The sequence below is a fragment of the Dasypus novemcinctus genome, chromosome 7 (genome assembly GCF_030445035.2).
Source record: "Dasypus novemcinctus isolate mDasNov1 chromosome 7, mDasNov1.1.hap2, whole genome shotgun sequence".
In the NCBI taxonomy this organism is placed as follows: domain Eukaryota; kingdom Metazoa; phylum Chordata; class Mammalia; order Cingulata; family Dasypodidae; genus Dasypus; species Dasypus novemcinctus.
In genome coordinates this window covers 1-132,192 of record NC_080679.1, presented here as the reverse complement: position 1 = coordinate 132,192, position 132,192 = coordinate 1, and the positions used below count along the sequence as shown (strand labels likewise).

The 132,192-nt window shown below is 47.3% G+C and overlaps 4 protein-coding genes, 1 long non-coding RNA gene and 2 pseudogenes across 8 annotated transcripts; 1 reads left to right on the top strand and 6 right to left on the bottom strand.

The window, feature by feature from the left end:
* Positions 1 to 9,879: 9,879 nt before the first annotated feature.
* Positions 9,880 to 19,522, bottom strand: LOC139439286 (uncharacterized). Its single transcript, XM_071216002.1, has 8 exons — positions 18,928 to 19,522; positions 18,295 to 18,517; positions 16,640 to 16,839; positions 16,007 to 16,229; positions 14,350 to 14,549; positions 13,717 to 13,939; positions 12,062 to 12,261; positions 9,880 to 11,651 (listed from the first exon to the last, which is right to left on the bottom strand). The coding sequence occupies exons 1-8, from the start codon at positions 19,052 to 19,054 to the stop codon at positions 11,425 to 11,427; spliced, it is 1,623 nt and encodes a 540-aa protein (XP_071072103.1). The 5' UTR covers positions 19,055 to 19,522; the 3' UTR covers positions 9,880 to 11,424.
* Positions 19,523 to 21,323: 1,801 nt separating this feature from the next.
* LOC131279085 (uncharacterized) lies at positions 21,324 to 48,906 on the bottom strand. Its single transcript, XM_071216004.1, has 8 exons — positions 48,888 to 48,906; positions 30,929 to 31,014; positions 28,840 to 28,941; positions 27,402 to 27,589; positions 25,795 to 25,961; positions 25,161 to 25,383; positions 23,504 to 23,703; positions 21,324 to 23,093 (listed from the first exon to the last, which is right to left on the bottom strand). Exons 4-8 carry the CDS (start codon positions 27,518 to 27,520, stop codon positions 23,062 to 23,064), a joined length of 741 nt encoding a protein of 246 aa, XP_071072105.1. The 5' UTR covers positions 27,521 to 27,589; positions 28,840 to 28,941; positions 30,929 to 31,014; positions 48,888 to 48,906; the 3' UTR covers positions 21,324 to 23,061.
* Positions 48,907 to 49,154: 248 nt separating this feature from the next.
* On the bottom strand, positions 49,155 to 51,285 carry LOC139439377 (FAST kinase domain-containing protein 3, mitochondrial-like; annotated as a pseudogene).
* On the bottom strand, positions 51,268 to 56,328 carry LOC131279084 (FAST kinase domain-containing protein 3, mitochondrial-like; annotated as a pseudogene).
* A 101-nt stretch (positions 56,329 to 56,429) lies between these two features.
* LOC101427938 (uncharacterized) lies at positions 56,430 to 91,082 on the top strand. Of its 3 annotated transcripts, XR_011649167.1 has the most exons (12): positions 56,439 to 56,507; positions 58,053 to 58,203; positions 58,494 to 58,592; positions 59,950 to 60,122; positions 60,222 to 60,358; positions 60,467 to 60,568; positions 60,747 to 60,879; positions 61,593 to 61,699; positions 62,506 to 62,620; positions 85,616 to 89,228; positions 89,327 to 89,362; positions 89,473 to 91,082. It is a non-coding gene; the product is annotated as an uncharacterized lncRNA (long non-coding RNA). The 3 variants fall into 3 exon arrangements; XR_009186408.2 differs by lacking the exon at positions 60,747 to 60,879 and having other exon boundaries at positions 56,430 to 56,541; positions 58,494 to 60,568; positions 89,140 to 89,228; XR_009186409.2 differs by lacking the exons at positions 60,747 to 60,879; positions 61,593 to 61,699 and having other exon boundaries at positions 56,430 to 56,541; positions 58,494 to 60,568.
* Positions 91,083 to 101,110: 10,028 nt separating this feature from the next.
* On the bottom strand, positions 101,111 to 110,543 carry LOC131279083 (uncharacterized). Its single transcript, XM_058299664.2, has 8 exons — positions 108,702 to 110,543; positions 108,069 to 108,291; positions 106,414 to 106,613; positions 105,781 to 106,003; positions 104,126 to 104,325; positions 103,493 to 103,715; positions 101,937 to 102,037; positions 101,111 to 101,552 (listed from the first exon to the last, which is right to left on the bottom strand). Exons 1-8 carry the CDS (start codon positions 108,826 to 108,828, stop codon positions 101,128 to 101,130), a joined length of 1,722 nt encoding a protein of 573 aa, XP_058155647.2. The 5' UTR covers positions 108,829 to 110,543; the 3' UTR covers positions 101,111 to 101,127.
* Positions 110,544 to 110,981: 438 nt separating this feature from the next.
* LOC101419601 (uncharacterized) lies at positions 110,982 to 131,769 on the bottom strand. 2 transcript variants are annotated; one of them, XM_071216003.1, is made up of 7 exons: positions 131,662 to 131,769; positions 125,499 to 125,653; positions 116,818 to 118,500; positions 116,326 to 116,427; positions 114,888 to 115,075; positions 113,281 to 113,447; positions 110,982 to 111,189 (listed from the first exon to the last, which is right to left on the bottom strand). In XM_071216003.1, exons 3-7 carry the CDS (start codon positions 116,956 to 116,958, stop codon positions 111,116 to 111,118), a joined length of 672 nt encoding a protein of 223 aa, XP_071072104.1. In that variant the 5' UTR covers positions 116,959 to 118,500; positions 125,499 to 125,653; positions 131,662 to 131,769; the 3' UTR covers positions 110,982 to 111,115. The 2 variants fall into 2 exon arrangements, with proteins under 2 accessions (XP_071072104.1, XP_058155648.1); XM_058299665.2 differs by lacking the exon at positions 110,982 to 111,189 and adding an exon at positions 112,628 to 112,869.
* Positions 131,770 to 132,192: the final 423 nt, after the last annotated feature.

The window sequence follows — 132,192 nt, the reverse complement described above, 5'->3', positions numbered from 1 at the left end:
TGCCTGTGCAGGACGAGTTGTGTGGGCCTCACGGTATGGTCGTGCATTCCAAGCCCAGAGGAGAATGGGAACTCCTCGCCCAGGTGGTCGGGCCCGAGGTTGTCCTCTGTGCAGGGGGCAGTGATGACAATCTGCTTCCAGAGGATGTCCTCCTCAGCTCCATCAGGATTGCCCTCCAAGGCTCGCAGAGCTCTGGCCAGGGAAAGGGCAGACCCTAGAAATAGCCATGGAGTAGGCAGTTAGCACCAAGATGGTGCCAAAGCCCCAGGGGCTCCGGCTCTATAGGTGCCGCTTTGCCCTCTGCGGTGTTTGGAGAAGGAGACACCACTGCCCATGGAGCAGGCCATAGAACGGACACTGGAATTTGAAGAGGACGAGGGTTCCCCACCCAGGTATCTTTTCCACGTGTCTTTTAAAGGCAGAAAATAGCCCCAATTCTATCAGATGCCAAAAACCTAAACCTCCCACATCCAAACCAGGAAACTTTCCGAAGTAGTGGTTCACCTGATGCCTCATCGGAAGTCTCTCTTACTCCCGGACCATCCCAGCCCTGGAAACCCTGCCTGGGGTAACCTCCCATGCTGTCTGTTCAGGCTGACAGGCATCCACTCCATACGTCCTCACCTCCGGGCTCAGGCTCGGCCTCGCTGCATTCATGGCCCCCAAGTGGGGCATGGGCAGGACATGACTGCCATTTCAGTGTCACAGAAGTCATCTGCACATGCACGTACGACATGGGTCCCTGGAGCATCAGTGCATCCTGGAGATGGAGAAAGTTCCCACGAGGATGGCCCCCGAAGTTCTGGCACGGATGGTCGAAGGCACTGTGAGAGGAGAGTAGACCGCAGATCAGAGAGGCCTTCCCTTGCCAGCCACATTGCCTCTGAAGGGAACCGTGTGTGTGTTTCAGGAGAGTTGCTGTCTATGGCCCTGCCCATCCCATGTCCTGCAGCCAGTCCACAAACACTGTCAGACTGGGCAGTGGCTGACTGTCCCATAGCTGGGGACTCAGGGCTCTTGTCAGCCGTAGGAGGCTTAAGTGTGGTATTTGAATGTATCTTGCCTACATCAGGGACCTAGATGCATTTCTGTCACTCTTCCCGGCCCCCAACAGAGGAGAAAATAGTTCCCAGAAAGGCAGGGAAAAGCAGCGACTGCTTCAGTCAATGCACTGCACCAAAATCGAGCCGCTCTGAAATGCCTGCTGAATGGGGAACTGCTGCCCCCCTTTCCAGGTCCTAACTGTACCTCAGCCTGAGGCCGAGGGAGCAAGACCTGGCCTATTCAAGCAGGCCTCTGTGTGTCTCCTCCCTTTCCTACCATTTCTTTCTTACCAGGGGCACTGCCTTGTCCCACCTTGCCTAGACAGCTCAACTCCCTCACCAGACCATCCAGGCAGAGAGATTAGCAGTTTGCTCAACACTTCTTCTTCCCTAGGACCATGGATCCGGTGATTGCTATGGTTTAAGTGGGTTAGATGAAACCAAGCAGGGAAAATGTCACATCTTTGTGACACATGAGTAGACCCCTCTACCCCTCCACCTCTACAGGCACTGCACATTTCCGACTCAGCTGTGGAGTTTGGAGCCCTTTGTTCTGACCTATGGGCCACTCACATTGTTAAGGGGTGCCCAGTGTTTTCATCTCCTTGACAAACCAGGAGGACTTGCCCATACCCAGAGAGAGCCGTGACCATCACACCAACTTGCTGTGGACCCCCATGCTCATGAGATCAAGTGTAGCTTCTGACGCCCTACGGGAGTGCATGCTCAGGGGGCAGACAATTTTTCTGCTTCATTCCTCCAGCGAAGCTAAATCTGTCAATGTCCCTCCACATATAGGTAGGCAGAATCTATTTGTCAGTTGTGCTCCACGATCACTTTTCCCCATGTCACAGTGGGTCTGGACAACCCTCTGAAAGCCCAGAGAACGCTGCTCTCCTAGGAATTCAGATGGGACCTCCGGGACGGATTTCTCCACATTCTTTCAACATGGGAAAGAGTCGTGTCCCTTCCGAGAGGGTGTTGAAGGCTGTGACAGACGCTCCCCAGCAGAGGGAAGAAAACAATCTGATAAGCCCCTGGGCCTCGGTCAGCCCATCAGACCTGGTTTCAACTATCCCTAGCTAATGTGCTTAGGTTCTGCATAGGAACCCGTGGTGTGTGTCCCCTCACTCCTACCACCTGACGGACGAGGAGAGATGCGAGAAGGGAGTTGACGGACCCAGTGAACAAGAAATGTGGAGTGAGTCATGGATGTGGAAGGGGCCTGGTTCTCACCCGGTGAGGAGCCTGTGCAGGACGAGTTGTGTGGGCCTCACGGTATGGTCGTGCATTCCAAGCCCAGAGGAGAATGGGAACTCCTCGCCCAGGTGGTCGGGCCCGAGGTTGTCCTCTGTGCAGGGGGCAGTGATGACAATCTGCTTCCAGAGGATGTCCTCCTCAGCTCCATCAGGATTGCCCTCCAAGGCTCGCAGAGCTCTGGCCAGGTAAAGGGCAGACCCTAGAAATAGCCATGGAGTAGGCAGTTAGCACCAAGATGGTGCCAAAGCCCCAGGGGCTCCGGCTCTATAGGTGCCGCTTTGCCCTCTGCGGTGTTTGGAGAAGGAGACACCACTGCCCATGGAGCAGGCCATAGAACGGACACTGGAATTTGAAGAGGACGAGGGTTCCCCACCCAGGTATCTTTTCCACGTGTCTTTTAAAGGCAGAAAATAGCCCCAATTCTATCAGATGCCAAAAACCTAAACCTCCCACATCCAAACCAGGAAACTTTCCGAAGTAGTGGTTCACCTGATGCCTCATCGGAAGTCTCTCTTACTCCCGGACCATCCCAGCCCTGGAAACCCTGCCTGGGGTAACCTCCCATGCTGTCTGTTCAGGCTGACAGGCATCCACTCCATACGTCCTCACCTCCGGGCTCAGGCTCGGGCTCGCTGCATTCATGGCCCCCAAGTGGGGCATGGGCAGGACATGACTGCCATTTCAGTGTCACAGAAGTCATCTGCACATGCACGTACGACATGGGTCCCTGGAGCATCAGTGCATCCTGGAGATGGAGAAAGTTCCCACGAGGATGGCCCCCGAAGTTCTGGCACGGATGGTCGAAGGCACTGTGAGAGGAGAGTAGACCGCAGATCAGAGAGGCCTTCCCTTGCCAGCCACATTGCCTCTGAAGGGAACCGTGTGTGTGTTTCAGGAGAGTTGCTGTCTATGGCCCTGCCCATCCCATGTCCTGCAGCCAGTCCACAAACACTGTCAGACTGGGCAGTGGCTGACTGTCCCATAGCTGGGGACTCAGGGCTCTTGTCAGCCGTAGGAGGCTTAAGTGTGGTATTTGAATGTATCTTGCCTACATCAGGGACCTAGATGCATTTCTGTCACTCTTCCCGGCCCCCAACAGAGGAGAAAATAGTTCCCAGAAAGGCAGGGAAAAGCAGCGACTGCTTCAGTCAATGCACTGCACCAAAATCGAGCCGCTCTGAAATGCCTGCTGAATGGGGAACTGCTGCCCCCCTTTCCAGGTCCTAACTGTACCTCAGCCTGAGGCCGAGGGAGCAAGACCTGGCCTATTCAAGCAGGCCTCTGTGTGTCTCCTCCCTTTCCTACCATTTCTTTCTTACCAGGGGCACTGCCTTGTCCCACCTTGCCTAGACAGCTCAACTCCCTCACCAGACCATCCAGGCAGAGAGATTAGCAGTTTGCTCAACACTTCTTCTTCCCTAGGACCATGGATCCGGTGATTGCTATGGTTTAAGTGGGTTAGATGAAACCAAGCAGGGAAAATGTCACATCTTTGTGACACATGAGTAGACCCTCTACCCCTCCACCTCTACAGGCACTGCACATTTCCGACTCAGCTGTGGAGTTTGGAGCCCTTTGTTCTGACCTATGGGCCACTCACATTGTTAAGGGGTGCCCAGTGTTTTCCATCTCCTTGACAAACCAGGAGGACTTGCCATACCCAGAGAGAGCCGTGACCATCACACCAACTTGCTGTGGACCCCCATGCTCATGAGATCAAGTGTAGCTCTGACGGCCCTACGGGAGTGCATGCTCAGGGGGCAGACAATTTTTCTGCTTCATTCCTCCAGCGAAGCTAAATCTGTCAATGTCCCTCCACATATAGGTAGGCAGAATCTATTTGTCAGTTGTGCTCCACGATCACTTTTCCCCATGTCACAGTGGGTCTGGACAACCTCTGAAAGCCAGAGAACGCTGCTCTCCTAGGAATTCAGATGGGACCTCCGGGACGGATTTCTCCACATTCTTTCAACATGGGAAAGAGTCGTGTCCCTTCCGAGAGGGTGTTGAAGGCTGTGACAGACGCTCCCAGCAGAGGGAAGAAAACAATCTGATAAGCCCCTGGGCCTCGGTCAGCCCATCAGACCTGGTTTCAACTATCCCTAGCTAATGTGCTTAGGTTCTGCATAGGAACCCGTGGTGTGTGTCCCCTCACTCCTACCACCTGACGGACGAGGAGAGATGCGAGAAGGGAGTTGACGGACCCAGTGAACAAGAAATGTGGAGTGAGTCATGGATGTGGAAGGGGCCTGGTTCTCACCCGGTGAGGAGCCTGTGCAGGACGAGTTGTGTGGGCCTCACGGTATGGTCGTGCATTCCAAGCCCAGAGGAGAATGGGAACTCCTCGCCCAGGTGGTCGGGCCCGAGGTTGTCCTCTGTGCAGGGGGCAGTGATGACAATCTGCTTCCAGAGGATGTCCTCCTCAGCTCCATCAGGATTGCCCTCCAAGGCTCGCAGAGCTCTGGCCAGGTAAAGGGCAGACCCTAGAAATAGCCATGGAGTAGGCAGTTAGCACCAAGATGGTGCCAAAGCCCCAGGGGCTCCGGCTCTATAGGTGCCGCTTTGCCCTCTGCGGTGTCTGGAGAAGGAGACACCACTGCCCATGGAGCAGGCCATAGAACGGACACTGGAATTTGAAGAGGACGAGGGTTCCCCACCCAGGTATCTTTTCCACGTGTCTTTTAAAGGCAGAAAATAGCCCCAATTCTATCAGATGCCAAAAACCTAAACCTCCCACATCCAAACCAGGAAACTTTCCGAAGTAGTGGTTCACCTGATGCCTCATCGGAAGTCTCTCTTACTCCCGGACCATCCCAGCCCTGGAAACCCTGCCTGGGGTAACCTCCCATGCTGTCTGTTCAGGCTGACAGGCATCCACTCCATACGTCCTCACCTCCGGGCTCAGGCTCGGGCTCGCTGCATTCATGGCCCCCAAGTGGGGCATGGGCAGGACATGACTGCCATTTCAGTGTCACAGAAGTCATCTGCACATGCACGTACGACATGGGTCCCTGGAGCATCAGTGCATCCTGGAGATGGAGAAAGTTCCCACGAGGATGGCCCCCGAAGTTCTGGCACGGATGGTCGAAGGCACTGTGAGAGGAGAGTAGACCGCAGATCAGAGAGGCCTTCCCTTGCCAGCCACATTGCCTCTGAAGGGAACCGTGTGTGTGTTTCAGGAGAGTTGCTGTCTATGGCCCTGCCCATCCCATGTCCTGCAGCCAGTCCACAAACACTGTCAGACTGGGCAGTGGCTGACTGTCCCATAGCTGGGGACTCAGGGCTCTTGTCAGCCGTAGGAGGCTTAAGTGTGGTATTTGAATGTATCTTGCCTACATCAGGGACCTAGATGCATTTCTGTCACTCTTCCCGGCCCCCAACAGAGGAGAAAATAGTTCCCAGAAAGGCAGGGAAAAGCAGCGACTGCTTCAGTCAATGCACTGCACCAAAATCGAGCCGCTCTGAAATGCCTGCTGAATGGGGAACTGCTGCCCCCCTTTCCAGGTCCTAACTGTACCTCAGCCTGAGGCCGAGGGAGCAAGACCTGGCCTATTCAAGCAGGCCTCTGTGTGTCTCCTCCCTTTCCCACCATTTCTTTCTTACCAGGGGCACTGCCTTGTCCCACCTTGCCTAGACAGCTCAACTCCCTCACCAGACCATCCAGGCAGAGAGATTAGCAGTTTGCTCAACACTTCTTCTTCCCTAGGACCATGGATCCGGTGATTGCTATGGTTTAAGTGGGTTAGATGAAACCAAGCAGGGAAAATGTCACATCTTTGTGACACATGAGTAGACCCCTCTACCCCTCCACCTCTACAGGCACTGCACATTTCCGACTCAGCTGTGGAGTTTGGAGCCCTTTGTTCTGACCTATGGGCCACTCACATTGTTAAGGGGTGCCCAGTGTTTTCATCTCCTTGACAAACCAGGAGGACTTGCCCATACCCAGAGAGAGCCGTGACCATCACACCAACTTGCTGTGGACCCCCATGCTCATGAGATCAAGTGTAGCTTCTGACGCCCTACGGGAGTGCATGCTCAGGGGGCAGACAATTTTTCTGCTTCATTCCTCCAGCGAAGCTAAATCTGTCAATGTCCCTCCACATATAGGTAGGCAGAATCTATTTGTCAGTTGTGCTCCACGATCACTTTTCCCCATGTCACAGTGGGTCTGGACAACCCTCTGAAAGCCCAGAGAACGCTGCTCTCCTAGGAATTCAGATGGGACCTCCGGGACGGATTTCTCCACATTCTTTCAACATGGGAAAGAGTCGTGTCCCTTCCGAGAGGGTGTTGAAGGCTGTGACAGACGCTCCCCAGCAGAGGGAAGAAAACAATCTGATGAGCCCCTGGGCCTCGGTCAGCCCATCAGACCTGGTTTCAACTATCCCTAGCTAATGTGCTTAGGTTCTGCATAGGAACCCGTGGTGTGTGTCCCCTCACTCCTACCACCTGACGGACGAGGAGAGATGCGAGAAGGGAGTTGACGGACCCAGTGAACAAGAAATGTGGAGTGAGTCATGGATGTGGAAGGGGCCTGGTTCTCACCCGGTGAGGAGCCTGTGCAGGACGAGTTGTGTGGGCCTCACGGTATGGTCGTGCATTCCAAGCCCAGAGGAGAATGGGAACTCCTCGCCCAGGTGGTCGGGCCCGAGGTTGTCCTCTGTGCAGGGGGCAGTGATGACAATCTGCTTCCAGAGGATGTCCTCCTCAGCTCCATCAGGATTGCCCTCCAAGGCTCGCAGAGCTCTGGCCAGGGAAAGGGCAGACCCTAGAAATAGCCATGGAGTAGGCAGTTAGCACCAAGATGGTGCCAAAGCCCCAGGGGCTCCGGCTCTATAGGTGCCGCTTTGCCCTCTGCGGTGTTTGGAGAAGGAGACACCACTGCCCATGGAGCAGGCCATAGAACGGACACTGGAATTTGAAGAGGACGAGGGTTCCCCACCCAGGTATCTTTTCCACGTGTCTTTTAAAGGCAGAAAATAGCCCCAATTCTATCAGATGCCAAAAACCTAAACCTCCCACATCCAAACCAGGAAACTTTCCGAAGTAGTGGTTCACCTGATGCCTCATCGGAAGTCTCTCTTACTCCCGGACCATCCCAGCCCTGGAAACCCTGCCTGGGGTAACCTCCCATGCTGTCTGTTCAGGCTGACAGGCATCCACTCCATACGTCCTCACCTCCGGGCTCAGGCTCGGCCTCGCTGCATTCATGGCCCCCAAGTGGGGCATGGGCAGGACATGACTGCCATTTCAGTGTCACAGAAGTCATCTGCACATGCACGTACGACATGGGTCCCTGGAGCATCAGTGCATCCTGGAGATGGAGAAAGTTCCCACGAGGATGGCCCCCGAAGTTCTGGCACGGATGGTCGAAGGCACTGTGAGAGGAGAGTAGACCGCAGATCAGAGAGGCCTTCCCTTGCCAGCCACATTGCCTCTGAAGGGAACCGTGTGTGTGTTTCAGGAGAGTTGCTGTCTATGGCCCTGCCCATCCCATGTCCTGCAGCCAGTCCACAAACACTGTCAGACTGGGCAGTGGCTGACTGTCCCATAGCTGGGGACTCAGGGCTCTTGTCAGCCGTAGGAGGCTTAAGTGTGGTATTTGAATGTATCTTGCCTACATCAGGGACCTAGATGCATTTCTGTCACTCTTCCCGGCCCCAACAGAGGAGAAAATAGTTCCCAGAAAGGCAGGGAAAAGCAGCGACTGCTTCAGTCAATGCACTGCACCAAAATCGAGCCGCTCTGAAATGCCTGCTGAATGGGGAACTGCTGCCCCCCTTTCCAGGTCCTAACTGTACCTCAGCCTGAGGCCGAGGGAGCAAGACCTGGCCTATTCAAGCAGGCCTCTGTGTGTCTCCTCCCTTTCCTACCATTTCTTTCTTACCAGGGGCACTGCCTTGTCCCACCTTGCCTAGACAGCTCAACTCCCTCACCAGACCATCCAGGCAGAGAGATTAGCAGTTTGCTCAACACTTCTTCTTCCCTAGGACCATGGATCCGGTGATTGCTATGGTTTAAGTGGGTTAGATGAAACCAAGCAGGGAAAATGTCACATCTTTGTGACACATGAGTAGACCCCTCTACCCCTCCACCTCTACAGGCACTGCACATTTCCGACTCAGCTGTGGAGTTTGGAGCCCTTTGTTCTGACCTATGGGCCACTCACATTGTTAAGGGGTGCCCAGTGTTTTCATCTCCTTGACAAACCAGGAGGACTTGCCCATACCCAGAGAGAGCCGTGACCATCACACCAACTTGCTGTGGACCCCCATGCTCATGAGATCAAGTGTAGCTTCTGACGCCCTACGGGAGTGCATGCTCAGGGGGCAGACAATTTTTCTGCTTCATTCCTCCAGCGAAGCTAAATCTGTCAATGTCCCTCCACATATAGGTAGGCAGAATCTATTTGTCAGTTGTGCTCCACGATCACTTTTCCCCATGTCACAGTGGGTCTGGACAACCCTCTGAAAGCCCAGAGAACGCTGCTCTCCTAGGAATTCAGATGGGACCTCCGGGACGGATTTCTCCACATTCTTTCAACATGGGAAAGAGTCGTGTCCCTTCCGAGAGGGTGTTGAAGGCTGTGACAGACGCTCCCCAGCAGAGGGAAGAAAACAATCTGATAAGCCCCTGGGCCTCGGTCAGCCCATCAGACCTGGTTTCAACTATCCCTAGCTAATGTGCTTAGGTTCTGCATAGGAACCCGTGGTGTGTGTCCCCTCACTCCTACCACCTGACGGACGAGGAGAGATGCGAGAAGGGAGTTGACGGACCCAGTGAACAAGAAATGTGGAGTGAGTCATGGATGTGGAAGGGGCCTGGTTCTCACCCGGTGAGGAGCCTGTGCAGGACGAGTTGTGTGGGCCTCACGGTATGGTCGTGCATTCCAAGCCCAGAGGAGAATGGGAACTCCTCGCCCAGGTGGTCGGGCCCGAGGTTGTCCTCTGTGCAGGGGGCAGTGATGACAATCTGCTTCCAGAGGATGTCCTCCTCAGCTCCATCAGGATTGCCCTCCAAGGCTCGCAGAGCTCTGGCCAGGTAAAGGGCAGACCCTAGAAATAGCCATGGAGTAGGCAGTTAGCACCAAGATGGTGCCAAAGCCCCAGGGGCTCCGGCTCTATAGGTGCCGCTTTGCCCTCTGCGGTGTCTGGAGAAGGAGACACCACTGCCCATGGAGCAGGCCATAGAACGGACACTGGAATTTGAAGAGGACGAGGGTTCCCCACCCAGGTATCTTTTCCACGTGTCTTTTAAAGGCAGAAAATAGCCCCAATTCTATCAGATGCCAAAAACCTAAACCTCCCACATCCAAACCAGGAAACTTTCCGAAGTAGTGGTTCACCTGATGCCTCATCGGAAGTCTCTCTTACTCCCGGACCATCCCAGCCCTGGAAACCCTGCCTGGGGTAACCTCCCATGCTGTCTGTTCAGGCTGACAGGCATCCACTCCATACGTCCTCACCTCCGGGCTCAGGCTCGGGCTCGCTGCATTCATGGCCCCCAAGTGGGGCATGGGCAGGACATGACTGCCATTTCAGTGTCACAGAAGTCATCTGCACATGCACGTACGACATGGGTCCCTGGAGCATCAGTGCATCCTGGAGATGGAGAAAGTTCCCACGAGGATGGCCCCCGAAGTTCTGGCACGGATGGTCGAAGGCACTGTGAGAGGAGAGTAGACCGCAGATCAGAGAGGCCTTCCCTTGCCAGCCACATTGCCTCTGAAGGGAACCGTGTGTGTGTTTCAGGAGAGTTGCTGTCTATGGCCCTGCCCATCCCATGTCCTGCAGCCAGTCCACAAACACTGTCAGACTGGGCAGTGGCTGACTGTCCCATAGCTGGGGACTCAGGGCTCTTGTCAGCCGTAGGAGGCTTAAGTGTGGTATTTGAATGTATCTTGCCTACATCAGGGACCTAGATGCATTTCTGTCACTCTTCCCGGCCCCCAACAGAGGAGAAAATAGTTCCCAGAAAGGCAGGGAAAAGCAGCGACTGCTTCAGTCAATGCACTGCACCAAAATCGAGCCGCTCTGAAATGCCTGCTGAATGGGGAACTGCTGCCCCCCTTTCCAGGTCCTAACTGTACCTCAGCCTGAGGCCGAGGGAGCAAGACCTGGCCTATTCAAGCAGGCCTCTGTGTGTCTCCTCCCTTTCCTACCATTTCTTTCTTACCAGGGGCACTGCCTTGTCCCACCTTGCCTAGAGGGAGCTCAACTCCCTCACCAGACCATCCAGGCAGAGAGATTAGCAGTTTGCTCAACACTTCTTCTTCCCTAGGACCATGGATCCGGTGATTGCTATGGTTTAAGTGGGTTAGATGAAACCAAGCAGGGAAAATGTCACATCTTTGTGACACATGAGTAGACCCCTCTACCCCTCCACCTCTACAGGCACTGCACATTTCCGACTCAGCTGTGGAGTTTGGAGCCCTTTGTTCTGACCTATGGGCCACTCACATTGTTAAGGGGTGCCCAGTGTTTTCATCTCCTTGACAAACCAGGAGGACTTGCCCATACCCAGAGAGAGCCGTGACCATCACACCAACTTGCTGTGGACCCCCATGCTCATGAGATCAAGTGTAGCTTCTGACGCCCTACGGGAGTGCATGCTCAGGGGGCAGACAATTTTTCTGCTTCATTCCTCCAGCGAAGCTAAATCTGTCAATGTCCCTCCACATATAGGTAGGCAGAATCTATTTGTCAGTTGTGCTCCACGATCACTTTTCCCCATGTCACAGTGGGTCTGGACAACCCTCTGAAAGCCCAGAGAACGCTGCTCTCCTAGGAATTCAGATGGGACCTCCGGGACGGATTTCTCCACATTCTTTCAACATGGGAAAGAGTCGTGTCCCTTCCGAGAGGGTGTTGAAGGCTGTGACAGACGCTCCCCAGCAGAGGGAAGAAAACAATCTGATAAGCCCCTGGGCCTCGGTCAGCCCATCAGACCTGGTTTCAACTATCCCTAGCTAATGTGCTTAGGTTCTGCATAGGAACCCGTGGTGTGTGTCCCCTCACTCCTACCACCTGACGGACGAGGAGAGATGCGAGAAGGGAGTTGACGGACCCAGTGAACAAGAAATGTGGAGTGAGTCATGGATGTGGAAGGGGCCTGGTTCTCACCCGGTGAGGAGCCTGTGCAGGACGAGTTGTGTGGGCCTCACGGTATGGTCGTGCATTCCAAGCCCAGAGGAGAATGGGAACTCCTCGCCCAGGTGGTCGGGCCCGAGGTTGTCCTCTGTGCAGGGGGCAGTGATGACAATCTGCTTCCAGAGGATGTCCTCCTCAGCTCCATCAGGATTGCCCTCCAAGGCTCGCAGAGCTCTGGCCAGGTAAAGGGCAGACCCTAGAAATAGCCATGGAGTAGGCAGTTAGCACCAAGATGGTGCCAAAGCCCCAGGGGCTCCGGCTCTATAGGTGCCGCTTTGCCCTCTGCGGTGTTTGGAGAAGGAGACACCACTGCCCATGGAGCAGGCCATAGAACGGACACTGGAATTTGAAGAGGACGAGGGTTCCCCACCCAGGTATCTTTTCCACGTGTCTTTTAAAGGCAGAAAATAGCCCCAATTCTATCAGATGCCAAAAACCTAAACCTCCCACATCCAAACCAGGAAACTTTCCGAAGTAGTGGTTCACCTGATGCCTCATCGGAAGTCTCTCTTACTCCCGGACCATCCCAGCCCTGGAAACCCTGCCTGGGGTAACCTCCCATGCTGTCTGTTCAGGCTGACAGGCATCCACTCCATACGTCCTCACCTCCGGGCTCAGGCTCGGGCTCGCTGCATTCATGGCCCCCAAGTGGGGCATGGGCAGGACATGACTGCCATTTCAGTGTCACAGAAGTCATCTGCACATGCACGTACGACATGGGTCCCTGGAGCATCAGTGCATCCTGGAGATGGAGAAAGTTCCCACGAGGATGGCCCCCGAAGTTCTGGCACGGATGGTCGAAGGCACTGTGAGAGGAGAGTAGACCGCAGATCAGAGAGGCCTTCCCTTGCCAGCCACATTGCCTCTGAAGGGAACCGTGTGTGTGTTTCAGGAGAGTTGCTGTCTATGGCCCTGCCCATCCCATGTCCTGCAGCCAGTCCACAAACACTGTCAGACTGGGCAGTGGCTGACTGTCCCATAGCTGGGGACTCAGGGCTCTTGTCAGCCGTAGGAGGCTTAAGTGTGGTATTTGAATGTATCTTGCCTACATCAGGGACCTAGATGCATTTCTGTCACTCTTCCCGGCCCCCAACAGAGGAGAAAATAGTTCCCAGAAAGGCAGGGAAAAGCAGCGACTGCTTCAGTCAATGCACTGCACCAAAATCGAGCCGCTCTGAAATGCCTGCTGAATGGGGAACTGCTGCCCCCCTTTCCAGGTCCTAACTGTACCTCAGCCTGAGGCCGAGGGAGCAAGACCTGGCCTATTCAAGCAGGCCTCTGTGTGTCTCCTCCCTTTCCTACCATTTCTTTCTTACCAGGGGCACTGCCTTGTCCCACCTTGCCTAGACAGCTCAACTCCCTCACCAGACCATCCAGGCAGAGAGATTAGCAGTTTGCTCAACACTTCTTCTTCCCTAGGACCATGGATCCGGTGATTGCTATGGTTTAAGTGGGTTAGATGAAACCAAGCAGGGAAAATGTCACATCTTTGTGACACATGAGTAGACCCCTCTACCCCTCCACCTCTACAGGCACTGCACATTTCCGACTCAGCTGTGGAGTTTGGAGCCCTTTGTTCTGACCTATGGGCCACTCACATTGTTAAGGGGTGCCCAGTGTTTTCATCTCCTTGACAAACCAGGAGGACTTGCCCATACCCAGAGAGAGCCGTGACCATCACACCAACTTGCTGTGGACCCCCATGCTCATGAGATCAAGTGTAGCTTCTGACGCCCTACGGGAGTGCATGCTCAGGGGGCAGACAATTTTTCTGCTTCATTCCTCCAGCGAAGCTAAATCTGTCAATGTCCCTCCACATATAGGTAGGCAGAATCTATTTGTCAGTTGTGCTCCACGATCACTTTTCCCCATGTCACAGTGGGTCTGGACAACCCTCTGAAAGCCCAGAGAACGCTGCTCTCCTAGGAATTCAGATGGGACCTCCGGGACGGATTTCTCCACATTCTTTCAACATGGGAAAGAGTCGTGTCCCTTCCGAGAGGGTGTTGAAGGCTGTGACAGACGCTCCCCAGCAGAGGGAAGAAAACAATCTGATGAGCCCCTGGGCCTCGGTCAGCCCATCAGACCTGGTTTCAACTATCCCTAGCTAATGTGCTTAGGTTCTGCATAGGAACCCGTGGTGTGTGTCCCCTCACTCCTACCACCTGACGGACGAGGAGAGATGCGAGAAGGGAGTTGACGGACCCAGTGAACAAGAAATGTGGAGTGAGTCATGGATGTGGAAGGGGCCTGGTTCTCACCCGGTGAGGAGCCTGTGCAGGACGAGTTGTGTGGGCCTCACGGTATGGTCGTGCATTCCAAGCCCAGAGGAGAATGGGAACTCCTCGCCCAGGTGGTCGGGCCCGAGGTTGTCCTCTGTGCAGGGGGCAGTGATGACAATCTGCTTCCAGAGGATGTCCTCCTCAGCTCCATCAGGATTGCCCTCCAAGGCTCGCAGAGCTCTGGCCAGGTAAAGGGCAGACCCTAGAAATAGCCATGGAGTAGGCAGTTAGCACCAAGATGGTGCCAAAGCCCCAGGGGCTCCGGCTCTATAGGTGCCGCTTTGCCCTCTGCGGTGTTTGGAGAAGGAGACACCACTGCCCATGGAGCAGGCCATAGAACGGACACTGGAATTTGAAGAGGACGAGGGTTCCCCACCCAGGTATCTTTTCCACGTGTCTTTTAAAGGCAGAAAATAGCCCCAATTCTATCAGATGCCAAAAACCTAAACCTCCCACATCCAAACCAGGAAACTTTCCGAAGTAGTGGTTCACCTGATGCCTCATCGGAAGTCTCTCTTACTCCCGGACCATCCCAGCCCTGGAAACCCTGCCTGGGGTAACCTCCCATGCTGTCTGTTCAGGCTGACAGGCATCCACTCCATACGTCCTCACCTCCGGGCTCAGGCTCGGGCTCGCTGCATTCATGGCCCCCAAGTGGGGCATGGGCAGGACATGACTGCCATTTCAGTGTCACAGAAGTCATCTGCACATGCACGTACGACATGGGTCCCTGGAGCATCAGTGCATCCTGGAGATGGAGAAAGTTCCCACGAGGATGGCCCCCGAAGTTCTGGCACGGATGGTCGAAGGCACTGTGAGAGGAGAGTAGACCGCAGATCAGAGAGGCCTTCCCTTGCCAGCCACATTGCCTCTGAAGGGAACCGTGTGTGTGTTTCAGGAGAGTTGCTGTCTATGGCCCTGCCCATCCCATGTCCTGCAGCCAGTCCACAAACACTGTCAGACTGGGCAGTGGCTGACTGTCCCATAGCTGGGGACTCAGGGCTCTTGTCAGCCGTAGGAGGCTTAAGTGTGGTATTTGAATGTATCTTGCCTACATCAGGGACCTAGATGCATTTCTGTCACTCTTCCCGGCCCCCAACAGAGGAGAAAATAGTTCCCAGAAAGGCAGGGAAAAGCAGCGACTGCTTCAGTCAATGCACTGCACCAAAATCGAGCCGCTCTGAAATGCCTGCTGAATGGGGAACTGCTGCCCCCCTTTCCAGGTCCTAACTGTACCTCAGCCTGAGGCCGAGGGAGCAAGACCTGGCCTATTCAAGCAGGCCTCTGTGTGTCTCCTCCCTTTCCTACCATTTCTTTCTTACCAGGGGCACTGCCTTGTCCCACCTTGCCTAGAGGGAGCTCAACTCCCTCACCAGACCATCCAGGCAGAGAGATTAGCAGTTTGCTCAACACTTCTTCTTCCCTAGGACCATGGATCCGGTGATTGCTATGGTTTAAGTGGGTTAGATGAAACCAAGCAGGGAAAATGTCACATCTTTGTGACACATGAGTAGACCCCTCTACCCCTCCACCTCTACAGGCACTGCACATTTCCGACTCAGCTGTGGAGTTTGGAGCCCTTTGTTCTGACCTATGGGCCACTCACATTGTTAAGGGGTGCCCAGTGTTTTCATCTCCTTGACAAACCAGGAGGACTTGCCCATACCCAGAGAGAGCCGTGACCATCACACCAACTTGCTGTGGACCCCCATGCTCATGAGATCAAGTGTAGCTTCTGACGCCCTACGGGAGTGCATGCTCAGGGGGCAGACAATTTTTCTGCTTCATTCCTCCAGCGAAGCTAAATCTGTCAATGTCCCTCCACATATAGGTAGGCAGAATCTATTTGTCAGTTGTGCTCCACGATCACTTTTCCCCATGTCACAGTGGGTCTGGACAACCCTCTGAAAGCCCAGAGAACGCTGCTCTCCTAGGAATTCAGATGGGACCTCCGGGACGGATTTCTCCACATTCTTTCAACATGGGAAAGAGTCGTGTCCCTTCCGAGAGGGTGTTGAAGGCTGTGACAGACGCTCCCCAGCAGAGGGAAGAAAACAATCTGATAAGCCCCTGGGCCTCGGTCAGCCCATCAGACCTGGTTTCAACTATCCCTAGCTAATGTGCTTAGGTTCTGCATAGGAACCCGTGGTGTGTGTCCCCTCACTCCTACCACCTGACGGACGAGGAGAGATGCGAGAAGGGAGTTGACAGACCCAGTGAACAAGAAATGTGGAGTGAGTCATGGATGTGGAAGGGGCCTGGTTCTCACCCGGTGAGGAGCCTGTGCAGGACGAGTTGTGTGGGCCTCACGGTATGGTCGTGCATTCCAAGCCCAGAGGAGAATGGGAACTCCTCGCCCAGGTGGTCGGGCCCGAGGTTGTCCTCTGTGCAGGGGGCAGTGATGACAATCTGCTTCCAGAGGATGTCCTCCTCAGCTCCATCAGGATTGCCCTCCAAGGCTCGCAGAGCTCTGGCCAGGTAAAGGGCAGACCCTAGAAATAGCCATGGAGTAGGCAGTTAGCACCAAGATGGTGCCAAAGCCCCAGGGGCTCCGGCTCTATAGGTGCCGCTTTGCCCTCTGCGGTGTTTGGAGAAGGAGACACCACTGCCCATGGAGCAGGCCATAGAACGGACACTGGAATTTGAAGAGGACGAGGGTTCCCCACCCAGGTATCTTTTCCACGTGTCTTTTAAAGGCAGAAAATAGCCCCAATTCTATCAGATGCCAAAAACCTAAACCTCCCACATCCAAACCAGGAAACTTTCCGAAGTAGTGGTTCACCTGATGCCTCATCGGAAGTCTCTCTTACTCCCGGACCATCCCAGCCCTGGAAACCCTGCCTGGGGTAACCTCCCATGCTGTCTGTTCAGGCTGACAGGCATCCACTCCATACGTCCTCACCTCCGGGCTCAGGCTCGGGCTCGCTGCATTCATGGCCCCCAAGTGGGGCATGGGCAGGACATGACTGCCATTTCAGTGTCACAGAAGTCATCTGCACATGCACGTACGACATGGGTCCCTGGAGCATCAGTGCATCCTGGAGATGGAGAAAGTTCCCACGAGGATGGCCCCCGAAGTTCTGGCACGGATGGTCGAAGGCACTGTGAGAGGAGAGTAGACCGCAGATCAGAGAGGCCTTCCCTTGCCAGCCACATTGCCTCTGAAGGGAACCGTGTGTGTGTTTCAGGAGAGTTGCTGTCTATGGCCCTGCCCATCCCATGTCCTGCAGCCAGTCCACAAACACTGTCAGACTGGGCAGTGGCTGACTGTCCCATAGCTGGGGACTCAGGGCTCTTGTCAGCCGTAGGAGGCTTAAGTGTGGTATTTGAATGTATCTTGCCTACATCAGGGACCTAGATGCATTTCTGTCACTCTTCCCGGCCCCCAACAGAGGAGAAAATAGTTCCCAGAAAGGCAGGGAAAAGCAGCGACTGCTTCAGTCAATGCACTGCACCAAAATCGAGCCGCTCTGAAATGCCTGCTGAATGGGGAACTGCTGCCCCCCTTTCCAGGTCCTAACTGTACCTCAGCCTGAGGCCGAGGGAGCAAGACCTGGCCTATTCAAGCAGGCCTCTGTGTGTCTCCTCCCTTTCCCACCATTTCTTTCTTACCAGGGGCACTGCCTTGTCCCACCTTGCCTAGACAGCTCAACTCCCTCACCAGACCATCCAGGCAGAGAGATTAGCAGTTTGCTCAACACTTCTTCTTCCCTAGGACCATGGATCCGGTGATTGCTATGGTTTAAGTGGGTTAGATGAAACCAAGCAGGGAAAATGTCACATCTTTGTGACACATGAGTAGACCCCTCTACCCCTCCACCTCTACAGGCACTGCACATTTCCGACTCAGCTGTGGAGTTTGGAGCCCTTTGTTCTGACCTATGGGCCACTCACATTGTTAAGGGGTGCCCAGTGTTTTCATCTCCTTGACAAACCAGGAGGACTTGCCCATACCCAGAGAGAGCCGTGACCATCACACCAACTTGCTGTGGACCCCCATGCTCATGAGATCAAGTGTAGCTTCTGACGCCCTACGGGAGTGCATGCTCAGGGGGCAGACAATTTTTCTGCTTCATTCCTCCAGCGAAGCTAAATCTGTCAATGTCCCTCCACATATAGGTAGGCAGAATCTATTTGTCAGTTGTGCTCCACGATCACTTTTCCCCATGTCACAGTGGGTCTGGACAACCCTCTGAAAGCCCAGAGAACGCTGCTCTCCTAGGAATTCAGATGGGACCTCCGGGACGGATTTCTCCACATTCTTTCAACATGGGAAAGAGTCGTGTCCCTTCCGAGAGGGTGTTGAAGGCTGTGACAGACGCTCCCCAGCAGAGGGAAGAAAACAATCTGATGAGCCCCTGGGCCTCGGTCAGCCCATCAGACCTGGTTTCAACTATCCCTAGCTAATGTGCTTAGGTTCTGCATAGGAACCCGTGGTGTGTGTCCCCTCACTCCTACCACCTGACGGACGAGGAGAGATGCGAGAAGGGAGTTGACGGACCCAGTGAACAAGAAATGTGGAGTGAGTCATGGATGTGGAAGGGGCCTGGTTCTCACCCGGTGAGGAGCCTGTGCAGGACGAGTTGTGTGGGCCTCACGGTATGGTCGTGCATTCCAAGCCCAGAGGAGAATGGGAACTCCTCGCCCAGGTGGTCGGGCCCGAGGTTGTCCTCTGTGCAGGGGGCAGTGATGACAATCTGCTTCCAGAGGATGTCCTCCTCAGCTCCATCAGGATTGCCCTCCAAGGCTCGCAGAGCTCTGGCCAGGTAAAGGGCAGACCCTAGAAATAGCCATGGAGTAGGCAGTTAGCACCAAGATGGTGCCAAAGCCCCAGGGGCTCCGGCTCTATAGGTGCCGCTTTGCCCTCTGCGGTGTTTGGAGAAGGAGACACCACTGCCCATGGAGCAGGCCATAGAACGGACACTGGAATTTGAAGAGGACGAGGGTTCCCCACCCAGGTATCTTTTCCACGTGTCTTTTAAAGGCAGAAAATAGCCCCAATTCTATCAGATGCCAAAAACCTAAACCTCCCACATCCAAACCAGGAAACTTTCCGAAGTAGTGGTTCACCTGATGCCTCATCGGAAGTCTCTCTTACTCCCGGACCATCCCAGCCCTGGAAACCCTGCCTGGGGTAACCTCCCATGCTGTCTGTTCAGGCTGACAGGCATCCACTCCATACGTCCTCACCTCCGGGCTCAGGCTCGGCCTCGCTGCATTCATGGCCCCCAAGTGGGGCATGGGCAGGACATGACTGCCATTTCAGTGTCACAGAAGTCATCTGCACATGCACGTACGACATGGGTCCCTGGAGCATCAGTGCATCCTGGAGATGGAGAAAGTTCCCACGAGGATGGCCCCCGAAGTTCTGGCACGGATGGTCGAAGGCACTGTGAGAGGAGAGTAGACCGCAGATCAGAGAGGCCTTCCCTTGCCAGCCACATTGCCTCTGAAGGGAACCGTGTGTGTGTTTCAGGAGAGTTGCTGTCTATGGCCCTGCCCATCCCATGTCCTGCAGCCAGTCCACAAACACTGTCAGACTGGGCAGTGGCTGACTGTCCCATAGCTGGGGACTCAGGGCTCTTGTCAGCCGTAGGAGGCTTAAGTGTGGTATTTGAATGTATCTTGCCTACATCAGGGACCTAGATGCATTTCTGTCACTCTTCCCGGCCCCCAACAGAGGAGAAAATAGTTCCCAGAAAGGCAGGGAAAAGCAGCGACTGCTTCAGTCAATGCACTGCACCAAAATCGAGCCGCTCTGAAATGCCTGCTGAATGGGGAACTGCTGCCCCCCTTTCCAGGTCCTAACTGTACCTCAGCCTGAGGCCGAGGGAGCAAGACCTGGCCTATTCAAGCAGGCCTCTGTGTGTCTCCTCCCTTTCCTACCATTTCTTTCTTACCAGGGGCACTGCCTTGTCCCACCTTGCCTAGACAGCTCAACTCCCTCACCAGACCATCCAGGCAGAGAGATTAGCAGTTTGCTCAACACTTCTTCTTCCCTAGGACCATGGATCCGGTGATTGCTATGGTTTAAGTGGGTTAGATGAAACCAAGCAGGGAAAATGTCACATCTTTGTGACACATGAGTAGACCCCTCTACCCCTCCACCTCTACAGGCACTGCACATTTCCGACTCAGCTGTGGAGTTTGGAGCCCTTTGTTCTGACCTATGGGCCACTCACATTGTTAAGGGGTGCCCAGTGTTTTCATCTCCTTGACAAACCAGGAGGACTTGCCCATACCCAGAGAGAGCCGTGACCATCACACCAACTTGCTGTGGACCCCCATGCTCATGAGATCAAGTGTAGCTTCTGACGCCCTACGGGAGTGCATGCTCAGGGGGCAGACAATTTTTCTGCTTCATTCCTCCAGCGAAGCTAAATCTGTCAATGTCCCTCCACATATAGGTAGGCAGAATCTATTTGTCAGTTGTGCTCCACGATCACTTTTCCCCATGTCACAGTGGGTCTGGACAACCCTCTGAAAGCCCAGAGAACGCTGCTCTCCTAGGAATTCAGATGGGACCTCCGGGACGGATTTCTCCACATTCTTTCAACATGGGAAAGAGTCGTGTCCCTTCCGAGAGGGTGTTGAAGGCTGTGACAGACGCTCCCCAGCAGAGGGAAGAAAACAATCTGATAAGCCCCTGGGCCTCGGTCAGCCCATCAGACCTGGTTTCAACTATCCCTAGCTAATGTGCTTAGGTTCTGCATAGGAACCCGTGGTGTGTGTCCCCTCACTCCTACCACCTGACGGACGAGGAGAGATGCGAGAAGGGAGTTGACGGACCCAGTGAACAAGAAATGTGGAGTGAGTCATGGATGTGGAAGGGGCCTGGTTCTCACCCGGTGAGGAGCCTGTGCAGGACGAGTTGTGTGGGCCTCACGGTATGGTCGTGCATTCCAAGCCCAGAGGAGAATGGGAACTCCTCGCCCAGGTGGTCGGGCCCGAGGTTGTCCTCTGTGCAGGGGGCAGTGATGACAATCTGCTTCCAGAGGATGTCCTCCTCAGCTCCATCAGGATTGCCCTCCAAGGCTCGCAGAGCTCTGGCCAGGTAAAGGGCAGACCCTAGAAATAGCCATGGAGTAGGCAGTTAGCACCAAGATGGTGCCAAAGCCCCAGGGGCTCCGGCTCTATAGGTGCCGCTTTGCCCTCTGCGGTGTCTGGAGAAGGAGACACCACTGCCCATGGAGCAGGCCATAGAACGGACACTGGAATTTGAAGAGGACGAGGGTTCCCCACCCAGGTATCTTTTCCACGTGTCTTTTAAAGGCAGAAAATAGCCCCAATTCTATCAGATGCCAAAAACCTAAACCTCCCACATCCAAACCAGGAAACTTTCCGAAGTAGTGGTTCACCTGATGCCTCATCGGAAGTCTCTCTTACTCCCGGACCATCCCAGCCCTGGAAACCCTGCCTGGGGTAACCTCCCATGCTGTCTGTTCAGGCTGACAGGCATCCACTCCATACGTCCTCACCTCCGGGCTCAGGCTCGGGCTCGCTGCATTCATGGCCCCCAAGTGGGGCATGGGCAGGACATGACTGCCATTTCAGTGTCACAGAAGTCATCTGCACATGCACGTACGACATGGGTCCCTGGAGCATCAGTGCATCCTGGAGATGGAGAAAGTTCCCACGAGGATGGCCCCCGAAGTTCTGGCACGGATGGTCGAAGGCACTGTGAGAGGAGAGTAGACCGCAGATCAGAGAGGCCTTCCCTTGCCAGCCACATTGCCTCTGAAGGGAACCGTGTGTGTGTTTCAGGAGAGTTGCTGTCTATGGCCCTGCCCATCCCATGTCCTGCAGCCAGTCCACAAACACTGTCAGACTGGGCAGTGGCTGACTGTCCCATAGCTGGGGACTCAGGGCTCTTGTCAGCCGTAGGAGGCTTAAGTGTGGTATTTGAATGTATCTTGCCTACATCAGGGACCTAGATGCATTTCTGTCACTCTTCCCGGCCCCCAACAGAGGAGAAAATAGTTCCCAGAAAGGCAGGGAAAAGCAGCGACTGCTTCAGTCAATGCACTGCACCAAAATCGAGCCGCTCTGAAATGCCTGCTGAATGGGGAACTGCTGCCCCCCTTTCCAGGTCCTAACTGTACCTCAGCCTGAGGCCGAGGGAGCAAGACCTGGCCTATTCAAGCAGGCCTCTGTGTGTCTCCTCCCTTTCCTACCATTTCTTTCTTACCAGGGGCACTGCCTTGTCCCACCTTGCCTAGACAGCTCAACTCCCTCACCAGACCATCCAGGCAGAGAGATTAGCAGTTTGCTCAACACTTCTTCTTCCCTAGGACCATGGATCCGGTGATTGCTATGGTTTAAGTGGGTTAGATGAAACCAAGCAGGGAAAATGTCACATCTTTGTGACACATGAGTAGACCCCTCTACCCCTCCACCTCTACAGGCACTGCACATTTCCGACTCAGCTGTGGAGTTTGGAGCCCTTTGTTCTGACCTATGGGCCACTCACATTGTTAAGGGGTGCCCAGTGTTTTCATCTCCTTGACAAACCAGGAGGACTTGCCCATACCCAGAGAGAGCCGTGACCATCACACCAACTTGCTGTGGACCCCCATGCTCATGAGATCAAGTGTAGCTTCTGACGCCCTACGGGAGTGCATGCTCAGGGGGCAGACAATTTTTCTGCTTCATTCCTCCAGCGAAGCTAAATCTGTCAATGTCCCTCCACATATAGGTAGGCAGAATCTATTTGTCAGTTGTGCTCCACGATCACTTTTCCCCATGTCACAGTGGGTCTGGACAACCCTCTGAAAGCCCAGAGAACGCTGCTCTCCTAGGAATTCAGATGGGACCTCCGGGACGGATTTCTCCACATTCTTTCAACATGGGAAAGAGTCGTGTCCCTTCCGAGAGGGTGTTGAAGGCTGTGACAGACGCTCCCCAGCAGAGGGAAGAAAACAATCTGATAAGCCCCTGGGCCTCGGTCAGCCCATCAGACCTGGTTTCAACTATCCCTAGCTAATGTGCTTAGGTTCTGCATAGGAACCCGTGGTGTGTGTCCCCTCACTCCTACCACCTGACGGACGAGGAGAGATGCGAGAAGGGAGTTGACGGACCCAGTGAACAAGAAATGTGGAGTGAGTCATGGATGTGGAAGGGGCCTGGTTCTCACCCGGTGAGGAGCCTGTGCAGGACGAGTTGTGTGGGCCTCACGGTATGGTCGTGCATTCCAAGCCCAGAGGAGAATGGGAACTCCTCGCCCAGGTGGTCGGGCCCGAGGTTGTCCTCTGTGCAGGGGGCAGTGATGACAATCTGCTTCCAGAGGATGTCCTCCTCAGCTCCATCAGGATTGCCCTCCAAGGCTCACAGAGCTCTGGCCAGGTAAAGGGCAGACCCTAGAAATAGCCATGGAGTAGGCAGTTAGCACCAAGATGGTGCCAAAGCCCCAGGGGCTCCGGCTCTATAGGTGCCGCTTTGCCCTCTGCGGTGTTTGGAGAAGGAGACACCACTGCCCATGGAGCAGGCCATAGAACGGACACTGGAATTTGAAGAGGACGAGGGTTCCCCACCCAGGTATCTTTTCCACGTGTCTTTTAAAGGCAGAAAATAGCCCCAATTCTATCAGATGCCAAAAACCTAAACCTCCCACATCCAAACCAGGAAACTTTCCGAAGTAGTGGTTCACCTGATGCCTCATCGGAAGTCTCTCTTACTCCCGGACCATCCCAGCCCTGGAAACCCTGCCTGGGGTAACCTCCCATGCTGTCTGTTCAGGCTGACAGGCATCCACTCCATACGTCCTCACCTCCGGGCTCAGGCTCGGGCTCGCTGCATTCATGGCCCCCAAGTGGGGCATGGGCAGGACATGACTGCCATTTCAGTGTCACAGAAGTCATCTGCACATGCACGTACGACATGGGTCCCTGGAGCATCAGTGCATCCTGGAGATGGAGAAAGTTCCCATGAGGATGGCCCCCGAAGTTCTGGCACGGATGGTCGAAGGCACTGTGAGAGGAGAGTAGACCGCAGATCAGAGAGGCCTTCCCTTGCCAGCCACATTGCCTCTGAAGGGAACCGTGTGTGTGTTTCAGGAGAGTTGCTGTCTATGGCCCTGCCCATCCCATGTCCTGCAGCCAGTCCACAAACACTGTCAGACTGGGCAGTGGCTGACTGTCCCATAGCTGGGGACTCAGGGCTCTTGTCAGCCGTAGGAGGCTTAAGTGTGGTATTTGAATGTATCTTGCCTACATCAGGGACCTAGATGCATTTCTGTCACTCTTCCCGGCCCCCAACAGAGGAGAAAATAGTTCCCAGAAAGGCAGGGAAAAGCAGCGACTGCTTCAGTCAATGCACTGCACCAAAATCGAGCCGCTCTGAAATGCCTGCTGAATGGGGAACTGCTGCCCCCCTTTCCAGGTCCTAACTGTACCTCAGCCTGAGGCCGAGGGAGCAAGACCTGGCCTATTGAAGCAGGCCTCTGTGTGTCTCCTCCCTTTCCTACCATTTCTTTCTTACCAGGGGCACTGCCTTGTCCCACCTTGCCTAGAGGGAGCTCAACTCCCTCACCAGACCATCCAGGCAGAGAGATTAGCAGTTTGCTCAACACTTCTTCTTCCCTAGGACCATGGATCCGGTGATTGCTATGGTTTAAGTGGGTTAGATGAAACCAAGCAGGGAAAATGTCACATCTTTGTGACACATGAGTAGACCCCTCTACCCCTCCACCTCTACAGGCACTGCACATTTCCGACTCAGCTGTGGAGTTTGGAGCCCTTTGTTCTGACCTATGGGCCACTCACATTGTTAAGGGGTGCCCAGTGTTTTCATCTCCTTGACAAACCAGGAGGACTTGCCCATACCCAGAGAGAGCCGTGACCATCACACCAACTTGCTGTGGACCCCCATGCTCATGAGATCAAGTGTAGCTTCTGACGCCCTACGGGAGTGCATGCTCAGGGGGCAGACAATTTTTCTGCTTCATTCCTCCAGCGAAGCTAAATCTGTCAATGTCCCTCCACATATAGGTAGGCAGAATCTATTTGTCAGTTGTGCTCCACGATCACTTTTCCCCATGTCACAGTGGGTCTGGACAACCCTCTGAAAGCCCAGAGAACGCTGCTCTCCTAGGAATTCAGATGGGACCTCCGGGACGGATTTCTCCACATTCTTTCAACATGGGAAAGAGTCGTGTCCCTTCCGAGAGGGTGTTGAAGGCTGTGACAGACGCTCCCCAGCAGAGGGAAGAAAACAATCTGATGAGCCCCTGGGCCTCGGTCAGCCCATCAGACCTGGTTTCAACTATCCCTAGCTAATGTGCTTAGGTTCTGCATAGGAACCCGTGGTGTGTGTCCCCTCACTCCTACCACCTGACGGACGAGGAGAGATGCGAGAAGGGAGTTGATGGACCCAGTGAACAAGAAATGTGGCGTGAGTCATGGATGTGGAAGGGGCCTGGTTCTCACCCGGTGAGGAGCCTGTGCAGGACGAGTTGTGTGGGCCTCACGGTATGGTCGTGCATTCCAAGCCCAGAGGAGAATGGGAACTCCTCGCCCAGGTGGTCGGGCCCGAGGTTGTCCTCTGTGCAGGGGGCTGTGATGACAATCTGCTTCCAGATGATGTCTTCCTTGAGCCCATAATGATCGCTCTCAAAGGCTCTAAGAGCTCTGGCTAGATGGAGGGTGGACCCTAGAAATAGCGATAGAATAGGCACCTACCACAATCATGCTTCCAAAGCCTTGTGGGGCTTGAGCAGTATAGGTGCTGCTTTTCCTTCTGCTGTGTTTGGAGGAGACACTACTGCCCATGGAGCTGTCCGTAGATTTGACACTGGAACTTTAAGGTTAGAAGTGTTCCCCACCCTGACATCCTTTCCAGTTGTCTTTTAGTAGGCAGAAAATAGCCACAATCCTTACAGATGCAGTAAACCCATAGCAACCACAACTGAACCTGGAAACTTCTGTGCATATTGGTGCACCTTATGTTGCTTCTGAGTTTCCTATTATTCCTTGACAACCCCATCCCAGGGACATCATTCCTGGGTTTTTCACCCATGGTGTGTGCTGGGGCTTACAGCCACCCACTTACAGACATCCTCACCTTCTAAGGTGGACTCTCTTGGTTGACGAAAGTGAGATCTATACTGTGCAAGATGGGACCTCCGTTGAAGTGTGAAGCCCCTTATAGTCCCATGTATAGGGTCCAGCCGGTCCTTGGATGTAAGAACGTCCTGTGGCTGAGAAGTGTCCCCACTGGCATGGTCCACCCTTGTGTGGAATACAGAGCAGATGTCATTTTGAATGGTGTGTAGACAGCAGATCCGACAGGTTTTCCTATCATCCCATTTTCCCTCCCCAACGTATCCATGTGCGTGTTCAAGGAGGGCTCCTCTACACAACCTTGCCCATTTCCAGGCCCTGTACCTACTCCCCAATACTGTTATACCTGGCAAAGGCTGTTTGTCCCCTAGCTGCAGACCAGTGACTGTTGTCCAACATTGTGGGCTTGTGTCCAATATTTCAACAAATCTTAACCTTGTCCGAGACCCTTCACCCATATCTGTCTTTCTTGCTCTCTCTACAGAGGAATCTGCATTCCAGAGGGCAGCTAAGGCAGTGACTACTTCTTCTTTGCACTATGCTTCAAAACATGGGCACTTAATACTTGGTGGGTGGGGCCCTCTACCCCACATTTCCATGGCCTAAGTGCATCCTATCCTGCATCCCAGGGACCAAGAGCTGCCATATTTTTTGAAAGCCTGTGAGTGTAACTCATCCAGGCCTTATTTTCCTCTTAGTGGCAGGAGCCCAGGCTAACCCCACTTTTCCTAGAGCTGAGAAGCCTCGACAGAACATCTCTACAAATTCTTTAGCATTTTGCTAAACTCCTCTCTTCCCTGGGACCATGGATTCTGTTCATAGGATGGGAAATTTTTGGGACAAAGAGATCTGTCCTGAGCTTCCCGGGACTACCCCACCTAAACTTTCTGACTCCACTGTGGACTTTAAGGCCCTTGTAGATTACATATATTCCACTCATATTTTCCTTAGGTCCATGAGTCTTCCTTGTCCTTAAGTGACCTGGAGGACTGTCTCATCCCTAAAGAAAGACACTGAAGTATCACACCTAACATTCACGGTCTCCCTATGCTTATGAGGTCTAGTGTAATTATCTGACTCCCTGTGGAATGGACATCCAGCAGCAGGGATTTTTACTCCTCCTTTCCTTCAACTACTAATCTGTGCAATTTTCCTACACACATAATCACTATTTATTGATTGAGCCCAATCATCACATTCCCAGATGTCTGATTTGGCAGATTCTACTTCTCCAGCCCCCTCAATGCCTTTTGACTAGACCTTGGTTGAAGAAGTGCAGGACGGAAGTGTCAATCTTCCTTCAAAAAGGGAAAGAGGTTTTTGCTATGGCCTGTTGTAGTTGAGGACTGAGTCAGAGGCTTCTCCCTAGGTGAGTGGGAAATCACGGTGTCCATCCCAGGCCCTATAACAGCCCATGACACACAGACTAACTTGGTCAACACTTCCTATATCTCCTCCCATTTGGTCCTCTCAATAACTATTGCTGTTTGTCCTGCAGGCCCCTACTCATGCCAGGAGTCATCTGAGGCTCAGAGAAATGAATTGACCCCCAGTGTCCAATGGCAATATCTGGCACCCCAGCCGCCATGGAAGGGCTACTGTGCTCACCTGGGGATCATTTTCATCAGGGTTTGCCTGGTGGGGAGGACCACTTTCCTGTCCCCCAGGACGTTGGATGCGCCCAGGTCCTCCCTGCCCAAGTGGCCAGACAGCAGGTGTTGCTCCATGTTCTGGCTGGTTCTAAAGCTCTGCACCAAGCCGGGATCTATTATTTCCTCAGCCGTGTCATTTTCATCCTGGCAGGTAGAATGTTGGGACATAAAGGGACATGCAGTCAGCAGCTGCAAAATGTCCAAAAAATGGCTATGCCTCGATTTCACACTGGAAGTCAGTGACCTCCCGTGACTGTGGCAGGATGTGGACTATGGCTGACACTTAGTGACAGGGCAAAGGAGACCAGTCCTGGGTTCAAGCCCTGGATTTCAGTGACCTCAAAACTCTTCACTCTTCTCTTCAAAATTAAAGAGAGTTTTGAGGATGTGAGGCTACAGTAATAGTAGATTCTGTATGGGCTAAATTCCTGGAGATTCCAGGATGGGAGGAAGACTCTGGAATGCCCAAGGAAATGAGATGATGTGACAGGGAAGAGAAATTCCAAACGGTCTTGAAAATAGTCAAGTGTCGGCCGCCTTCCAGTGAAGCAATTGTAAATATGATTCTGCCTTGCTGAACCACACAGACCCATTTTCAGACTGTTCCCACCCAATGTCAGCTGACTGCAGGGAAGCACCAGCCCTCACTCTTTTGGGATGACTGAAATGTTTCAAGTAATTTGGCCCCAGCCATTCAAACTCTAAATATGTATAATGTTTGACTGAGCCAAGCTGTTCCTAGTAGCCCATTCTGGGTGATCTTGAACCATTAGACTAGTCAAAGCTGTGGGACATTCCTTGAAGCCCAGTGGAAATGGCAAAAGAAAGGAGTCCCGTCTAGGTCCAAGGGCTTTAAGGCTGAATTTCTGATGTTCCTAGCCTCCCCTTTGGAACATGATACAGCCCTACCACCTGACCTGGAAGTGTCACAGTATTGACCTCTGTTGGATGGCAAGTTACAGAGAAATAGGTATTATACTATAATCTTCTCTCCCTTTTTGAGTTAAAAACAGCCTAGGAAATGTGAGGATGCTTAAGGATGGAGACACAGTCCAACTGAATGCAAGCAGAAAATAGGGGATGGGGAATGTAGGAGCCATTGGATTAAACATCCAAGGCAGGATCCAAGCCAAAGACTGTCTTGGTTTATGAGAAAATCTGAGTCATCATGAAGGGCTCTTTTCTGATATCCAACCCACATTGCACCTCGTCATGAATGGGTTGGGTTGTGGGGTAAGTGTGCATTCCCAGATTCCTGATAGTGTTGTACTGAATTCCAAGAGGGAGAATCCTTGGCAGGGAGCCTGCAGATTCTGCCAGGGTAGGGTCTAGGTCCTGGGGTCCCCTGACTGTCTTGGACCTGTGTGTGGAGAAGCCCTCAGCTCCCATCTCACCTCTCTTCTCTTCTGGCTTCTGTTGGTGGCCGTGTGCACGGGCACCCTGCTCAGCGAAGTGGTGTCGATGACACAGTCATCCTGCTCTGAGCTGGATGAGCTCTGCAATGATAGGGTCATCAGCAGGGCCACAAGGCATCAGGACCCTGACTGGTTATCCCCAAGAGGAACAGCCCTACATCAAGTTCTACTTCCAGACGAGGCAAAGACCTATATGTATAGACCTCCTCCCAGCAGGGAAATGACAACTCTGTAGATCTGGATCAATCTCTGGGCAGATGGGCACCAACCCCAGGCCTCTCCTTCTGTCCCTGCCAGCCATGACCTGGAGAAGAACATGATGCACCCAGCAGGTGTCCACCCCCAATCACCTCTCTGCCCAGCCTGGTATCCTCCAGACAGCCACCCTGGGAGTGGAAGGTGGTGAGGCTGCTCAGGAAGGAGAACAGTGTCAGCCTGGTCTGCCTCCCCTGCCCTGGTTCCCTTGGTTACCTTGGATTTCCTTCTGCCAAATGGACGGACTCTTCCCTGTTGAGAGTTGAGCCAACGCCTACAACGTCGTATCAGGCTCTCACTTTGGGTTTTCCTGCGGCAAAGGCCTTGCGAAGTAGGCAGGCAGCAACAAGAGAACATCTTCTCTCAAGCATCAAGGCCTGAGTGAGCTGTTCATTCCGTTAATATCTAGAATGTGGGCCCTTGGTTACTGGGGTTCCAAGTTCTGTTGCGTTCCATCTCCAGGGAAGTGAGGTAACTTCCTGCTTCCCCTTCTCTGTGCTCCCTTCCTGGATGACAGCTTCCCAAGGTCCCCTCTGGGCTGCTGACTGTTTACCCTCTGAACCATTGCATTTCCCATGTGTGCACAATTTCACCAATACGGTCCTCCTTCCTGCCTTGCTGGGGCCTGGGGGCATCAAGAACCATCTAAGGAGATGGACCTTGGTACACCACCATCCTCCTCCTGCCTGTTCTGTGATCCGGGACATGCCTTTCTGTTTCTCAGGGCTTCCCATGTCTCCCCTGCTGCACAGTGGGTCAAATCTACCTGATCCTTCCGAGGAAAGGCATCAGGTAGATCAGAGAAAATGCCTTGGAAACTTCAGGGCTGGTTTCACATGTAGCCAGTGCACATAGGTAGACAAGGAAGAATATACAAGATGGAGTGGGAAGCAGCAGGGATCACAATCAAAGAGGGCTGAGTTCTGGCAGTGTCATCTTGAGAACATCATGAGCACCTTGGCTTCATGTCACAATCCATGCCAAAATGGGCTTTAAATTCCATGAAAAGCAGTCTTAGTCACCTGCAGTGGTCAAAGCCTCCAAAGATTTCCCATTCCTGTTAGTTTCAGACCCAAGCCTCCTGCACCGCCTGACCTCTCCCTGGACTCCATAGATGATCCTGTGCTCTGCTGCATCTCGCACACACAAGTCCTCGGTTCCCCAATCCTCCAAGCCTGTGTCTGCTCAGTAGGACACTGAGAGTTTAGAAATCCTTTTCCAGCGCTCCAGAGTACCGTGGTCATCAGAGAGCCAAGACCAAATAATTCTCCTAGGCTGTGGCACACCTAGGGTCCCCCACTCCAAGCATTGCAGTTTATAGAGGGGACGTTGAGGCCTTCTTTGCAGTAGCCTCCCTCCACCCTGGGAGTTCATCTTCATCCCAGGTGCTCAGATTAGTGGAGGGAGGACCTCAGCTCTGTCCTCTCCTGCTTGCCCTGGGGATGTCCCTACCCAGGCAGAACCCTGGGAACCTCCGAGATCCCACCGCCCATCCAGGTGGCATCTCCCCCTCCCCAGGCTTTGGCCTATGCAAGTGTCAACTGGAGAAAGCTGGCCCTGCCCCATGGCAGAGCTCCCTCCATCCTCTTTCCTCTGTGTCCTTGCCACCTCCCTGGTTCCAGGTCCTACTCTGACTCCCAGGACATGATCCCTACCCATTTGGCCAGTGTGTGTGTGTGCGGGCGGTGCTCATGAAGTTCTTTGGGGATCCTGAGAAGAAAACAACTTCATATGGGCAGAAGCAGGCAGGGGGTCCCCATGAGTTAGGGGCTGTGCTTTTCAAAGTTTCTGTGCAAGAGGGTTGAGCCCTCACCTCAGATGCCAGAAGTGTCCAGGTCCTCCTCTGGATTCTGCACACCCCGTGGGCCTTGAGCTTCACCTTTCTCTGGGTCTCTGTTCCTGAATTGAAAAGTGAGGGGTTGAAAATGGATCTGGGTAAGAAGGTGCTCTGGGTAAGAAGCCATCCACCCCCAGCCTGGGAGGAGGTGGGTGAGGCCACACTTGGGGCAGTCAGGGTGCTGAGCTCCAAAAGCCAGGAGGTAAAGCCCAGCACACAGGGTGGTCGAGCTCATGCCCACAGCAGGGCACACACACACGTCCTTCCTCGGACAGAGAAAGGTACTTGCAATGAACCCCACCTCTCTGGGCATGCGCAAGGAGCCAATGGCTGCCTGCCCGACCCCCAGGGCCCTTCTCTGTGCTAGCTCACCCAGGGGGCCCTGGAACACCCCAAATCCAGCTAGCGTCATCTGCCTGAACGTGTCTGGAGTAGAGACTGGTGTCCTAGGAGCCTCAGAATGCACTGCCTGTGAGATCCACAGGTGGGCATGGATCTTCAATGCTGCAGTAGCCAGTGACACCAAGAGGAGGGCAGGGCAGGACCCCTCCCTGCACCACCTTCCCCCAATCCAGATGGTGCAGCCGGGGTGGCAGGTAGTCCAGGAAGGAGGCAGAGCCTCGTGCTGCCCAGAGTGGGATCTGTCCACTGCCGCTTGCCAGGGAGCCCCTCTGGCCCCATGTCTGTTCCCCCTTTTGCAGGGAAGCCAGAGGTTCCAGCCCTCAAGGCCCCCAGCTCTCAGGTACTGAGCCCATCCCGCAGGTGGGACAGGGAATCACTGCTCTATACCATCATAGGTGCCTGTGCTGCCACTCAGGGGCTTTTCCAGGCCTGGAGACTCCCTGGCCAAGTGGCTCCTGAGTCCAGGCCCTTCAGGATTGCACCTGCCTGGCTTTAGTCCCTACACATCCTCATGGGTTTGGGTCCCTCACCCCCTTTGCCTTAAGGAAACTGAGGCTCTGAGAAGTCACCAGTTTTGGGAGGTTGATCTGAAGTGCCCAGGGCTGGGCAGGTCCCAGCAAGAAGAAGGCTCATGGGAGGGCATGTGCTTGATGGGGAGCTCCCTCAGGGCTGTCTCCCTGATCACGCGGGGCTCTGTCACCCAGGGGAGGAATTTGGGGACTTCACTGCATGGAGGAAAAGGGGGACCCAGTGCAGCAGGACCTAGTGAGCAGGGACCCTGCCACAGCCACATCTAGCATAAGCTGGGATGAGGTCTGCCTCAGGGCCCTTCTGGGCACTTGGCGGCTTTGATGACTGTCTGCCTCCACACAGGGGTGAGCATGCTGGTGGAGGCCCAGAGCAGACTCCTGGTCAGAGCTGTCATTCAGGAGAAGGTGGTTTCCAGAAAGGTGACATCGGGGACATTGGGGGGCTGCCCCCAATCCCACTCCCCTGGAGTTTCTTGTACCTGTCACCATTATCCACGGTGTTGTAGAGAAGGGGAATGTGAATTTCCATCATTTTTGAAGGGAAATTTCTTTTAACTTTAATTGCCTTTCATCTTTCAGGGCCCCATCATACTACAAGATACTGCAATGTATTCTATTCATAAAATCTTAATATTAGAAATGCCTTTAATTGGGTTTCCATTTTTAAAGCTGAGTTATAGACAACGCATAGAAAGCAAACAAAACTGCAGAAGAGAATGGTAAAGGCTACAAGCCTGGATTTTTCTCTTGGCTGAAAAGCTGTGAGAAGCAAGGGGTGGGGACAAAGCTAAGCTGTGGACTAATCTCCTTAGCCTCCAGGAGAGGGAAGCAGTAGATCCTGTGTAAGTTGATCAATCAAATGATGGTTAATTTCCTGTCAGCTAGAATAGGGAAAGTGATGGTTTGATGAAAAATCATGTTCTCAAAGCTGAAATATTCCTGTGTGTATAAACCTATTTTAAATATGACTTTTTGATTAGGTCAATTCAGTTATGTCCTGACCCAGATGTTATTCTTCTTCCTGGAGTCCTTTATAAACAGGATGAATATGGACAGAGTCACAAGAGGGAGAGAAAGGCAAGGAAACCAGAAGCTGTAAGCAACGACACCCAGCAGAGGGCCTTTGCATGTACAGAGGAGTCCAGGATGGTGCAGCCTGGCTTTGGGGAGAATGTATTACCTGACGCGGCCCTGATAGAAACATTTTCATGGCTTCCTCACTACACATGTAACCGAATGCACCCCATGGGCAAATTCCCCCAGTCCTGGTATAATACTGTCAGGGGCTGAGCCGACCAGAACAGTAATGGTGTCCAGTGGTTTGATCCAACAAGCACTGGTCTGATTGTTCCTATGAGGCTATTTTCATCACTTGAACTCATTAGTCAGGTGACAGCACCTGTGCCTGATTATGTCTCCCATCAAGGCAGGAGCTTGTCTTGAGCTTTGAGGGAAATCTTATTCCACCAATTGAAGGCATTAAGGGAAGAACTGATGGTTGCAGCAGTCAGAAAGAGACAGGCAGCTTCTCCGGGAGAATTCGTTATGAACTTCATTGGGGTTTTCAACTTGCTGCCTGCCATATGGTACTTGGACTTGCCAATACCCACAATTACATGAACCAATTCATCTTTTAAAAATTCTCTGAATATTTACATGTATTTATCTCGTCTGTTTTGACTAAAGCAGACTTTGGTCCTGAGAATGGTTCTCGTGAAGCAGAATGTTTAAGATTTCTGAGTTGAGTCTGGCGTTTGACAATCGGTTGTCTAATATTACTTAAGTTTGCTAAAAGCTGCTGGGAGCAATATACCAGAAATGGGTTTGCTTTTGCCCTGAGGACCGATGAGGTTAAAAGCTTATGGTTCTGAGGCCATGAAAGTGTGCAGTCAAGGCATCATCAGGAGACCCTTTCTCCCTGAGCTCAGCTGTGGGCAGTCAGGCACATGGTGTCTCTGCTTGCCACTCCCCTCCCCTCCAGCCTCATAGCTTCAGCTTCTGTCTGCACCAGCTTCCTCTGCGATTCTGTGTTCCTTTCATTTAGGCTTCAGGCTCCTGGGGATGTCACCCTCGGTTTCTGGTTTCTTCTCTATCTCTAAAGCTTTCTTTGGTATCGGTGGCTTTTTATAACGGACAATAGTAAGAGGTTTCAGACCCAACCTGAGGCACATAAGCTAATCGAAGGCCCTTGTAGCAGTTTGATACGGTTTATGAATTCCAAAAATAGAGTTTGCATTATGTTTATAACCTGATCTGTTCTTCTGGGTTAGGGATACCGTTAGATTGTATTGACTTCAGAGGTTTCAGTTTTACTTGTTTAAATTATGACTAGGGCTTTGATTGGGCCACATCACATAGAAAACAAGAAAGCAGAGGAGACAGTTGGAGTTTTTGAACCTGGAGCCCAGGAAAGAAATCCATAGAGAAGCAGATGCATGATGAAAATAATCAGGACTCATTAGACATGGTAGAGTCCCTGGGAAGACAGATGAGCCTCTTTCCCGATTATCTAGAGCTGTCCTTGTGGACAGCCCACAGCCGAGCCTAGAGAGAAACCCTCCCTGGGAGACATACAAGACTTATCCCAGTCTACAGCTGATATTGGAAGAAGCTGGGGCCACAGAGCCTTAAGGGGAAGAGGAAGCCTGAACACTTGCAGATGTTGACAGTCATCTTGCTCCAACAAGTAGCAATAGATTTCTGTGAGGGAAGTAACTATGCTTTATGGCCTTTGTGACTAGAAGCTCCTACCCTAAATATATACCCTTATAAAAGCTAACAGATTTCTGGTATTTTGCATTAGCATCCCTTTGGCTGAGTAATACAGCGCTTTCATGAAGAAACTTCATCCAAACATCTCACCTACAAGAAGTTTACATGCATAAGAATGATTAGCCCTAAGGACATGACTCTTTGAGTTCCACAAAATCTCAAACTGCCACACACCACCCTCTGGACCTCAGAAATACACATGCAAAATACATTCATTCCACCACAATATTTCAAAAGCCTTAACTCATTTTAGTAAGTTTTAAGTACAAAATCTCACTAAAATCAATTATAGGTGCTCCTCCCTTGCCATACTTGACCCTCTCTGTAGTCCAAAACTTTGTCAAAAAGGAAGCCCAATATATTGTCAGGTTCGATTAGTAGAAAAATGCAATATAGTGATGGGTTTAAAGGTTAGATATAGAATACACAGAAATTTAGAAAAATTAAATTAAGGAAAAATAAATTGGGATATCACAGAAATGAAAAAATGAAAAAGCTTTGTTTCTGACATTTTGCCTTTCATCACTGCTACAGGTGTCGCTCTGTATGTACAGTGGCAAGGCAGTTTCTTCCATTTCTTCTTTAGTGTCTACCTCCTTTCTTTCTTTCTTTTTTGTTTTTTTCTCCCTGATTATTAAGTTTCTCTTGACATAAGTTTTAGGTCACAGTAATTCACGTATCCAATATATGGTTGTCACACATATCCAACATCAAGGGTGGCCACTGTGGCTGCTGATGGTCAGGAGAGGGAAGAAGAGATATGGTGTGGGGGCATTTTCAGAATTTGGAGTTGTCCTAGGTGGTGCTGCAGGGATGGATGCTGGACACTGTGTGTCCTGTCATGGCCCACTGGGTGTACTGGGGGACAGTGTGGACTACAATGTGGACCATTGTCCACGTGCTGCAGTGGTTCTCCAGAATGCATTCACCAGGTATAGTGGATATGCCACAATGGTGGAAGACTTTGCTGATGTGGGAGAGGTGGCATGGGTGGGGTAGGGGGTATATGGGGACCTCATATTGTTTCAATGTAACATTAAAAATAAAATAAAGCAGAAAAAATAAAATAAAATCAATTATAGACATATCATCTATCCTGGGGCAAAAATTGCCCTGTGTTTTGGAACTGTGAAACTTAAAAACTAAGTTAACTGCCTCCATTATACAAATGAGGGACTTTTATAAAATAACAATTCCCCTTTCCATAGGGAGAAATGGAAAGGAAACAGGGTCACAGGTCCCAAAGAGTTCCAAAAAGCTGCAGGCCCGAGGAATTGGGTTGAGGACTGGGGGAAACTATTGAATATGGGACAATGTTAAGTATATGGTTGAAGCTATAATGTTGAGAAAATTCTTTAGAAAATATAATAAGGAAGGATTATGTGTTTGAGGTGCTTAAGGCTGGGGCATCTGGTACAGGGGCAAGGTTCAAGGAAGTGTGTGAGTGCCCATGTTGTCATAGTGTGTTCCATCATAGGGTGGAAACCCATACAATGACCGAGAGGGCATCGTGTCTCTCGAGAGAATCGGTGGCTCCCAATTAGTTCAGGCAGTCTAGTATGTCAAGCCCTCAGCATAGTTACAGTATCTGTAAATCTGGTCCCTCAAGTAGTGAAGATTGTTTTTCACTGGGGGCCCTGCGGGGAATGGGAGAGAGGTGTAGAATAGACGTCAGCAGGGCAACTGGGGGGCAATGGAAGTGCTCCACCAGATCATGCAATGGTGGATATAGGGCATGTTGACTTACAGCAAAAGTGTATAAAAGTCTATAAGCTAAAATGTAAACCATAAAATAGAACACAAGGAAGCTAAAAATTTAGAAATTTGTACAGCCTAAAATAGAAACCATGATGTAAGCCAAAATGGATGCATGGTTGATAGCTAAGTTTCAAAATCTGTACATCAGCTACAGCAAATATAACATGACAAGTAAGAAGATCATGGCTGGGAAAGGGGAAAGGGTTTGATGTTGGATATAGGGGAGTCCCCTATACTGTGAATTACTGTGATCTAAAACTTTTTGAAGACAAAATTTAAAAATTAGAAAAAAAAAAAGATGTAGGCAGTGAGGAAAAAATGAAAGAAAGTGCCTTGCCAATGTACATACAGACAACACCTGTTACAGTGCTGAAAGGCAAAATGTTTGAAATACTTTTATAATAGTTTTCATTTTATTAATGCACCAATTTATTTTTACTTTATTTTAGTATTTCTAAATTATTATGTATTCTATTTCTAAACTTAAAACCCATCAGTCTATTTCAATTTCCTATTAATTGAATTTGGCAATATATTAGGCTTCATTGTTGAAGAAGTTTTGGAGCACAGAGAGGTAACAACTATGGCAAGGGAGCAACACTGCTTTGGGGCATTACTGAAGGGAGCACATGAGTGGGGGGGGACTTCTCCAGGGCATGTATATAGGGGACATAAAAATATTCTGATCTATGTTGGATATTTTTATAGTAATTAGAGTTATAAATGTCAACTGAGGGAGTGCTAGTTGCTACTCCGTGGAACTCTGTCACATTCCCCAATGGAACATCAATAATCCCCCAAGTGTAACGGCAAAGGCCAGAAAGGAAGGATGGTTCAATAATGAGCCCTTGATGCTGATGACTATGGTTATGAGCCTGTGGGCCTGAAATAGAAACTAGGCCTGTTACCTCCTGAGAGCCTCCATGTTGCTTACATGTGGCTACTCTCTAGCTAAACTCATCATGTAATTGCATTACATTCCCCCCCCCCAGCATGGGACATGACTCCCAGGGTTGAGCCTCCCTGGTGCTGAGGGATTACTACCAATCACTAACTGGTGATGTACCTAAAAAGACACCTTGAATAAAAGGGCCAACTCAGACCGGCAGAATATCTCAGCCTACATATTGTATCAAGTGTTAAGAACCACTTTTTGGCCTTAAATAAAAGGGGGAAATGGCAAAGACAAATAAGTTTATATGACTGAGTCTTCCAAAAAGAGTCAGGAGGTCATCAGAGGGGTCAGGCTTACGCTCGCCTCAGCAGGACCCCAGAGAGAGACAAAGTAGATACAACCCTAGGTGCCAGTTCTCCTGAAGGCAATGGAGAACCACAGAGTATACAGTCATGGCAGATGGATTTGGAGTTCTGTGCCATATCAGAGGGCCCTACTTTGGAATTTGTGCTCCTGAGTGTAATGGAGCTGGACTCTGATGTGACCTTTCTACACATGCCTCTTCTGTCACAATACTGAACCTGTGCTTGGTGCGAAGGATGGGGCATACTCAGGGGACTTATCTCTGGACTGCCCACGTGCGAGCTGGTCCCTGAGCCTCAGCAGAGTTGTGAATCCTACGCTTTGGTTCATTGGACTTACCTAAGTCTGCTAACAGGGAGGTGAAGATGGTCAGCCATCACATTAGGGAATCAAGAGTGCCAACAACTGCAAGCAGAGGAATTTCATCCATCATCCAAGTGGAATGTAAGCCTCCTCTTGATCTAGAGGTGGAGTGGACATCATCATCCCATGGTCTAGAGAATGGAGAAATAAAATATGGATTAGAGTGGACTTACTGATATTCTACTATAAACTATTATGACGAGTAATAGAAAAAATTGTAGCATTGGGGTGGAGGAAGTGGCCACAGTAGTTGCTGAAGGCAGGGAGAGGGAAGAAGGGATGTGCTGTGGAGGCATTTTGGGGACTTGGACTTGTCCTAAATGATATTGCAGGGTGAGATGCTGGACTTTATATATCCTGCCATAACCCACTGGATGTACTGGGGGAGTATGAACTATAGGGTAAACTATTATCTGTGTGGTGCGTCAGTGCTCCAAAATATGTTCACTGAGTTTGATGAGTGTGCCACAATGATGGAGGAGGTTATGAGTGTTGTTGGAGTGGGGTGGGAGGGTTGGATGTGTATGGGAAACTCTTATATTTTTAATGTAAGAGTTTTTCTGTAATGTATATACCTTCAAAAACATACAACTTACAAAAACGATGGGGTGGGGGTGGGGAATGGGGTATATGGGAACCTCACATGTTTTTAAATGTTTTTTTTCATGTAGTATTCTTTGTGATCTATTAACAGATAATGTGTTGGTTCCACATTGTATTAGTCAGCCAAAGTGGAACTGATGCAAAATACCAGAAATTTCTTGGCTTTTATAAAGGGTATTTAGTTGGGGTAGGAGCTTATATTCACAAGGCCATAAATGATAAGTTACTTCCCTCACCAGTGCCTGTTGCCATGTTTTGGAGCAAGATTACTCCTGACATCTGCAAGGGTTCACCTTCGTCTTCTCCTTAAGGCTCTGTGGTCCCAGCTTCTACTCTCAGCTGTAGGCTGTCTTTCTCCCAAGGCTGGTTTCTCTCTGGGTGCAGCTGCTCTGCTCTCCATAAGGCCAGCTATAAACTACCAAGCAAATGGTTCTTCTCTCTTCCCAGGGTCTCTGCTTGTCTGATGGTGCCTGTTCTCTTTCCTCACGTATCTGTTTCTCTGTGTATTTACTTCCCAGGCTCCAGGCTCCCAAATTCCAAGTGTCTCCTCTGCCTCATTGTTTCCTCTGTGATGTGGCCCAATCAAAGCCCTAGTCATAATATAATCAAGCAAAAGTGACACCTCTGAATTCAATACAATCTAAGGGTATCTATCACTAGCCCAGAGGAACAGAGCAGTTCACAAACATCATCATTATTTCCTTTTGGAGTTCATCAATAACATCAAAGTGCCACACACATGCAGGAATCAAGGTGAAGCAGGCTAGTTCAGGGAATGGAAAAATGAACCTGGGGCCTGGCAGAAAACCACAGCTGTGAGACACATGCCCTGGGACCCCTCCCTGTGGGAAGGACCTTGTGAGAATTCCCCATTGGGAACGGGGTTTTGTCTGGGATCAAAGGAAAGTCCCGAATATTCTTAAGGTGTCCATCACGGGAATTGAAGAGTGGGATAAGTAATCAAAACAACAGACAGCTGGGACTCCTCCCCTGACAAAGGGTGAGGTAATTAATGGTTTAAAAAGCCAGCACAGAGGCTAAATCAGCCCGTTTTCCCTCTTTTTGTCCTTTCTCACTCTGCATGGACCAGCATGCAAGTCCACCTGGGGACTTGTCATCTGCAATGGGGACTTGTAATCTGTAAATCAGCCCGTTTGACCCTTTTTAGCCCCTTTTCCCTCTCTCAGCCTGGATCAGCCCACAAGTACACCTGGGGCCCATACTCTGTTCTGTTCTTTCTCTTCTCTCTTTTTCTTAGTAAACTACCAGCCTTACTAAACTGGCATGTTCTTAAATTCTCTTTTGTAACATAGCCAAGAACCTAGAGAAAATCTGGCAACAAGGGGTCCAGACTGTCACCTAGTGAGACTTTCTCCCCACAGATCCTTCCTGGATAACTGTCCTTCCATCCTGACTTACAGGCAGTGACTGACTGCTTTCCTGGCCAGTGAACCCCTCACATGGTGCCCTGTTCTCTGGGGACTCATTTTCCAGAAGCTCAGATTTTAAAACTATGTATTTCTAGTTACTTTGTCCCCAAGAGTTTAGTTCTTCCCTTTTCCGTTTCTTCCACAGTTTACTATGAATAGCAAGAAGTCCGGCCACATTTCCACAATTTGGTTTTGAAATTTCCTCAGCTAAATATCTAAGTTCATCACTTTCAAATTCTGTCTTCCATCTAATACTTGGAGTCAATTGTGCCAAGTTCTCTGGCACTTTATAGCTGAGGTTATTAAGGGGTTTGTAAGCCTGAATTGAAAAAAAAAATTATTCTTGTGTGGATATTTTGGTGTGGGCGTGATATATTTATGAAATAATACACAATGTAGTGTGGACTTAGTGAAGGCCCATGGCTGATACCTGACTGGTAAAGGGGTCTGTGGAACAAAGGTTAAGAAATCCTGCTTCAAAGCAAAAAAACACCTTCTGTCCAGCTTGCAATGATGTATTCCTTTATTCGAAGGTCTCCTCAGAAGTATCTTTTGCCTTCTGGTTTCTACTAACAATCTCTCCAAAGCAATAGAGGCTTTTCCTTTTTTTTTTTTTTTTTTTTTAATGTATCTCCCCTTCCCACCTCCCCTCCAGTTCTCTGCTTTCTGTGTCCATTCGCTCTGTGTTCTTCTCTGTCTACTTGTATTCTTGTCAGCGGTACTGGGAATCTATGTCTCTTTTTGTTACCTCATCTTGCTATGTCAGCTCTCAATGTGTGCAGCACCACTCCTGGGCAGGCTGCACTTTTTTCATGATGGGCAGCTCTCCTTAGAGGGTGCACTCCTTGCGCATGGGGCTCCCCTACGCGGCAGACACCCCTTGTGGCAGGGCACTCCTTGTGCACATCAGCACTGCAGGTGGGCTGGCTCACCACATGGGTCAGGAAGCCCTGGGTTTGAGCCTTGGACCTCCCGTGTGGGAGGCAGATACTCTAGCCATTCAGCCAAATAATGCTTCTCTTAGGCTTTTCCTTTTCAGGTCTCACAAGTCTTCCAAATTCAACTCTTCACACTTTCTTGGTGTTTATATAACAGCATGCACCCCACTCTCCTGGTATCAGTTTCTCTTATAATTTGCTGAAAGCTGCTGGGAGCAAAGTACCAGAAATGGGCTGGCATTTACAATGGGGATTTGTTAGCAGAAGAGCTTAGAGTTCTGAGGTTGTGAATGCATCCAAACCAAGGCATCATCAGGGCACCCTTTCTCCCTGAGCTGCAGCTAGGGGTCATCAGGCCTATGGGGGTGCCCACCTGTCCACCCTTTCTCCTCTGGCCTTGTTACTTTCAACTTCTACCAAAAGTGGTGTCCTCTCAGCGTTTGTGCTCTGTTGATTTCAGCTTCTGGCTTCCAGAGTCTTCTTGCTCAGCCTGGGTTCCTTTCTATCTCTGAGGCTTTTTTTTTTTTTTTTTTTTTTTTACTATCTGTGTCTTTTTATTCCACCATTTTAAAGAACCTGGTAATAGGATTAAGACTCATGCAGGATCATGCAATCCAATTAAAGGCCCTTAACTGACATAATTTAACCTCCTATTACAGGTTTGTATGTACATGATGATATTCTGAGGTCCAGAAAATCTTCAAACTGCTGCAACTATGAGTACATTAAATAGCATTAAAGGCTATTTCCAATGATCAAGTGTGTATGGACACTCCATGCATGAAATAGCAATAGAAATATGAAAAATATAACCAATGAACAGTGCTACTTTGCTGAGACAATCTCAGCAATAGGTTGGCTCAAAGGGAAGATGACATAGAACTTAAGACATAAAAGGACAGAAAGAAAGATACAAGAGAGGAAATAAAGATAGGACCAGGGGACTCACAGCTTCTGGAACAGAGAGCCTCGACCCTAGTCTTCACATCGTATTTATTAGAAATTACAAAGCAGCAGCTTTCCATGTTTACTTTTAAAGCTGTTTGTTATTAGAACTGAAACCTTTACAATACTAGGGAACAGGCCATACAAAATCCAAATGCCTCCTCAGGCAAACAACTGTCATGCTGACAAGACAGAGTTCTGTCTAGTTAAGACCCGGTGTTCCTAAGCCCACACTTCTTATCTGCATTATGGAAACATTCTAACTTCAAGTCAGGTTCCCACATTCAAATTCAAGGTATTTTACCACAAACCAATTCATTTGACCTCAGCAGTAAGGTGGGGTCCTGGACCCAGGAGAGAATGGGGGGTGATCATGCATCACAGCATCTCCCCCTGTGCAGCAGTGAGGTGGCCACTGAGCTTAGAGCATGAGCAAATCGGGCTCATCTGTCTTAGGACAGTGTATATTCTACTGAAGATGACAGAGAAGCCCATCTGGGGGCAGTAGGACAGGAGTTCTGGCACCTGAGCCCCCACCTTCCACACCCTTTTCTCCCCCTCTCTGCTCACAGCTGGCCCTAGGGTCACACCGCAGGAAGACAGGGGTATCTCTCACTCTGTCCATAGGCTGCTCTCGATATCTCAACATCCGCAGACTTCTCCCTTGTTGAGGGAGTCCCTGGATTTTGTCCTGCTTCTCATAATCCAGACTGTGCCCCACGGAGATGCTGGATTTGAGTCTCCCACAGTCCCCAGGTCCGAAGAGGCTGGCTCACTGCTGCCACCACTGCCTGGTCCCTCGTGCACTGTCACCAGATGATGCCAGGCATGTTCTACCTAGCAGAGACTGGCACAAGCTCAGGCTGAGCCTGCACAAGGCTCTGTGCAGGCCAGTGGCTCCCTCCAGGGGATTCCATGTATCCAGCCCCAAAAATCCCACCACCATTTGACCCAGCAGCAGGGATCTCCTCATGGTGCAATATCAGGAAATAGAGTCTTGTCCCATTGGCAGGGTGTGAGCGAGGGACTCTTGTCTCTATAGTACCCAAAGTTGATCTGGTGAAATGAGGAAATGTACGCCCGACATAGAGAGCTATGCTCATGCTAGAGTGAATGCAGGGATGTGGATGTGGCTCAGGCAACTGAGCTCCCACCTACCACACGGGAGGGCTGTGGTTCAGTTCCCAGTGCCTCCTAAAGAAGACAGCGAGCTGGTGCACCAGGCAGGTGCAGCAAACCAACACAACAAGATGATGCAATAAGAGACACAAGAAAAACAATGAGAGACACAACAAAGCAGGGTATGGAGGGGGCTCAAGCAATTAGGTGCCTCCCTCCCACATCAGAGGTCCCAGACCAGTTCCCAGTGCCTCCTAAAAGCACAGCACACAGCAAGTGCAAACAATGAGGGGGGGGCAGAAATAAATAAAACAAATCTTTAAAAAGAATGATACAGAATTTTAAAAAATAATAGTAAACTGAATGCAAACTTCTTTAGCTCTCCTGGCTTTAGGTCATTGATTCCTGTGAATCCATTTGCAAGAGGTGACTCAGCTTCTTCTTAGGGTAGTTTCTCCCCCATATAGTCAAACCTATTAACATTTATCACTATTTTTTCTTTAAACAGCATTCATGACACTTCATAAATACCATCAGCATTCCCACTTAAAAAAACAACAACTGTACTTTCATTTGCCAGGATTTTCCCCCTAAATTTGAATCTTTACAAGCTTGAAATCATAGCACAGACCTAAGCTTAGCTCAGCTTCTCTTGGCAGGATGGCGCGGCATCATTCTGTTGTCCCATCCACAACACGTGACTCGTGAGAGCCCACAAGCCTACTTAACCCTGGAGATGACTTGTGTTTGAGGTTATTTCCAGTTTTTCTCTATCACAGCACTGAATTTAAGGACACCGTTGTCCTCAAAATGATTTTCTTCTTGTGCATTATTCCCTCTTCCTGTAATTTCTCCAAACTGGAATTAGCCAGTGAGTGAACAGACTGTTCATCCTGGTAGTCAAGTGGCTTCTCAGAAGGGTTGTGTTAATGTCTAGACTAAACACCTCTTCATTTGTCTATGTGACCTGCAGGTTACTAAGGAAAAGAGCCTCATTCTGCAGACCTTGGGTTACAAGTACATGGGCCGGGGAATAATAAATGTGAAAAGAAAGGGGAAACTGAAGACGTACTTTGTGAGCACAGAGATGTCATGGTCGCTTACCCAGAGCAACGTGGCATGCTGAAGACGCCTTCGTGCCCAGAGGACCAGATGTTCAGGAAGGTTCCACGCACTTTCTGACTATCTCGTTGGCCCCTTGTTTCCCATGTGTGTGCTCTGTCCTGTCCCATGGAATCTTTTAGACTTGTTCCCATGACCCAGCGCCATACCATTCAGTGTCTGATGTGTGTCAAGATCATTTTGCAACTTGCACTGTGCTTACTCCTAAGCAAAAGGGAAAGGAATGTGATTTCTGGGAGAAAAGAATTCAAGGAAATAACAAAGACGATAGAGGTGAAACAAACAAAAAGGAAGACTTTTCTTTCCTGAAGATTTATCAGCAGTCTTTCTATACTATAGGCTTTAAAAACAATCAGCATCACAATCAGAGTCTACCAGATGAAGCTCTGTGTACACAAGGGGCTCTCCGAGTGGGGTTCCCCCACCCACCTGCCAGCACCCACAGCATCACCTGGGAGTTTGTTAGAAATGCAAATTCTGAGACCCAGACCCAGACCTGCTGAATCAGAAACTCCAGGCATGGGGCAGGCTGTTTTATTGGACAGTTGTCCAGGTGACTCTGATTCAAGGTCAGGCTTGAGACCCTCTGGCTGAGAGGCCAGGCACTAGACCAGCCCCTGTATTTTACAAAAAGGAAACTGAGTTCCAGAGAGGATAAGGGACTTGTCCAAATTTTCAGTTGGTCAGTGACTGAGGCAAGACTGGAATAGAAAATTGCCTATTCCGTGAATTCTATGACAGAGTAAAACCTACCCAAAGCTCTTTGTGCTCCAGGCAACTGAAAACACTTCTGTGAGGTAAACATGCAAATCAGAAGTTTTGGAGTTCATTTCTGTCAGTTAAGTGAACAGTGACATCTGTAGGTGAGTAAAATACCCATCCTCAAAGTTCTCCTAAACCCTTAAGTTTTGTAGGAAGTCTTCTTTTCTTAAAAGCACTTTACGGGAAGCAGATGTGGTTCAAGCAGTTGTGCACCTGCCTAACTTGGGAAGTAATGGGTTCGGTTCTCAGTGCCTCCTAAAGAAGATGAAATACACAGTGAGCTGATGCAAAGGGCTGGTATGGCAAGCTGATGCAACAAGATGACACAGCAAGACAACACAATGAGGAAACACTACAAGAGATGCAAAAGCAGGGAGTGGATGTGGCTCAAGCAGTTGGACACCTCCCTCCCATACGGGAGGTCCCAGGTTCTGTTCCTGGTGCCTCATAAAAAAAAAAAAAGAAGACAAGCAGCTTGACACAGAGTGCAGACAGTGAGTACAAACAACGAGAAAGTGAGAAAGAAAAGAGAAGAGAAAAGAAAATCCTTTAAAAACACAAACTTTAAGTCCACACCCTTTAAAATTCCAGTTTTTCAAGGCATCTGTTTAGAAATGACTAAACTTTGTCTTGTATCCTCTATGATATTCTTTGTCCAAACTCAATGTGCAATTCCTAAAGGCAGCACCCACTCCACTTCCCCTTGCTCTAGATATGTCTAACAAGAGAAAGAACATCATTGATGAATGGTGGAAATTTCATAAAGCAAAACAAATTACTTTAATCTAAGAATATATTTGTTGATTGTCAGTTTAATGGGCATATTTATTACCTTTAAGTTGAAAACATCTCGTCTACAGAAATATATTTAATTTCCCTTACTGTCTAACAAACGTGAGATGTTCTGAAATCTTGCCCAATTCAATTCCTGCTTCTTAAATGTAAGCACTAAAAGGTTAATGGCCTAATTTAAAGTCAATGAAAATAACTTAGGTTTACAATTAATTGATTGCAGTCACTTTCAGATGAAGGCACCTCCTACAGATGCTTTGTTTTTCCTAGTAATCAAGGCTGACGAAAGAGTAATTTATAAAAATGTAACCCAAACTCTATACTTCCTGTTATGGTCTTACCAATATGATATAAAGGAACCAAAGGCATTCTGAATAAAATTTTGCTAATTGTTTGAAAAAATGAAAGGCACCTATAATACAAAACCTGGTTTCCAATGAAGAAAGAAATATTTAGAAGCCACTAAGCCTAGAAATAAGCAGTAATTCAATGTCAAAAATCCCAGTCACTCCAGGGGATGAGCCTCCCTGGCACTGAGGGATTCCTACTGAGCACCAGCTGATGATGTAACTACCAAAAGACCATGAACAAAGAGGTCAACTCAGACTAGCAGAATATCTCAGCCTACATGTCATAACAGGTGTTAAAAACTGCTTTTTGACTTTGGGGAAATGGGAAGGACAAGTGATTTTATATGGCTAAGAGTCTCCAAAAAAGAGTCGGGAGGTCATCAGGGGGTGATGCTTATGCATGCCTCAGCATGGTACCAGAGACAGCCAAGGTAGATGGAAACCCAGGTGCTGGTTCTCCTGAGGGCTGCAGCGACCTACAGGTTCTAGGGTCAAGGCAGATGGCTCTGGAGTTCAGGGCCATGTCAATTGGCCCTACTTTGGAGTTTGTGTTCCTGAGTGGGATGGAGTTGGACTCAGATATAACCTTTCTACACATGCCTCTTCTGTTACTTTTACTGGACCTGTAGTTGGTGTTTGGGTTGGTGTATACTCAGGAGACCTGAATCTCTGAACTGTACATGTGATGGCCATGCCCTGGGCCTCAGCAGACTTGCAGCTCCTACCTTCTGGTTTGTTGGACTTACCCTGGCCAGCTGACAGGGAGGTGAAGAGGGTTAACCACCACACCTGGGCACCAAGAATGCCTACAGCTACAAGCAGGAGAATTGCATCCATCATCCATGTGGAATCTAAACCCCCTCTTGATGTAGAAGGGGACTGGACATACTAATCCCAGGGTCCACAGGATGGAGGAATAGAGTATGGATTAGAGTGGATTTACTGGTGTTCTGCTGGGGAACTACAGGGATTAGTAAGGGAAGAAATTGTAATAGTGATGTGGAGAGGGTGGCCACGGTGGCTGCTGATGGTAGGGAGAGGGAAGAAGAGATATGGTGTGGGGGCATTTTCAGGGCTTGGAGTTGTCCTACGTGGTGCTGCAGGGATGGATGCTGGATGTTGTGTGTCCTGTTGTGTCCCACTGGGTGGACTGGGGGAGAGCGGGGATGACAATGTGGACCCCTGTCCCTGGGCTGCGGCGGTTCTCCAGAACGTATCTGCCAGGTGCGGTGGATGTGCCACAATGATGGAAGAGTTTGTTGATGTGGGAGGGGTGGTGTGGGTGGGGTGGGGGGTATATGTAACATTTAAAAGAAAATAAAGAAGAAAAATAATCCCAGTCACTTAAGGTGGGGAATTTTTTTTTTGTTATTTACTTTTTTAATGTTACATTAAAAAAATAAATGTTACATTAAAAAAAATGAGGTCCCCATATACCCCCCACCCCTCTCACCCCACTCCTCCCCCCATAACAACAATCTCCTCCATCATCATGAGACATTCATTGCAATTGGTGAATACATCTCTGAGCACCGCTGCACCTCATGATCAATGGTCCACACCATAGCCCACACTCTCCCCCAGTCCACCCAGTGGGCCTTGGCAGGACATACAATGTCTGGTTACTGTCCCCACAGCACCACCCAGGACAACTCCAACCCCCAAAAATGCCCCCACATCACATCTCTTCCTGGTGGGGAAAGTTTTCATGTCATGGGGGTGCCTGTAGTGAATGAGGCACCAGCATCCCTTAATCTGAAATAGTCTCATGTAAAACAAGCCTGCCGGACGCCCCAAGTCTTAAAGGTGTCTGCCTGGCCCTGGCCCAGGTCCATTAGCGAAGCTGCTCATTGTTCATCGTCCCCACCCTAAGGCCAGGTGAGGGCATTGCTGCAGCTTCTAGGTGTCAGCACAAGGGGGTCAAAAGGCCCCAGGCACACCCCTCTCTGTGGAAGGAGTCCCTGGGCCTTTGGGGCCTGGAGCGAACTTCAGGCTGGAGAACTGTGTCCCAAGGTAGGGGCCTTGATGCTGGGGATGTCGTTCTGCCTGTGGAAGTCAGCCCTCACCTGATGGGTGCGGCCATGGTCACAGGTCAGCAGCTCGACAGGCTAGTGGAGGCACTTCCCTTAGGGGGAAGACGTCAGCACCCCAACGGGCCGTCCATGCTCCTGTGGGGGATCATGGAGATGCTGCCATCAGCAGGGGTTTGCTGCTGCAGCTGCCTGAATCCTACCAAGGGGCGCCAGGTGGACGCACACTTGCACCCCACCATGGTGCATCAGGTGGGTGCCTGCACACCTGCACTCTGCTTAGTTGTGTCATGTGAGTGCCCGCATACCTGCACCCTGCCGTGGTGCACCAGGTGGGTCCATCCTGGTCCCTCAGAGGCTGCTCTGAAGCCCATGAGCCCCTTTACCATGTGAGCCTCTGGGCCTCTGCTCAGAACCCTCCAGTGTCCCAGGTCCCTCTGAGGTGACAGCAAAGCTCTTCAAGTGCCTTCAGGCTCTGCGGCCTGGGCCCGCTTCCCTCTGACTGCACCTGCATGTCCTGTGTCCCTCTCCCCTCTCTCCCAGCCACCTCCTGCCCACCTTTCTTCCCACCCTGACCCTCCTTCTTGCCCCAAACACACAGGGCTCCTTCCAGCTCCAGCAGTGTGGGGGTTCCCCTCATGAAATCAGCTAGAGGTCTTAAAAGCCAAAATTAAAAAAGGATTTCAGAAACCAGAAAGAATTTCTGCCCCTACTTCCATTGCTTCCCCAGGGAATATGGAATTACCAGGCCTCAAAATCACCTTTATCAGAGTGTCCAGCTTTCAACCTGCCCTTCAGAATTCGAAGTTCCTAGTGCCATGGTCACATGAGCCAATTCCTAAAAGAATCAATATATAAATAATATAAAATAATATATAAGCATATAACATATAAAGATGTCATATTTATAATATAAACTAATGTAATAACTATAAACACTATACATTGTCAGTAGGAGTGCTCTGGAGAACGCTGACTGATACACTGGGGAACTGTATAATGAAGGCATCAGGCTGATAATAAAGGAGCCCATGGATCAATCTTTAATCAGCACCAATAAAAGGGGACAACCAGAATTTAAGGTATGAAGCAAAGGAAATAGCACCACCTGTGAAGTATCCTCTGAAAAATTCAACCCAAATCTATGTGAGTCTGTAAATCTAATTTTCAGCTTGATAGGAAAGAGAGAAATAGAGGAGCAAATTAAATAACACCAAATAAAAAATGTGGGGCACTCTACAGAACAACTGATCCAATTTCCCCAATAAAATGGTGATATGAAAACTAGATGAGGGAGGGGTACAGCTATAGAAGAAGAAACTAAACATCTAAACATAACACTTAAAAGTAATGTGTGGCCTTTGGATCCTGATTCAAACAAATCAACAGATAAAAATATACTTTTTGAGATAACATGGGAAGTTTAGACTATGGACTCAGAAAAATTAGGATTTATAGAGTTCAGAGATTCATATTGTTTTAATCAAATGGCTATTGTGTGTGCTAAAACCCTTTAAAACCCTTGAAGTGAATCAAGGAGCACTAAGACTTATACACCCTTCAACCCTTGAAACCATGGAGAAATCTCATACAGCAGGAAGTGGTCCTACAGGATGAGACAAAAATGGGGCCAATTTATCAAAGAAAAGGCTTGTTGTCGCACCTAGCTCCAAGTTAATGAAAGTTTTCCTTTTAATAAGGTTATGGAGACAGGTCAAAAGAGAAGCAACTTAGTTTTCAGAAGGGGCACAAGAAAACTGTTCACCTTCAGTGAAATAATGCCATACGCTTTGTGTTTTTACCAAGGATAAGTACAGTGGTGTCAGTTGTGTCAGACTCAATCTGTCCAGATATGATTCATCACCTGAAATAAAAAAAAACATCCCAATAAGTTATGTTTGAATTTTGGTACACGTAATGAAAAAAATCATGAACACAATGCACTAATTCATTCATTCCAGAAGCATGATGGACTTTTAAGCGACACAGGAAAATGAACTTCTTAGAATTATGCCCTCTTGCTTGCTTAACCAGTGACATCTCATTTTGACTTCTACAAGTCCAAGTTCCTAACTTCTGTTATTGGGATTAGTAGAAATCTTTAAGCACAGAGATCCAGCAATGTGACATATCTGAAGTCAAGACTGTCAATGCCATCCTCTCAAAGGATTAGAATTGCTCTGAACCTACAGCATATTACTCTGCTTCATGATCACCATATCCCCAGAGAACACAGCTCCTCAGCTAGGACAGCAGCATCTGTTTACCCAAAACTGCTTTCCTCCCTCCAGAAGATGCTCTAGCATTCTTTAACCTGGGTTCATAGCCTGCCATTTCAGACATTTTCTTGGGATCATTAGGGAAGAGAAACAAAGGCACAGCATCACTCAATGTAAAAGGTGCGCAGGCCTCAAAGCATCTCAAGTTCCTTTATCCACTCTCAGAAGTAATAACCAACTCACCTTGCAGCTGCTGAAGAAAATAAGGGATAAATAGTTTTGCCATCAAGTTGACTGGGTGGCGTTCAATAAGCAAACATGAATGGAGAAATCTCAGTAGGACTTTGGGTGGAAAAGAATTGAAATGTGTGAAGAGAATATTTTCTAGCTTCTTAAATAAAGCAGAGGCATTGGGTGGTAAATAACTGAGCTTTCCAAATGGTTCAATTAACACAGAAATCTAAGTAAGTGAAAACTTTACTGATTTCCAAGATGTGCTTTGATAGAATCAGTCTTCTACTGTAGTACTCCATAATTTTGCTGACAATTTCAGAATTCAAAGAACGATAAAGTACAACTATGTTTTGCTCCAAGGCTTTTGTAAAATGTCTGTCCATGTGCCCAAAGTAAATGAAACCTCTAAGACTTTACTTAGCTCTTCAGTAGTGAAAATGGAGAAATGCCTAACAGCATATTTACCCAATTTTATAACCAGAGGATGTGTCTGAGTTTGCTAAAGGACCACTAAGGCCCTGAGCATTTGGCCGATCTGTGTAGGACTCAGTTGGGAATCTACTGATACAGCATAGTTGTTCATCCTATTTAAAAACATCTGGGGATGGTCTGCTTTTTCAGGACATGCCTGCAATAGTCTATAGAAGGCCACCATATCCTTAGCGGTCAATGTTTCTAAATTCTCTCCTTTTTTTTTTTTTAAGATTTATTTATTTAATTATCTCCCCTGACCCCCCACCCTGGTTGTCTATTCTCCGTGTCTATTTGCTGCGTCTTGTTTCTTTGTCCACTTCTGTTGTTGTCAGAGGCATGGGAATCTGTGTCTCTTTTTGTTGCGTCATCTTGTTATGTCAGCTCTCCGTGTGGGTGGCACAATTCTTAGGCAGGCTGCATTTTCTTTCATGCTGGGCGGCTCTCCTTATGGGGCACACTCTTTTCAAGTGGGGCTCCCCTATGCAGGGGACACCCCTGCGTGCCACGGCACACCTTGTGTGCATCAGCACTGGGCATGGGGCAGCTCCACACGGGTCAAGGAAGCCCGGGGTTTGAACCACAGACCTCTCATGTGGTAGAAGGATGCCCTATCCACTGGGCCAAGTCTGTTTCCCTCCAAATTTTCATCTTGCAGTTGACACAGAATCAATTCTACTGTCACACAACCTAGACCCGGCAGTTTTATCAGACTTTCTACAAGAATACAGAGATTGTGAGCTTCCAGGCTACCCTTTCTGAGATTACTCTGGCACTCTGCCACCAGGCTCACTAACAAGCCACTTGAGGATCCCCATGCAACAGGACCAAAGCTTGCAAAGCAGCCACTGAACCAGCATTTAACAGATGTGAGGGATCTTGTTAGAAATGAAAGCATAAAGCTTTGGAGATGTTATTCTCTAAGATTTCTTCTGACAGTTTATTTTTGCCATCTTTGTTTTCCACTTCACATATCCAATGCAAAGCTCTTGCTGCCCCAGTATCAGGCAAAGTGTCCAATGTGCTTATAAAAGTTAACACTTCATTTGATGAAGTGATGTTGCTTAGTTTCCTGTAAAATATCTCTTCATCCATGTTGTCAGTATTTTCTTCCAGCCTCTTCCAGTCCCATACTTGAGAAAACATTGGCTCACCAACTGGATCGGGGTCATTTCCATTTTCTGAATGGAACTTTTTACAACAGGCATGATGGAACCTGACCCTGGAAGGCATCAACTGTTATGAAAAGAGCAATAGACACAGATGCACTTTGGCTGCCTTGTGAACATGATTCGCAACTTGATGTTTCAGAGCAGCCACAGCTCTGTGTGCTAGACAATCCAACAAATGACAAAGGTTCCTCCACAAGGTGAGTAAAGCCATGCCATTGGATTCTCAACTCCTCTTGATCTATACCTAAATGAAAACAAAACAAAACATGGTCAAATACATGGAGAACAAGACTTGCCCAACATTGTCAGTTCTTATGAAACTAATGCAGAGAAACAAAAACAAGCTTAATAATTTTTTCACTAAAATAATTACAGGGAAAGCAGATGAGAAATGTGAAGCCCAGTTTATACAGCTAGTTACGGAGTTGATGAGATTTCAACTCACAGTCTAGCTCTTAGCCATGCCTCCTATGTACATACATAACAGGTTGAAGGAAGGAATTGCGTTTGCTTAAAAGTAAATTTACTCACTGCAGTCATCTTGGATCCACACTTCATAGATTGCTGCCCACACCTGCATCTCCATCCCTGCCCCAGGCATGGGATAAAGGGATGTGAAGCTTCATTAGTCTCTCTGGGCAACTACCATCTAGGCCTGCACTTGGATTATTCCACACAGCTGTGCCTCTGTCCCTACCATGGCAAAGGAGAAAATTGGAAGAAGTTTCATTGGTCCCTGGTGCAATGAGGGCAGCTTGAGCCTCCATAGCTTACTGCAACAATTACATGCTTGGCTCCTACTGCACAACCAGCAAGGGGAAAGGATAGGAAGCCCTAAACTAAAGAGAAAAATTGCACCCAGAAAAAATACTCTAGCAAGCCAGAATGAAGACACCAACAAAAAATTACATTCCACAGCAATAAACAGGAAGCTATGACCCAGTTAAATAAACAAGATAAGCCTCCAGATGACATAAAGGAGTTGAGACAATTAATTACAGATGTTCAAACAAATCTCCTTAATAAATTCAATGAGATGGCTAAAGAGATTGAGGATATTAACAAGATATTGGATGAGCACAAAGAGGAATTTGAAAGCATACATATAAAAATAACAGATCTTACAGGAATGAAAGGTGCAATCAATGATTTTAAAAATATTGGACTCATATGACAGCAGATTTGAAGAGGCAGAGTAGAGGATCCATGAGCTTGAAGAAACAGCCTCTGAAAATGAACATAGAAAAGAAAAGATGAAGAATGGAAAAAATTGAATAAGGTCTCAGGGAACTAAATGAGAGCAAAAGGCATGCAAACACATGTGTCCCAGAAGGAGAAGAGAAGGGAAAAGGAGCAGAAGGAATATTTGAAGAAATAATGGTAACAATTTCCCAACCCTATCGAAGGACATAGATATCCATGTCCAAGAAGCACAACATACTCCCATCTGAAAAATTCCAAATAGCCCAACTCCGAGACATACTCATCAGAATGTCAAATGCCAAAGACAAAGTGAGAATTCTGAGAACAGCAAGAGAAAAGCAATGCATAACATATAAGGATGTCCAATAAGATTAAGTGCTGCTTTCTTACCAGAAAGCATGGAAGCAAGAAGACGGTGGTCTGATATATTTCAGATACTGTAAGAGAAAAACTCCAGCCAACAATATTATATCCAAGACTGTCTTTCAAAAATGAGGGCTAAATTAGAATATTCACAGATGAATAGAAACAGAGAATTTCTAAGCAAGAAACCAGGAATTCAGGAAATATTAGAGGGTGTGCTACAGCCTGAAAAGACAGGAGAGAGAGGCCTGGAAGAGAGCCTAGAAATGAAGATTACATCAATAAAAGTAACTAAAAGTGTCAAAAGAGTAGTGAAAATAAAATATGATAGGTCAAACTCAAATAGGAATAAACTTAACCATTGATGTAAAGCACTTGTATTCAGAAAACTGCAACTCAGTGTTAAAACAAATCGTAAAAGCCCTAAATAACTGGAAGAACATTCCATGCTCATGAATTGGAAGACCAAATATCAGGAAGATGTCAAATCTACTCAAATTGATATAAAGATTTAATGCAATCTTGATAAAAATTTCACCAGCACTAAAGGAAAAATTGAAAACAGGATCATAAAATTTATTTGGAAGGGTAAGGAGTCCTGAATAGCCAGAAACATCATAAAAAGGAAAAGTGAACCCTCATCTCCAGACTTTAAACCATATTACCTAGCTATAGTGGTGAAAACAGCATGCTACTGGCCCAAATACAGACACAATAGACCAATGGAACCAAACTGATGGTTCAGAAACAGACCCTCACAGGGATGGTCAAGTGATGTTTGACTAGCCTGTCTAACTCACACAGCTCGGGCAGAACAATCCACTCAACAAATGGTGCTGAAAGAATTGGATAGCCATAGCTGAAAGAAGGAAATAGGACCCCTATCGCATACCTTATCCAAAAATTAACTCAAAATGGATCAATAACCTAAACATTAAAGCAAGAATCATGAAACTTCTAGAAGAAATTATTGGAAAATATCAAGACCATGTGGTAGGTGTTGGATTCTTAAAGGAGCTAAGAGGAGGACTGAGTGGACTACTGATGTTTGACATATGTGGAAGCTTTAAGTAGCTTTACTGTAAAAGTGTGGAAATGTATAGAGTGGATGGTAACACACAGTGAGTAACAGCTAGTTTATGAATGGGAATGTGACTGAAAAGGTAGTCTAGTTATGTAAATGTCAACTGACAGAATGCTAGAGAATAATCTAGGAACTGGCTAGCACACAAAACCAAGAGGTGGATGAGAATTGTGGTTGATGGTACAGATGCAAGAGTGTCCTTTGTTAGCTAGAACTACTGCAGGGTGTTGGGAATGTGGAGAAGCATGGGAAAAATACAGCTGGCGTGACCTCCGGACTGTGGTTAGTAGTAGTCATATAATATTCTTGTATCTATGTGAAAGATGTACTGTGTTGATACTGAGGCAGTATGTAAAATGTGAGCCAAATGAACACTATGGACATGGTATCAATCAGATGATATTATTTTATCTCTAGCAAATGACAGACTACATTGTGGTGTGTTCATGGAGGTGTGTTGTTTGGGAATTTTGCACATATGCATGATTGTTTTATATAAGTTACAACTTCTGTCATAAAAAATATATTTAAAAAATAATAAAGTGTGAGTTAGGGGAAAAACACACCAAATGCAAGATAAGGTCTATGATTAGTAGTAAGATTTTGACAATATTCTTTCATAATTTGTAGCAAATGTCTCATGACAATGCAATGTGGTGGTGGAGGGTTGATGTACGGGACCCCTGTATGATGTTATGCATGTTTGCTTAGTAAGTTCACAACTTTTACTATGCACTTAATTGTTTATGTATGTTCATATATAAATGATATAAAGGTAATGGTAATAGCAATAGTTGGGGGGAAAATACTTTGTTTAGAATTAATATTTTGATAATGCTCTTTAATCACTAGTTAAAAAGGTTTACTGACGATGCAAGTTATTGGTGGTAGGGTGAAGTATGACAGTCCTGTATGATGTTATACATGTTTGTTTTGTAAGTTCACAATTATCATTATATGCTTATTGTGTATGTATGTTTATGAATGAGTGATATACTTCAATGAGGTTCTTTAAAAAAATTTACTCAACAAGACCAACGGATAAAGTTGTAAAATCCCAGATAGGTTAGGGTTAGGGAAAAGGGCCCTAAAGAGTTGGTGTCCCCTCAGAGCTGGGATTCGGTTAAGATTTTGGAAGGAAAAAGGTCTAGCCTGGCCAGTGGAAGTAGAAAGAAAAGAGCAAAAGGTCAAAGAAGAGGAAGAGGCGACCTCCTACACGCCCCCCTGGGGGCTCGGGGGAATCTCAAGGACAGGGGAAGGAGACCCCGCGGGCCGGCCCCCAAAGCCGGCGCCCCAGGCACTCGCTAGCGGGAGCCGCGGCGGGAACGCGAACCTGGAAGCCTGCGAGGACCTCTACGCAGCGCAGCCGACCCAGGAATCGCGTCTAAGAGAGCACCGGCGACCCCTGCCCCCACGCCGTGAGGTCCAGAGCCCGCGCGGTGAGGGAGGCGGGGAGGCGGGCGGGACCCCCACTTCCGGTGCGCCGTGATTGGCCCCAGCTCCAGGCGAGCTTTCCCATTGGCCACCGCGCTCACCGTCTTATTGGTCGGGGCGCCGAGGTGGCGCGCTTTACCGTTAGTGCAGGCTCCAGGCCTGCGGGCGCGCGTTCACGGGTCCCGGGTGGGCCGAGCTCGGGTGAGGGCCCCTCGCGGGCGAGGACTCGGAGCAAGTGGGATCCCCGACGGCGCTCCCCGGCCTGCGCCGCCCGCCCGCCCGGCCCGTGCAGGCCGTCCGGGGCCGGGCGAGTAGTCGCCCCCGCCCTGCCCCCCTGCGGGTGCCGCCTCGTCCCTCCCGCGGCCGAGCTGCCCGCTGTGGAGACCGCGCGCGTGTCGGGCTCCCGGAGGCCGGGCCAGGGCGGGGGCGGAGCAGGGCCGAGCCCGCAGGCCGCTCAGGGCCGCCCTCTGGGAGGCTCGCCGGGGCCAGTCCCGCTGCCCGCGTCTCCTTTCCCGTGGCCTGCGGTGCGTGGGGCCTCCTGACACACGCGGGGGTCCCAGCCCCTACTCATCCCCTGGTTGTGGGGATTATCCCCTCAGGCGCCTGCAGTAACCGGGCCTCCCGGCAGGAGAGGCAGATGGCTGGTTAGGACAGGGAGCGTGGCGTGTCCCTCACTGCACTGAACAGAGCCGAGGACGCCCGGAATGCGTCGTGAATTCAGATTATTCCCTATAATTTATCTATTCATTCATTAACTGAGTCTGCTGCTGCAGTCCATATGGATATTCTGTGATTTCCTTTTTAAATGTGTTGCTTAACTCGACTCTTTTACCTTTTGATTTCTTTGTAGCTTAATTCGTCGTTAGCTGTAATTTTACGCTTCAGAGAAGCGTGAAGCTCTGTTGTTGATTCCTCAACAGCGAAGATTTTGGTTTAGGATTGTCCTTAAGTCTTTTCCTACAGTTTGACACTTTTCCCAGGTTAGACACAGTGAACGGCTATGGGAAAAAGTCTATACGTCTTTTTGCAACCTCTTAAGGGTTTTGAAAACATAAATGAATTAATAAACGGTTTGAGTGAATTGGATATGTTTTCGTGTATTTTATATGAATATGTATATATTTGCAGTGAAATTAACTGTATTGCTCAATTATTCTCTTTAGTACTAGCATCACATAGGGAACAATAATCCTATAATTTTAATGGAATTTTTACTTTTACCTGTTTTTAATATTTTTGAAAAAGAGCAAACAAGATACCTAAGATTTAGTGAGCACTACAATGTCTCAAGCATGGTTTCAAGTGCTTTACATGAATTATATAATTTATATATTATATATAAATTATATATAATTTATATATAATTATATATAATTTATCAAGTAAGTAGTATTCCCGTTTTAAGGATGAAGGAGCAGAGGCACAGATCAGTTAAGTAGCTTACCCAAAGGTTCAGTGTGAGTAGCAGTCCCTGAATTCAAACCCAAGTGGTCTGACCCTAGGATCTGATATCTGAACAGCATTAGAGTTTAATTCCTATAGCTTCTCTAGTTTGATGATTTCTTTCTTTTTTTAGACTCATTTAGAATATTAAAGCTAAAAATGTGATTATTTCATATTGTGTAAACATTGTTGCCACCTTTATTAAAGATTGTGAGGGAAGAATGAATACCTGTGCATTGCTCTTACTTCATAAAAATGTAAACCTTTTCTTCTCTTTTCCATTTTTCCATGCAACTCTTCCAGCTATCTCGTGTACCTTGACAGGATGAGGAGGTTTTTGTTACTGTGTGCTACACAGACAGGACAGGCAAAAGCCATAGCAGAAGAAATAGGTGAGCAAGCCACCAAACGTGGATTTTCTGCAGAGCTTCACTGTATTAGTAAGTCAGTTAAGGTAAGAGCCCTTATTCCAGTGGCTTTTACTATGTTGTGTACTTTGAAGTATTTTGATTACTAAGTGATATTTGTTAAACCACAAAGTAGGACAGTAAACGCTGCCATATTTTTTAAAGCCAAAATTTTATTTAATCAACTGTACTGTAAGATTCCTACCAGCTTTTTTTAAAGAAAGATTTATTTATCCCTCCCCTTGCCTCTTGCTCACTGTCTGTTCTCTGTCTCCATTCCCTGCTCATTCTTCTGTATCCGTTTGTCCCCTTTCGTTGCATCATCTTGCTGCGCCAGCTCTCCGCAGATGCAAGCCATCATTTCTCCATGGGTGTGGACCAGCTTGCCTTCACCAAGAGGCCCTGGGACGTGAACCTAAGGCCTGCCATACAGTAGGTGGGAGCCCAATCGATTGAGCCACATCCGCTTCTCCCTACCAGCTTTTTATTATGTGTAAATGTACATTTGGATTACCCTAAGCATTCTCCAAAACCAAAGCAAGAAGTTATTTCTCAGTTTTTTCAATTATAAATGGAAGTCATAATGTATGCTTCTTTATCTCACTGGGTGTCTGTAACAAAACATGAGATGTGTTGTGGAAGCTCTGGAAAACAACAACAAAAACATGAGTTAGTGCATATGTGCAATTTTTAGCTTGTGAATCCTATTTATGTTTCCCCCAAAGCACCTTGCCATTCATTCTAGAGTTCCAACAAGAAAGGGCCACCTGAAATCTTTGAAATAGAATTTAAAGTAGAGGTGTGAGGATCTGGGGAAGATTCAGTTTCTTAAGGCCAGAGACTACTTGTATTTTATGTCCAGCTTCTGCAGAAGTTCCTCTCTGAAGGAATATAGGACCCAACTCAATTCTGTGTTCTCCTTTGATCCTTTTTAGCCCTCTGGATTATACTGTTTCAGGCAACATGGGCTCTAGCAGCAGGCAGGGACTTCTTTATAGCGTAAGATGACATGCAAGTCACTGAGCAGCAGCCCAGTTCAGTACTTCCAAAACCAAACTGCCAGTACTACGTTCTCACTCACACTCAAGTTTACAAACTCATCCAGCTTTTCCACATCTTCAGTTCAGAAGGCTAGACTGTCAACAGCACAGATGAGTTACCAGCCCAGCTCATACAAGGAGACTGCCTAGCTCCTTTGTGCTGCATTGCAAATTGTCTCCAGATGTACTCACTCACAGAGAAGGGGGCCACTGCAGGAGCCACATGAAGAAGCATAATCTGAGGCCATTACTACTAGCAAAGGCAAAATCATTGTGATGGAACACTAGCCCTGTCCTGGCCCCTTGGGGTTGACCTCTCTGACTCAGTCCACTGCTGTGTAACTAAGACTGGGGTGGCAAGGTTTCTCCAGTAATGGCACACGATACAAGTGTCATCTCCTAGCTCTCTGCTTTCTGCTCCTTGGTGGTGCTTTTCAAGGTGAAGTTCCACAAACTCTGTAGCATACAGAACACAATTTGTTGTAACGTCCTGTAAGCATGATGCCATCTGGTCAAAAGTTAGCTGTTATGTCACCATGAAAATAAAATGGATTCCTTAGAACCAAATTAAGTGGTACTCTTGAGGCATTATAAATAGAGACAGCACAATCTTCTATTTGAAATACGTAATGCATAGGGCTGTCATCATGGCCCCTTCTTGGGTTTATTTGTGTTGTGCGCTTGTTTGTGGTTGTTTCTCCCATGCTAGAACCATGCTTGGCATTAGGTTTCCCTGGTTATCTCTCGTTTCAGAACTGTTCCACAGACAAGTGCTTTGATGGCCCTGTCCGTGGCCTTGCAGATGAGAACTCATGTTCACATTTGGCCCAGGACACAGTGATAACTGCTTTGTCTCCTTCTGACTTTCATAAACTGGATGAATGCTTTAGATGGACACTGCAGTGGGGTCCAACTCTGCTTCTCTGGTAAGGCCCAAGGAGAGAGGGAAATGTTAAATTCCCCTGACCTCCTAATGAGCATCGAGGGAGCAAATGCCCTTTGTTTCATTGGCTGGCTCATTTCAGCAGGGAGTGCAGGGCCATACCGTTTTCCCCTCATCCCTGCCCTGATGGTCACTTCTGTCTACATCCCCTAGCCTGGTTAGGAGGAAATGGAAAGGAAATGCAAAACAGGAAGCTGATCGTATTGCCTTGCTGACGTGGTAATTCAAAAATATATCTGGCATTACATCCCTGAAATGCTGTACTTGTTTTGTAGTATACTCTAAGAATTGAAATGGCTCCCCTCGTCATCGTTGCTTCCACCACAGGCACTAGAGACCCACCAGACGCAGCCCGCAAGGTTGTTAAAGAAGTACAGGACAGGACGCTGCCAGCTGATTTCTTTGCTCCCCTGCGATATGGATTATTGGGTAACATTTCCTGCTCTTGCTTTACTGTATTATTACTAGATTTAACTCTGGTGTCTGAAAGCATCTTTCAGAACCATGAAATACAGTTGCAGGGGTTTTGTCTTTTTGGTTTTACTTTGAATATAAAACAAAATATGGAAATAAGTGCATCTTGTGTGAATGCTCCCCCAATCTTCAGCCCACCTCTGCGGAACTCCTTGAGTAGCAGTCTTAACCAAGGGTGCTCATCAAATTCAACCTTGGGTCACTTCCAAAATACTAACTGCTGAACACCACCTTTTGACTCCTTCTGATGTCGAGTGCCTGAAAGGGTAAGCTGTGTCTTGGTGAAAAGCTCCTAGGTGACTATGCAAGGTTCCTTTGTCTAAGAACCATACCTGTAGTGCAGGAGCCTGGTTTGCAATCCTGGCTGCACTTGGGATCCTTGGGGAGTTTTGAGTAAATTCCATGTCCTGGGCCCACCTGCAGTGACTCTGACTGAAGTGTTCTCAGGTAGTGCCCAGAATCAGTTGTTTTGAAAAGCACCCAGGTGAGTCTAATGTCCCTCCTAGATTAAACTGTGCAGTATTGTTTAAAAATATCAAGATCAAGGATCAGCAGGATAAGTACAGCCAGGTGGGGCCCCATGGGGAGGATTCTGGTCCCATATGCATGGCTTGAGGTCTGTGCCCTTCACCTTCAAGAATCCCCCCTACCTATCAGGGGATCTAGCAAGGGTGGAATTTGCTCTAATAAACAGTTGATCAGAAATTTGAGTTTCATGACCCTGACCAAGAATAGTCATGTCTAAACATAGGGGAATATTTTATAGCATTTAAAATTGTTTTACTCAAAGCTTACTAAGGGGGAAAGAGTTATATGAAAATGTTAACTAAAATAAATGGGTTAAAAATACCATTTGTGTGTATGTTAAGATCAAGCCCCATCAAAATGTAACACCAGAATAACAAAATTTAACAGTCACTATATTTAGGTAGTAGGTTTATTATAATTTTATGTTTATATCCTTTCTTGTGTTTTCCAGTTTTCATGAGTGAAAAATATTGCTTAAAAATTCCTCGAAAACTTTATTAAAGACAGACGTCTGCAGCCTGCTCACCTGTTCTAGTCAATCCAGTCCAAGACCCATAGGTGGGCCCCCCACTTCTTAACCCTTTCTTCATTGGAAAGAACATGGTGATAATTAAACATCCAAGAATTTAAGCTTTTAATTTTAAAATTTCTACCAAGTATAACAACAACTTAGTCTGTTTTCTTGCTTGAAATATAGAAAACATTCTTAATTTACTTTAACACAGAAACATTTGTAGCAATTGATTGTTTATACTGCTGCCACACCTATATGTTCTAGATCAGGGATCAGCAAATTGTGTCTGCAAAGGGCCAGATGGGAAATGGTTTGGGCTCTGCCTGCCATGTGGTCTCTGTCACCACTATGTAACTACCATTGGAGCTTGAAGGCAACTTGAATAGTACATGAATCAGTTGACTTGGCAGTGTTACAGTAAAACTTTATTTACACAATAGGTCCAGGGTAGGATTTGCCCCACAGGCTATAGTTTGCAGACCCCTACTCTAATTCAGAAATGTCTAGAAATCCAGGTACTATGTTTTTTCAAAACCTGCCAAATTCTTTAAGGCTTATGAGATATGAAAATGTTTTAAACAGTTCTCAAAAGATATTTGTTTTATTTCAGTTTGTCTTTTGTTTTTATGTCACAAAGTAGAAGGAACATATCTGCATATTTACTATTACTCAAGAAAAAAATTAAGAAAATGGGATCCTATACATTATTTTTCGTTCCATCGATGCGTGCATAGAATATTGTTTTAGGTATTTTATTTATCTGTTCTTTGTATTTTTTAAAGCTATTTTATTTGTTCTCTATCTGCATTAAACTTTATTGTGCACTAAGAATTTATTTGTGCTCTTTTAGGTCTGGGCGATTCAGAATACACGTATTTCTGTAACGGGGGAAAGATGATTGACAGATGACTTCAAGAGCTCGGAGCCCAGCATTTCTATGACTTGGATGTGCAGATGACTGTGGGGTGAGAACAGCGTGCCACAGACACTTGTTTTCCTAATACACACTTTTTTCCACAGCATGAGAGTTAATGAGTTTTGCTTTTTTTTAAAGCTCTTTCACTCAAGAAGGTCAGCTAGAGCTTGATTCACCTCTTGATCTCCTTTTGTTTTAAGGTGTCTCTCCTTCAGTATCTGCTAATGGGAGGAACTAGAGAACATGCCTCCATGTAGTTGCCTTTCTTTTGAAGTATGTATTTGCTACAACTACCCTTTTCTTTAGGACCTTTATGTAAATTGCTTAGGAAACTTAAGAGTGTACCTGGGTGCCCCATCTCCTGTGCACCCCAGGCAAGGCCTGAGGAACAGAGCCGCCCTTGCTGAGAGAGGACAGATCAGTGGGCGGTGGCCTCAGAGGCCCTCCTTGGTGCTCTGTCCCTCACCATTGCAGCGTCCATTTGCCGCCTCAATTTCTGTGTTCATGACTTCTGTTTGATCTTGTTTTTACAACTTGATAAAGTTGTCAAAACTTCACCCTGAGACCTCTGGCTCAGGTCCTCCTCACGTGTTTATTCAAAGATCTGACAGGTGCTGCCCTCTGACACACTTGTCCCTGGCCTTTAACTGTTTCAGCTGGTGATAGCACTCACACCCTCACATTTGTTTTTGTTTTGTCTTCTTACTTGATGCATGTATTAAATGAATTTTCACTCATAAGAGATGTATTTACCAATGACAAATTTGCTATTGTCTTGCATTTCTACATATTACCACTTTACTTTCGTGTTCAGAGACACTTGTTATGTTTTCACTGAAGTCATACCTATTGTCCACTTCTTCCTTTATATTCTGTAGCTGGATGCTGTGTATTTTTCCCATATTCTTTTTGTACATATATTTGATTGTGACAAACCTCTGTCACATTTTCAAGCATGTCATGTTTTAGTTTTGTCCCTTGATGTTGTTTGTTTTTTGCAAGAACCTCATTGACATTCACTGTTTAATAATATTTTCAAGAAGACGTCCTTGCTTAACATGCCCCCACATAGTAGGGGTGAAGAGTGTGGACTCAGTTGATCTCCCACTTCCTGACTGACACCTTGGTCAAGTGATGCGACGGTTTGCTCGGTCGGTAGAGGTGGGGTCTGGCTGCGGACGAGGGGTCGGTCCAGCTCTGGACGAGGGGTCGGTCCCACTTGGGACGAGGGGTCGGTCCCACTTGGGACGAGGGGTTGGTCCGGCAGCAGACGAGGGATCGGTCTCACAAGGGGTTGCTCGGTTCGGCTGACGGGGTCGCCCGGAGAAGCCAGCGACGAAGGGGTCGCCTGGAGAAGCAGGCGACGAACTGGGGACAAGGGAGGCCAGGCCCTTGTCGGGGGCTCTCAGGACTGGAGGGCGCACGGCAGAAGAACTACCGCGGAGACAAGGTAAACACGCAAGTCCACTTTATTGAGGGAGAGGCAACAGTTTTATAGGGGCTGGGGAAGGCTGATTGGTCGAAGCCACGCCCTGTTCTGATTGGTTGCCGGTGAAAGGTCAGTGGGCGGTACTGGATGGGGGAGGGGTGGTGGTTAGGGATTGGCTGTCGCTGTTGCTGGGGGAAGGGGCAGGGTTTAGGGATTGGTGGCTGCTGTTGCTGGGGTTGAGGGCAGACTTGAGTTTCCCGCCCACGCCTGGCTGTTGCTGCTGTCGGGGGAAGGGAAAAGGGTGGGCTGGATTTTTCCGCCCTGCGCCTGCGCAGGGAGAAAGAAGAAGAAGGGTGCTGCCCCACAGGCATCGGGTGGCGCCATCCGGGAGGAGGGGCGGCCGCGGAAGCATGGCTGCCGAGAAGGGGAGACCCGAGGGCACTCTGCGCCCATGCCGAGTTCCTTTCAGGGGTGGCAGTGAGTCCGACCAGCCACCCTATTATGGGGGCAGCGGCTTGGCCTACCGCGGCTGCTCCCCCGCCAGGCCAGCAAACCACACTTCAGCCGGACTGGTGACCGCATTTCCCCCTTCTTTTCAAATAAGGGCCAGGATGGCAGCAGCAACAAGTAGCCGAGGCCCAAGAGGCAGTAAGCAATGAGGGAAGTGGGGCTGAAGAGGGAGGTGAGTATGACGGGGATACAAATGTACAATTTGGGGGGCGGTATCTTGCCGTTGCAAGCAAGGGTGGCCAATGTCCAATTCCCGTTGATCTCGGTGGCTATAAGGTCTATCTGTTGTTAAAAGTCCAGGATGATAGCGCATTACAGGTGGTTGATCTCTTCTTGGTGGCGAAGAGCGGCAGAGGCAGACTGTGTGATGGTCTGGAGGATCGCAGTGGTGAGGACAAGTTGCATCAGGGCACCAGCGACGGTGGTGGCGGCAGCGTCGGGAGTGGTGGAGACGTAGGCGAGGACAATAAGAAGGCCAAAGTCTTCACGGGTGCGAGAGAGGCCGATGTTAATGGGGCGGGCCGACATGGGGCGGCCCAATCTGCAACGCAGTAGGGGTTCAAGCGAAAAAAGGAGGGGGGCGGGGGACGAGAAAGGACGCTTTGGATGGCTGAGAAGAGGAGTGAGGTCGAGACAGGAGGAAGCTCCGCAGAAGTATGGGGAGCTGTTAAAAGCAGAAACGTTATTAGATGCTAGAAAGCAGGCCGCAGGCCGGGGAAAGCAGGTTGCGGGCCGTTTCGCGGGGCTGGAGCTGCTTGAGAGCGATGGCGGCATGGGGGGCCATGGTTACAATCTTCTGGGGTGGTAGTGGCTAGACAGATGGCGGAAAATATTATCAAGAAAGCAAAGGTTATGAGAAAGAAATAGAGTATTAAAGGCTGTGGGGGAAGTGAGAAGATCATTTAGAGGATAGGGTTGAGAATGGTATGTTTAAGACAGAAGCTTTGTGGTTTGTAGGAGACTGCTTTATAAACGAAGGAGAATGAGGGCAGTAAATATAGTAACGATAGATAGGAAGATGACAGTGAGGAGGAGTCTTTGTTTAAGGTTTCAATCGTCCGGCGCAACAGTGGCTAGGCCGATAGCGAGGGGTGTTGCTAAGTAGACAATGGCTGCAAAGACAAAATCATCCTCTGTTTCCTTAAGAATAACTTTTCTTTAAATACTTAGTAGCATGCAATATTAGAAACCGTTTCCTAAAAGCAAGTTGGCAGGGGAGCTTGGTTGCTGTTAATCTTTCCTGTTACAAAATTACCTTTTATTATTATTATCATCAATTTAGTTTTATATATATACATTTAAGAATGACCTTTTGGAATTAGCCATTTAATACCTTAATGTAAACTATTGAAGATAAATTTTATCTTTACAGAACACATTCCCTTACGTAAAGTTATCACAATACCTTTTACACTTGCCGCATGCAAATTAAATTTCAAGAGTTTATGAAAAATTAGCCATCCTACTTTAGGACAAAATACGTCTTTTTGCAAAACTTATTACATTTCCGTTAGCATTTTTACAAACTTTTAACCTTTTTAATATTCATATAAGTTTTACATTCTTTATATTATCCTGTGAAGAAAAATAAGTTATTCATTTTAATCTAGGCAAGAACAACTTTTTATGAAGATGTACAGTTAATTTTGTTAATTAAGACTTACAATTTTTTTTAAATTGTAGATATCTTATTAACATTTAAACTTATGTATTAATATAATAAACTTAAGTATTAATATAAGCGCTTATTTAATTTTTGGCCATTTGAATAGAGCTCTTTTAAAGATTTCTGGTAATTTATATTTACCGTCCGGAGGTATCACAATATACGTTGACATTGAACGAACAGACAGACAAACACAGAACAATTACAACACATTAACAGAAATATATAATTTATTTACAGTTGACTCATAATTCTTACTTTCTTGGTATAGCTGCTTTTAAATCTTTTTTTATATAGCATATCATAGATTATACCCTTCAAGATTTTTTCTGGACTTTATGTTGCCTGTAATAAGCCAGGAGGGAATCTTTTACCTTCCTGCTCCACAGCAAAAGTGACCCTATCTATAAGGCGAGTATAGGTGTCCGGGTCCCAAAGCTGACACGTGGTAAGCCACGGATTAAAGGGGAGAAGAAGGTCCCAGTACACTTGAAGCTGTTTCAAAGAGATCTTACACCGGTGAGTGTCTAGGAGACCGGCAAGAGCCCGAACTTGTGGGGCTTGCTTAGCAGATAGGATGTTACCCATTGCTAATGGCCTTTTGGAGCCGATAAGAAAAGGGGCCCTTACCTTGAGAGCGCGGCGATGGGAGCCGAGGTGCGCGGTGAGACGAGGGGTCGGAGCCGGTGGGGCTCCGACGGTGGTCGCGGGCCAAGAGAAGGCCCCGACGAGGGGAGGGCGGGACGACGAGCAGTGGAGCAAGGCAAAGGGGAGCAAGCGCAGAAGGGAGGAGGCAGAGGTGAAGGCAGGGGTGGAGGTGCTCAGGCACGTGCTCCTGAGAGTTTTATTGGCGCCTCTTAATCATAGCGGGTCGGTATAAGCCCCCGACATGGAAGGAGAAAGCCATCCAGCGATTCTCCCAGACCGCCGTGGATCGTATGAGGTCGCCAAGGTTCAGGAGCAGCAATGCAGAGCGAAAAGATAGGGGTGAGAAGAGAGGAGAGCGTAGGGCTATGGTAGGGTTACTTCAGACGTGCAAGCGCGTGCTCCCGAGAAATCCAAGGCTCCTCTTAATCATAGCGGGTCGGTATAAGCCCCCGACATGGAAGGAGAAAGCCATCCAGCGATTCTCCCAGACCGCCGTGGATCATATGAGGTAGCCAAGGCTCAGGTAGCAGCAATGTTGCACGAGAGAAGTCCCATGGTGAGAAGAGGGGGGGGGGGGCGCCAGGTTATGGAGTGAGGCTGTGGTGGGGTTGCCTTGCCCCACGTTGTGCTGTGGTGGGGTTGCCTTGCCCCACGTTGGGCGCCAACTGCGACGGTTTGCTCGGTCGGTAGAGGTGGGGTCTGGCTGCGGACGAGGGGTCGGTCCAGCTCTGGACGAGGGGTCGGTCCCACTTGGGACGAGGGGTCGGTCCCACTTGGGACAAGGGGTTGGTCCGGCAGCAGACGAGGGATCGGTCTCACAAGGGGTTGCTCAGTTCGGCTGACGGGGTCGCCCGGAGAAGCCAGCGACGAAGGGGTCGCCTGGAGAAGCAGGCGACGAACTGGGGACAAGGGAGGCCAGGCCCTTGTCGGGGGCTCTCAGGACTGGAGGGCGCACGGCAGAAGAACTACCGCGGAGACAAGGTAAACACGCAAGTCCACTTTATTGAGGGAGAGGCAACAGTTTTATAGGGGCTGGGGAAGGCTGATTGGTCGAAGCCACGCCCTGTTCTGATTGGTTGCCGGTGAAAGGTCAGTGGGCGGTACTGGATGGGGGAGGGGTGGTGGTTAGGGATTGGCTGTCGCTGTTGCTGGGGGAAGGGGCAGGGTTTAGGGATTGGTGGCTGCTGTTGCTGGGGTTGAGGGCAGACTTGAGTTTCCCGCCCACGCCTGGCTGTTGCTGCTGTCGGGGGAAGGGAAAAGGGTGGGCTGGATTTTTCCGCCCTGCGCCTGCGCAGGGAGAAAGAAGAAGAAGGGTGCTGCCCCACAGGCATCGGGTGGCGCCATCCGGGAGGAGGGGCGGCCGCGGAAGCATGGCTGCCGAGAAGGGGAGACCCGAGGGCACTCTGCGCCCATGCCGAGTTCCTTTCAGGGGTGGCAGTGAGTCCGACCAGCCACCCTATTATGGGGGCAGCGGCTTGGCCTACCGCGGCTGCTCCCCCGCCAGGCCAGCAAACCACACTTCAGCCGGACTGGTGACCGCAAAGTGACTATTATATGTCCTGTGCTTTGTTTTCTCCTCCTATGATATAGATAAAATAATACACACTAGGTAAGGCTTTTGGCCAATTAAATGAATGAATGAACATTATCATCTTAGAACAGTGCCTGCCCTGTAGTGATTATTAGAGTTGTGTATATTGTTACCATCTTACTGTTTCCAAGTTGTGAGAATGGAATTTTAAATGTATCTGATTGGACCCATAATTTTATAAACTTCCCTTTCCAAAAACTCCTCAGTGATGGATGTGATGTGTAACCAAATTTAGAACTGTGTACCATGTGCACACCTAATGAGTTCCATGAAATTGTAGCCTGATTCATAATAAGACAGAGGTCTAAAATGTGCCTCTTCTTATGCCATTTAGCTTTTTGAATTGGACTTTGGTACCTTCTTTGAGTTTTGATTTAAAATGATGAGAACGTCATTTCCAAGATCCCTCTCAGTCTCTCCTTTTCATTGACTCTACTCAGACTTTCTCTGTTTAGGGAGTATGGGGGATGTTATTGTTTGAGGTGTCTCTTTTTTTGTAATGTACCTACATGATTCATTTAATTTTCCTAAAAGATTACTCTTCTCCCTCCCCCACCTCCCCTTCATCCCGTGGTGGTCAGCCTCCCTGGAAGTGTTACTAAATAAATTGTTCAGAACTGACAGAAGTTTGAATTGTTTATTTAGTCAAAAGACTTGGAGTGATTACTTAGTGATGTTTTATTCTATAGCAGGGATTCTTAATCTTTTTTTCCCCATGCACCCCTTTGCCAGTCAGGTGAAAACCACAGACCCCTGACCAAGTCCAGACTATACTGTGTATTAATTAACACATACATCACACGTGCACCAACAGCCCCCACAAGAATAATATTTTTTTTGGATTTCAATTCAAAGAGGGACTCCATGTTAAGAACCCCTGATTTATAGGAAAGAGAAGGTTAGTAAGTTGTCTAAGCAGAAAAAGATGATGCCCTTGATGTAATGACTACCTGTGAGGTTTAGAGTAGACTTGGATTTTGGTTGAGTTCTGTTAGTCACATCAGCATATAGCATGCCTCTTTAGAATGATGACTTCTGAAAAACAAAAGTTTTTTGAAATTATTAAATGTATTTTAGGAAATTAAGAGGAAATCCTATATCCTGTTATGAAAACATCTTCATTCTTTTTCTGATCTTTATAGTTGTATGTATATTTTTATAGCATCAAAACTAATGAACACATATATCCTACCTTTTTAAAAACTTAATTGTTCATGTAGGTATTTTTTGCATCTTGAGTAGTCTTCATTTTTAAGAAATGGACAGACTCTGCCATCATCCCACTGGTATAGATTTATGATAGATAACTTAGGTTTTTAATTTATTTATATAATACGGGTTAGAGCTCATGTTTATGCCATGGATTGATGGACTTTGGGCTGCCCTCACAAAGCATTTTATGTCAAGTAGAGGAAAAGAGGACATGAGTGGAACTCTCACAATGGCATCTAAGGCCTCCTTGAGGACAGGCTCTGCTGAACCAGAATTATTACACCTTGAGTTACAAATTGAATGTCTGAGATTAGGTGATTCATGAAGAAAGGATTCCGAGGTTTTGGAACAAAATGCAGCCAACAACAGTCGGTCGAATGCTTTCACTGAAGACTTTGAGTCCTCCCTTACCCATTCAGTGCCCCCACTTTCACAGGCTTCTCTGAATATTCCTGCTTTACCACCAGAATATTTACAGGTACATCTGTAGGAGTCTGTTAGACAAGTAAGCAGTGTAGCTTTCTGCTTTATACTGTGTAATGTTGATTTACCATGGGTGTTAATTTTGTTAACAAACAGGGATCAACTATAGTCTGCAGGCCTGCCACCTGATTGTGTAAATAGTTTTATTGGAACTTTGGGCCAAGCTCATTCCCTTACACATTGTCCATGGCTGCTTTTTGCAGAAAAAATTTAGCCATCTCTGCATTACAGAAGTGTTTATATTATTACATTACTTTGTTCTTGAAGAAGTAATGGTTAAGAGGTCAGCATCTCCATTATTTTAGATAGTTAACTTCTTAGTTTCTCGTTATAGATGTAAGTGGTACAGAGTGAACTGTGGACTATTAGCAAATTTATTTCAACAGCTAAACTTAACAAGCCTATTTACAGTAGATTTTTTTCCAGAATGATTTTTGGTGCCATGGGATGCCCCACTTTGGAGTTCATTCATTTTGTAGGTGGATGATATCTGAGAGACGCACTCTTTGTCCATATTTTTTTTTTCCTCAAAGAGTACTTTCTCATTCACAAATAAATGTAAATTTTTGAACATCAAATTGAGTAATAATTCCTTCCCACTATTGATAGTGGATACTCTGAACATCCTTTTCACATGCTTAAATAAATAAATCAGTGCAGCCACTCTTTTATTATAGGGCTTTCTGCTTTCTTTTATTAATGAGGAAAGTCTTAAAGACTTTGAGAAGCAATTTGATTCCAGCGTCCTAGTATAGTAGAACTGTTTTGCATAAACCTAATGTGATAGCATTTTTTATCATCTAATTTTTTATTATCACCCTAAAAGATTCAAAGAAAGAAGTTTTATTTATTTTTTTACAGCCACAAGTGTGAGTTATTAGTTTGTAAACTGTTTAATTATGCAACATAATTACAGCAAAAGATCCTACTGGCATTTTTATCAGGGTTGAGAACTGACACACCTGACTCTTGGGGAGCAGCTCCCCTACCTGCAGGCCTCAGGTTAATGTATGGTGGAGGGATGGAGTGTCTGAGTAACCTGACAATGCTGAGTTGTTGGGAGGGTCTGTTAAGAGTTATTTTTTTCATGGTGAGTTCATTAAATAGGCTTGAGCTATTAGTTGATAATGGAGTTAAAAATTTTTTAAAATCTGAACTATTTAAGCAACACTTTGAGTGTTCTAATGAAAAGATAGACTCAGAGGGCATACTAGTCATGCAAATGGGTGCTGACGCAAAGTACCATAATCTGTTGGCTTTTTAAAGGGTATTTATTTGGAGTAGAAGCTTACAGTTAGCAGGCCATGAATCCTAAGTTACTTCCCTCAACAAAATCTTTTGCCACATTTTGGAGCAAGATGGCTGCCGACTTCTGCCAGGGCTCAGGCTTCCTGGGTTTCTCTCTGAGACCAGCCCCTCTGTTTTCTCCACAAGACCAGCTGTAGACTATGAGGCTTTCTAGGCTTTGCCTCTCTCCACAAGGTGAGCTGTAGATGCTCAACTCTCTCTTTTGGGGCCTTCTGCTGTGTCTAAGGAGCTGTCTCTCTTCCACTCTGTTCTTCCTGGGCTCCAGCTGAAAATTCCAACATCAAAATCTCCCACATCAAAATCTCCAACTCTGTCTTTTGCCATGTCTTTTATCTTTGAGTCCCTACCCACCAAGGGGTAGGGAGTCAACACTCTGATGATGGGGCCCAATCAAAGCCCTAATCATAATTTAATCATTCCCAGGTACAGACCAGTTTACAAACATAATCCAGTGTGTATTTTTGGAATTCATAGCTCTATCAAACTGCTACAGAGGATAACAGGTTGGAAAAATAACAAAAGTAGTGTAAGATAGAAAAGATTGTTTCTATTTTACAAATGCAGAGAGTAAATAGTGGAAATATAAACTGTTACACGTGAGTTGATCAATATTTTCCAAACGTCCTGATGCCGGGTTCAATAATAGAGCTGCTCTTCATCTCCCATTTCCTGTGGGTGCTCTGGGGCTGTTTTACCTGGAGCTCCCAGTGTCCAAGGCAGTGGCTTTCACTGGGGTTCTGGGTCAGCATCCCTAGAGCTTGTCCCTGCCCCTCCTTCCTGTCCTGGCAAGTGATCTGCTTTCTGTCCGTACAGTTTTGCTTTTTTTCAGAATGCCGTACCAATGGAATCATAGTGCTCAGTGTTTTAAGTCTGGTTTCTTTCACTGAGCATAATACATTTGAGATTAGTCTTTGTTCTTGCTTGTGTCTGCAGTGTGTTCCTTTTTTATTGATAGGTAGTGTTCCATTGTGTATACTATAGTTTATCTGTTCACAGATTGAAGGGTGCATGGGTTGTTTCCAGTTCCTGATGAATAAGAGTAAAACCGCTATAAACATTCAGGTGCACGCTTTTTCCTTTTCATTTTTCTTGGGTAAATGGCTAGGCATGAGATTGCCAGCTTGTACGTTCAGTGTATTTTTACTTTTATAAGAAATTCCCAAGCTGTTTTCCAAAGTGGCTCTACCATGTTACATTTCCCCCAACAATGTGTAAGAGTTCCAGTTGCTCTATGTACTTGTCAGTAGAGGCATTGCCAGGATTTTTAACTTTAGCTGGTTTTAATTTGTAATTTTCTTATTCTTATTATTGGTTTTGTTTACATTTCCAGTTAATGACAAATGATGTTGAACATCTTTTCATGTTTTGGATTGCTATCCATGTTTCCTTTGGTGAAATAAAGTTTGGCTTTTTTGACCATTTTATCTTGTGTTGTTTGCTTGTTAAGTTGTAAGAGTACTTTATATATTCAGGATATTGTCTTTAGTCAGATACGTGTTTTGTAAATATTTTCACCTAGACTGTGACTGGTCTTTCCATTCTCTTAACAGTTTCTTTAGCAGAGCAGAAGTTTTAAAATTTTTAATGCAGTTTATCAGCGTTTTTCTTTTATAATCCATTTATTGCTGTATCTGAGAAATCTTTGCCTAACCAAAGGTCACAAAGATTTTCTACTTTGTTTTCCCCAGAAGTTTGATTGTTTTAGGTTTTCCATTTGTATCTTGATTCAGTCTTAGGTAATTCTTGTGTAAGGTGTATCACTCAGGCTTTGTATTTTTTGCGTATGTATATTCAGTACCGTTTGTGGTAAAGACTGTCTTTTTTCTGTTGAATTAACTTTGCGACTTTGTGAAAAATCAGTCACATACATTGGTTTATTGCTGATCTCTCTGTTCTGTTACATTGGAGACTATTCTTTTGTGTTTCTGTTTCCAGCTGCTAAAACAAATGCCGTGCAGTGGGTTGGCTTAACAGCAGGAATTCAGTGGCTCACAGTTTCAGCAGCTAGACGCCTGGCTTCCTCCCAAGGTTGGCTCTTCCAGCTGGCTAGCAGCCTGGGGGCTCCTTGGCTTTTTCTTTCCTATGGCAGTGCTCATGGGGGCATCTTGCCCTTTTTCTTCCAGGTTTGGTTGACTTGCAGCTTCTTCCGTGGCTTCTTTCTCCTTCTGACTTTCCCTCTGCTTAGAAAGGACCCCAGTTAATCCTGCTTGGAGCCCAGCCTGATGGAGTTAGGACCCTGCTTACCTGAAGAACCGTGGAAGAGACCACTCACTAAGGGTCCACACACCAGCATGCCAACCAGGGCCAGAAACGTGTCCCATTGGGATCCAGAATTCACTCCACCATACTTTGTCAAAAGTGTACTGCCTTGTTCACTCTGAAAAATGAGGCTTGCAATCAGGTAATGTAAGTGTTCCAGCTTTATTCTTCATTTTCAAAATTGCTTTGGCATTCTATTTAATTTTTAATGGATATTTCTCTAGAGTTGTTTCCTTGTATTTTAAGTAGAAATGGACAAAGATTTTTTTTTTTAATAACTATCATCATTAGTAGTAGTATTCGGTGCTGGCTTATGCCCTCTTGAAGCATTTAGGACTGTTTGTTTTCTTTGCAAATCTCCTCAGACTACTATTCATTTTTTACCTCTCTTGTTAACTATAGTGTCTTTGTATTTTTTTAAAATGTTTTTATTTTGCCCGCACTAGGTATAGTTGTCAGTACATACTCTTGAATGAAATTCACAGACACATCCCCCAAAAGGACTTAAGACCCACTTTTAAAAAGTTTTATTTTTACTGGAGAAGTTGTGAGCCTAGGAGCTGTAATGTCTTCTAATACTCCCTGTGTGCCTCTAGCAGTACCCCCTTTCTAATTTACTCTCTCTGTTGAGGGTTTAACATTGTTAGCAATATATCTATCTAGAATGACCAGCTGGTCCTAGGCTAATTCCCTGCAGCTGTAGGTGTGAGCTGCAGTAGTGTGGTACGGCATGGGCTCCTGGGCCGCCTGCTGACTCAGCTTGCTTGTGCCCTGGGGACCTAGTTTGGCTCAAAACTGAACCAGCTGGCTCCAGGTCCTAAAGGGATTGCTGCTGAGTTGGCCCACCCTGGCTTGGCAGTTCCCACAGCTTTTGTGATGGGCAGTCCTGGACTTGTGATCCCACTGTGGGCCTTGCTCAGATGCTCTCTCTCTCCCAGGGCCCTGTTGTACCTATCAGGAGTGGATTTCAAAAGACTGTAATTCTCTGCTGCAGTTAGCATGGCCCTGCTCCAGAATGCCGGGGCCTGCACTGAGATACTCCCCTTGGGGCTCACCTGCATGGCATCTTTGCCCCATCACTGACCTGTAATAGCATGCGGTCTTCTCTACTGTGTAGTTCAGGGCAGCAACAGGACCTTTTAGAGCACAGTCACCTGGGCCTGCTCCACTCAAGCAGCCTTTCTGCTCCCAGGTGTGGAACGGGCTGCCCCAGAGCCTGAAGAGGCCCTCCAGACTTGTTTCTGCGTGGAGTGAGATCCAAGATGCAGTACTACGTTGTTGACTTGGGATGGGATGTCCTGCCTACCAGACTACTGGACTTAGGCCCTAAAGGTAGCATGGATGTGGCGGCCACTCAGTCTGCCTCACTAAGGTTGACTTCCCACCTCCTGGGTGCTGGCCTGTGAGCTGCTGCTTGCTCACTGTCTGATTGGCCTAATGTCATTGATGTAGTGAGCTAGTACACTGTTCTGCTGAATGTCCAGATGCTCCAGATTTATTTAGCCTATCTTATGTAAGAGCAGGTAAGTGCACTATCACAGTCCTGGGGCAGAATTGTGAATGTATGCCCTTGTCTGTTCCAAGTGAATGTGAACTGAATCTAATCCTCTTTCATTGTAGGAATGGTAGAAAGGGTGCATTGGGTAAATCAGTGGCTACATCCCATGGACCTGAGGCCAAGTCAGTCTGCCTTAGCAAAGAAATCATATCTGACATGGAGGCCACCGTTGGAACTACTAGTTGAGTTTGCAGTAGCTCAATCCCCAGAATCCATCTGGTATTCACAGAGACCAGATCAGCAAATTAAATGGAGATGTGGTGGAGACGCTCCCCCATAACCTTTAGGTTTTTGAGGATCTTATTGATTTCTACCATTTTTCCCAGAGTGTTACATATATGCTTTTTTAAAAAAAAAATTCTATCTTAGTGGGAGGAAGAGTGGTGTGAAATTTGGAGTCTTCCTCTTGGACTTCTCCACCAGGATCACTCTACCCACAGGTCAGGAGTTCAGTGCTGGCTGGTACCAACGCCCGGGTGTGATGATTCTGATTATACATTCAAAGGCTCAGGAAATGACCCCTGTGGGGTCTTGCCTTCCGTGGACCTACTGGATTGGACTGGGACAGAACTGCCCTTACTGCCTGGCCCCAACTGTTCTTACTCTGGTCAGTGGGCCACAGGGACCCTCTTGATCCCCGGGTATCAACATCAGCACGGTCCTTCTCTTAACACTCTTGAAGCATTTGGTAGCTCCATTTTCCCTCTGAAGGGACTGGGAATCCTTACTGAATGCAGAGTCCTTCCCTTGGGACTGCTCTCTCCTTCAGTCACTGAACTCTAGGACTGGAAGCTGGACAAGGACTGGGATCTTAGGCAGCTGCCCTCAGTTTCTGGTCATCCACCCTTGATTTGTCTTCATTTTAAGTATTGATCCAGTGCCCTTGTTGGCTGCTCATTTGTTTTTGGCCCTAGAGCCTCTTAGTCCTCTTGGCCATCTCCATTAATTCTAAGGGTCAGGTCACTCCAGCCCTCCCACTTACTGAGGTAATTGTGCGACCTGGTATGGCTGGCTATGTACTGTCACCTGGACTGTGGGGAGCCCCCACTGAACCCCTCAGACTCATGCTGCTGTCCCCAGCTTGGTCTTGGTGGCCTTGATAACTGCCCTCTGGTGTTGTCACAGAGCATCTCCATCTGCATCCTTTTGGCTTAAGGGGTGAAAGGACTCAAGATGTTCAGCTGCGGGGGCCTCTCCCATGTGTCAGAGTCCCCTTTTCTCCCATGTAAGGCTGGTTTTAGCTTTCTCTCCCCTCAGGCTTCAGGAGATGAGAGCCCCATCCTCTGGCCTTCAGCTCCAAACTCCAACTCTAGCTTCTTTCTTGGGCCTCTCTGGCACAGTTTTCACAACCTGGGTTCTGGAAGTCAGGCTATGAGGTGCATCTTAGGGCATCCCTGAGGAATGGAGGGGTGGCGGCACTGTCCACTGTGAGTCGCTGAGCTGTGATGCAGGCTCAGCAAAGTCCCTGCCATGCCTACGGGGTCTCTGGAGCTATGTGGACCTTCAGAGGCACAGAGGCACTGTGCCTTTATGGTCATGGATAGGTGCTTGGACATGGGCTGTCTCTGAGCAGGGGTGTGAGCTGAGGTGCTGAAGGCTCTCGGGTGCCTGGTGCCGAGGGCCATGTCCGGGCAGTGCCCCTGCCTTTGCTGGAGCCTGAAAGCAGGTGGGTGGTGCCTCATGGTCCTTGCCACATTCTACTCCTGCCCTGACCCCTCTCCCAGCTTCCCACTAACACTTTGCAAAGTTAAGTGACTAGCACCTCTTAACCTGTAGTTTTCTAGTTTAAAACTTGAACAACTAGTTAGGAAAGGGGTGGAGTTCTAGTACAGAATTGGATTTCTTTGTGGTTACCTGAGACCTGTGTTGTCCTGTGTGGGAGCCACGAATCACGTGGAGTAGTTACATGTAAGGTGAAGAAAACTAGATAAAATGCAAGAATTCAGTTTCCATGACCATCTGTCCATACACGTTCTAGCCATCTTGAAACATCTGTCCTTTCTTATAGGACACCTTTCCTGAAACATTGACATGAATACCATTTCCTTCTTCATAGTTAATTAGAAGACTACTAGGCCTTTTCTGGAAAATGCTAGCTTCTGGTGTTCTCAGTATATATTTCAGAAATTCCAATGTCTACTAGACAAGTACTTAGAAATATACATAAGCTTCTTTATGAATGAGTAAGTTTTTGAAAAATAATGTCTGTAGTCATTTACCCTAGAAGACAATGCTTAAATGGCCAGGGCATTTTATAAGATCCCATAGGTAAGCTACTTGGTTTAGCACTGGTATAATTGAAAATTGTATTGAGTTATGTGTCACACCTTTTGTCTTTCAAGGGGAAAAGCCAAGCATCTGTGATGTCAGTGAATTCAGTTTTTCAAGTTCCAATTTCAAAGGCAGTTCAACTCACTACAGATGACGCCATAAAATCCCCTCTGCTGTTAGAATTGGACATTTCTGTAAGTTACAGGTGATTTCTCAGCACAGTTGAATTTTCCGGACAGTTCTCTTAAGAAAGAGGCAGGCAGGGTATGCTCTTACACAGGCGGAAAGACGAGGTCTCTGAGCACATCTGGCCTTGTGGTCCTCGATCTGTCAGCTTGTCTTCCCCTCCCTCATGCCTGTTTCCCTTCCATGATGTGCAGAAGTGCAGGTGAGAGGTGACCCTTGAAATGATTTAACAGTTGAACAGTGCTGCTGCCTTCCTCATTAAACCCTGAAAGAACAAAGGGATCAGAACAAACCTTTACATATAAGAGACCCAGGAAAGACCTTTATCATCTCAGGTTGACCAGCTTGTTAGAAATAGAGCTGACTCTAGACAGTCACGTCAAGGTTAATTTCTCAGGCTGTGGTTCTCAGATTCCTTTGAGATCAGGGAAGAAATTATGACCTTCTTTGCAGAAAAATGGTACGATATTATATAAAACCTTTTGCAAATACTTTTGGGGGCTCATGTACTACCACTTTTAACTCCCTTCCTCCCACACACACTCCCACCCAAATCCATGGACCTCAACTCCAAAACTTGGTGTGTGATCCTGAAACTTCAGTGCTCGAGTGCATCTTCAGTCATTTAGTTCAGGCCATTGTTTGATGTAGGTCCTCAGATTTCAAGGGGTTGTGCTTTTCAGGGGAGTAAAAGCATGTCATGTCTCTCCACTTGGATTTAGTTCAACTTCCAAATAGGAGGAAAATATAACAGTTGTCACAGCTGGGTGTTTTTGCTTGCATTCTAGTGAGTAGCTCCATGTTTGTTTCCACCTTTTGAATAAGCCATATTATCATATCTTTATACTATAAAAACCATGGCATTTTATATTCTGTGCTGATGTTTGGCAGTTTTGACACAAAGGAGCCTGGGGTGACCACTTGCTGAGTCTGCCTCCTTCCTGGGTCCCTGGGCCCCAAATATTGGGGCAGCTCCTTCTCCAGCCCCCATTTGCTGCAAGTACAGCATTTTATGCTCACCAAGGAAAAATAGTGTCCATCCCTCTTCTCCATTAAAGGGAGGAAGCAAAGTAAAGAAAATGAAATTGAGAGCCATGCTGATGCCCTTAATTAGTTCTTTTGCTCATATTTTGTGTGTTTGGGTTTATAAGAACAAGATTTCACATGGATTGTTCAAACCGCTGCTTGCTGACACACCTTATTCTGTGGAAAATGAGGAAGGTCTTAATTTCCATTCACTCCAATACACAATTTCATAAAGCAAAACATTAGATACCTCTCAAGTTTCTCTTTAAAAATAGCTCCTAATAAAAATATGTTCATTTGGTTAGTTACAGCTATTTATTTGTTGTTATTGTGGGTAGAATTCTTTTATTCCTTTGTCCATGTGTTAACGTGTTTATATAATAAAACATTGTATACTCCAATTCCTGAGGAATTTTTTTTTTTTTTGGTCTCTGGTTCTTCTCTAGAAAACCAATTTTTTTCCTTTCACCCAGAGATTCCTTCATGTGATGTGTCCTAACAGTGATTCTGAGGTGCAGCACCTTCTCCAGAGACTGCACCTTGAGGACAGAAAAGAAGACTATGTCTTCTTGATTCTTGAAATCAAGGAAGACACGAGGAAGACAGGTGCTGCAGCCCTGACGACATGACTTACTGGGCCTGTGGGCTGGAACTGACCACAAGAGCATGCCCTGCAAGCTTGCTAGGCCGTGTGTGCTTCTAGGGCAAGGTGCCTAGGCCGTGTGTGCTTCAGGGCAAGGTGCCTGCCCTTCCTCCCAGGCTCTCCCGTGCTTTAGCTTTTGCATGAATGATACAGCATGAGATGATAGTGGACTTCCTGCTTTTTGGACACTTTCTGGGCATTGAAAGTTAAACTAACTGTTGTCTTTGGGAAGCAACAGCCTAGAACCATTTTTTCATTGTATTCCTATTATGGATCATTCTTAGCATACTTATCAGCACTTATTTAGTATATAACATTAATTGAATTTTTCATAATTAAAAGTTTCTTTTTTAAAACTTAAATTCACATTGATTGTTTGCCTAGAATGAACTTGAAATCATTTAGTTCTCAGTTTACTTTTGAGTTGTGCATTACCCATTCTAAGGGGCTGCTGCCATCCATAGGCTTTGTTCCTTGTTTTAGATGTCTCCTTTCTTGTCAATGGCACACCTAGATTTGGTAGGTAAGGCTCATGTGATAGTGCTGTTGAATTTGTAATTATTCTCTTTTTGTAAGGTTGCCTCTTGGGTTGTTTTCATTTGGGGGAAATGCTTTGGCTAAATCAGCATTGCTCCAAATCATAATTGCACTTGGATAGCACACTAATGTAAAATAGTACAGTTGGTTGTGTTTTTTGGAATGCACACTGTTTTCTTCTTTCTTTTCTTTGTCATGAACTTCTTTCCTGTCTTGACTTGAAAAGGAGCAGCCTTATGCCAGCATATACCTGAGAGTTTTCTCCAATTCATCTTTACCTGGTGCCTTGAAATACAGCAATTCCTAAAAAGATATTTTTCTTTGGTCTTCAGGTAATGGTTAAAAAATATGCTTAGGTCTGTATAAGATTTATTAAGGAGGTTTGGTATTTATTTGCCTGTTCGGGGCTCAAAAAATGTATTCTTTGCAACATGTTTGCACACTTAGTTCCCAAGAGTGTGTGGTATATTTATAATTGTCACAGGCAGATATTTTTATATTGTATTTATAATGAAATTTTTAAATTTTCTTTTGAAATAGGATTTTTAAGGTTAGACTTGATGTTACCAGTCATTAACTTTGTATAAAACATTAAACATGATGAAAATGGCCCTACTTAACTTTTTAGGTTAACCAGCTACACAGTGCCAGTTTTTCTCATTCTAATTCATGGCAGGAAGCTAATAGGAGCTTAGGGGCTTAGGTGTGATTCTTTTTGTTTTTCCCTCTCTCGTTGCCACCACTTGTAAAAATTAGCTTCCCATTTTGGAATAGTATATAGTTATTGCTGAACCAGAATTTTCAATTAGAAATTGAAGGTTTTGGTAGACTCTATTGCTACTTATATGAATTTGGAGATAGATCCACTAGATGTCAGTGTTATACAAAGAACTACTTTAAAAATTTCTTAACTACTCAGAATTCCCCTTGAGGAGAGCTTCTTGATTAAATTCAATAAATTCACAATTTTAGTTCAATTCTATCATTTTTAAAAGATTTTATGAAGCATAGATACATATTTTCCCTTGAGTGTAAAGATAATATGCTCATTCTAAAAAATTTCAAAAAACAAATGTTTAACTCAGAAAATGAAAGTCCTTTATAATCAAACCTTCAGAATTAACAGTTGAATTTTGTTTTACTAAGAAAATAATGGGCTACCATACTCCAGATGTTGTCCTGTAATTTGTCTCTTTTAACTTAGAAAAGAAATCAAGAGCTCTAGAAAACACAACACGAAAAGATATTAGAAAACTTTTTACAAACTGTTTTGGATATACAATAATTATTGATTTAATCAGAGCAATTGGTTTATTTTCAGTTTCTGATTCCTAAAGAAAAGTGTCTAGTTGGACAGTCTTGTGTTTGAAGAATTTTTGTAAGCAAATCCCTTGAAGTAAAATTGCTTCTTAAAAATTTTATTAATTTAGTAAATGTTTGTCAGCTTGTTTTCCAAAATAGGACAGTCACATTTTTGAGTTTTATAAAATTTCAATAGTTCTGAAAGGAAAACATATCTTAAAAGATTTATAAATGCCACTGTTTTAGCCTATATTATAGGACATTTTAGTACTTCAGACTTTGTGATCCCAAGTGATATTGGTAAACCCTTTATTATCTTACCAAAGGTCTATACAGACATCTGGGGCATGCATTCATTCATCAGCCTTTTCCCGAGTGCTTATTCTCCATTCAGCACTGGCGTCAGTGCTTTAAGGAATCCATGCAATCTGTCAGTCTCTGGTGTTTTAGGCAGAGATTCTTAAGACTGCCTTTCATGCCTTCATGGATACTATGCCATCCATTTAGACATTGTCACTGCCCTTGTGTCTTATCTCCAACTTGAAGCTTAGCTTTGCCCTCTGGAAGTCATGCCTTATTTGGAAGCCCCTGATAGCCTGGGTCCCCTGCTGGAGTGGTTAGCCCATCCACCTGTAAGCCCTTGAGCAGACGTCTTGACCCAATAGCTCACCTGCCACAGGCATATTGTAAATGCCTGTAGAAAATGCCAGTCAAAATCACCAGCTGAGACAAAAACAGGTGTGTCCAGAAACAGACTCTTGACTTTTAGACTTCTTGAGGACATGTCCCGACATACCTGACAGGTATTTTAAGATCATGCTGGCCTTGGCTTGCTGGGCCTCCTCCACGCCTTCCATCTTGTTGGCCACCGCTTCCAGTGCTACTGGATGAGTGGCCTCAGTCTCCGACTGCACGGATGTGTGGGTAATCTTTTTGTAGTAAAGAGAAGTTGCTGCTCTTTATTACCCTGTGGAATTTTATACAGCCATAATGAGAACTCAACAGAATTAAATTATGATCAGTAAAGGTCTTACATGTTGTCTTCAGGGTGCTGTGATCTCCAGGCTGCCTTCTAGAAGTGAGAGTCCCTCTTCCAAGCTATTTTATGTCCTGATTCTCCCACCAGTGGTCAGTCTTTACTCTTTCTCATCATTCTGAGAATTTAACATCTTAGTGAGTTTAGCTGTATTTCTTAAAGGTCATTTAGCCAAGTTTTCTCTGAAAATGAGCTTCCCCCAAATTGTCTCTTTTAAAGTTAATGAAATGAGGTAATTGACAGAGGTTACATCAGTGTGCGTGCTTCATCCAGAATGTGGACATGTCCGATCCAAGCAGGTCGAGACAGAGCACTCCTTTCTTAGGCCAAAGGGTCACTCACAACATCCCCCTGGAAATCCACTTACTTGGGTCTTCCAGGTGGTGAAGCTTGGAGAGCCCATCACAGAGTATTCCAAATTTTACCCTTATGGCCTCTGTATCTTCTAGGTACAGATGATGACTGTAAGAGTGTCTGAAGGTATTTAAACCCTTACTACTTCCCTGTACTTCTAATTGTGTCATCTCTGTTTTCCTGTAGTGTAAAGCACTGAAGTCTTCAATGTTTGCAGGTGTCTTTGGTGACAGCAAAAAGTGTATCATCCTTCTTACTGTTAGACCTGCATGCTCCTTCTCGGTGCTTGGGAAAGTTCAGGGCACCGGCCTTTGCAGTTGGGCCCTGCTTGCTCTACCTTGTCTGCCTTTGTGTCCTTCCTCCTCCTCCCCTCAGTGGTTAGGAAGTGCTGCCAGGCAAGGCAGCTTTTCCACTTCCCATACTCAGACCAGCTCTCCGACCCTTTGCAGCTCAGCCTTACGCCACTAACGTGGGGGCGGGTAGCAGTGAGAACCCTGGAAAGAAGCTGTAAGGGGCCTCAGAAAGCCCAGTCACGTGTGGCTGTGTTCCAGTCCCTTTTGTGGATGTTCTGTTACATTTTCTAGTGTTATAAAAATAGCATTTATTAACTAGTCATGCAAAAAAGTCATTGGTTTTTAATATTTTAAATTATTTATCTGAAATTTAATATGAAATTGAGCCCTCTGAAACCTTATTGTGGTATTAATTAGAACTAAGCCAGTTTAGAAATGTCTTTTCACATTTTTGCTTAAATAACTTAAAAAACATAATATCAAACTGAAAATTCTGAAGTGTCAGTTTGGACACTTTATTTTCATATTGCTTCTTTAACATGCTTTTAAAAGAGCACGTATGTATTCTGTAACCACTGGCTTTCTGGATATTTGGTTTTAAAATGTTCAGTACTTTTTTATTCATGATATATACAAACAAAGAAATGTTCAATCCTAAATATTTCTCAGAATCCTTAAAATAGTGGTCTTTAATCTTCAGGGGTGGGGGGGCCATGATGTTATTTCAAATCTGAAGTCTCTGGACACCTTTCACCAAAGAGCTGCACATATGCATAGATGCCTAGGGCCTTGATCCGAAGTCCTTGCACAGACCCCTTTCTCAGTATTCTCTGGGTTCAGAATCCCACATTTGGGTAGAAGTACTGATTTCAGAGTAAGGAAGTACAATGTATCTGGCTTTAATTTTAGGTATTGGGAAAAAATTCCCAATAATACTTCTCTTAGTCACAGTGAATTTATATGTGCTCTCAAGTATGATTTGAAACTAAACCATGAATTATGTGTGAACAGGAATCAGTTTTTTTATCCCTCAGCTATAAGGTTAATTCCAATATCAGTGAATTAATAATTGCTTATTTTAATTTTGTTTCTAGAACATTTTCCCAAGCTTCAACCCAGACCATATTCCTGTGTAAGGTACTAATCCTTTTTTTTTTTTTTCACTCTCAAGGTGCTAATATTTGTTAACATAGTACAATATGGCATCTTTTTTTTTTTTTTATTAAAATCTTGTAAGACTCAATCTTTTAAATCCTTAGTGTCTACTAATTTCATGTCATTCAGTGAAAGTGTACCCAATTTTAGGTATGAAGAAGACATATCTAACAAGCTCCTGTCCTCCAGGAGTTCATAAAGTTTGAAATCTTCTCTTGTTCTGGATCCAATTCCATGTTTCTCCACTTAGAATTGCAAGCCTCGCTTTCTTCCACCTGCCTCCTTTACTGGCTATCCCCCATGTTGGCTGGCTGGTGGGGCAGGGAGAGCCTGGAAGGCCCCCATGAAGCACTGGTTCCCCTGCACGGGGCAGGCAGCCCCTTCGCCTGGCCTCCGTTTTGTGGTCACCACCATTTCCCATCTTGCTCTACCCTTTGCTCCTCTGTGATAGAAGGTGTCACATGCTTTGTTGATTGAGAATTAACTCCAGAATGCCTACCTGATCTGGCTTGCACTGTATCTTTAAAAGCTATTTCCAGTTTGATTTTGTAGCTTTCTACATGTTGTCCCTCAGGCACTTTAATATTTTACCAGCTCAACAGTAACTAATCTATGGGGTCTGTGTCAGGATTTGCCCCTGGTCATTCACAAAGTCTAAATGGATGTCCTGTGGGTCTTCACAAGGAAACCTTCAAGGGTGAGTCAGTAGTTGTAAATCTTCTCTAGTCTGGAAGGCCAAGAAGTAAAGGAAACTTTTCCTGAGTGGTATTGTAAAAGAAGGCAAGAAATGTTTAGGAAGCAAAATTGCTTTCTTCTCATGGGGCGTAAACAGGTCGATTGAAGACACCACATGGAAATACTCCCCCACTGCAATAATGAGAGGGGCTTAGAATCCTAATACAGATTCTAAGAACTTACCTATGTGGCTTTGCAGCTCAAGTTTATTTCACCCAGGGAAGCTTCATGTTGTTTTTAACATCGTGGAGTTGTTCTCTAAGGCCATGACAGTGGTTTTGTGGAAGGGAGTCTGTACAGGCTGGCTGGCCATGCTGGTGGCCTCGATTCTTCAGCCAAGTGCACGTGCAGCACTCACAGATGACGGAGGAGCCCTGGCACCTGAGGTGCGTGGAGAGTGTGTGGTTGCAGCACCGCTAGAATTCTCTTTGCCTCTCCGGGAGAGAAAAAAACGATAGCCATTGTCATTAGATTATTCAAAGGAAAATTTATGCTGTACTCTTAATTATAAAATCTCTATTGTAAGGATAGGAAATTATTTATTTTCATTTCCTCTGAATATACTTTTTAATGTTTCAACTGTGCAGCCCAAAGCTGACTCATGTATTTTTCTAAATGTGTAAGACACAAATTTTATAGTTTTCCATTTTGGGTAGTAAGAGCTCCCCATCCCTATTTCTTTGTTTTTTGTCATGGCCGTGGTACATAGGATCTGAATTAGTACTGTTAGTGAGAAGAAATGACTTTTAAAACACCTAGGAGAAAAATATGCTTGATTTTCTGAACAAATTGTGGACTTACTTACATCTGTACTTTTTTATGTATTTTGTGTTTTGTTCCAGCACTCAGCACAATCTCGTTTGATACCCATGTGTAGGAACAATTTAAAGATGGTCCTCCTGGCCCATAAGGATGGTTGAAATGGAAAAAACAACCAAGATCCTTCATGAAGTCTTCTCCCAGCTAATTTAAGAAGTGCATCATCTCTCGCTTTATCTTAGGATCATTTTGGCTTCTTGATGTCCATCCTCGGAGTTGAAAGTTCACAGCCCCAAGGGGTATTATTGGAAAGTGTTTATTTGAGAGGATTTAAGGGAAATCAATGGCTTGGAAAGGTCCTTTAGCTTTATATTTTCCTCATCTACCTGGAATAGAGAGGTACTTTACAGTCTTGAGTATATTCTTCACCCTCCCAACCTCCCCTCACCTCCAAAAAGCAGATTACTGCATTAGAGACAGGACATCCCCAGGTTCCTTAGGCATGAATGGAAAACTGGGAACTGAGGAACCTATTCCCTTTGTTAAGAAATACTCTAAGACTGACCTAGAATTACTGCATCACTTTGTGATGTTGGGGTAATATAGGAACAGTTGAGTTATCTATAAGGTATAAAAATAGCCAGGTGTCTCCAATAAGTTTGTTTTTTTTTTAAGTATTCTAAGTACTAAACATGGGTTACCTTCCACACACTCTTTCCTCCCCTCCCCATCTCAACAGATTTTCATGGCCCACCCTATATGCAGGCACTGGAGCTGCAGGTATAAAGCATACAATTGAAAACCTTCTTGAGTTTGCTGTATGTAGTAGAGTACGGTGTAGAGAATGTCAGTGTTGGTTCATCTCATGATACCCATTCTGCTACGATTCTGAGGTGGGTGAGACCACTGTTGCCATACCCCCACACACAACTCCTGCTCATGAGAGGTATTTGCCCTCAGCCAGCCTTCTCCAGAGAAAAGAAACAATAGGATGTATATGCACAGACACATCTGTAAAGATATGCAGTTCAAGGAATTGGCTCACAGCATTGTGGGGATCAAAAAGTGAAATCTTAGCACAGACCAGGAGCCTGGGAACTCAGGCAAGAGTGATGCTCAAGGTTAACCTTCAAGTCCACTGATTGCAAATGATAGGCACCTGTACACTGTGACACCTAGACTAGCATTGGATTAAATAACTGGGTACTATGTCCTAGCAGATTGGCACATAAATTCTCCATCACCATTGACCATTAAAGCTCACACACTCCACACCCACCCTGCACCCTTCCTGTCCATGGAAGTGGGTCTCTCTGCCCATTGATGTTTAGCTCATTTGTATGACCAGCTTTGGCCAGAGAGATGGGAGAGACAGGATGCCTGCCTCATCTGAGCAGGCGCACTCCACGTGGCATGATGTCATGTTGTGTCTTGCCCTCTCTCTTCTCTGTCTTAAGGACACAGGTCATCCTGTTCAGGGCTGCTGCTTTAGGAGCTCCAGGGTGCAGAGCCACAGCCAGACTGCAGCCTTCATGTATCAAAGCCAGACATTAGTGTTGGCTCTTTAAGCCATTTCAGATTTGGGGGTTGGTTGTCACTGCAGCAAGAGCTGACTAGTATTCTGGTCTCTTTACCATCCCTAAAATGTAGAAGGTTTGCCCTCTGCCAGGAACTCTATCCCATCAGACACCAGGGCCAGATGTCTTCTCCCACAGCTAAGCTAAGTCAGCAGCTCCATTCCCCATGTGCTTTCATTCAAAGGACTTAGCGCTCCCCACCAGCCTGTTGACAGGTGTTCTTTCTGCTGGAATGTAAGGTATATGAAGACAGGGACTTTGCTTTACTCAGTCCTGCCTCCGCCGGGCCACTTCTATCGAGTGCCTTAGTGAAACTGTACATAGAGGAGTCAGTCCTATAGGTCAACACAACATTACAAATGCAGTGTCATTTTAAATAAAGTCTTCATTTAAAAGATACGGTGTTCAATCTGTTGATGAACTTCATACAGTTTTCCCTGAATTAAAGGCTGAAATGTGTAAGATGATTCCACCTTCCAGTGTAGAGTAGAATCCCACCGTTCTATTTAAAACTGCCATCTGATCTAGACTTTTTGTGTCTCTCCCTATTGTATATTATGGGTTGCTTACTAGAGAGCTCTTATCCATGAGCCTGGAAGAAGAATTTGATGATTATTTGTTCAGTGATCTTCCTCGAAAATAACATGTCTCTCAATTTGGAAACACTTCTGATTTAGATAGAAAAGAAAAATGTGCAAGACAGACTTGTTTAGTTCTGTGTAGTAACAGACCCACTTATGGCTTCAATAAGATTTAATGCTGCTATTTGATTGATGATACTTGAAAGAGAATTTGTGCTTTCTGATTTCTTTCACAAAGATAATCTTGCTTATCTGCTTTTGCCTATGTTTTCCTTCAAACTTGTCATCACGGTTGCTTTAATATTCCAGATATCCATCTCTCTTGGAGCAACAAATTCTTTTCACTTACCAAATGACCCTTCAGTTCCCATTATAATGGTGGGTTCCAGAGCTGGCCTAGCCCCTTTAGGCTCCAAGGGCCACAACCTTGTGGTTGTGGGAATGAATACATAGTAGCCATTTTTCGTTATTTCTGTGGTACTTCTTAGCATCTTTCTCTTTGGTTGTGAAACTTATTTTTTAAAAATTATCAAATTGAATAGCATAAAATAAATTGTCACCACAGGGAATAGTAAGTACCATATTAGAGGGACTTTGCTCTGTAGTGGAACTTTCTTTTTTAGTGTACCACTTTTGTTTTTCATTTTTTTTTAAATAGTACTGTGGTTTACCTTCCTGGTGTGATGAAGAAAACAATCATAGCAGAGATCTAGTTCCCCAGAACTTTCAAAGTTAAACCCCAACCATCAGGAATTTTAACAGGATGATATCAATAGGTGTATCCAAAGAGAACTATCAAATATTTTTTAAAAATATGTAGAATCATGCATATCTCCAGATTTGTGAAGTGTCAACAGTTTGTATATACTATTCCCTAGATAGTGGAATAGTGCCCTTTTGGACAAAGTTGTTTTGGGTTTTTTTGTTTTTGTTTTTGTTTTGTTTTGTTTTTTATTTTGTTTTTTAGTTTTTCCTTAGAAAAGCAAATGAGTGATATAAATGGACATATTCAATGTGTTCATTATTTCAGAAATACTTTTTAAAATAGATTGTTGTTGTTCCACCTTTTAAAGGCCAGGCTCCCTGTACCACATCTCCAATAGTAATTGAGACTTAATTTTATTCATAAAAGTTGCTGCTAACATTATTTAATGTAGAAATTGGTGTAGGTTTCCCAATGTAGTGCTTATACTCTCTTTGGACACATGCCACAAGGCCCCTGGCTACCACATAGACAGCTGGAGTTCCTGGAGGTGCTGCCCTAGCTTTGTGTTTGCAGGAGTGGCCATATCACCCTGTGGGTAGTGCATGTTAATTGAGTGAATGAACTTCAATGAGTGCAAAGATGACTTTTACACACCCTGGGTTTGGTGGTGGTGTTTCCTGATGAGAGAAAGAGACTGGTTTTACATGTTTATGTAAAACATCATTACTGTGTTTTTCACTTAGAGAAAAACTCCAGGAACAACATCCTGATGGAAACTTTGGAGCAATGTGGCTGTTCTTTGGCTGCAGGCATAAGAACAGAGATTATTCAGGTGTGCCACAGTTCTAGGATTTTAATGCTCAACCACTGAGTGTATAATTTTTAAAGTCAGGTGTTTTTTTTTTTTTAATTTTTAAAATTATTTTTTAGCAGGTACCAGTTGGATATCAGATGCGGACCTTGGAGGTAGGAAGTAGGCGCTCAAACCACTGAACTACCTGCTCTCCATCATTCAGGTGCTTTTAGCTTAAGTTACCAACCTGCCAGTGACCCATTCATTATGTATTCTCTTTCAGAGAGGAGCTCAGCCATTTTCCTAAGCGTGGGGTCTTAACTGACCTGAAGGTTTTCTTCTCGAGAGATGTGCCTGTGGGGGAGGATGCCCCAGCCAAGGATGTGCAAGACAACATCCAGCTTCACTGCAAGCAGGTGGTGAGAATCCTCCTCCATGCAAGCGGCTCTATTTACATGTGTGGGTAAGTGGCCATCCTGCGTACAAGCCGGATAGGAGAAGGCAGTGGATGTTTATAAAAGAAACAGAAGTCTCATCATTTGAGAATCTAGGTGTGCAGTGTTGACACATCTGATTCTCAAGTACAGGAATAGAAATGCAGTTGGAAAATGATTCTAACATACGTTTCATAGCTGAGTTGTCATCATTAGGGAAATAGTCGGAAAAAGTAGTTGTGTCTGGTTTGATTTTGTTACATATAAGAATTGGTGATATCTGCAGTTGAACTAGGTACAGAAAAAAAGCATGGTTTTGACTTTGAGAATGTGGATGCTAAGATGCTTTTCCTGTGAGGCAAAATTTGTGGTATCCAAGTTGACATAAGCCAGGAGACATTGAGGCAAGATCCATTAGTGGAATCCATAAATGTCCTAGAAATATGTGCAACATATTTTGGATAAGTCCTATTCTATGGTATTGTTTCCTTATTTGAAAATGACCCCTGACTTGACCTCATGACCCATTTTGACTTCTGAAAAATACAGCCTTGGGTTGATGAAGGGAGTCTGGCCATCACGTTGGTGTATAGTTTCATCTCCTTTTTGAGGAAGCATTTGATCTTCACTTTTCTTTTTTGGGGAACAGTGCCACCAGTGGGCAGATTGATGCACTGCATATCTTACAGTTGAGAACTTGGGAGTCATCTTAAATGGCCAGGTGCTTAAAGCATTACCCTTGAACCAGCCCCTCACGGTGATGGTGAGAAGATCACGTAGGCTCATCTTCTCAGTAAGATTGGAGACTCTGTCAGTGTCGTTAGGACTGGAAGCTGTGAGTAGTTCATCATCTATTTCCCACTTGTCTGCAGTCAGGATTCTGCTTTCCTCCACCTCCCTCTAGTCCAGAAAGAGACAACAGATGCCTAAAACCTGAATGGTCTTGCTTGCTTCCTCACTTGGACCTCAAGTAGTCAGGAGGGAATGTCCACAGGTTCCCAGCTCCTGGAGTCCACGACCACACACTGCGCACCATGGCCCTGTCATTGTCTGCCCCGGATCCCATCCCCTCTTTGTCTCCTCGACTTTTTGTTGGCAAATTTCTCCTCTGTCTCTTCCATTTTCATACTTCTGTTTCTATTGGATCATTCCCGTCAGTATACAAACATGTGGTTAATTCTCTATTTAAAAAAAAAAACAGATTTTTAAAAAATTTAGTAACAATATAAAATAGTCAAACAATATAAGAAACCAACTTAACCTGATCAATATGTAGAGAAGCATATATCAGATAACCGCAGAATAAACCCTCTTTTCACACAATGCCAATGAAATTTTATAAAATTACTATGTATTTGATCATAATACAAATCTCAGTCATTTTAGAGATGAAAATCATACAGTTTGTTTGCTGACCATTGTGTAATTAAATTAGAATTCAATAACAGGTAACTAAAAATCTCTCCAAGTGCTTAGAAACTGCGGCGGCTTGCTCGGTCGGTAGAGGTGGGGTCTGGCTGCGGACGAGGGGTCGGTCCAGCTTTGGACAAGGGGTTGGTCCCGCTTGGGACGAGGGGTCAGTCCCACTTGGGATGAGGGGTCGGTCCGGCAGCAGACGAGGGGTCGGTCTCACAGGGGTTGTGCGGTTCGGCTGACGGGGTCGCCCGGCGAAGCCGGCGACGAAGGGGTCGCCCAGGGAAGCAGGCGACGAACTGGGGACAAGGGAGGCCAGGCCCTTGTCGGGGGCTCTCAGGACTGGAGGGCGCATGGCAGAAGAACTACCGCGGAGACAAGGTAAACACGCAAGTCCACTTTATTGAGGGAGAGGCAACAGTTTTATAGGGGCTGGGGAAGGCTGATTGGTCGAAGCCATGCCCTGTTCTGATTGGTTGCCGGCGAAAGGTCAGTGGGAGGTACTGGACGGGGGAGGGGTGGTGATTAGGGATTGGCTGTCGCTGTTGCTGGGGGAAGGGGCAGGGTTTAGGGATTGGTGGCTGCTGTTGCTGGGGTGGAGGGCAGACTTGAGTTCCCCGCCCACGCCTGGCTGTTGCTGCTGTCAGGGGAGGGGAAAGGGCAGACTGGAATTTCCCGCCCTGCGCCTGCGCAGGGAGAAAGAAGAAGAAGGGTGCCGCCCCACAGGCATCGTGTGGCGCCATCCGGGAGGAGGGGCGGCTGCGGAAGCATGGCTGCCGAGAAGGGGAGACCCGAGGGCACTCTGCGCCCATGCCAAGCTCCTTTCAGGGGTGGCGGTGAGTCCGACCAGCCACCCTATTATGGGGGCAGCGGCTTGGCCTGCCGCGGCTGCTCCCCCACCAGGCCAGCAAACCACACTTCAGCGCGAGGGGTGACCGCAAGAAACTGCACAACTTTCTATATGACCAGTGGGTCAAGGAAGAAATCACCATGAAAATGACAACACATTTTGAGCTTATGAAATTTCCCCAGTACCCTAGAGAATTGATTGTACATGTCCACAAAATGAGTTGTGTAGGAGCTTTATTTACATAGGTAACCTATAGTTAAAAACAACTCAGATGTCCATCAGTAGGACAATGGATAAGTAAATAAAACATGGTTTATATATATAATATATATTCTTGGAAACATATAAGGTGAGCAAGAGCCAGTTTTGGAAGGTCCTAAAGCACTTATTAGGGGTTTGGGCTTCCCCCGGGAACACTGGGGAGACTGAGGCATTAGAAGTGTGGAAGTGTGGGCAGCTTAGCATCAGAGTGGCCCCAGACTTGGGGACCTGAGTGGGGATGGGGCAGGGGTACACAGCTGAGGCTGGTAGGCCTTTGGGGAGTCAAAGGTATTGCTTAGTCACTTCTAGAGGATCTGGGAAACATTTCTGTTTCTTAAACACTGGTACTGGTACTAAACACTGGTACTGTTTTCTTTTCCAGAGATGCTAAGAATATGGCCAAGGATGTAAATTCTGAAGGAAATAAGGCATAATCTTCAGATTTTATAAGGCTTTGTGGGTGTTCATTATGCTTTTCTCTAATCTTGTATATTTCATGTATTTTATAAGAGAAACCAATCAAAGAAAACAGTGAGACAGAAAACCATACCGTGCAAGTACTCTGACATACGTAATTATGTACCTGTTGTATCTATCAAGCAAAATAGAAATAAGGTGAAAGCCTTAAAAGGGACAAAGAACAGTGGTCTTTATTGATAGGTATAAAAAGCTTAACAATCAAAAACTTGCATGCACCTACCAGTATTTCTTAAGTCTTCCAAACTGATAGACCCAAAAGGAGAAAGTGACAAATCTTTAACCATAATGGGTTGTTGGGATCTGATCCAGGCCAAGTCGTTATCCACAATTGTTCTTTCTCTTGGACACTGGTAGATTCCGAGTTTTAGGTAGATATTGGTCTGCTGTTTCCCCACAGTTTTTAATGGTGAAAATAAATCTCTGTCCATATTCTGCCGTACATACAGATATTTATTAAAAATTTGTTATTAGCAGTCAGGTACAAAATATTGCCCATAGCCTGTTCTGTAAGCTTGATGAAGCCAAGCCCTGTCTTTTGAGGTGGGGCAGCCACCTCTTGCCGGCTCCCCGAGGTGGTTGTGATGGGTCCCAGGCTGATACTCTTCCTGCCCAGTGGTGGGCACCGTGCTGTTTTAGCGCTAGGCCTCTGGCACCCCTTAGGGGTGCATGTTGGGGGGGAGTGATGGGTAGGGCAGGGCTCTAAATTGCTCCAGCCAATCTCAGAATCTTGGATGCTAGTACTCTAACTTCAGTTATTCTAACAAGCTGCTGTTGTCCCACTCTTTTCAGGAACATTCATAGTGCTTATTGGTGGAGGCTATTGTTGACTGGTGAAAAAATTAACAGAACAGCTTGAGGTTACCATCTCTGGAAGATGGATTTTCTGAGTAGATGCTCACTGTACTTAGGGGGTTCCTTATTTTCTGTGTCATAGAAACATGGTGTGTGTGCTGAGGTATTCTAAGGTGAATTACACCCTAATACTGGGACAGCAAAAGGCATCTTTAGTCATAAAGTGTCAGAAAAAATCAGAGGAAAGATGAGAATTTGCATTTCACAGTGAGCGAACTTGCTGTACCCAACAAATGGGGCAACCACATTGATTTCACATTGCCTTATTTTATGCAATTTACTAAGTAGTTATGACCTAGATCATAATTAACTCTTAAAATATTTCAAACTGGTTTCAAGTTATCTTTAAATAATGAAAGATGCAAATAAAAACCGTTTTTTATTTGCCATTTGTGACTCTACTTATTCTTTTGTGTAAATACCAATTGCCATTTGGTGTAATTTTTTAAAATTAAATAATTTATTTATTTTTAATGTTACAGTAAAAATATGAGTCCCCATACACCCCCCAGACCCTCACCCCACTCCTCCCATAACCACAACCTCCTCCATCATCATGGAACCTTCATTTCACTTGGTGAATACATTTCTGAGCACTGCTGCACCACGTGGTCAGTGGTCCACATTATAGTTTACACTCTCCCCTAGTCCACCCAATGGGCCATGGGAAGACATACAATGTACAGAAACTGTCCCTGCAGTACCACCCAGGACACCTCCAAGTCCTGAAAATGCTCCCACATCACATCTCTTCTTCCCATTCCCACCCTCAGTACTACCATGGCCACTTTCTCCATCTCAGTGCTACGTTTACTTCCATTACTAATCACATTAGTTCCAGAACAGAGTATCAGTAAGTTCACTCTAATCTATATTCTACTCCTCCATTCTGTGGACCCTGGGATGGTTACATTCAGTCCACCTCTATATTGAGAGGGTGCTTCGATTCCACTAAGATGATGGATGCAATTCTCCTGTTTGCAGTTGTAGGCACTCTTGGCTCCCTGGTGTGGTGGTTGACCTTCTTCACCTCCCTGTTAGCTGGCTGGGGTAAGTCCAATAAACCAGAGGGTAGGAGTTGGAAGACCGTTGAGGCTCCGGCCCTGCCTATCACATTTGTTTGGTGTAATTTTTATTCTCCTTGAGGAACTTTTAAGACATCTTATAGTACAGGTCTACTGGCAAATAAATAGAACTTATTTTCCCTTTATTTTATTTTTTTTCCTTATTTTCTTTTAAATGTTCCATTCAAAAAATATGAGGTCCCTATATACCCCCCACCCCACCCATGCCACCCCTCCCACATTAGCAAACACTTCCATCATTGTGGCACATCCACTGCACCTGGCAAGTACATTCTGGTGAACCACTGTTAAAGATATTTTTGCTGGGTATAGATCTCACATTTCTGGCTTTGTATTTTTTCAAACTTTTTAAAACTGTCCTTCCATTGTCTTCTGGCTTGCATAGTTTCTGATGAGGTATTCAAAATAATTTTCTCTTTTCCGCATACATAATACGTACGTCTTTCTCCTCTGGTTACTTCCAGACTCTTAAAAATTATCACAGATTTCCATTATTTGAATGTAATGTGTGCTGTTACAATTTTATTTTTTATATACTGTTCCGGGAGTGTTGAGCTCTGTGGATCTATGTCTTTAGAGTGCTCAAGAAATATGAAATTGTTGGCCAGAATATATTTTCTCTGCCTGTCAAATACATTCTTCTTGAAGTTTGTTTTCCATATTAAGTATCTTAATGTTGTGTTCACGGAGGCTCCAATGATTTTTTCCATCTTTTTTTGCCTGTGTGATCTTGAGTTTGAATATTTTCTACTTTTCCATCTTTGATTACTATTTCCTCTTGTGCAGTATCTGATCTGATGTTTCTCCCAATCAATACCTTTTTATTTCAGATCCTAATATGTTAAAGTTCAATTTCTTTCTATTTTTTAATCCTTCAGTTTCTCCAATTGTTTTGTTCATCTTTTCATTTAATTCTTTGGGTATACTTACAACAGCACGTTTACAGTCTTTGCTAAATTCATCATCTTTGAATTTTCTGTGACTTTCTATTCACAACTTTCTCCTAGTCATGGCTAATAGATTTTAGTGTTCTTCATATGTCCAATAATATTTAATTGGATATGGACTCTGCCAATATTATGTCCTCAGATGCTCAGAGTTTGTTGTCTTGCTTTTAAGCATATTGTGCATACCCACAGTCACATGAGACAATTTTACAAAATCTTTGAATATTCACAGATATCCTCTGTGAGTTCTCTTTTCCCAGATATGCATGACTAATACCGGGCCTTTTATTGTAGTGATGTTTATAGAATGTAAACATCCTATTTTAACAACTTTCAAGTGTATAATTCAGTGACATTAATTGCATTCACACTGAGGTCATACCATCACCACATTCATATTGGACCTTTCAGCATACCAAAAGAAAATCTGAACTTAATAAGCCACGATTCTCTATTCTGGTACCACTCATGATCCTGGTAACCTGTAGTCTATTTTCTATCTCCATCCGTTTCCTTTATTTGGGTATTTCCTCTAAGTGGTAGCCTAAATATCCTTGCATTGTCTTATTCCACTCAAGATGTTGTCTTCAAGGTTCATTCATGTTGTGGAATGTATCACAACTTTATCTCTTATTGACTGGATAATATTCCATTGTATGCATGAAGCACATTTTTTCTATCCTTTCATCTGTTTGATGGTCACTTAGATTCCTCTCTGACTATTGAGAAATGTTGCTGTGAACAATGATGTATAAATATCTACTTGAGTCCTTGCTTTCGATTTTTGGGAATCTACACGTAGAAGTGGGAATGTTGGTTCATATGTTAATTCTATACATGACTTTCTGGAGTCCCAGGGGATTAATTTTCAAGAGGCTGCGCATGACTAGCAACAAAGTGTGAGGGTTTGAGTTTCTCCAAATCTCTGCTAATGCTTATTTGCCATGTGCCTGTTGAGCCCTGAATCTCAGCAGAGTTGGCCACATCTACTCTCCAGCTCATGGGACTCATGCAGTACAACTAACAAGAAGATCGTGATGGACAGTACCCAGCCCATGCATTTTTAAAAGTAGGAGCCATCTAGTGAGAGTGAGGGGGGGCCTCACAGTGGCTGTGAGTGGCATTTCCCTAATGACGATCTCTATTGAGCATCTATTCATGTGCTTCTTTGAAAGCTTTCAGTGGAGAAATGACTATTTAAGATGTTTTCCCATTTTAAATTGTATTTTTCAATATTTTCTTGCATAGATGAATGTATTATTTATGTATTCCTGATATTAATCACCTTTCAGGTTTAATATCTCCCATTCTTTAAGAAGCCTTGTCAGTTTCCTGATAATGTCCTTTGATTTTAAAAAGTTGTTTTTAATTCTGGCAAAGTCCATTTTATCTGTTTTTGCTTTTTGGTGTTGTTCCTTTGGGTGTCATGTCTGTGAAATGACTGCCAAGTCCAGGGTCATGAAGGATTTCCTTATGTGTCCTGGCGACTAACCCTGGATGACCCTGCCCTGGGGAAGGCTGGTCTTGCCAATTGTGTGGAAGCTGCCCAGGAGGTCCTGGGATCACATCTGGCGTTGATGCTCAGAGCTCATCCCAGGTGGAGGTTCTATTGCTGGAGAGCAAAACCACAAGTGGGCATGGTCAGGTGGCAGTTCAATCATTAAATTCCTATCCCTTTTGACAGACCAGTGAGGGATAATAGAGAGGCAGTAAGAGATGATTGCTTTATACCTAAACAGATAGCAGACACTTTATTAACACATTTCTTTGAAAATTTTGAAAATGAGCACTTCTCATTTCAATAGAATTACTATTGTTGGTTACAAATTTATTTAAAGCTCTGCTCAATTGAAGTCCTGTATAATCAGAACCATAGCTGAGGTAGAAAAGGTGGATTTTTCTGCTTCTTGCCCATGTCCAGTCTGCTCATTCAGTCACTGACTGTGGGGACCCATAGATCTGGGGCTCCTCACCAAGGTGGACTTTAAGGTCCCATAAAATGGTAGGATTGGATTAATTATCGATGATTATATATTCCATGGGGACCACTATCCTCTACCCCATGTTCCTCAGCTGTTATTCCTTCCTGGTGAGAGGCCGAGGTTGGGAAATTGGACCAGGCCATCCCAACCTGAGTGTTCCATCAGTTGCCAGGTATTAACACATGTCATGTTTAAACATAACGAGGTCAGACAGCAGCACATAAGTACCTTAAGACTTCTCTAGGACCCTGGAGATCCCACAGGGCACACTTTCACTGGCCTCTGGCCCCCACCCTCTCTCCGGAGACCTTCTGCCTGGGTACTCAGGAGGATTAGCTCCCACTTGTCCTGGCCTTCGGACTCTCCTGGCCTATTGCCCTTGACCTGGTCCTCTCATTACTGGAACTGAGCTTTCCATCCCTGTTAGCTGGATTACCCAGTGCACATTCCAGGCAATGGGCCTGAAACCCCTTTGAGTTCAGGTGCTTGCTTTTCCCTTTTGCTGAACAGAAACTCTCTGCAACAACCCCTCTTGCCCACACACACTTCCATAGTATCTCTCTCCCATCTTATCTGCTGGAAAGACCATCTACCAGCCATTTTCCAAGCTGTGGATCCTGACCCTGCTCTGGACCATATTCCTCACTGTTCCCAACAATGCAGATGCTTAGCTATGTGGGACAACCTCCCTTCCCTCCAGCATGCGTGCTGTCCCAGGAGAGAACATTCGATGCTGACTTAAGAAGTACATTGATATAAAACATTTTTATTGGAAGTTGTGAAGGTTTCTACCCATCCTTGTGATTGCTTGGATGTGTGGAGCTGACCCTACTGTTGGACTAGTGCATCCATCTCCATCACAGATTTCATCTTTTTTTCTTCCATTTCCCCTTGGAAAGTTGCTTTCCTAAAGGACCATCCACTGTACACTAGGCACAAGTTTAGCCAACACGAGGGTGGACTTGGGTATGAACTCATTCACTGAGATGACCCCTCAGGGACCGTTCATTGTCCTATAATGGCCTTGCCAGTGGGCAGCTCCCATAATTCTGGGACTCTTGTGAAAGCTTTGCACAGAATCCCACATGTACGTACCTCGTTTGATTTGATGAAGTCTGATGAAAATTGAGAGGTCCTCTTCTAAGCTCCCAGTCTTAAATGTGGTTAAAATCCATCCTTGATTCCCTGCCCCAGCCTTCCTTGCAGACACTTCACATACTCTTGTCCATCAGCTGGGAAGGTTTTTTTGTGTTTTTTTAAAAGAGACACAGACCTCTGGTGCCACCAGGAATGCAAGCAGACACATAGGAACACACAGCAAATGGACACAGAGAGCAGACAACAGTGGGGGGTAGTAAGGGAGAGAAATAAGTAAAATAAATCTTAAAGAGAAATACATTAGAGACACACAGCCAAGTTGAAGTGCTTGAAGATAGAATTAGCGATTTCAGGGACAGAACAAATGGAACTGCAAAAGACAGGAGAACAGAAAGGGACAAGAATAGAAAAAATGAAACAGGGTCTCAGGGAGTTGAATGACAATGCAAAACACACAAACATGTAAGTTATCCATGTCCCAGAAGGAGAAGAGAATGGGAAAGGAGCAGAAATATCTGAAGAAATCATGACCAAAAGCTTCCCAACCCTTATGAATGACATAACTGTCAATATCCAAAATAACAGTGCCCCTTAAAAAAATAAATCCAAATGTACCTACTCCAAGACACCTACAATTCAGAATGACAAATATCTGAGATAAAGAGAATTCTGAAGGCAGCAAGAGAAAATGAAAGTATCACATAGAAGGGAGTCTCAGTAAGATTAAATACCAAAGTTTCATCAGAAACCGTGGAAACGAGAAGAAAATGGTTTGAAATATTTAAGGTACTGGAAGAGAAAAACTGACAGCCAAGAAATCTGTATCAGGCAAAACTGTCCTTCAAAAATGAGGGTGAGTTTAAAGTCTTCACAGAGAAAGAAAAACTGAGAGACCACCTTACCAAAAGACCAGAATTACCAGAGATATTAAGAGAGTGCTGCAGCCTGGGAAAAAAAAGAAAAGAGGGTGAGAGAACAGACTTGAGAAGAGTATAGACATGAAGATTAGGAAGGGTACATTAAAGGTTCAAATAACAGGACATACTAAGAAGTGACAACAGAAAGCCAAAGACAAAATGAGCTTCAGGGGGAAAAGGATCTCTGGAGGCTCCCTTCCTTGCTCTATTCCTAGTCCCTAGAATAGTGCCAGGCAGGGGCTTTCAAAACAAACACTTGCTGAATGAAGCCACTGGATGTGGGAGCAGGTCTCCTCCCCACACATCCGGCACCACCCCAGAAAAGCAGCAGGAGAAGACAGAGCCAGCTTTGGAAAATGATGTTTTGGTTGCTATGTTTGCAGTGGCTTCTACAGCACAGTGATATGTCCCCACAGGGCCCCTCCTCAGCCAGCACCCCAGCCTAAGTGGAATGTGGGAAAGCCCCCAGTGTCTGAGGATGTGATGTGAGAGACCTGGGCTAAAGAAGCTACACAGAAAACTTCAGGTGTCGAGTGCATCACCTTCAGCTCAGAGCTGGGCTATGCCCAAGATCTCTTCCCTGGGTGGTGCATTTCCTGCCCATGGCAGCCCAGCCCAGGGAGCAGGGTTTGGAGGCCTGGGTGTCACACCAAGGCACAATACTGTGTCCTCTTACCCACAGGCTTGTGGGCCCGGGGAGAAGCCAGAGACTCCCTGGAGGTCCCCACCCCAGCACTTTCCTTTCCACCCCACAAAGAAGCAACTGGAGTCACACATCGTAAAACACTAAATAAGGCCAGTGCCTTTTCCTTGCCCACACCTAAGAATCCCAGTTTCTTTGGGAGGCCTGGTGTCTTCCCCAAAGACTTAGAATCTCCCCCAGTAGGCTCCCTCTAGACCTATTCTCTAGGATAGGCAGCCCAGTGAGCACCGAACCAAATTGGGCTTTTCCTGCTGAAATCCTCACAAGGAACCAGGTCTCCACCTAAGTGATCCCCATGCTCCTAAATGCCCACCTGGCCTACTTAGTGGATGGAAATCAGGTGGGTAATTTTTAGGATGTCACAGGGATGATCGCCACCACAAGCATGATTATATGGACATATGTTGTCAACGATGCCATAGTCTCTCCTGAACAGACACTGCCAGAAGTGGAAAAGGTGTGTGGGATGAGCACTTGGAAGGAGCAGAAAATGGGAGGGTCCCAGCTACAAAAAGAAGACTAAGAAAAAAGGCAGCTTGCTATGCTCTGTGCCCTGGTTAGAGTACCAGTCCCTGTTCCACGACATTCCAGCTGATCTCATTACCTCCTTGAGCTGCAGTGTCCCTGCCTGTCAAATAATGAGAAAGGCTCCCTGACCAAGTTCAACTCTGGGCCAGGTCCTAAGATGCTCCACATCCTGAATGCAGCACCCAGGGCAAGGAGATACAAGGAGAGAAGCAGACCTGTGGAACTCGTCATGCAAATGAAGCCAAAAGGGGAGGGGATGTCAGGAGCCTGAGCTTCTAGTTTGGGGTGAAGATAGGTTCTGGACCACAAAGTGAGGATGGTTGCTCAACAATAAATGTACTTAGGACAACGATTTGCACACCACAACAGGGTAATAATAAATATTAATTTAATACATACCTAAAAAGAAAAAGTAAATATGACAATGAAAAATAAAGAACATAAGGGAAAATGTGATAACAAAGAATAAAATGACCTGCTCAGGAGGGGGGAAAGATGGCTCTTTTTCTTGAGCAGGCCCAAGATAGAGACATACGGCTAAGCCCTGGTCTTCTGGCAGGGATTTTTCCTGCTCCTTAGAGGGCTCTCCTGGGAACTGTGATGTGGGAGCCGGGAATGGTGCTGTATCCAGCTCAACCTCTGGCCATAATGGTATACATGCCAACATCTCAGATACAGGCACGAAGTGAAAACTCAGGGTTGGAGTTCCACGAATGCACCATGATGCTTCTTCAAACTCCAAACCTAGTCTAATATCTGAAAATGGAAGCGGCTCCAGACCATCCTGTGCAGGTGCTGTAGCAGGAGCTGGAGCTAGGATAGACACAGACAATGGAGATGGCAGTGAGGTTTGAAGAGGAGAAGGGCTCTCTAGCATGACAGGATTTTGGTGTCATGTAGGAACAGACAATAACTGCAAGCTATACAGATGTAAAAAACAGAAACCCACCACACTCAACCAAGGGAACTCTTCTATGTAATGAGAGAACTGATGGCCACTCTTGAGGTGCTTTTGCTCTTGGACAGCCCCAGATGAGGAAATCATGCATACATTAAACAAATGGCATCAGCTCAGGTTCACAGGAACTGACACACATAAATCTGGACCTCTGGATAGTACTCCATGGATTCCTTAAACTCAAGCTGGGGAGGGGCAGGGTGGTAGCAGCTCTGAAATTCAAGGAAATCATTTCATACCCATGAAAGTGTTCAGGCCCTGGAGTATCAACGGGTCCAGGCACTGGGGAAACTTAGCACGAGAATGGCCCCCGAAGTTCTGGCACGGATGGTCGAAGGCACTGTGAGAGGAGAGTAGACCGCAGATCAGAGAGGCCTTCCCTTGCCAGCCACATTGCCTCTGAAGGGAACCGTGTGTGTGTTTCAGGAGAGTTGCTGTCTATGGCCATGCCCATCCCATGTCCTGCAGCCAGTCCACAAACACTGTCAGACTGGGCAGTGGCTGACTGTCCCATAGCTGGGGACTCAGGGCTCTTGTCAGCCGTAGGAGGCTTAAGTGTGGTATTTGAATGTATCTTGCCTACATCAGGGACCTAGATGCATTTCTGTCACTCTTCCCGGCCCCCAACAGAGGAGAAAATAGTTCCCAGAAAGGCAGGGAAAAGCAGCGACTGCTTCAGTCAATGCACTGCACCAAAATCGAGCCGCTCTGAAATGCCTGCTGAATGGGGAACTGCTGCCCCCCTTTCCAGGTCCTAACTGTACCTCAGCCTGAGGCCGAGGGAGCAAGACCTGGCCTATTCAAGCAGGCCTCTGTGTGTCTCCTCCCTTTCCTACCATTTCTTTCTTACCAGGGGCACTGCCTTGTCCCACCTTGCCTAGACAGCTCAACTCCCTCACCAGACCATCCAGGCAGAGAGATTAGCAGTTTGCTCAACACTTCTTCTTCCCTAGGACCATGGATCCGGTGATTGCTATGGTTTAAGTGGGTTAGATGAAACCAAGCAGGGAAAATGTCACATCTTTGTGACACATGAGTAGACCCCTCTACCCCTCCACCTCTACAGGCACTGCACATTTCCGACTCAGCTGTGGAGTTTGGAGCCCTTTGTTCTGACCTATGGGCCACTCACATTGTTAAGGGGTGCCCAGTGTTTTCATCTCCTTGACAAACCAGGAGGACTTGCCCATACCCAGAGAGAGCCGTGACCATCACACCAACTTGCTGTGGACCCCCATGCTCATGAGATCAAGTGTAGCTTCTGACGCCCTACGGGAGTGCATGCTCAGGAGGCAGACAATTTTTCTGCTTCATTCCTCCAGCGAAGCTAAATCTGTCAATGTCCCTCCACATATAGGTAGGCAGAATCTATTTGTCAGTTGTGCTCCAAGATCACTTTTCCCCATGTCACAGTGGGTCTGGACAACCCTCTGAAAGCCCAGAGAACGCTGCTCTCCTAGGAATTCAGATGGGACCTCCGGGACGGATTTCTCCACATTCTTTCAACATGGGAAAGAGTCGTGTCCCTTCCGAGAGGGTGTTGAAGGCTGTGACAGACGCTCCCCAGCAGAGGGAAGAAAACAATCTGATAAGCCCCTGGGCCTCGGTCAGCCCATCAGACCTGGTTTCAACTATCCCTAGCTAATGTGCTTAGGTTCTGCATAGGAACCCGTGGTGTGTGTCCCCTCACTCCTACCACCTGACGGACGAGGAGAGATGCGAGAAGGGAGTTGACGGACCCCGTGAACAAGAAATGTGGAGTGAGTCATGGATGTGGAAGGGGCCTGGTTCTCACCCGGTGAGGAGCCTGTGCAGGACGAGTTGTGTGGGCCTCACGGTATGGTCGTGCATTCCAAGCCCAGAGGAGAATGGGAACTCCTCGCCCAGGTGGTCGGGCCCGAGGTTGTCCTCTGTGCAGGGGGCAGTGATGACAATCTGCTTCCAGAGGATGTCCTCCTCAGCTCCATCAGGATTGCCCTCCAAGGCTCGCAGAGCTCTGGCCAGGTAAAGGGCAGACCCTAGAAATAGCCATGGAGTAGGCAGTTAGCACCAAGATGGTGCCAAAGCCCCAGGGGCTCCGGCTCTATAGGTGCCGCTTTGCCCTCTGCGGTGTTTGGAGAAGGAGACACCACTGCCCATGGAGCAGGCCATAGAACGGACACTGGAATTTGAAGAGGACGAGGGTTCCCCACCCAGGTATCTTTTCCACGTGTCTTTTAAAGGCAGAAAATAGCCCCAATTCTATCAGATGCCAAAAACCTAAACCTCCCACATCCAAACCAGGAAACTTTCCGAAGTAGTGGTTCACCTGATGCCTCATCGGAAGTCTCTCTTACTCCCGGACCATCCCAGCCCTGGAAACCCTGCCTGGGGTAACCTCCCATGCTGTCTGTTCAGGCTGACAGGCATCCACTCCATACGTCCTCACCTCCGGGCTCAGGCTCGGGCTCGCTGCATTCATGGCCCCCAAGTGGGGCATGGGCAGGACATGACTGCCATTTCAGTGTCACAGAAGTCATCTGCACATGCACGTACGACATGGGTCCCTGGAGCATCAGTGCATCCTGGAGATGGAGAAAGTTCCCACGAGGATGGCCCCCGAAGTTCTGGCACGGATGGTCGAAGGCACTGTGAGAGGAGAGTAGACCGCAGATCAGAGAGGCCTTCCCTTGCCAGCCACATTGCCTCTGAAGGGAACCGTGTGTGTGTTTCAGGAGAGTTGCTGTCTATGGCCCTGCCCATCCCATGTCCTGCAGCCAGTCCACAAACACTGTCAGACTGGGCAGTGGCTGACTGTCCCATAGCTGGGGACTCAGGGCTCTTGTCAGCCGTAGGAGGCTTAAGTGTGGTATTTGAATGTATCTTGCCTACATCAGGGACCTAGATGCATTTCTGTCACTCTTCCCGGCCCCCAACAGAGGAGAAAATAGTTCCCAGAAAGGCAGGGAAAAGCAGCGACTGCTTCAGTCAATGCACTGCACCAAAATCGAGCCGCTCTGAAATGCCTGCTGAATGGGGAACTGCTGCCCCCCTTTCCAGGTCCTAACTGTACCTCAGCCTGAGGCCGAGGGAGCAAGACCTGGCCTATTCAAGCAGGCCTCTGTGTGTCTCCTCCCTTTCCTACCATTTCTTTCTTACCAGGGGCACTGCCTTGTCCCACCTTGCCTAGACAGCTCAACTCCCTCACCAGACCATCCAGGCAGAGAGATTAGCAGTTTGCTCAACACTTCTTCTTCCCTAGGACCATGGATCCGGTGATTGCTATGGTTTAAGTGGGTTAGATGAAACCAAGCAGGGAAAATGTCACATCTTTGTGACACATGAGTAGACCCCTCTACCCCTCCACCTCTACAGGCACTGCACATTTCCGACTCAGCTGTGGAGTTTGGAGCCCTTTGTTCTGACCTATGGGCCACTCACATTGTTAAGGGGTGCCCAGTGTTTTCATCTCCTTGACAAACCAGGAGGACTTGCCCATACCCAGAGAGAGCCGTGACCATCACACCAACTTGCTGTGGACCCCCATGCTCATGAGATCAAGTGTAGCTTCTGACGCCCTACGGGAGTGCATGCTCAGGGGGCAGACAATTTTTCTGCTTCATTCCTCCAGCGAAGCTAAATCTGTCAATGTCCCTCCACATATAGGTAGGCAGAATCTATTTGTCAGTTGTGCTCCACGATCACTTTTCCCCATGTCACAGTGGGTCTGGACAACCCTCTGAAAGCCCAGAGAACGCTGCTCTCCTACGAATTCAGATGGGACCTCCGGGACGGATTTCTCCACATTCTTTCAACATGGGAAAGAGTCGTGTCCCTTCCGAGAGGGTGTTGAAGGCTGTGACAGACGCTCCCCAGCAGAGGGAAGAAAACAATCTGATAAGCCCCTGGGCCTCGGTCAGCCCATCAGACCTGGTTTCAACTATCCCTAGCTAATGTGCTTAGGTTCTGCATAGGAACCCGTGGTGTGTGTCCCCTCACTCCTACCACCTGACGGACGAGGAGAGATGCGAGAAGGGAGTTGACGGACCCCGTGAACAAGAAATGTGGAGTGAGTCATGGATGTGGAAGGGGCCTGGTTCTCACCCGGTGAGGAGCCTGTGCAGGACGAGTTGTGTGGGCCTCACGGTATGGTCGTGCATTCCAAGCCCAGAGGAGAATGGGAACTCCTCGCCCAGGTGGTCGGGCCCGAGGTTGTCCTCTGTGCAGGGGGCAGTGATGACAATCTGCTTCCAGAGGATGTCCTCCTCAGCTCCATCAGGATTGCCCTCCAAGGCTCGCAGAGCTCTGGCCAGGTAAAGGGCAGACCCTAGAAATAGCCATGGAGTAGGCAGTTAGCACCAAGATGGTGCCAAAGCCCCAGGGGCTCCGGCTCTATAGGTGCCGCTTTGCCCTCTGCGGTGTTTGGAGAAGGAGACACCACTGCCCATGGAGCAGGCCATAGAACGGACACTGGAATTTGAAGAGGACGAGGGTTCCCCACCCAGGTATCTTTTCCACGTGTCTTTTAAAGGCAGAAAATAGCCCCAATTCTATCAGATGCCAAAAACCTAAACCTCCCACATCCAAACCAGGAAACTTTCCGAAGTAGTGGTTCACCTGATGCCTCATCGGAAGTCTCTCTTACTCCCGGACCATCCCAGCCCTGGAAACCCTGCCTGGGGTAACCTCCCATGCTGTCTGTTCAGGCTGACAGGCATCCACTCCATACGTCCTCACCTCCGGGCTCAGGCTCGGGCTCGCTGCATTCATGGCCCCCAAGTGGGGCATGGGCAGGACATGACTGCCATTTCAGTGTCACAGAAGTCATCTGCACATGCACGTACGACATGGGTCCCTGGAGCATCAGTGCATCCTGGAGATGGAGAAAGTTCCCACGAGGATGGCCCCCAAAGTTCTGGCACGGATGGTCGAAGGCACTGTGAGAGGAGAGTAGACCGCAGATCAGAGAGGCCTTCCCTTGCCAGCCACATTGCCTCTGAAGGGAACCGTGTGTGTGTTTCAGGAGAGTTGCTGTCTATGGCCATGCCCATCCCATGTCCTGCAGCCAGTCCACAAACACTGTCAGACTGGGCAGTGGCTGACTGTCCCATAGCTGGGGACTCAGGGCTCTTGTCAGCCGTAGGAGGCTTAAGTGTGGTATTTGAATGTATCTTGCCTACATCAGGGACCTAGATGCATTTCTGTCACTCTTCCCGGCCCCCAACAGAGGAGAAAATAGTTCCCAGAAAGGCAGGGAAAAGCAGCGACTGCTTCAGTCAATGCACTGCACCAAAATCGAGCCGCTCTGAAATGCCTGCTGAATGGGGAACTGCTGCCCCCCTTTCCAGGTCCTAACTGTACCTCAGCCTGAGGCCGAGGGAGCAAGACCTGGCCTATTCAAGCAGGCCTCTGTGTGTCTCCTCCCTTTCCCACCATTTCTTTCTTACCAGGGGCACTGCCTTGTCCCACCTTGCCTAGACAGCTCAACTCCCTCACCAGACCATCCAGGCAGAGAGATTAGCAGTTTGCTCAACACTTCTTCTTCCCTAGGACCATGGATCCGGTGATTGCTATGGTTTAAGTGGGTTAGATGAAACCAAGCAGGGAAAATGTCACATCTTTGTGACACATGAGTAGACCCCTCTACCCCTCCACCTCTACAGGCACTGCACATTTCCGACTCAGCTGTGGAGTTTGGAGCCCTTTGTTCTGACCTATGGGCCACTCACATTGTTAAGGGGTGCCCAGTGTTTTCATCTCCTTGACAAACCAGGAGGACTTGCCCATACCCAGAGAGAGCCGTGACCATCACACCAACTTGCTGTGGACCCCCATGCTCATGAGATCAAGTGTAGCTTCTGACGCCCTACGGGAGTGCATGCTCAGGGGGCAGACAATTTTTCTGCTTCATTCCTCCAGCGAAGCTAAATCTGTCAATGTCCCTCCACATATAGGTAGGCAGAATCTATTTGTCAGTTGTGCTCCACGATCACTTTTCCCCATGTCACAGTGGGTCTGGACAACCCTCTGAAAGCCCAGAGAACGCTGCTCTCCTAGGAATTCAGATGGGACCTCCGGGACGGATTTCTCCACATTCTTTCAACATGGGAAAGAGTCGTGTCCCTTCCGAGAGGGTGTTGAAGGCTGTGACAGACGCTCCCCAGCAGAGGGAAGAAAACAATCTGATGAGCCCCTGGGCCTCGGTCAGCCCATCAGACCTGGTTTCAACTATCCCTAGCTAATGTGCTTAGGTTCTGCATAGGAACCCGTGGTGTGTGTCCCCTCACTCCTACCACCTGACGGACGAGGAGAGATGCGAGAAGGGAGTTGACGGACCCAGTGAACAAGAAATGTGGAGTGAGTCATGGATGTGGAAGGGGCCTGGTTCTCACCCGGTGAGGAGCCTGTGCAGGACGAGTTGTGTGGGCCTCACGGTATGGTCGTGCATTCCAAGCCCAGAGGAGAATGGGAACTCCTCGCCCAGGTGGTCGGGCCCGAGGTTGTCCTCTGTGCAGGGGGCAGTGATGACAATCTGCTTCCAGAGGATGTCCTCCTCAGCTCCATCAGGATTGCCCTCCAAGGCTCGCAGAGCTCTGGCCAGGTAAAGGGCAGACCCTAGAAATAGCCATGGAGTAGGCAGTTAGCACCAAGATGGTGCCAAAGCCCCAGGGGCTCCGGCTCTATAGGTGCCGCTTTGCCCTCTGCGGTGTTTGGAGAAGGAGACACCACTGCCCATGGAGCAGGCCATAGAACGGACACTGGAATTTGAAGAGGACAAGGGTTCCCCACCCAGGTATCTTTTCCACGTGTCTTTTAAAGGCAGAAAATAGCCCCAATTCTATCAGATGCCAAAAACCTAAACCTCCCACATCCAAACCAGGAAACTTTCCGAAGTAGTGGTTCACCTGATGCCTCATCGGAAGTCTCTCTTACTCCCGGACCATCCCAGCCCTGGAAACCCTGCCTGGGGTAACCTCCCATGCTGTCTGTTCAGGCTGACAGGCATCCACTCCATACGTCCTCACCTCCGGGCTCAGGCTCGGCCTCGCTGCATTCATGGCCCCCAAGTGGGGCATGGGCAGGACATGACTGCCATTTCAGTGTCACAGAAGTCATCTGCACATGCACGTACGACATGGGTCCCTGGAGCATCAGTGCATCCTGGAGATGGAGAAAGTTCCCACGAGGATGGCCCCCGAAGTTCTGGCACGGATGGTCGAAGGCACTGTGAGAGGAGAGTAGACCGCAGATCAGAGAGGCCTTCCCTTGCCAGCCACATTGCCTCTGAAGGGAACCGTGTGTGTGTTTCAGGAGAGTTGCTGTCTATGGCCCTGCCCATCCCATGTCCTGCAGCCAGTCCACAAACACTGTCAGACTGGGCAGTGGCTGACTGTCCCATAGCTGGGGACTCAGGGCTCTTGTCAGCCGTAGGAGGCTTAAGTGTGGTATTTGAATGTATCTTGCCTACATCAGGGACCTAGATGCATTTCTGTCACTCTTCCCGGCCCCCAACAGAGGAGAAAATAGTTCCCAGAAAGGCAGGGAAAAGCAGCGACTGCTTCAGTCAATGCACTGCACCAAAATCGAGCCGCTCTGAAATGCCTGCTGAATGGGGAACTGCTGCCCCCCTTTCCAGGTCCTAACTGTACCTCAGCCTGAGGCCGAGGGAGCAAGACCTGGCCTATTCAAGCAGGCCTCTGTGTGTCTCCTCCCTTTCCTACCATTTCTTTCTTACCAGGGGCACTGCCTTGTCCCACCTTGCCTAGACAGCTCAACTCCCTCACCAGACCATCCAGGCAGAGAGATTAGCAGTTTGCTCAACACTTCTTCTTCCCTAGGACCATGGATCCGGTGATTGCTATGGTTTAAGTGGGTTAGATGAAACCAAGCAGGGAAAATGTCACATCTTTGTGACACATGAGTAGACCCCTCTACCCCTCCACCTCTACAGGCACTGCACATTTCCGACTCAGCTGTGGAGTTTGGAGCCCTTTGTTCTGACCTATGGGCCACTCACATTGTTAAGGGGTGCCCAGTGTTTTCATCTCCTTGACAAACCAGGAGGACTTGCCCATACCCAGAGAGAGCCGTGACCATCACACCAACTTGCTGTGGACCCCCATGCTCATGAGATCAAGTGTAGCTTCTGACGCCCTACGGGAGTGCATGCTCAGGGGGCAGACAATTTTTCTGCTTCATTCCTCCAGCGAAGCTAAATCTGTCAATGTCCCTCCACATATAGGTAGGCAGAATCTATTTGTCAGTTGTGCTCCACGATCACTTTTCCCCATGTCACAGTGGGTCTGGACAACCCTCTGAAAGCCCAGAGAACGCTGCTCTCCTAGGAATTCAGATGGGACCTCCGGGACGGATTTCTCCACATTCTTTCAACATGGGAAAGAGTCGTGTCCCTTCCGAGAGGGTGTTGAAGGCTGTGACAGACGCTCCCCAGCAGAGGGAAGAAAACAATCTGATAAGCCCCTGGGCCTCGGTCAGCCCATCAGACCTGGTTTCAACTATCCCTAGCTAATGTGCTTAGGTTCTGCATAGGAACCCGTGGTGTGTGTCCCCTCACTCCTACCACCTGACGGACGAGGAGAGATGCGAGAAGGGAGTTGACGGACCCAGTGAACAAGAAATGTGGAGTGAGTCATGGATGTGGAAGGGGCCTGGTTCTCACCCGGTGAGGAGCCTGTGCAGGACGAGTTGTGTGGGCCTCACGGTATGGTCGTGCATTCCAAGCCCAGAGGAGAATGGGAACTCCTCGCCCAGGTGGTCGGGCCCGAGGTTGTCCTCTGTGCAGGGGGCAGTGATGACAATCTGCTTCCAGAGGATGTCCTCCTCAGCTCCATCAGGATTGCCCTCCAAGGCTCACAGAGCTCTGGCCAGGTAAAGGGCAGACCCTAGAAATAGCCATGGAGTAGGCAGTTAGCACCAAGATGGTGCCAAAGCCCCAGGGGCTCCGGCTCTATAGGTGCCGCTTTGCCCTCTGCGGTGTTTGGAGAAGGAGACACCACTGCCCATGGAGCAGGCCATAGAACGGACACTGGAATTTGAAGAGGACGAGGGTTCCCCACCCAGGTATCTTTTCCACGTGTCTTTTAAAGGCAGAAAATAGCCCCAATTCTATCAGATGCCAAAAACCTAAACCTCCCACATCCAAACCAGGAAACTTTCCGAAGTAGTGGTTCACCTGATGCCTCATCGGAAGTCTCTCTTACTCCCGGACCATCCCAGCCCTGGAAACCCTGCCTGGGGTAACCTCCCATGCTGTCTGTTCAGGCTGACAGGCATCCACTCCATACGTCCTCACCTCCGGGCTCAGGCTCGGGCTCGCTGCATTCATGGCCCCCAAGTGGGGCATGGGCAGGACATGACTGCCATTTCAGTGTCACAGAAGTCATCTGCACATGCACGTACGACATGGGTCCCTGGAGCATCAGTGCATCCTGGAGATGGAGAAAGTTCCCATGAGGATGGCCCCCGAAGTTCTGGCACGGATGGTCGAAGGCACTGTGAGAGGAGAGTAGACCGCAGATCAGAGAGGCCTTCCCTTGCCAGCCACATTGCCTCTGAAGGGAACCGTGTGTGTGTTTCAGGAGAGTTGCTGTCTATGGCCCTGCCCATCCCATGTCCTGCAGCCAGTCCACAAACACTGTCAGACTGGGCAGTGGCTGACTGTCCCATAGCTGGGGACTCAGGGCTCTTGTCAGCCGTAGGAGGCTTAAGTGTGGTATTTGAATGTATCTTGCCTACATCAGGGACCTAGATGCATTTCTGTCACTCTTCCCGGCCCCCAACAGAGGAGAAAATAGTTCCCAGAAAGGCAGGGAAAAGCAGCGACTGCTTCAGTCAATGCACTGCACCAAAATCGAGCCGCTCTGAAATGCCTGCTGAATGGGGAACTGCTGCCCCCCTTTCCAGGTCCTAACTGTACCTCAGCCTGAGGCCGAGGGAGCAAGACCTGGCCTATTGAAGCAGGCCTCTGTGTGTCTCCTCCCTTTCCTACCATTTCTTTCTTACCAGGGGCACTGCCTTGTCCCACCTTGCCTAGAGGGAGCTCAACTCCCTCACCAGACCATCCAGGCAGAGAGATTAGCAGTTTGCTCAACACTTCTTCTTCCCTAGGACCATGGATCCGGTGATTGCTATGGTTTAAGTGGGTTAGATGAAACCAAGCAGGGAAAATGTCACATCTTTGTGACACATGAGTAGACCCCTCTACCCCTCCACCTCTACAGGCACTGCACATTTCCGACTCAGCTGTGGAGTTTGGAGCCCTTTGTTCTGACCTATGGGCCACTCACATTGTTAAGGGGTGCCCAGTGTTTTCATCTCCTTGACAAACCAGGAGGACTTGCCCATACCCAGAGAGAGCCGTGACCATCACACCAACTTGCTGTGGACCCCCATGCTCATGAGATCAAGTGTAGCTTCTGACGCCCTACGGGAGTGCATGCTCAGGGGGCAGACAATTTTTCTGCTTCATTCCTCCAGCGAAGCTAAATCTGTCAATGTCCCTCCACATATAGGTAGGCAGAATCTATTTGTCAGTTGTGCTCCACGATCACTTTTCCCCATGTCACAGTGGGTCTGGACAACCCTCTGAAAGCCCAGAGAACGCTGCTCTCCTAGGAATTCAGATGGGACCTCCGGGACGGATTTCTCCACATTCTTTCAACATGGGAAAGAGTCGTGTCCCTTCCGAGAGGGTGTTGAAGGCTGTGACAGACGCTCCCCAGCAGAGGGAAGAAAACAATCTGATGAGCCCCTGGGCCTCGGTCAGCCCATCAGACCTGGTTTCAACTATCCCTAGCTAATGTGCTTAGGTTCTGCATAGGAACCCGTGGTGTGTGTCCCCTCACTCCTACCACCTGACGGACGAGGAGAGATGCGAGAAGGGAGTTGATGGACCCAGTGAACAAGAAATGTGGCGTGAGTCATGGATGTGGAAGGGGCCTGGTTCTCACCCGGTGAGGAGCCTGTGCAGGACGAGTTGTGTGGGCCTCACGGTATGGTCGTGCATTCCAAGCCCAGAGGAGAATGGGAACTCCTCGCCCAGGTGGTCGGGCCCGAGGTTGTCCTCTGTGCAGGGGGCTGTGATGACAATCTGCTTCCAGATGATGTCTTCCTTGAGCCCATAATGATCGCTCTCAAAGGCTCTAAGAGCTCTGGCTAGATGGAGGGTGGACCCTAGAAATAGCGATAGAATAGGCACCTACCACAATCATGCTTCCAAAGCCTTGTGGGGCTTGAGCAGTATAGGTGCTGCTTTTCCTTCTGCTGTGTTTGGAGGAGACACTACTGCCCATGGAGCTGTCCGTAGATTTGACACTGGAACTTTAAGGTTAGAAGTGTTCCCCACCCTGACATCCTTTCCAGTTGTCTTTTAGTAGGCAGAAAATAGCCACAATCCTTACAGATGCAGTAAACCCATAGCAACCACAACTGAACCTGGAAACTTCTGTGCATATTGGTGCACCTTATGTTGCTTCTGAGTTTCCTATTATTCCTTGACAACCCCATCCCAGGGACATCATTCCTGGGTTTTTCACCCATGGTGTGTGCTGGGGCTTACAGCCACCCACTTACAGACATCCTCACCTTCTAAGGTGGACTCTCTTGGTTGACGAAAGTGAGATCTATACTGTGCAAGATGGGACCTCCGTTGAAGTGTGAAGCCCCTTATAGTCCCATGTATAGGGTCCAGCCGGTCCTTGGATGTAAGAACGTCCTGTGGCTGAGAAGTGTCCCCACTGGCATGGTCCACCCTTGTGTGGAATACAGAGCAGATGTCATTTTGAATGGTGTGTAGACAGCAGATCCGACAGGTTTTCCTATCATCCCATTTTCCCTCCCCAACGTATCCATGTGCGTGTTCAAGGAGGGCTCCTCTACACAACCTTGCCCATTTCCAGGCCCTGTACCTACTCCCCAATACTGTTATACCTGGCAAAGGCTGTTTGTCCCCTAGCTGCAGACCAGTGACTGTTGTCCAACATTGTGGGCTTGTGTCCAATATTTCAACAAATCTTAACCTTGTCCGAGACCCTTCACCCATATCTGTCTTTCTTGCTCTCTCTACAGAGGAATCTGCATTCCAGAGGGCAGCTAAGGCAGTGACTACTTCTTCTTTGCACTATGCTTCAAAACATGGGCACTTAATACTTGGTGGGTGGGGCCCTCTACCCCACATTTCCATGGCCTAAGTGCATCCTATCCTGCATCCCAGGGACCAAGAGCTGCCATATTTTTTGAAAGCCTGTGAGTGTAACTCATCCAGGCCTTATTTTCCTCTTAGTGGCAGGAGCCCAGGCTAACCCCACTTTTCCTAGAGCTGAGAAGCCTCGACAGAACATCTCTACAAATTCTTTAGCATTTTGCTAAACTCCTCTCTTCCCTGGGACCATGGATTCTGTTCATAGGATGGGAAATTTTTGGGACAAAGAGATCTGTCCTGAGCTTCCCGGGACTACCCCACCTAAACTTTCTGACTCCACTGTGGACTTTAAGGCCCTTGTAGATTACATATATTCCACTCATATTTTCCTTAGGTCCATGAGTCTTCCTTGTCCTTAAGTGACCTGGAGGACTGTCTCATCCCTAAAGAAAGACACTGAAGTATCACACCTAACATTCACGGTCTCCCTATGCTTATGAGGTCTAGTGTAATTATCTGACTCCCTGTGGAATGGACATCCAGCAGCAGGGATTTTTACTCCTCCTTTCCTTCAACTACTAATCTGTGCAATTTTCCTACACACATAATCACTATTTATTGATTGAGCCCAATCATCACATTCCCAGATGTCTGATTTGGCAGATTCTACTTCTCCAGCCCCCTCAATGCCTTTTGACTAGACCTTGGTTGAAGAAGTGCAGGACGGAAGTGTCAATCTTCCTTCAAAAAGGGAAAGAGGTTTTTGCTATGGCCTGTTGTAGTTGAGGACTGAGTCAGAGGCTTCTCCCTAGGTGAGTGGGAAATCACGGTGTCCATCCCAGGCCCTATAACAGCCCATGACACACAGACTAACTTGGTCAACACTTCCTATATCTCCTCCCATTTGGTCCTCTCAATAACTATTGCTGTTTGTCCTGCAGGCCCCTACTCATGCCAGGAGTCATCTGAGGCTCAGAGAAATGAATTGACCCCCAGTGTCCAATGGCAATATCTGGCACCCCAGCCGCCATGGAAGGGCTACTGTGCTCACCTGGGGATCATTTTCATCAGGGTTTGCCTGGTGGGGAGGACCACTTTCCTGTCCCCCAGGACGTTGGATGCGCCCAGGTCCTCCCTGCCCAAGTGGCCAGACAGCAGGTGTTGCTCCATGTTCTGGCTGGTTCTAAAGCTCTGCACCAAGCCGGGATCTATTATTTCCTCAGCCGTGTCATTTTCATCCTGGCAGGTAGAATGTTGGGACATAAAGGGACATGCAGTCAGCAGCTGCAAAATGTCCAAAAAATGGCTATGCCTCGATTTCACACTGGAAGTCAGTGACCTCCCGTGACTGTGGCAGGATGTGGACTATGGCTGACACTTAGTGACAGGGCAAAGGAGACCAGTCCTGGGTTCAAGCCCTGGATTTCAGTGACCTCAAAACTCTTCACTCTTCTCTTCAAAATTAAAGAGAGTTTTGAGGATGTGAGGCTACAGTAATAGTAGATTCTGTATGGGCTAAATTCCTGGAGATTCCAGGATGGGAGGAAGACTCTGGAATGCCCAAGGAAATGAGATGATGTGACAGGGAAGAGAAATTCCAAACGGTCTTGAAAATAGTCAAGTGTCGGCCGCCTTCCAGTGAAGCAATTGTAAATATGATTCTGCCTTGCTGAACCACACAGACCCATTTTCAGACTGTTCCCACCCAATGTCAGCTGACTGCAGGGAAGCACCAGCCCTCACTCTTTTGGGATGACTGAAATGTTTCAAGTAATTTGGCCCCAGCCATTCAAACTCTAAATATGTATAATGTTTGACTGAGCCAAGCTGTTCCTAGTAGCCCATTCTGGGTGATCTTGAACCATTAGACTAGTCAAAGCTGTGGGACATTCCTTGAAGCCCAGTGGAAATGGCAAAAGAAAGGAGTCCCGTCTAGGTCCAAGGGCTTTAAGGCTGAATTTCTGATGTTCCTAGCCTCCCCTTTGGAACATGATACAGCCCTACCACCTGACCTGGAAGTGTCACAGTATTGACCTCTGTTGGATGGCAAGTTACAGAGAAATAGGTATTATACTATAATCTTCTCTCCCTTTTTGAGTTAAAAACAGCCTAGGAAATGTGAGGATGCTTAAGGATGGAGACACAGTCCAACTGAATGCAAGCAGAAAATAGGGGATGGGGAATGTAGGAGCCATTGGATTAAACATCCAAGGCAGGATCCAAGCCAAAGACTGTCTTGGTTTATGAGAAAATCTGAGTCATCATGAAGGGCTCTTTTCTGATATCCAACCCACATTGCACCTCGTCATGAATGGGTTGGGTTGTGGGGTAAGTGTGCATTCCCAGATTCCTGATAGTGTTGTACTGAATTCCAAGAGGGAGAATCCTTGGCAGGGAGCCTGCAGATTCTGCCAGGGTAGGGTCTAGGTCCTGGGGTCCCCTGACTGTCTTGGACCTGTGTGTGGAGAAGCCCTCAGCTCCCATCTCACCTCTCTTCTCTTCTGGCTTCTGTTGGTGGCCGTGTGCACGGGCACCCTGCTCAGCGAAGTGGTGTCGATGACACAGTCATCCTGCTCTGAGCTGGATGAGCTCTGCAATGATAGGGTCATCAGCAGGGCCACAAGGCATCAGGACCCTGACTGGTTATCCCCAAGAGGAACAGCCCTACATCAAGTTCTACTTCCAGACGAGGCAAAGACCTATATGTATAGACCTCCTCCCAGCAGGGAAATGACAACTCTGTAGATCTGGATCAATCTCTGGGCAGATGGGCACCAACCCCAGGCCTCTCCTTCTGTCCCTGCCAGCCATGACCTGGAGAAGAACATGATGCACCCAGCAGGTGTCCACCCCCAATCACCTCTCTGCCCAGCCTGGTATCCTCCAGACAGCCACCCTGGGAGTGGAAGGTGGTGAGGCTGCTCAGGAAGGAGAACAGTGTCAGCCTGGTCTGCCTCCCCTGCCCTGGTTCCCTTGGTTACCTTGGATTTCCTTCTGCCAAATGGACGGACTCTTCCCTGTTGAGAGTTGAGCCAACGCCTACAACGTCGTATCAGGCTCTCACTTTGGGTTTTCCTGCGGCAAAGGCCTTGCGAAGTAGGCAGGCAGCAACAAGAGAACATCTTCTCTCAAGCATCAAGGCCTGAGTGAGCTGTTCATTCCGTTAATATCTAGAATGTGGGCCCTTGGTTACTGGGGTTCCAAGTTCTGTTGCGTTCCATCTCCAGGGAAGTGAGGTAACTTCCTGCTTCCCCTTCTCTGTGCTCCCTTCCTGGATGACAGCTTCCCAAGGTCCCCTCTGGGCTGCTGACTGTTTACCCTCTGAACCATTGCATTTCCCATGTGTGCACAATTTCACCAATACGGTCCTCCTTCCTGCCTTGCTGGGGCCTGGGGGCATCAAGAACCATCTAAGGAGATGGACCTTGGTACACCACCATCCTCCTCCTGCCTGTTCTGTGATCCGGGACATGCCTTTCTGTTTCTCAGGGCTTCCCATGTCTCCCCTGCTGCACAGTGGGTCAAATCTACCTGATCCTTCCGAGGAAAGGCATCAGGTAGATCAGAGAAAATGCCTTGGAAACTTCAGGGCTGGTTTCACATGTAGCCAGTGCACATAGGTAGACAAGGAAGAATATACAAGATGGAGTGGGAAGCAGCAGGGATCACAATCAAAGAGGGCTGAGTTCTGGCAGTGTCATCTTGAGAACATCATGAGCACCTTGGCTTCATGTCACAATCCATGCCAAAATGGGCTTTAAATTCCATGAAAAGCAGTCTTAGTCACCTGCAGTGGTCAAAGCCTCCAAAGATTTCCCATTCCTGTTAGTTTCAGACCCAAGCCTCCTGCACCGCCTGACCTCTCCCTGGACTCCATAGATGATCCTGTGCTCTGCTGCATCTCGCACACACAAGTCCTCGGTTCCCCAATCCTCCAAGCCTGTGTCTGCTCAGTAGGACACTGAGAGTTTAGAAATCCTTTTCCAGCGCTCCAGAGTACCGTGGTCATCAGAGAGCCAAGACCAAATAATTCTCCTAGGCTGTGGCACACCTAGGGTCCCCCACTCCAAGCATTGCAGTTTATAGAGGGGACGTTGAGGCCTTCTTTGCAGTAGCCTCCCTCCACCCTGGGAGTTCATCTTCATCCCAGGTGCTCAGATTAGTGGAGGGAGGACCTCAGCTCTGTCCTCTCCTGCTTGCCCTGGGGATGTCCCTACCCAGGCAGAACCCTGGGAACCTCCGAGATCCCACCGCCCATCCAGGTGGCATCTCCCCCTCCCCAGGCTTTGGCCTATGCAAGTGTCAACTGGAGAAAGCTGGCCCTGCCCCATGGCAGAGCTCCCTCCATCCTCTTTCCTCTGTGTCCTTGCCACCTCCCTGGTTCCAGGTCCTACTCTGACTCCCAGGACATGATCCCTACCCATTTGGCCAGTGTGTGTGTGTGCGGGCGGTGCTCATGAAGTTCTTTGGGGATCCTGAGAAGAAAACAACTTCATATGGGCAGAAGCAGGCAGGGGGTCCCCATGAGTTAGGGGCTGTGCTTTTCAAAGTTTCTGTGCAAGAGGGTTGAGCCCTCACCTCAGATGCCAGAAGTGTCCAGGTCCTCCTCTGGATTCTGCACACCCCGTGGGCCTTGAGCTTCACCTTTCTCTGGGTCTCTGTTCCTGAATTGAAAAGTGAGGGGTTGAAAATGGATCTGGGTAAGAAGGTGCTCTGGGTAAGAAGCCATCCTCCCCCAGCCTGGGAGGAGGTGGGTGAGGCCACACTTGGGGCAGTCAGGGTGCTGAGCTCCAAAAGCCAGGAGGTAAAGCCCAGCACACAGGGTGGTCGAGCTCATGCCCACAGCAGGGCACACACACACGTCCTTCCTCGGACAGAGAAAGGTACTTGCAATGAACCCCACCTCTCTGGGCATGCGCAAGGAGCCAATGGCTGCCTGCCCGACCCCCAGGGCCCTTCTCTGTGCTAGCTCACCCAGGGGGCCCTGGAACACCCCAAATCCAGCTAGCGTCATCTGCCTGAACGTGTCTGGAGTAGAGACTGGTGTCCTAGGAGCCTCAGAATGCACTGCCTGTGAGATCCACAGGTGGGCATGGATCTTCAATGCTGCAGTAGCCAGTGACACCAAGAGGAGGGCAGGGCAGGACCCCTCCCTGCACCACCTTCCCCCAATCCAGATGGTGCAGCCGGGGTGGCAGGTAGTCCAGGAAGGAGGCAGAGCCTCGTGCTGCCCAGAGTGGGATCTGTCCACTGCCGCTTGCCAGGGAGCCCCTCTGGCCCCATGTCTGTTCCCCCTTTTGCAGGGAAGCCAGAGGTTCCAGCCCTCAAGGCCCCCAGCTCTCAGGTACTGAGCCCATCCCGCAGGTGGGACAGGGAATCACTGCTCTATACCATCATAGGTGCCTGTGCTGCCACTCAGGGGCTTTTCCAGGCCTGGAGACTCCCTGGCCAAGTGGCTCCTGAGTCCAGGCCCTTCAGGATTGCACCTGCCTGGCTTTAGTCCCTACACATCCTCATGGGTTTGGGTCCCTCACCCCCTTTGCCTTAAGGAAACTGAGGCTCTGAGAAGTCACCAGTTTTGGGAGGTTGATCTGAAGTGCCCAGGGCTGGGCAGGTCCCAGCAAGAAGAAGGCTCATGGGAGGGCATGTGCTTGATGGGGAGCTCCCTCAGGGCTGTTTCCCTGATCACGCGGGGCTCTGTCACCCAGGGGAGGAATTTGGGGACTTCACTGCATGGAGGAAAAGGGGGACCCAGTGCAGCAGGACCTAGTGAGCAGGGACCCTGCCACAGCCACATCTAGCATAAGCTGGGATGAGGTCTGCCTCAGGGCCCTTCTGGGCACTTGGCGGCTTTGATGACTGTCTGCCTCCACACAGGGGTGAGCATGCTGGTGGAGGCCCAGAGCAGACTCCTGGTCAGAGCTGTCATTCAGGAGAAGGTGGTTTCCAGAAAGGTGACATCGGGGACATTGGGGGGCTGCCCCCAATCCCACTCCCCTGGAGTTTCTTGTACCTGTCACCATTATCCACGGTGTTGTAGAGAAGGGGAATCTGAATTTCCATCATTTTTGAAGGGAAATTTCTTTTAACTTTAATTGCCTTTCATCTTTCAGGGCCCCATCATACTACAAGATACTGCAATGTATTCTATTCATAAAATCTTAATATTAGAAATGCCTTTAATTGGGTTTCCATTTTTAAAGCTGAGTTATAGACAACGCATAGAAAGCAAACAAAACTGCAGAAGAGAATGGTAAAGGCTACAAGCCTGGATTTTTCTCTTGGCTGAAAAGCTGTGAGAAGCAAGGGGTGGGGACAAAGCTAAGCTGTGGACTAATCTCCTTAGCCTCCAGGAGAGGGAAGCAGTAGATCCTGTGTAAGTTGATCAATCAAATGATGGTTAATTTCCTGTCAGCTAGAATAGGGAAAGTGATGGTTTGATGAAAAATCATGTTCTCAAAGCTGAAATATTCCTGTGTGTATAAACCTATTTTAAATATGACTTTTTGATTAGGTCAATTCAGTTATGTCCTGACCCAGATGTTATTCTTCTTCCTGGAGTCCTTTATAAACAGGATGAATATGGACAGAGTCACAAGAGGGAGAGAAAGGCAAGGAAACCAGAAGCTGTAAGCAACGACACCCAGCAGAGGGCCTTTGCATGTACAGAGGAGTCCAGGATGGTGCAGCCTGGCTTTGGGGAGAATGTATTACCTGACGCGGCCCTGATAGAAACATTTTCATGGCTTCCTCACTACACATGTAACCGAATGCACCCCATGGGCAAATTCCCCCAGTCCTGGTATAATACTGTCAGGGGCTGAGCCGACCAGAACAGTAATGGTGTCCAGTGGTTTGATCCAACAAGCACTGGTCTGATTGTTCCTATGAGGCTATTTTCATCACTTGAACTCATTAGTCAGGTGACAGCACCTGTGCCTGATTATGTCTCCCATCAAGGCAGGAGCTTGTCTTGAGCTTTGAGGGAAATCTTATTCCACCAATTGAAGGCATTAAGGGAAGAACTGATGGTTGCAGCAGTCAGAAAGAGACAGGCAGCTTCTCCGGGAGAATTCGTTATGAACTTCATTGGGGTTTTCAACTTGCTGCCTGCCATATGGTACTTGGACTTGCCAATACCCACAATTACATGAACCAATTCATCTTTTAAAAATTCTCTGAATATTTACATGTATTTATCTCGTCTGTTTTGACTAAAGCAGACTTTGGTCCTGAGAATGGTTCTCGTGAAGCAGAATGTTTAAGATTTCTGAGTTGAGTCTGGCGTTTGACAATCGGTTGTCTAATATTACTTAAGTTTGCTAAAAGCTGCTGGGAGCAATATACCAGAAATGGGTTTGCTTTTGCCCTGAGGACCGATGAGGTTAAAAGCTTATGGTTCTGAGGCCATGAAAGTGTGCAGTCAAGGCATCATCAGGAGACCCTTTCTCCCTGAGCTCAGCTGTGGGCAGTCAGGCACATGGTGTCTCTGCTTGCCACTCCCCTCCCCTCCAGCCTCATAGCTTCAGCTTCTGTCTGCACCAGCTTCCTCTGCGATTCTGTGTTCCTTTCATTTAGGCTTCAGGCTCCTGGGGATGTCACCCTCGGTTTCTGGTTTCTTCTCTATCTCTAAAGCTTTCTTTGGTATCGGTGGCTTTTTATAACGGACAATAGTAAGAGGTTTCAGACCCAACCTGAGGCACATAAGCTAATCGAAGGCCCTTGTAGCAGTTTGATACGGTTTATGAATTCCAAAAATAGAGTTTGCATTATGTTTATAACCTGATCTGTTCTTCTGGGTTAGGGATACCGTTAGATTGTATTGACTTCAGAGGTTTCAGTTTTACTTGTTTAAATTATGACTAGGGCTTTGATTGGGCCACATCACATAGAAAACAAGAAAGCAGAGGAGACAGTTGGAGTTTTTGAACCTGGAGCCCAGGAAAGAAATCCATAGAGAAGCAGATGCATGATGAAAATAATCAGGACTCATTAGACATGGTAGAGTCCCTGGGAAGACAGATGAGCCTCTTTCCCGATTATCTAGAGCTGTCCTTGTGGACAGCCCACAGCCGAGCCTAGAGAGAAACCCTCCCTGGGAGACATACAAGACTTATCCCAGTCTACAGCTGATATTGGAAGAAGCTGGGGCCACAGAGCCTTAAGGGGAAGAGGAAGCCTGAACACTTGCAGATGTTGACAGTCATCTTGCTCCAACAAGTAGCAATAGATTTCTGTGAGGGAAGTAACTATGCTTTATGGCCTTTGTGACTAGAAGCTCCTACCCTAAATATATACCCTTATAAAAGCTAACAGATTTCTGGTATTTTGCATTAGCATCCCTTTGGCTGAGTAATACAGCGCTTTCATGAAGAAACTTCATCCAAACATCTCACCTACAAGAAGTTTACATGCATAAGAATGATTAGCCCTAAGGACATGACTCTTTGAGTTCCACAAAATCTCAAACTGCCACACACCACCCTCTGGACCTCAGAAATACACATGCAAAATACATTCATTCCACCACAATATTTCAAAAGCCTTAACTCATTTTAGTAAGTTTTAAGTACAAAATCTCACTAAAATCAATTATAGGTGCTCCTCCCTTGCCATACTTGACCCTCTCTGTAGTCCAAAACTTTGTCAAAAAGGAAGCCCAATATATTGTCAGGTTCGATTAGTAGAAAAATGCAATATAGTGATGGGTTTAAAGGTTAGATATAGAATACACAGAAATTTAGAAAAATTAAATTAAGGAAAAATAAATTGGGATATCACAGAAATGAAAAAATGAAAAAGCTTTGTTTCTGACATTTTGCCTTTCATCACTGCTACAGGTGTCGCTCTGTATGTACAGTGGCAAGGCAGTTTCTTCCATTTCTTCTTTAGTGTCTACCTCCTTTCTTTCTTTCTTTTTTGTTTTTTTCTCCCTGATTATTAAGTTTCTCTTGACATAAGTTTTAGGTCACAGTAATTCACGTATCCAATATATGGTTGTCACACATATCCAACATCAAGGGTGGCCACTGTGGCTGCTGATGGTCAGGAGAGGGAAGAAGAGATATGGTGTGGGGGCATTTTCAGAATTTGGAGTTGTCCTAGGTGGTGCTGCAGGGATGGATGCTGGACACTGTGTGTCCTGTCATGGCCCACTGGGTGTACTGGGGGACAGTGTGGACTACAATGTGGACCATTGTCCACGTGCTGCAGTGGTTCTCCAGAATGCATTCACCAGGTATAGTGGATATGCCACAATGGTGGAAGACTTTGCTGATGTGGGAGAGGTGGCATGGGTGGGGTAGGGGGTATATGGGGACCTCATATTGTTTCAATGTAACATTAAAAATAAAATAAAGCAGAAAAAATAAAATAAAATCAATTATAGACATATCATCTATCCTGGGGCAAAAATTGCCCTGTGTTTTGGAACTGTGAAACTTAAAAACTAAGTTAACTGCCTCCATTATACAAATGAGGGACTTTTATAAAATAACAATTCCCCTTTCCATAGGGAGAAATGGAAAGGAAACAGGGTCACAGGTCCCAAAGAGTTCCAAAAAGCTGCAGGCCCGAGGAATTGGGTTGAGGACTGGGGGAAACTATTGAATATGGGACAATGTTAAGTATATGGTTGAAGCTATAATGTTGAGAAAATTCTTTAGAAAATATAATAAGGAAGGATTATGTGTTTGAGGTGCTTAAGGCTGGGGCATCTGGTACAGGGGCAAGGTTCAAGGAAGTGTGTGAGTGCCCATGTTGTCATAGTGTGTTCCATCATAGGGTGGAAACCCATACAATGACCGAGAGGGCATCGTGTCTCTCGAGAGAATCGGTGGCTCCCAATTAGTTCAGGCAGTCTAGTATGTCAAGCCCTCAGCATAGTTACAGTATCTGTAAATCTGGTCCCTCAAGTAGTGAAGATTGTTTTTCACTGGGGGCCCTGCGGGGAATGGGAGAGAGGTGTAGAATAGACGTCAGCAGGGCAACTGGGGGGCAATGGAAGTGCTCCACCAGATCATGCAATGGTGGATATAGGGCATGTTGACTTACAGCAAAAGTGTATAAAAGTCTATAAGCTAAAATGTAAACCATAAAATAGAACACAAGGAAGCTAAAAATTTAGAAATTTGTACAGCCTAAAATAGAAACCATGATGTAAGCCAAAATGGATGCATGGTTGATAGCTAAGTTTCAAAATCTGTACATCAGCTACAGCAAATATAACATGACAAGTAAGAAGATCATGGCTGGGAAAGGGGAAAGGGTTTGATGTTGGATATAGGGGAGTCCCCTATACTGTGAATTACTGTGATCTAAAACTTTTTGAAGACAAAATTTAAAAATTAGAAAAAAAAAAAGATGTAGGCAGTGAGGAAAAAATGAAAGAAAGTGCCTTGCCAATGTACATACAGACAACACCTGTTACAGTGCTGAAAGGCAAAATGTTTGAAATACTTTTATAATAGTTTTCATTTTATTAATGCACCAATTTATTTTTACTTTATTTTAGTATTTCTAAATTATTATGTATTCTATTTCTAAACTTAAAACCCATCAGTCTATTTCAATTTCCTATTAATTGAATTTGGCAATATATTAGGCTTCATTGTTGAAGAAGTTTTGGAGCACAGAGAGGTAACAACTATGGCAAGGGAGCAACACTGCTTTGGGGCATTACTGAAGGGAGCACATGAGTGGGGGGGGACTTCTCCAGGGCATGTATATAGGGGACATAAAAATATTCTGATCTATGTTGGATATTTTTATAGTAATTAGAGTTATAAATGTCAACTGAGGGAGTGCTAGTTGCTACTCCGTGGAACTCTGTCACATTCCCCAATGGAACATCAATAATCCCCCAAGTGTAACGGCAAAGGCCAGAAAGGAAGGATGGTTCAATAATGAGCCCTTGATGCTGATGACTATGGTTATGAGCCTGTGGGCCTGAAATAGAAACTAGGCCTGTTACCTCCTGAGAGCCTCCATGTTGCTTACATGTGGCTACTCTCTAGCTAAACTCATCATGTAATTGCATTACATTCCCCCCCCCCCAGCATGGGACATGACTCCCAGGGTTGAGCCTCCCTGGTGCTGAGGGATTACTACCAATCACTAACTGGTGATGTACCTAAAAAGACACCTTGAATAAAAGGGCCAACTCAGACCGGCAGAATATCTCAGCCTACATATTGTATCAAGTGTTAAGAACCACTTTTTGGCCTTAAATAAAAGGGGGAAATGGCAAAGACAAATAAGTTTATATGACTGAGTCTTCCAAAAAGAGTCAGGAGGTCATCAGAGGGGTCAGGCTTACGCTCGCCTCAGCAGGACCCCAGAGAGAGACAAAGTAGATACAACCCTAGGTGCCAGTTCTCCTGAAGGCAATGGAGAACCACAGAGTATACAGTCATGGCAGATGGATTTGGAGTTCTGTGCCATATCAGAGGGCCCTACTTTGGAATTTGTGCTCCTGAGTGTAATGGAGCTGGACTCTGATGTGACCTTTCTACACATGCCTCTTCTGTCACAATACTGAACCTGTGCTTGGTGCGAAGGATGGGGCATACTCAGGGGACTTATCTCTGGACTGCCCACGTGCGAGCTGGTCCCTGAGCCTCAGCAGAGTTGTGAATCCTACGCTTTGGTTCATTGGACTTACCTAAGTCTGCTAACAGGGAGGTGAAGATGGTCAGCCATCACATTAGGGAATCAAGAGTGCCAACAACTGCAAGCAGAGGAATTTCATCCATCATCCAAGTGGAATGTAAGCCTCCTCTTGATCTAGAGGTGGAGTGGACATCATCATCCCATGGTCTAGAGAATGGAGAAATAAAATATGGATTAGAGTGGACTTACTGATATTCTACTATAAACTATTATGACGAGTAATAGAAAAAATTGTAGCATTGGGGTGGAGGAAGTGGCCACAGTAGTTGCTGAAGGCAGGGAGAGGGAAGAAGGGATGTGCTGTGGAGGCATTTTGGGGACTTGGACTTGTCCTAAATGATATTGCAGGGTGAGATGCTGGACTTTATATATCCTGCCATAACCCACTGGATGTACTGGGGGAGTATGAACTATAGGGTAAACTATTATCTGTGTGGTGCGTCAGTGCTCCAAAATATGTTCACTGAGTTTGATGAGTGTGCCACAATGATGGAGGAGGTTATGAGTGTTGTTGGAGTGGGGTGGGAGGGTTGGATGTGTATGGGAAACTCTTATATTTTTAATGTAAGAGTTTTTCTGTAATGTATATACCTTCAAAAACATACAACTTACAAAAACGATGGGGTGGGGGTGGGGAATGGGGTATATGGGAACCTCACATGTTTTTAAATGTTTTTTTTCATGTAGTATTCTTTGTGATCTATTAACAGATAATGTGTTGGTTCCACATTGTATTAGTCAGCCAAAGTGGAACTGATGCAAAATACCAGAAATTTCTTGGCTTTTATAAAGGGTATTTAGTTGGGGTAGGAGCTTATATTCACAAGGCCATAAATGATAAGTTACTTCCCTCACCAGTGCCTGTTGCCATGTTTTGGAGCAAGATTACTCCTGACATCTGCAAGGGTTCACCTTCGTCTTCTCCTTAAGGCTCTGTGGTCCCAGCTTCTACTCTCAGCTGTAGGCTGTCTTTCTCCCAAGGCTGGTTTCTCTCTGGGTGCAGCTGCTCTGCTCTCCATAAGGCCAGCTATAAACTACCAAGCAAATGGTTCTTCTCTCTTCCCAGGGTCTCTGCTTGTCTGATGGTGCCTGTTCTCTTTCCTCACGTATCTGTTTCTCTGTGTATTTACTTCCCAGGCTCCAGGCTCCCAAATTCCAAGTGTCTCCTCTGCCTCATTGTTTCCTCTGTGATGTGGCCCAATCAAAGCCCTAGTCATAATATAATCAAGCAAAAGTGACACCTCTGAATTCAATACAATCTAAGGGTATCTATCACTAGCCCAGAGGAACAGAGCAGTTCACAAACATCATCATTATTTCCTTTTGGAGTTCATCAATAACATCAAAGTGCCACACACATGCAGGAATCAAGGTGAAGCAGGCTAGTTCAGGGAATGGAAAAATGAACCTGGGGCCTGGCAGAAAACCACAGCTGTGAGACACATGCCCTGGGACCCCTCCCTGTGGGAAGGACCTTGTGAGAATTCCCCATTGGGAACGGGGTTTTGTCTGGGATCAAAGGAAAGTCCCGAATATTCTTAAGGTGTCCATCACGGGAATTGAAGAGTGGGATAAGTAATCAAAACAACAGACAGCTGGGACTCCTCCCCTGACAAAGGGTGAGGTAATTAATGGTTTAAAAAGCCAGCACAGAGGCTAAATCAGCCCGTTTTCCCTCTTTTTGTCCTTTCTCACTCTGCATGGACCAGCATGCAAGTCCACCTGGGGACTTGTCATCTGCAATGGGGACTTGTAATCTGTAAATCAGCCCGTTTGACCCTTTTTAGCCCCTTTTCCCTCTCTCAGCCTGGATCAGCCCACAAGTACACCTGGGGCCCATACTCTGTTCTGTTCTTTCTCTTCTCTCTTTTTCTTAGTAAACTACCAGCCTTACTAAACTGGCATGTTCTTAAATTCTCTTTTGTAACATAGCCAAGAACCTAGAGAAAATCTGGCAACAAGGGGTCCAGACTGTCACCTAGTGAGACTTTCTCCCCACAGATCCTTCCTGGATAACTGTCCTTCCATCCTGACTTACAGGCAGTGACTGACTGCTTTCCTGGCCAGTGAACCCCTCACATGGTGCCCTGTTCTCTGGGGACTCATTTTCCAGAAGCTCAGATTTTAAAACTATGTATTTCTAGTTACTTTGTCCCCAAGAGTTTAGTTCTTCCCTTTTCCGTTTCTTCCACAGTTTACTATGAATAGCAAGAAGTCCGGCCACATTTCCACAATTTGGTTTTGAAATTTCCTCAGCTAAATATCTAAGTTCATCACTTTCAAATTCTGTCTTCCATCTAATACTTGGAGTCAATTGTGCCAAGTTCTCTGGCACTTTATAGCTGAGGTTATTAAGGGGTTTGTAAGCCTGAATTGAAAAAAAAAATTATTCTTGTGTGGATATTTTGGTGTGGGCGTGATATATTTATGAAATAATACACAATGTAGTGTGGACTTAGTGAAGGCCCATGGCTGATACCTGACTGGTAAAGGGGTCTGTGGAACAAAGGTTAAGAAATCCTGCTTCAAAGCAAAAAAACACCTTCTGTCCAGCTTGCAATGATGTATTCCTTTATTCGAAGGTCTCCTCAGAAGTATCTTTTGCCTTCTGGTTTCTACTAACAATCTCTCCAAAGCAATAGAGGCTTTTCCTTTTTTTTTTTTTTTTTTTTTAATGTATCTCCCCTTCCCACCTCCCCTCCAGTTCTCTGCTTTCTGTGTCCATTCGCTCTGTGTTCTTCTCTGTCTACTTGTATTCTTGTCAGCGGTACTGGGAATCTATGTCTCTTTTTGTTACCTCATCTTGCTATGTCAGCTCTCAATGTGTGCAGCACCACTCCTGGGCAGGCTGCACTTTTTTCATGATGGGCAGCTCTCCTTAGAGGGTGCACTCCTTGCGCATGGGGCTCCCCTACGCGGCAGACACCCCTTGTGGCAGGGCACTCCTTGTGCACATCAGCACTGCAGGTGGGCTGGCTCACCACATGGGTCAGGAAGCCCTGGGTTTGAGCCTTGGACCTCCCGTGTGGGAGGCAGATACTCTAGCCATTCAGCCAAATAATGCTTCTCTTAGGCTTTTCCTTTTCAGGTCTCACAAGTCTTCCAAATTCAACTCTTCACACTTTCTTGGTGTTTATATAACAGCATGCACCCCACTCTCCTGGTATCAGTTTCTCTTATAATTTGCTGAAAGCTGCTGGGAGCAAAGTACCAGAAATGGGCTGGCATTTACAATGGGGATTTGTTAGCAGAAGAGCTTAGAGTTCTGAGGTTGTGAATGCATCCAAACCAAGGCATCATCAGGGCACCCTTTCTCCCTGAGCTGCAGCTAGGGGTCATCAGGCCTATGGGGGTGCCCACCTGTCCACCCTTTCTCCTCTGGCCTTGTTACTTTCAACTTCTACCAAAAGTGGTGTCCTCTCAGCGTTTGTGCTCTGTTGATTTCAGCTTCTGGCTTCCAGAGTCTTCTTGCTCAGCCTGGGTTCCTTTCTATCTCTGAGGCTTTTTTTTTTTTTTTTTTTTTTTTACTATCTGTGTCTTTTTATTCCACCATTTTAAAGAACCTGGTAATAGGATTAAGACTCATGCAGGATCATGCAATCCAATTAAAGGCCCTTAACTGACATAATTTAACCTCCTATTACAGGTTTGTATGTACATGATGATATTCTGAGGTCCAGAAAATCTTCAAACTGCTGCAACTATGAGTACATTAAATAGCATTAAAGGCTATTTCCAATGATCAAGTGTGTATGGACACTCCATGCATGAAATAGCAATAGAAATATGAAAAATATAACCAATGAACAGTGCTACTTTGCTGAGACAATCTCAGCAATAGGTTGGCTCAAAGGGAAGATGACATAGAACTTAAGACATAAAAGGACAGAAAGAAAGATACAAGAGAGGAAATAAAGATAGGACCAGGGGACTCACAGCTTCTGGAACAGAGAGCCTCGACCCTAGTCTTCACATCGTATTTATTAGAAATTACAAAGCAGCAGCTTTCCATGTTTACTTTTAAAGCTGTTTGTTATTAGAACTGAAACCTTTACAATACTAGGGAACAGGCCATACAAAATCCAAATGCCTCCTCAGGCAAACAACTGTCATGCTGACAAGACAGAGTTCTGTCTAGTTAAGACCCGGTGTTCCTAAGCCCACACTTCTTATCTGCATTATGGAAACATTCTAACTTCAAGTCAGGTTCCCACATTCAAATTCAAGGTATTTTACCACAAACCAATTCATTTGACCTCAGCAGTAAGGTGGGGTCCTGGACCCAGGAGAGAATGGGGGGTGATCATGCATCACAGCATCTCCCCCTGTGCAGCAGTGAGGTGGCCACTGAGCTTAGAGCATGAGCAAATCGGGCTCATCTGTCTTAGGACAGTGTATATTCTACTGAAGATGACAGAGAAGCCCATCTGGGGGCAGTAGGACAGGAGTTCTGGCACCTGAGCCCCCACCTTCCACACCCTTTTCTCCCCCTCTCTGCTCACAGCTGGCCCTAGGGTCACACCGCAGGAAGACAGGGGTATCTCTCACTCTGTCCATAGGCTGCTCTCGATATCTCAACATCCGCAGACTTCTCCCTTGTTGAGGGAGTCCCTGGATTTTGTCCTGCTTCTCATAATCCAGACTGTGCCCCACGGAGATGCTGGATTTGAGTCTCCCACAGTCCCCAGGTCCGAAGAGGCTGGCTCACTGCTGCCACCACTGCCTGGTCCCTCGTGCACTGTCACCAGATGATGCCAGGCATGTTCTACCTAGCAGAGACTGGCACAAGCTCAGGCTGAGCCTGCACAAGGCTCTGTGCAGGCCAGTGGCTCCCTCCAGGGGATTCCATGTATCCAGCCCCAAAAATCCCACCACCATTTGACCCAGCAGCAGGGATCTCCTCATGGTGCAATATCAGGAAATAGAGTCTTGTCCCATTGGCAGGGTGTGAGCGAGGGACTCTTGTCTCTATAGTACCCAAAGTTGATCTGGTGAAATGAGGAAATGTACGCCCGACATAGAGAGCTATGCTCATGCTAGAGTGAATGCAGGGATGTGGATGTGGCTCAGGCAACTGAGCTCCCACCTACCACACGGGAGGGCTGTGGTTCAGTTCCCAGTGCCTCCTAAAGAAGACAGCGAGCTGGTGCACCAGGCAGGTGCAGCAAACCAACACAACAAGATGATGCAATAAGAGACACAAGAAAAACAATGAGAGACACAACAAAGCAGGGTATGGAGGGGGCTCAAGCAATTAGGTGCCTCCCTCCCACATCAGAGGTCCCAGACCAGTTCCCAGTGCCTCCTAAAAGCACAGCACACAGCAAGTGCAAACAATGAGGGGGGGGCAGAAATAAATAAAACAAATCTTTAAAAAGAATGATACAGAATTTTAAAAAATAATAGTAAACTGAATGCAAACTTCTTTAGCTCTCCTGGCTTTAGGTCATTGATTCCTGTGAATCCATTTGCAAGAGGTGACTCAGCTTCTTCTTAGGGTAGTTTCTCCCCCATATAGTCAAACCTATTAACATTTATCACTATTTTTTCTTTAAACAGCATTCATGACACTTCATAAATACCATCAGCATTCCCACTTAAAAAAACAACAACTGTACTTTCATTTGCCAGGATTTTCCCCCTAAATTTGAATCTTTACAAGCTTGAAATCATAGCACAGACCTAAGCTTAGCTCAGCTTCTCTTGGCAGGATGGCGCGGCATCATTCTGTTGTCCCATCCACAACACGTGACTCGTGAGAGCCCACAAGCCTACTTAACCCTGGAGATGACTTGTGTTTGAGGTTATTTCCAGTTTTTCTCTATCACAGCACTGAATTTAAGGACACCGTTGTCCTCAAAATGATTTTCTTCTTGTGCATTATTCCCTCTTCCTGTAATTTCTCCAAACTGGAATTAGCCAGTGAGTGAACAGACTGTTCATCCTGGTAGTCAAGTGGCTTCTCAGAAGGGTTGTGTTAATGTCTAGACTAAACACCTCTTCATTTGTCTATGTGACCTGCAGGTTACTAAGGAAAAGAGCCTCATTCTGCAGACCTTGGGTTACAAGTACATGGGCCGGGGAATAATAAATGTGAAAAGAAAGGGGAAACTGAAGACGTACTTTGTGAGCACAGAGATGTCATGGTCGCTTACCCAGAGCAACGTGGCATGCTGAAGACGCCTTCGTGCCCAGAGGACCAGATGTTCAGGAAGGTTCCACGCACTTTCTGACTATCTCGTTGGCCCCTTGTTTCCCATGTGTGTGCTCTGTCCTGTCCCATGGAATCTTTTAGACTTGTTCCCATGACCCAGCGCCATACCATTCAGTGTCTGATGTGTGTCAAGATCATTTTGCAACTTGCACTGTGCTTACTCCTAAGCAAAAGGGAAAGGAATGTGATTTCTGGGAGAAAAGAATTCAAGGAAATAACAAAGACGATAGAGGTGAAACAAACAAAAAGGAAGACTTTTCTTTCCTGAAGATTTATCAGCAGTCTTTCTATACTATAGGCTTTAAAAACAATCAGCATCACAATCAGAGTCTACCAGATGAAGCTCTGTGTACACAAGGGGCTCTCCGAGTGGGGTTCCCCCACCCACCTGCCAGCACCCACAGCATCACCTGGGAGTTTGTTAGAAATGCAAATTCTGAGACCCAGACCCAGACCTGCTGAATCAGAAACT

Coding starts and splice junctions, on each gene's coding strand:
- LOC139439286 (XM_071216002.1), bottom strand. CDS start 19,054: ATGCTCCAGGGACCCATGTCGTACGTGCATGTGCAGATGACTTCTGTG. Junction 16,840..18,294: donor CTGCACAGGCTCCTCACCGG/GTGAGAACCAGG, acceptor CTCCTCTCACAG/TGCCTTCGACCATCCGTGCC. Junction 14,550..16,006: donor CTGCACAGGCTCCTCACCGG/GTGAGAACCAGG, acceptor CTCCTCTCACAG/TGCCTTCGACCATCCGTGCC.
- LOC101419601 (XM_058299665.2), bottom strand. CDS start 116,958: ATGTTCTCTTGTTGCTGCCTGCCTACTTCGCAAGGCCTTTGCCGCAGG. Junction 113,448..114,887: donor CTGATGAAAATGATCCCCAG/GTGAGCACAGTA, acceptor ATTCCACACAAG/GGTGGACCATGCCAGTGGGG. Junction 112,870..113,280: donor AAGAGAGTCCACCTTAGAAG/GTGAGGATGTCT, acceptor CGCTATTTCTAG/GGTCCACCCTCCATCTAGCC.
- LOC131279085 (XM_071216004.1), bottom strand. CDS start 27,520: ATGGAGCAACACCTGCTGTCTGGCCACTTGGGCAGGGAGGACCTGGGC. Junction 25,962..27,401: donor CTGATGAAAATGATCCCCAG/GTGAGCACAGTA, acceptor ATTCCACACAAG/GGTGGACCATGCCAGTGGGG. Junction 23,094..23,503: donor GCCCGAGCCTGAGCCCGGAG/GTGAGGACGTAT, acceptor GGCTATTTCTAG/GGTCTGCCCTTTACCTGGCC.
- LOC131279083 (XM_058299664.2), bottom strand. CDS start 108,828: ATGCTCCAGGGACCCATGTCGTACGTGCATGTGCAGATGACTTCTGTG. Junction 103,716..104,125: donor GCCCGAGCCTGAGCCCGGAG/GTGAGGACGTAT, acceptor GGCTATTTCTAG/GGTCTGCCCTTTACCTGGCC. Junction 101,553..101,936: donor GGGCCTGAACACTTTCATGG/GTATGAAATGAT, acceptor TGTCTATCCTAG/CTCCAGCTCCTGCTACAGCA.